The sequence below is a fragment of the Trachypithecus francoisi genome, unplaced genomic scaffold (genome assembly GCF_009764315.1).
Source record: "Trachypithecus francoisi isolate TF-2019V2 unplaced genomic scaffold, Tfra_2.0 Lachesis_group12, whole genome shotgun sequence".
NCBI lineage: Eukaryota > Metazoa > Chordata > Mammalia > Primates > Cercopithecidae > Trachypithecus > Trachypithecus francoisi.
Genome location: NW_022681457.1, coordinates 97,664,558 through 97,808,281, shown reverse-complemented (window position 1 = coordinate 97,808,281; position 143,724 = coordinate 97,664,558). Strand labels below are relative to the sequence as shown.

General features: G+C 50.7%; 1 protein-coding gene and 1 long non-coding RNA gene across 6 annotated transcripts; one reads left to right on the top strand and one right to left on the bottom strand.

Moving 5' to 3' along the window:
- Positions 1–8,830: 8,830 nt before the first annotated feature.
- On the top strand, positions 8,831–28,183 carry LOC117093043. Its single transcript, XR_004441014.1, has 3 exons — positions 8,831–8,976; positions 21,340–21,473; positions 27,760–28,183. It is a non-coding gene; the product is annotated as an uncharacterized LOC117093043 (long non-coding RNA).
- A 37,164-nt stretch (positions 28,184–65,347) lies between these two features.
- On the bottom strand, positions 65,348–142,730 carry SLC9A1 (solute carrier family 9 member A1). Of its 5 annotated transcripts, none has more exons than XM_033227606.1 (14): positions 142,569–142,730; positions 129,159–129,209; positions 127,795–128,173; positions 84,753–85,213; positions 80,158–80,408; positions 78,575–78,792; positions 75,430–75,632; positions 72,793–72,882; positions 72,272–72,342; positions 71,985–72,158; positions 71,617–71,731; positions 71,326–71,427; positions 70,802–70,874; positions 68,408–70,245 (listed from the first exon to the last, which is right to left on the bottom strand). In XM_033227606.1, exons 3-14 carry the CDS (start codon positions 128,144–128,146, stop codon positions 69,908–69,910), a joined length of 2,448 nt encoding a protein of 815 aa, XP_033083497.1. In that variant the 5' UTR covers positions 128,147–128,173; positions 129,159–129,209; positions 142,569–142,730; the 3' UTR covers positions 68,408–69,907. The 5 variants fall into 5 exon arrangements, 3 of the variants coding, with proteins under 3 accessions (XP_033083497.1, XP_033083498.1, XP_033083496.1); XM_033227607.1 differs by lacking the exons at positions 127,795–128,173; positions 129,159–129,209; positions 142,569–142,730 and adding exons at positions 102,482–102,723; positions 109,243–109,328; positions 111,728–111,833; XR_004441012.1 differs by lacking the exons at positions 129,159–129,209; positions 142,569–142,730 and adding an exon at positions 65,348–65,809 and having other exon boundaries at positions 68,420–70,245; positions 127,795–129,017.
- Between the last annotated feature and the right edge of the window lie 994 nt (positions 142,731–143,724).

The window sequence follows — 143,724 nt, the reverse complement described above, 5'->3', positions numbered from 1 at the left end:
CCTCTAAAGGGCCCTTTCAGCCCCAGAATTCCCTGTGGAATAGGCTGAGGCCTCGGCTGTAACTTCTGCTTCTCACTCCCTTTTGGGGTGGTCCCTGAGAGTAGCTGCCCATAAGCTGCTGAGTGAGGATCTCCTCCAAGTCTGTTTCAGGGCCCTGGAGCCCAGAGGTGACTGCCTCTGAGACAACCAACCAGCCATAGTGGAGGCTCTGGCTTGGCACCCACTGGAGTCCCCTGAGGGTCAGACTTTCCTGCCTCCTCCTTCTTTCTCCATTTCTACAGCCACCACATGAGGCCAAGGTCATGGCGCATCTAAATCTCCACAGCTTCTTTAGTGGTTTCCCTCCCCTCTCTTGCCTCTTCTGACTCCTTTTCCACAGGGCAGCCAGAAGGATCCCAGCAGATCCAGCCAATCTACAGCTTAAACCCTTCAAGGCTACCCATTGCTTTGACAATAAATTGAGCTCCTGACCCCAGGAGTTACCTCCCAGCTCTGCACACCTCTTCTCAGCTGCCGCAGCTGCCTCAAGGCTGCCTTCCTGTTCCCCACGCCTCCCTCCGCGGCAGGGCTCTTTTCCCTCAGCTCCTTTCCGGCCTTCAGATTTCAGTCACATGTCCCATCCTCAGGGACAAGGGCATGCCTGCTCCCCAGCGGCAGCCTGTTACCGGTTAATGGGGAAGCTCAAAGGCCCGGCAATCTTGCCTCAGTTTGGGTCTACTCTGAAGGGCCTTCCCAGTTTCTCAGGGAAACCACTTCTTTGTGTGTGTGTGTGTGTGTGGTGTGTGTGTGTGTGTGTGTGTGAGGTGGAGTCTTGCTCGGTCGCCCAGGCTGGAGTGCAATGGCATGATCTCGGCTCACTGCAACCTCTGCCTCCTGAGTTCAAGGGATTCTTCTGCCTCAGCCTCCCACGTAGCTGGAACTACAGGCACGCACCACCACACCCAGCTAACTTTCAGGGAAACCACTTCTGATCCCCACCTGCCACCTCCACCAGGTGGGTGCAGCCCCCGCTCCATCCTGCACTGGCTTCCTGTGGTTTTTGTTCTCAGCTCTTACCCACACTTTGCAATTGTCTTCGTTTGTTTTTAACAAATATTTATTGAGTATCTCCTATGTACCAGGCATGTTCTAGGCTCTGATAGAGCAGTGGACAAGAGAGACAAGAATCCCTGCCCTGGACGAGGAAATAGACGATAACTAACAAATACAAAATAGAATGTGAGTTCTGGCCGGGCACGGTAGCTCATGCCTGTAATCCCAGCACTTTGGGAGGTTGAGGCGGGCGGATCACCTGAGATCAGGAGATCAAGACCAGCCTGACCAACATGGAGAAACCCTGTCTCTACTAAAAATATAAAATCAGCCTGGCATGGTGGTGCCTTCCTATAATCCCAGCTATTCGGGAAGCTGAGGCAGGAGAATCACTTGAACCAGGGAGGCAGAGGTTGTGGTGAACCGAGATCGCGCCATTGCACTCCAGCCTGGGCAATAAGAGTGAAACTCCATCTCAAAAAAAAAAAAAAAAAAAAAAAAAAAAAGAATGTGAGTTCTGTTTTTCTAGGCCAGTGCTCTGGAAGAAAGTGAGGCAGGGCAAGGGGAGGCAGGAAGGAAGGTGCTTTCTTGAGATGGTGACATTTGAACAGAGGCCGTTGTGGGATGGGAGAGGAAGACACGGGGACGTCTAGTTGTGGAATATTCCGGGCAGAGGCCCAGAGGCGGGGATGTGCCTGTGAACTTGAGACACAGGGAGGCCAGTGTGTTGGGGGAAAGGAGCGAGGGGCAGTGGCCAGAGATGAGGTGGGAGAGATGACAGAGCGCCCCATCATGTGGGACCTCGTAAGTCACCAGGAGTTTGGGTTTTACTCTGAGTGGGGATCCATGGAGGGTTCAGAGAGAGAGTGCACAGGAAGCTCGCTGTGGCCGGGATGGGGAACTATCCGAAGAAGGACACTGGGGCCTTGCTCATAGGACAGTGCGCTCATCCTGAAAGAGACGGAGGGCAGCGTTGAAGTGAGAAGCATCTGGCCTTGGGATACAGAAGGCAGCACCCACAGCATGTGCCTGCAGGTTGGCTGAGACGGGGAGAGAGAGACTGCAAGGCTGACACCTGTGAAGGGAACCCGTGGCTTTTGTGTGATGACCTCATTACTCTCTGTCTTCCTTTCTGTTCAGGAGAACAGGGACATTGGTCTGGTGTGTTTGTTGGCCTAGAGTTTAGCCTATCACCTGGTAAAAAGTAGATGCCTTATGAATGTTTGTTGAATGACTGAATGAAAGACGTGGCATATGCAGATCAAAGGAGATAGACAGATAGAAGGATGGATAGATAGATAGATAGATAGATAGATAGACAGATAGATAGATGGATAGATAGACAGATAGATAGCACAGCCTCCAGCTCGCTCTGGCCACAAGGTGGGCACGCTGCCAAGCCAGCCTGGCATAGCCTCCCCTGGGAGCAACCTTCCTCCCACTCACAATCTGGCCCCTTGGAGTCTAGAGGGGCCCAGCTTGGAACAGCTATGCCCAAAGGGTAGGCACAGGTGCCCAGGTTGGTGCCCACTCTGTGCTTCAGACCCCCGGGGTCTGAGCCAACTCCCCCACCCCTCGGGAGACATGGAAGAGATGTGACGGGGACACAGGACTCCAGGCAGGCTCCTCCCTTCCCTGGCTGCTCTTGCAATCCTCTCTCCAGGGCAGGGGAAACCCGCAGAGCTTGCCTTCCCCTGGCTCAACTGGAGAAACAGTCAGCTGACCGTGGCCTCGGGTCCTTCATCCCACCTTACTGGTGCCCGTGGGCAAGCACTGGATCTCTATTGATCTTCAGGGGCTCTATCTGAGGCATTGGGGGTGAGAGTTAGCCTTGGACACTACTGTGAAGGTTCGTTGAGATTAATTTGCGGCACCTTGTGGTGATTCCCTCACCTGGGCCCCCTATATTTTTCTCTCCTCATCCTTAACCCAATTTCTTTTTCTCTTTTTTTTTTTTTTGAGACAGAGTCTCCCTCTGTCGCCCAGGCTAGAGTGCAGTGGCGCGATCTCCGCTCACTGCAACCTCTGCCTCCCGGGTTCACACCATTCTCCTGCCTCAGCCTCCCGAGTAGCTGGGAGTACAGGCGCCCGCCACCATGCTCGGCTAATGTTTTGTATTTTTAGTAGAGATGGGGTTTCACCATGTTAGCCAGGATGTTCTCGATCTCCCGACCTTGTGATCCGCCTGCCTCAGCCTCCTAAAGTACTGGGATTACAGGTGTGAGCCACTGCACCCGGCAACCCAATTTCTAACTACATATTTATTGGTGTAATTAACTACTGGATGTCTGTAAGCTGTCCAGGTGCAAGGACAGTGCCTACCTCGTTCACCAGGATATACTGGAAGCCCGGCACCATGCCTGGCTTACATAAGAGGCACTCTGTAAGAGCTGAATGAATGAATGGAGGGATGAATGAATGAAAGCACTTTGTAAAGTCTAAAGCAGGAGTGATGGGAAAGGATGGACGATAGTAATTGTAAAATAACTACTGTCAAGCAGGCAGAGGCAGCAACACGGCAGGAGTCCCCCCAGCCTGTGGCTGGGCAGGCTGTACCCTGAGCGGCCTCCTCCCCACCACCGCATCTCACCCTACACTCCGGTGTCACAAGCCTTGGTAAGGCTGAAAATAACAACAGCTATTTCACCCGTACTGCCTCATTTAACCTGCATGAGAGGATCTTGAGGTGATGCTGTCATTATTCCCACTGTAAAGATTTGGAAACTGGGGCTCCAGGAGCTTCAGTGATTTACCTGAGATAAATGAATGGTGGGGCTGGGGTTCACACACAGGTCTATAGAAGGTCACAGTCCCCCCGAGGGTTCATGTTGACACTCTCCTGCCCCTCTGCTCACCTTTAAACCTTTCAATCTGTTCATCCCCATCTTTTTCTTTTTTTTTGAGATGGAGTCTTGCTCTGTCACCCAGGCTGGGGTGCGATGGCGCCATCTCAGCTCACTGCAACTTCTGCCTCTTGGGTTCAAACAATTCTTGTGCCTCAGCCTCCAGAGTAGATGGGACTACAGGCGCCCGCCACCATACCCGGCTAATTTATGTGTTTTTAGTAGAGTTGGGGTTTCACCATGCTGGCCAGGCTTGTCTTGAATTCTTGATCTCAAGTGATCTGCCCGTGTCAGCCTCCTAAAGTGCTGTGATTACAGGCATGAGCCACCATGCCAGGCCACCTGTCCTCATCTTTTCTCCTCCAGAGTCCCTGTGCTCTCCCCAGCAGCTTTGAGCAGGCACCTCTCAGAGCCTCATTTTACCTGTCTGTAAAATGGACACACAAATCTCCGACTGTTTGGTAACGAAAGTCCATGAGGATGGGAATGTTCTGTGTAAAACAGGTAAACATGCTCTGTGTGAAAGGGCTGAGTGAAGTGGAGCCAAAGCAGTGAAGATGCTGCAGTGACCTGCGCAAGGTCACCCTGTGGTGGCAGGGGAACAGGTCTCTGCCCTCTGGCTGGGCACCATGGGCAAGTGAGTGTGAGGGTGGGTGGCTGTGTGAGTGTGATTGTGCATGTAGACTACCCCAGGACCGACCCCTTGAAGGTCAAGAAAAACCCCTGTTGCAGGCCGGGCGTGGTGGCTCACGCCTATAATCCCAACACTTTGGGAGGCCAAGGCAGGTGGATCATCTGAGGTCAGGAGTTCAAGACTAGCCTGTCCAACATGGTGAAATCCCATCTCTACTAAAAATACAAAAATTAGTCAGGCGTGGTGGCGGGCGCCTGTAATCCCAGCTCCTCAGGAGGCAGAGGCAGGAGAATTGCTTGAACCCTTGGAGGCAGAGGTTGCAGTGAGCCGAGTTTGTGCCACTGCACATTGCACAGCCTGGGCAATAAGAGGGAAACTCCGATTCAAAAAAAAAAAAAAAAGAAGCCTTGCTGCTTCCAGTTTTAAGGCTTCCAGTGTTATTAAATTAAAAAATAAAAACATCATGCATTTTAAAGGTTTATGTTTAACAAACTTTTAAAAAACACATACACACAATGCAATGCCATGTAATTGTGCTATTCACAAGATAATTAGAGGATTTATAGAAAATATGAATTCATGGTGCACGGCGGGAGGTGTGGCTGGGTAATGAGATGCAAGCTCACAACAGCCTGGTGAGCAGCTCCTGCGTTCCTCCCATTGTGTCCCTTTGTCACTACATGTTACATCCTCATTTGGGCATGGCAGTGGCCAAGAGACCTTCCTCGATCTGGCCTCTGCCTCGCGTTATCTCCACACACTTGGCCCCTCTTTGGCTTGGCTTTATTTATTTATTTATTTATTTTTGAGACAGCGTCTTTTTTTTGAGACACAGGGTAGGAACAAGTCCATTAATTAATCCATATACCAGTTCACTCACAGATGTTTATTGAGCTCCTATTTTGTATTCTGGAATCCATGTTTTGCTGTAGGGACATGGCAGTGAAGAAAACAGACAACGTACCTGCTCTCAGGAAGCCCACAGTCTTGGATGGGAGACAGACACTTAAGTAAATCAGGCCATATAAACAGTGATAGGGGCTGTGAAGGGGATTAACAGGAACTGAGATAGAATTACAGGAGACCGGCTGGATGCAGTGGCTCACGCTTGTAATCCCGACACTTTGGGAGGCCAAGACGGGCGGATCATGAGGTCAGGAGTTCGAGACCAGCCTGGCCAACACAGTGAAACCCTGTCTCTACTAAAAATACAAAAATTAGGCCGGGCATGGTGGCTCAGGCCTGTAATCCCAGCACTTTGGGAGGCCGAGATGGGCGGATCACAAGGTCAGGAGATCGAGACCATCCTGGCTAACATGGTGAAACCCCGTCTCTACTAAAAATACAAAAAATTAGCCGGGCGTGGTGGCGGGCGCCTGTAGTCCCAGCTACTTAGGAGGCTGAGGCAGGAGAATGGTGTGAACCTGGGAGGCGGAGCTTGCAGTGAGCCGAGATCGCGCCACTGCACTCCAGCCTGGGGGACAGAGCGTGACTCTTGTCTAAAAAAAAATCAGCTGGGCATGGTGGCGGGCGCCTGTAGTCCCAGCTACTCAGGAGGCTGAGGCAGGAGAATCACTTGAATCCAGGAGGCAGAGGTTGCGGTGAGCCGAGATCATGCCACTACACTCTAACCTGGACACAAAATTAGACTCCATCTGAAAAAAAAAAAAAGAATGACAGGAAAACCTACTGTTCACTGCAGGTCTCACACAGAGTTGGCACCTTCTTTTTTTTTTTTGAGACGGAGTCTCTTTCTGTCGCCCAGGCTGAAGTACAGTGACTCCATCTTAGCTCACTGCAATCTCCACCTCTCGGATTCAAGTGATTCTTCTGCCTCAGCCTCCCGAGTAGCTGGGATTACAGGGGTCTGCCACCAGCCTGGCTAATTTTTTTTTTTTTTTTTGAGACGGAGTCTCGCTCTGTCGCCCAGGCAGGAGTGCAGTGGCGTGATCTCGGCTCACTGCAAGCTCCGCCTCCCGGGTTCACGCCATTCTCCTGCCTCAGCCTCCTGAGTAGCTGGGACTACAGGCGCCCGCCACCGTGCCCGGCTAATTTTTTGTATTTTTTTTTAGTAGAGACGGGGTTTCACCATGGTCTCGATCTCCTGACCTTGTGATCCGCCCGCCTCGGCCTCCCAAAGTGCTGGGATTACAGGCGTGAGCCACCGCGCCCGGCCCCTGGCTAATTTTTGTATTTTTATTTATTTATTTATTTTTGAGACAGAGTCTTGCTTTGTCGCCCAGGCTAGAGTGCAGTAGAGCTATCTCAGCTCACTGCAACCTCTGCTTCCCGGGTTCAGTTCAAGCTATTCTACCTCAGCCTCCCAAGCAGCTGGGATTACAGGCGCCACCACCACGCCTGGCTAATTTTTGTGTTTTTAGTAGAGACGGGGTTTCATCATGTTGGCCAGGCTGGTCTTGAACTCCTGACTCCAAGTGATCCACCCACTTTGGTCTCCCATAGTGCTGGGATTACAGGTGTGAGCACTGTGCCCAGTCCCAAACCACATTTGAATTAGAGCTGAAGGGCTCCAGGGCCAAATGGCTGTTAAGGGGCAGGACCAGCTGCCTCACTGTCACTCTCCTTTACAGAGAAAAGCTATTCTGGTCCAATTCTTAGCTGCGTGACTTTGGGAAAACTCCTTCATCTCTCTGTGCCTCAGTTTCCTCATCTGTAAAATGTTTTTTGTTTTTTTTTTTAGATGAAATCTTGCTCTTGTTGCCAAGACTGGAGTGCAATGGCGCAATCTTAGCTCACTGCAACCTCCGCCTCCCAGGTTCAAGTGATTCTCCTGCCTCAGCCTCCTGAGTAGCTGGATTACAGGTACCACCACCAAGACCGGCTAATTTTTTGTATTTTCAGTAGAGACAGGGTTTCACCATGCTGACCAGACTGGTCATGAACTGTTGACTTCAGGTGATCCACCTGCCTCAGCCTCCCAAAGTGTTGGGATTACAGGCGTGAACCACCACACCCAGATTTATTTATCTATTTATTTATTTATTTATTTATTTAATTTATTTATTTTGAGACGTAGTTTCGCTCTGTCACCCAGGCTGGAGTGCACTGGCACAATGTCAGCCCACTGCAACCTCCACCACGCGGTTCAAGTGATCCTCCTGCCCAGCCTCCAGAGTAGCTGGGATTACAGGCATCCACCACCACACCCGGCTAATTTTTGTGTTTTTAGTAGAGACGGGATTTCACCATGTTGGCCAGACTGGTTTCGAACTACTGACCTCAGGTGATCCACCCGCCTGGGTCTCCCAAAGTGCTGGGATTACAGGGTGAGCCACCGCGCCCGGCTGTAAAATGATAATAAGCATGCCTTAAATATAACTTCCTTGTAAGGCTCTTCAAGAAATAATGTGCTAAGGGCCTGTAAAGGGCTGAGCAGAGAGGCTGGCATAGTCACTGCTCAGTAAATGGAAAGGAGAAGATGGAGATGAGGAGGATGGAGGGCCAGAAAGTTGGAGAAGGGTTGGCCAGGCTTCCTCTATCCTTGGACGTCGGGGCTCCGCGCAGCCTTGGCAGTTCCAGGAATGGCCACGAGATGGCACCTGAATCCCAGTTATGAGAGACTCAGCGGCGCTTCTTAGCAGAGGAAGCTGTTTGGGGGAAAAGGGGCCAGAGAAGCAGGTAAGCTCCTGAGGCTTGGATGGAGTGGGGCTTGGCATTAGATTTGCTTAAAGTCCAGCCACTTCAGCCTCTCCCTTCGGTTTGTCTCCTAGGGGTTCCCTGTACGTACCCCTTTCCCTCCAGCCCTCCAGCACTGGAACCCAAGTCTCCCGCTGAGCTCCCTCTCCCTCCACACCCAGGCTTCTTAAACCAACCCCTCCTCCTCCCCTGTCATTCATGCACCAGGTAGGAGGACTTAACGGAACACTTCCTCTGGGCCTTGCAGGGTGGGGAGCCAGAGGAAATGACCTGGTTCCTGTTCTTAGCATCCTGGGGGTGGGATGGGAGGTAGGAATAGAAACCAAAAGAGATAAATGGAAAACAGGCAGGACTGGCTTAAGACTTCTTCTCCATCTGTAGGCTGAACCCGTTATCCTCATTTTGCAGATGCAGAAACTGAGGCTCAGAAGCGCTGGGCTTGGCCGGGCGCGGTGGCTCAAGCCTGTAATCCCAGCACTTTGGGAGGCCGAGACGGGCGGATCACGAGGTCAGGAGATCGAGACTATCCTGGCTAACATGGTGAAACCCCGTCTCTACTAAAAAATACAAAAAACTAGCCGGGCGAGGTGGCGGGTGCCTGTAGTCCCAGCTACTCAGGAGGCTGAGGCAGGAGAATGGCGTGAACCCGGGAGGCGGAGCTTGCAATGAGCTGAGATCCGGCCACTGCACTCCAGAGCGAGACTCCGTCTCCAAAAAAAAAAAAAAAAGAAAAAGAAAAAAAAAGAAGCGTTGGGCCACATGCATGCGTTGCCTTTCCCAGGTACCTGGTGCTCCATCGCCAGTAATAAGGTGAGTTATATCTAAATATATCCATAGACTCATTCAACAGCATCTACAAGAGTGCCGCAGTTCTAGCAAGGATCAGACCTGGCCCCTGCCCTTGGGAGCTTGCGGTCTGGAGGGTGAGGCTGGGTCTGGCGGCCAGAGGATGGAGTTGTTGGCCCCGCCTGAACCGGTCGGGGGAGGGAAGGGAGGAAATGTGTGAGAGACTTTGTAGGCTTCTTATGCGCCAAGGACCTGCTCTAGTATAACTTTCAAAGAGGCAAAATCATGACTCCCATACAAATTAAAGTGAACATGTGTCAAAGATTTTCTTTGACTTATTAATTGACATGGAATCAGCAAGATGTTAAAATAAGTTCAACTGAGAATTTGACTTACGGGTATTTATATTCTCTACTGGACAAATTTCCTTTGCACGGTTATGAGCAGGAATCATTTGCTTTGTGATCTGTTTTCCTCAAATTGCCTCTATCCCTACAGAGCTATAAAGCCAATCAAAGACAATCAAAAGCACGCAAGCACACACCCCTGAAGAATCAGATCATCACTAGAGGCCATAGCCAACACCCGGCACTCCTCTGAAAGGAACACACCCAGAAGTCTCTTGCCTTTTCCCAGGCTTTGATATATTTTCTTGGCCGACTCTTGGAAGGATCAGGATGAATCAGGTAGCAGCTGTTGCTGAGCAGGCAGGCCATTTTAGAGCCTGGTCCTCCTCTTTCCAAAATCTTCCCCATTCAGGCGGTAACTTCCAGCTGCAGCCAGGTGGGTAACCGCCAGCAGGTGGCGCTGAGGCAAATTCTCAGCTGCACGTGGGGAAATCTTGACCCTTGCGCCCGGTAGGAGTCAGGTTTCCTGACTTCAGGATTTCATGGGGCCCTTTCTCCCCACCCCCTCCCCACCTTCTCCTTCTTCTCCTCCTTCTTCTTCTCCTTCTCCTCCTCCTCCTCCTCCTCCTCCTCCTCCTCCTCCTCTCCTCCTCCTCCTCCTCCTTCTTCCTGCTTCTTTTTTTTTTTTTTTTTTTTGGTGGTGGTTGCTTAGTTTTCTGAGACATGGTCTCACTATGTTGTCCAAGCTGGTCTTGAACTCCTGGGCTCAAGTGATTCACCTGCCTCGGCCTCCCAAAGTGCAGGGTTCACAGACATGAGCCACCACACTGGGCCATTTCCCCCACTTTTGGTTCAAGTTTTCTCATGATCACAGGGCCGCTTCCAAGTGAGCTCATCTCGAGCCATAAATTCAGCCATTCACTGATTCAATCTTTCATTTGACAAAGTGTCAAGGTGCCAAATTGTATTCCTGAGGCTCTCCAGGAATTCTTTGTGTCCAAGAAGCAGCCCTTGTCTCTGCTTGTCCCGTTTTGCTGCTCCCAGGAGCAAGGCCTCACTCAACCTTTGAAAATGAATTCTGCCATCTCAGGACCCCACCCCACCCTGCCCCACCCCTGCCCTGCCTTCGGGTGTGTCCACACTCCCTGGAAACCTGGAAAAGTCACCTCAGCAGAGATTGAATAAAAAGCTTTACTTCTCTCTCTCCTTTCAAGCTCTCATTCCCCCCTCCCTTTTTTTTGAGACCGAATCTTATTCTATCACCCAGGCTGCAGTGCAGGGGTGCGATCTCAGCTCACTGCAAGCTCTGCCACCTGGATTCAAGTGATTCTCATGCCTCAGCCTCCGGAGTAACTGTAATTACAGGTGCACACCACCATGCCCAGCTAATTTTTGTATTTTTAGTAGAGACAGGGTTTTACCATGCTGGCCAGGCTGGTCTCGAACTCCTGACCTCAGGTGATACACCTGCCTCAGCCTCCCAATGTGCTGGGATTACAGGTGTGAGCCACTGCTCCTAGCCTCATTCCCATTTTACAGGTGAGAAAGTGGCTACTGCTCCTCTGGGTCTGTCCTGGCTGTGGGGGAAGGCTGTATCTCTGCTATACTGCACTTTACTCAGGCCAGAGGATGGTTGAAGAGCTGCCCCCAGGCTTCACTGTTTCCCTGGCCTTCCCATAAACTCACATTCATGGAGGACTGCAGCATAAGAAGCACCTCCCGTGCGCTTCCCAAGGGCCTGGAAAGTTCTCCAGAATGTAGTGGGAATAACTACAAGCACAGTCCCATCCCAACTCAGCAGGGAAGGAGTGCTGGGGTGACCACAGCTCCCTCCTCAGCTGAGACCCTGCCCTGGGGTAGGGGCAGCAGGCCAAGGGGATGGAGGTGGGCAGGCAGAGTCTGCAGGCCGTCATGGTAGTGAGGCCTGCACTGGGGCCAGGACACACATCTGCCCACTGGGTGCTGGGCAGTGTTTCCCTGGCTCCCTGGTTCTTCCCTGTATGCTGGGTGCAGAACTGTGGGGCATCAGGGAGAAAACCTTCCTCTTCTAGGTAGGGGTCTCTCAGGGTCTCTGCCCTCCATCCCGTGACTGTGACAGTGGCAGGAAAGAGGTCACCACAGTGCTCCTGCGTCTCAGGGATTCCCTGAAAGGAGAATCTGAGAGAAAAGAGTAGGAGTCCTTGGGAAGCGGATTGTGAGCAGAAAGGTGCCTGGTTTCTGGCCACCTGGGGCCTGCAGGCAGTGAGATCTGCTGGGAATGAAGTGAATGGTGGGGTAAATTTGAAGGCAGGTAGGGGAGAAGCAGCACCAGACCCCCAGGGCCCGGACAGGCCTGCCGGCTGCCTGCAATTTGCATGACCTTGCATCTCCCTTCCTTTCCTGGGAAGCATGTGGTCTGATAGCTTCCAGGATGACAGCTTATGCTGGGGCCTGGACTTCTCTGCTCTGACAGATTCAGACATTTGTCTTAGTTTGTTTTCTGTTGCTTACAACAGAATACTGAAACTGGGTAATTTCTAAAGGAAATGAATGTATTTTTAAAGTTCTGGAGGCTGGGAAGTCCAAGGTGGAGGGGCCACATCTGGTGAGAGCCTTCTTGCTGGTGGGAGCTCTCTGCAGAGTCCTGTGGGAGGGCAGGACATCGCACGGTGAGGGGGCAGAGGGGTGTCCCTCAGTGTCCCTTCCTTTTCTTATAAAGTCCCCAGTCCCACTCCCATAATCACCAGTTAACTCATTAATCCATTAACCCACGAGATTAATCCATTGGGCTGAGCCTTCATGATCCAATCACCTCTTAGAGGTCCTACCTCTCAATACAGCCACATTGGGGATTAAATTTCAGCATAGCCTGGGTGCACTGGCTCGTGCCTGCAGTCCCAGCATTTTGAGAGGCCAAGGTGGGCGGATTGCTTGAGCCCAGGAGTTCTAGACCAGCCTGGGCAACATGGTGAAACCCCATCTTGATAAAAAATAAAAAAAATTAGCCAGGCATGGTGGTACGCACGTGTAATCCTAGCTACTCCAGGGGCTGAGGTGGGAAGATTGCCTGAGCCCAGGGAGGTTGATGCTGCAGTGAGCCATGACCGTGCCCCTGCACTCCAGCGTGGGCAACAGAGTGACACCCTGTCTCAAAAACATAGAAGAAAAAAATCTTTCAACATGAGTTTTGGCAGGGACAAATAGTCCAACCATAACAATATCCCAGAGTTATTCCATCAGGATGGGTCCCTGGGCGGTTTGCAAAGGCAGTACTTCATTTCCTCAGATGTACTGTGAGAAACTGCTGGAATTTCTGGTTTGGGGAAGGCTGAGCCCTCAGAAGTCTAGATGAGATTTTCTAGTTTCTTCCTTTGCTGGGAAAAACAGATCAGGATGGCCTCATTTAGACTGTCAGACACTCTGGGATCCTTGGACCTCCCTCAGGAGAAGACAAGTTGGACCTTCTACCACCAATAGGAAGGGCACTCAGAAATCCTGGTGATATGGCTCTGATGAGTGGAGGAACACCAGGGCTCTTGGTCCTCATGCTGGTTTAGATAAAATGACACAGACACTTGTAGAGTGATTTTAAGGAGTGGAGAGTTTAATAGGCAAGAAGGGAGAAGGCAGAAGGAAGAAGCTCCCCCACACAGAGACAGAGAGAGGAGGGCACCAAAGCCAAGAGAGGGAAGCCCAAGTGGGGTGCAAACCAGTCAGGTATACACACAGAGGCTGGAGGAGGCGGTGTCTGATTTGCATAGGGCTCAGAGGATTGGTTTGACCAGGCATGCCATTCACTTAGCCGGCAATAAAGCTGGCCCTCCCACCCTAGCCTTTTAATATGCAAATGCAGGGTGCCAGGATGTTTTACACACGTGGGGATATGTGGGGGCAGCCATGTTGCCAGGAACACGTGGGGCAAAGGCAAGAAGGCGCAGGAATTGCCATGTTGGGTGGACCCAGTTTCTAATGGCCTGCATTTGCATATTAAAGGTTTTTCTGGAGATGCTTTAAAAAATGAAAACTTTCCAAGGACTCCTTTTCCTCTCTATCTGCCTAAAACAATTTCTTAATAACTCCTACAACACTGGCATTCTGAATGTCAGAGGAACTGTGGATTTAATTTGACTCTTATGCTGATGAAGCAGGATGCACCTGAGAGAGCCAGGAATGCTGGCAGCCATGTCCTAGGGCGTGGGCTCCCTCCCTCCGCTTCCAAAGGGATGGATACAAGAGAAGGTGGAGGGCTCTGCACAGCTGCCTTTGGTGCCTGAAGTCCCACTGAGGCAAATCTGGGCCACACAGCCTCACCCCATTACCCCCTTTATGAGTGATTTCTGGAGATATTCCAAGCCCAGCACATTCTCATCCTCAGGTATTTTAGCGATCTATTCCTAGGGCACAAATCATCCCCAAACGTAGTGGCTTAAAACAGTATAGATTTGGCCGGGCGTGGTGGCTCACGCCTGTAATCCCGTCACTTTGGGAGGCGAAGGTGGGTGGATTACCTGAGGTCAGGAGTTTGAGATCAGCCTGTCCAACATGGAGAAACCCTGTCTCTACTAAAAATACAAAAATTAGCCAGGCATGGTGGCACGCACCTGTAATTCCAGCTACTTGGGAGGCTGAGGCGGGAGAATCATTTGAACCCGGGAGGCGGAGGTTGCAGTGAGCCAAGATCGCGCCATTACACTCCAGCCTGGGTGACAGAGCGAGACTCCATCTCAAAAAAAAGAAAAAAATGATGTCACCTGGGATGCCCGACTCCTGAAGGCCAGACTGGGGCCAGAGGATGTGCTCCCAAGGCAGCTCACATAGTTGGCAAGTTGGTGCTGATCGATGACAGGCGGCCTTGGTTCCTCATGCGTGGGCTTCTGCACAGGGCTGCTTGTACATCCTCACAACATGGTGGCTGCCCTCCTCCAGAGGAAGCATTCCAAGATGGCAGGGTTGAGCCACCAATCTCTTTTATGGCCTAGCCTTGAAAATCACACGATATCACTCCTGCTGTATTCCCTTGGTCACCCAGGCCAACCTTACTTAATGTGAGAGGAGATGACACAAGGTTGTAACTACTAGGAGGTAGGGGTTGCTGGGGCCATCTTGGAGGCTGGCTACCTCACCAGCCTTTGGGTTAATCTTCAGGTAAATCTTCAAACTTTTTTTTTTTTTTTTTTTTTGAGACGGAGTCTCGCTCTGTCGCCCAAGCTGGAGTGCAGTGGCCGGATCTCAGATCACTGCAAGCTCCGCCTCCCGGGTTCACGCCATTCTCCTGCCTCAGCCTCCCGAGTAGCTGGGACTACAGTCGCCCGCCACCTCGCCCGGCTAGTTTTTTGTACTTTTTGGTAGAGACGGGGTTTCACCGTGTTAGCCAGGATGGTCTCGATCTCCTGACTTTGTGATCCGCCCGTCTCGGCCTCCCAAAGTGCTGGGATTACAGGCTTGAGCCACCGCGCCCGACCAAATCTTCAAACTTTATACACAGTGGTTCCCATGCCTCCGAGAACTATCTAAGAGAACCTATTTATGCCTGAGGTTGCAATTTTTTGAATTTTCGCAATGAGACCTTGGCGATGCCCTTGAGCAGGATATAAATAACTCCCACATGCTTAGTGTTCCAATAATGGAACACTAGGCATAAATGGGTTTAAGCATCTTCTATCCATGAGGGGCTCTGTGTCCGAAGAGGGATGAGGAAGATGCTCCGTGCAGGCCGCACCAACTTCCCAGTGGCTCACTTCCTGCTTTGCCCCTCACTGACTGGCACTTTCTGTGTCTCAGCAGCTTGTTCTAGCCATAGCAAAAAGGGTCCTCCAGGGACCGCCACAGCTGTTCCAACAACAGCCTCAGCTTTTGGCATTTCATGGTTTCTTCAGGAAACTTGACTAGATGGGCCTATTTCTTAGGGACAGCCCAGTTTGAGACCACAGGGACAATTTTGAACCCACTAACTCTGTCCCCATCTCACTCTACCAGCCTGCTATAGTGAAGGTTTTTTGGAGGCCAGTGACAGAAGCCAACTCAGCCAAAAGTGGAATCCAAGGCCGGGCACAGTGGCTCACACCTGTAATCCTAGCACTTTGAGAGGCCGAGGTGGGTGTATTACCCGAGCTCAGGAGTTTAAGACCAGCCTGAGCAACTGCAAAAACCCGTCTCTACTAAAATACAAAAAATTAGCCAGGCGTGGCAGCGTGCGCCTGTAGTCTCAGCTACTTGGGAGGTTGAGAGAGGAGAAATGCTTGAACCGGGGAGGTGGAGGTTGCAGTGAGCTGAGGTCACGCAACTGCACTCCAGCCTGGGCAGCAGAGCGAGACTCCTCCAAGGAAAAAAAAGTAGAATCCAGTGGGAGGGTGCCAGAGTGTATCACAATACAAAGGGAAATTGAAGAGCCAAGACCCAGGAAGTGCAGGGACCAGGGCAGTCCTGTGGATGTTAACAGCGGGGGTTCATGGGCTCTCACTGTGGAGCACAGCCAGACTTGGTACCAGAGACTTGTCTCTGCTCCAGTTTCCTGGCAGACAGAATCTAATTAGCCCAGCCGTGTCGGGTGCCCACCCTGGTCCAATCAGCAATGGCGGGGAAGTGGTGGCCTCCCAGCCAGGATTGTCACGTGTGTCCGTGTGAAGAGACCACCAAACGGCTTTGTGTGAGCAATAAAGCTTTTTAATCACCTGGGTGCAGGCAGGCTGAGTCCGGAAAGAGAGTCAGTGAAGGGAGATGGGGTGGGGCCCTTTTATAGGATTTGGATGGGAAGTGGAAAATTACAGTCAAAGGAGGTTTTTCTCTTACGGGCAGGGGTGGGGGTCACAAGGTGCTCAGTGGGGGAGCTTCTGAGCCAGGAGAAGGAATTTCACAAGGTTAATCACTCAGTAAAGGTGGGGCAGGAACAAATCACAATGTGATTTGTTCTTGGACTTCCCTAATATCTCAGATCCTTTTTTTCTGCACAGAACAAACCTCTTTTTGTTCATCAGTTAAGGCAGGAACCAGCCATTTTCACTTCTTTTGTAATTCTTCACTTGGTTCAGGCCATCTGGATGTATAAGTGCAGGTCACAGGGGATATGATGGCTTAGCTTGGGCTCAGAGGCCTGACAATGATGGCATAGGGGTGGGGCAGGTCCTAGGGAAGGTAATACTGCTGAGGGCCGAGAAACTCAGTAGGAGGATAGTTACTCAAGGAAGAGGTTTGTTCTGTGCAGAAAAAAAGGATCTGAGATATTAGGGAGGTCCAAGAGCCCATGGCACCGCCGTCCCTTTTCTAGGATCTTCCTGAGAGTCTGAGAATCACTCACTTAATTTAAGAATCTTGGCTCTCGGCCAGCCGTGGTGGCTCACTAATCCCAGCACTTTGGGAGGCTGAGGTGGGCGGATCACCTGAGGTCAGGAGTTTGAGATCAGCTTGGCCAACATGGTGAAACTCCGTCTCTACTAAAAACACAAAACTAGCCGGGCGTGGTGGCGCATGCCCGTAGTCCCAGCTGCTCAGGAGACTGAGGCAGGAGAATCGCTTGAACCCGGGAGGCAGAGGTTGCGGTGAGCCGAGATCATGCCATTGCACTCCAGCCTGGGCAACAAGAGTGAAACTCTGTCTCAAAAAAAAAAGAAAGAATCTTTCTTCTCACCTATTCTTCCCCTGTGAATATCCTTCCCAGATTCTGGGACCCACTTATGGGCTTCAAAGTCACTTAAAATGTGGTTCAAAGACCACTTATTTTAGAATCACCTGAGAAGCATGTTAAAAATACAGGTTCCAGGCCCGGTGCCATGACTCATGCCTGCAATCCCAGTACTTTGGGAGGCCAAGGCAGGTGGATTGCTTGAGCTCAGAAGTTTGAGACCAGCCTGGGCAACATGGCCAAACCCCATCACTACAAAAAATATGAAAAAATTAGCCAGGCATGGTGGCAAGTGCCTGTGATTCTAGCTACGTGCAGGGCTGAGGCAAGAGGATCGCCTGAGCCCAGGAGGTCGAGGCTGCAGTGAGTCCTGTTTACACCACCGCACTCCAGCCTGGGTGACAGAGTGGGACCCTGTCTCCAAAAAAAAAAAAAAAAAAAAAAAGATTAACCAGGCATAGTGACGAATACTACTTGGGAATCCCAGCTACTTGGGAGGCTGAGGCAAGAGAATCACTTGAACCCAGGAAGCAGAGGTTGCAGTGAGCCGAGATCACGCCACTGCACTCCAGCCTGGGCGACAGAGCCAGACTCCATCTCAAAACAAACAAACAAAAAGACAGGTTCTAAACATCAGGCCTAGGAGTCTATATTTAAACCTGTTCTATAAGCGATCCAGTTGCACAGCAAAGGTTGAGAGGTGTTTCAGATGTAGCTTCATCCCAGCTCCCAAAAGTGCCACAAATTGTACAAAGTGCTGGTGCTCATGGGAAGCCCACATCCTCGCCCCCCCATCCTCCCACCATGCCCTGACCATCTCCTTGATCTTGTCCCAGCACTGTCTGTTGAGACCTCAAGTCCCTCTCCTAGCAGGAGCCTGGGCCCCTGGGATAGGCAATTTTTGTTCTAACACTACTCCTGATACCATCTTTTCTTTTCTTTTTTTCTCTTTTCCTTTTCTTTCTGTTCTGATTCTCACCAACGTTCATTTTTAATTTTATCTTTAAAAATCTTTTATAGTTATGTAAACAACGTCAAACTTCTTTCCGGAGCTAGGTGATGAATAACCAAATAGGGGAAGGAATTTCAATTGCTCCTAATCCTATATTAGTCCCTGTGCAGATGGGCCTAATGAGTACTGCACCAGGATTTCTAATTATCCTTAATGAGCTTCTAAAATTCATGGGGCATGATAGAGTGAGGTTGTTAATCAAATGGCCCAATGAATCAAGCCTCCTGGTATCTACGCCCTTGGATAGGCCCCTCCCATGGTGACTCTGGGATTGACTTGCTTTGGCTAGTGGGACATCAATGACTATGACACAGAGGCCAGATAAGTGCTTGTGATTTGGGGCTTACTCTCTTAGCACCGTCCTGGAACCACCATGGAAACCTAGGCTACATGGTCATCCTTGAGGATGAAGGACCTCACGAAGAGTGAGGCTTAACCATCCCCACCGTCGCAGCTGAACCTAGCCTGCAGCCATTCTTCCAGCTCAATGTAGCTGCACAAGTAAGCCCTGGAAAAATCAGCAGCAGAATGCAGCCAAACCATATTATCATGAGAAATACAAAACCATTACTGTTTTAAGCCTAAGTCTTGGGTGGTTTGTTATGCAGCAATAGCTAACTGATACAATGGGTCACAGTAACACTCACAGGACGATATTTCTATGCCACTATTTCCACTTGATATTCTGGAGCTTCATGTACATCTGTTGCAGTGAAGCAATAAAACAATACAGTGGCTTAAACAAGATCATTTGTTTTCTTGTATGTAAGAGGTTGGAGTTAGGTAGTTCATGTCTGATGGGGCAACTGTGCCCACCCTCAAAATGGCCCTTCTGGCTGGGCGCAGTGGCTCATGCCTGTAATCCCAGCACCTTGGGAGACAGAAGTGGGCATATCACTTGAGCTCAGGATTTTGAGACCAGCCTGGACAACATAGCGAGACCCTGTCTCTACTACAAGTACAGAAAATAAGTTGGGCGGCTGGACGCAGTGGCTCATACCTGTAATCCCAGCACTTTGGGAGGCCAAGGAGGGTGGATCACAAGGTCAGGAGTTCAAGACCAGCCTGGCCAAGATGGTGAAACCTCATCACTATTGAAAATACAAAAATTAGCTGGGCATGGTGGCAGGTACCTGTAATATCAGCTACTCTGGAGGCTGAAGCAGAGAATTGCTTGAACCCGGGAGGCAGAGGTTGCAGTGAGCTGAGATCGTGCCACTGCGTTTCAGCCTGGGTGACAGAGTGAGACTCTGTCTCAAAAAAAAAAAAAAAATCTATATCTATATCTATGTCTGTAGATATAGATATAGATATAAAAATAAAAAATAAGCTGAGTATGGTGGCCCACACCTCTAGTCCCAGCTACTCTGGAGGCTGAGGTAGGAAGATTGCTTAAGCCCAGGAGGCGGAGGTTGCAGTGAGCTGTTATCACACCATTGCACTCCAGCCTGGGTGACAGAGTGAGACCCTGTCTCAAAAACAAAAAAAAGAGTGAGATGGGAAAATACCCAATCCTTTGGCACATAGCACTTCAATTCATATTTCTTTGCTAAAGCTTGGGCCCATAGCTCCACCTAGTTGCAAGGGAGACTGGGAGATGTACTTTCTTTCTTTTTTTTTTTTTTTTAAATTGAGATGAAGTCTCGCTTGCTCTGTTGCCCAGACTGGAGTGCAATGGCGCGATCTCGGCTCACTACAACCTCCATCTACTGTGTTCAAGCAATTCTCCTGCCTCACCCTTCCAGGTAGCTGGGGTTACAGGCTCCTGCCATCACATCCAGCTAATTTTTGTATTTTTAGTAGAGACAGGGTTTCATCATGTTCGCCAGGCTAGTCTTGAACTCCTGACCTCAAGTGGTCTACCCACCTCTCCTAAAGTGCTGGGATTACAGGTGTGAGTCACTGGGCCCGGCCTTCTCCAAGTAATTTTTAAAAATGAGCCAGATGTGGTAGTATGTGCCTGTGGTCCCAGCTACTCAGGAGGCTGAGGCAGGAGGATCGTCTGAGCCTGGGAGGTCAAAGGGGCAGTGAGCCATGATCATACCACTGCAGTCCAGCCTCCAGCCTCTGCAATGGAGTGAGAGTGTCTCAAAAAAAAAAAAAAAAAAAAAAAGGAGTTTCATCTTAAGATATCTTGGGGTAGACCCTTTTTGAGTCAAGCAAGCCCTTCATGGTTGAAAGATGACTACAGTGGCTCCAAGCATCATATCCACAGAGAACAACTAAATAACAGCTATTTTATATTGAGTGCTTATCATGTGCTAGAACTGTCTGGGCATTTTAAGTGTATTCACTCATTTGATTTTCACAGCACCCTGTGAAGAAAGTCCAATTATTTTCACTTTGTAGATGAGGAACACGAGGTACAGAAAGGTCAAGTAATCTGCTTAAGACAACACAGCCAATCAGAGGCAGAGCCATGATTTTAGCCCAGATGTTTAACCCTGGAGCCTGCACTTTTGTGTGGCTGCATTTACCATGGGCAGCATCTCAGGAAGGGAGGCTTGGGTAGGGGTCCTCCTAAAATATCTCTTTTTATTAGAGGAGGAAAATTCCTCCCAGAAGCCCCCAGCAGCCTCCCCCTTCTATCTCATTGGCCAGAACAGGGTCCCATGGTTCTCCCCAACCCAATTACCAGCAGAGGGGAGTGGATCAGATGTAAATATCCCAGTCACCATCCACCTGGGGGTAATTAGTACATTGTCCTCCCACCAGAACAAAACAAGCTTCTTTTAGCAAGGAAGCAGGGGGTAAATGTCTGCCCCGCAGGCAGAACCTGTGGTTGGTAGCTGGGGTCCGCCAGCCCACTGGGATTGAAATAAGGTTGGCTCAGACCCGATCTCTTACTTTCCACAAGGCTTCTGCAATTTCTCAGGCTTACAATTGTGTGCCTCTGATTTCCGGCTTCTGCTGAATTCTAGCAGCTGTTCCCTTTATTTCTGCCCTGGAATTGACTCAAATGTAGGATGCAGCCCGTTTCTTCTCCCAAGAAACCGTGGATACCAGACTGCTCTGTAAGCAGAATTTCACTGAGGATTTGTGGGTCCCTGGAAGAGTTATAGAGTGGCTCAGCACATGACTGAAAGTGGCACTGGGACGTCCCTGCTCTTACAAGCTGGTTTCTCGGGCATCCTCCAGCCCCGCCTGCTCAGGGCTACTGCTCCCATCTGCGGGTGCCCATCTACCCCCCTCCCTCCTTCAGCCCCTGCCCAACACCTCAGTACCCCAGGGGCTTCCAGTCCTCACACAGGAGACCCTGCAATTCGGCTCTCCCTAACCCCTCTTGCTCTTCCTAAACCAGGCTACCAAGCCAAGCCCAGTAAGTGCCTTTTACGAACAAAAGGGCCTTTTAGTTAATGCAGCAGGATCTACTTTCCTTAGAAGGAAGTTTTACTTATAAATAACAACCTTTCCCCTCTGGATTCCTCTAGGTGCATTGGAAATTCAAATTTCGGAATAAGCTGACTGCCAAGAGGGTCCTCCCCCTGTCGGGGCCTGTCTGAGCCTCTTAGTCCATGGGAAATTCACAGAGAAGGGAACGGTCACTTTTCCTGCACCTGAGAAGGTAAAAATCAACTGCCTTAGAAAGACACTGTCCTCCTTGAATTTTCTAAACCCCTGTCCCCAAAACTGGTGCCTCTGTATACCTCAAGGAGTGAGCAGGCTCTCTGCCTCCGAGGCCTAAAAGCCTCAGGGATTTCTTTTTCTTTCTTTCTTTCTTTCTTTCTTTCTTTCTTTCTTTCTTTCTTTCTTTCTTTCTTTCTTTTCTTTTCTTTTCTTTTCTTTTCTTTTCATTTCTTTTCTTTCTCTTTTCTTTCTTTCTTTTCTTTCTTTCTTTCTTTCTTTTTTGAGACAGGGTCTTGCTCTGTCACCCAGGCTGGAGTGTAGTGGTGCGATCTTGGCTCCCTGCAGCCTTAACCTCCCAGGCTCAAGCCATCCGCCCACCTCACCCTCCCACATAGCTGGGACTACAGGCACACGTCACCACATTTGGCTAATTTTTGTATTTTTTGTAGAGAAGGGGTTTTGCCATGTTGGCCAGGCTGGTCTGGAATTCCTGGGCTCAAGAGATCCACCCGTTTTGGCCTCCCAAAGTGCTGGGATGACAGGTGTGGGCCACCACTAGCCTCAGTGATTTTATTTGTTTATTTATTTTTGAGACGGAGTCTCGCCCTGTCGCTCAGGCTGGAGTGCAGTGGCGCGGTCTCAGCTCACTGCAATCTCTGCCTGCTGGGTTCAAGTGATTCTCCTGCCTTAGCCACCTGTGAGCCACTGTGCTGGCCAGCCTCAGTGATTTCTTAGGAGCCTGTTGTATGCAATCTTGAGAGCTGAAGAAGTGAGAGGGACCCCCCGCCACCATCCTACTTCTACAGAATCCTTGGCACCCCCACCAATGTTCCTAGACTCCATCTCAGGACCAAGGTAGTGTAGACCTGAAGCCCAGCCCTATCCTGGCTCCCACGCATCCCACAACCTCTGGGGTAGAGGTGGTTAGAGGCACCCAGCTCTAGGCCTTGGCTGCCTTCTGTCTGCCCTGAGGGTCTGCTCAGATCAGGGCAACGCCTCCCCTAGGCTGGGGCTCAGCCTCAGCATCCTCAGCACAGGCTCCCCACAGGGGGGATTTCCACAACTTTCCAGCCCTGGAACCCCTGTTCAAGAGTTTGGCCTGAGGCAGGACTAGAGCTGAGTTGCAGAGGAGGAGGAGCAGCAGGGAGAGAGCCGAGTAGTTCAGGTTGCCCCAGGGGAGAGAGGAGGGAGGAGAAGAGGTGGAGGGGAGAGAGCGAAGGTCCTCAGAACCCAAGTGTGGGGCAGCCTCAGGAAGCTGATTCTGTTATTCTCCCTGTGTGGTGTGTCTTTAGGAAAATCCCCCTCACACAACAGCCCAACAGCCTCATACCCGCAGTTGCTCTGGGAGCAGGGGAAAACGTCCTGCAGTTCTTGCTCCTCATTTGGGTCAACTCCAGGGCAGAAATAAAGGTGACAGCTGCAAGGAATCAGCAGAAGCAGGACAGTGGCCATGAGCCCCCAGAGCTGGCAGAAACCTTGGAGGCTTTGTGTAGCCACGGTGACGGCCACGTCTGGGCTGGCACTCACTTTATACCAGTCTCTAGAGAGGAGCCCGCAGTTGCAGACTGGGTTACATCTTTCCCCCTCTTCCATGCTAGGATTCTTAAATCTGTACCAGCAGATCAGCATCATCTGGAAACTTACGAGGAATGCAAATTTGACCCCATCTCAGACCTACTGAAGCCTCTGGTGGTGGGACCTGGAATTTTTTTTTTTCTTTCGAGACGGAGTCTACCTCTTGTTGCCCAGGCTGGAGTGCAGTGGCATAATCTTGGCTCTTTCCTCTCTGCCTCTATTTGTTTTTGTTTGTTTCTTTGTTTGGAGATGGAGTCTCGCTCTGTCGCCCAGGCTGGAGTGCAGTGGCACAGTCTCGGCTCACTACAATCTCCGCCTCCTGCCTCACGCCGTTTTCCTGCCTCAGCCTCCAGAATAGCTGGGACTACAGGCGCTCGCCACCACATCCAGCTAATTTTTTATATTTTTTAGTAGAGACAGGGTTTCACCATGTTAGCCAGGATGGTCTCGATCTCTTGACCTCGTGATCTGCCTGCCTTGGCCTCCCAAAGTGCTGGGATTACAGGCATGAGCCACCGTGCCCGGCCCCACTCTCTGCCTCTATTTGTTTAGGGGCAGGTATAGAATCCCATTCTAGTCAATGAGACAGAAGGGGGTTCTGGAAAGGTCCCCCACCCCCTTATGAAACAAGGAGAATGTCTGAGGAGAAGCTTTGCGTGGCCTTTTGCCTTTGGATGCTGCCAGAGGGGTTAGAAGGCGGGGCTCCACAATTAGGAAGCTGGGGTGTGTATCCTAGCGGGAAGCCCAAGGGACAGTGGGACAAAAATAACAACAGTAATAGCAGCTAATGCTTCTTGAGGACTTTCCGCATGGCAGGCCCTATTCTAAGGACCTCGTGTATCATATTTCACCCTCAAACAGCCTTGAGGTAGATTCTGTTATTCCCATTTTATAAATGAGGAAACTGAGGCACAGACAGGTTTAAATAACTTGTTCAAAGTCATACAGCTCATACATGGAGGCCAGTACGCAGACCAGGTGTGTGGGGTACGGGCATCGCGGGCTACTTTAGGGACCCTTTCCTGAGCACAGTGGTAAGCTGGTGAAAGGTTTTAAGCAGGGGTGGCAGCTCTGACTTACCTTTTTTTTTTTTTTTTGAGACTGGGTCTCACTCTGTTGCCCAGGCTGGAGTGCAGTGGTGAGATCTCGGCTCACTGCAGCCTCAAACTCCTGGGCTTAAGTGATCCTCCCACTTCAGCCTCCTGAGAAGCTGGGACTATAGGCAAATGCCACCGTGGCTGGCTACTTTTTGTATTTTTTGTAGAGACGGGGTTTCACCATGTTACCCAGGCTGACTTTGAACTCCTGAGCTCAAGCAATCCGCCCACCTCTGCCTCCCATAGTACTGGAATTACAGGCATGAGCCACCATGTCAGGCCTGATTTACTTTTAAAAGTTACCAAAATGCTTTGCTCATAAAATTCGCTGCTAGGGACAAGCCAGCCACACTTTTGCACGGCTTGTTCTTCAGCCTTTTTTACTCCCTGAGACATCAGTCCCTTAGCAAACCCAGCGTCTTGGGTGACTGGGACCAGGGTGACTCAACGGCAGATGCTGATGGGTGAGACAGCCACAAAGATGATCTTTGGAGAGTGAATTATAGTTTGGAGAGTGAATTATAGGTGATTTGTTTTATTTAATTTTTTTTTTTTTTTTTTGAGATAGAGTCTCACTCTCAGGCTGGAGTGCAGTGGTATGATCTCGGCTCACTGCAACCTCCTCCTCCTGGTTCAAGCTATTCTCCTGCCTCAGCCTCCAGAGTAGCTGGGATTCCAGGCGTGTGCCACCATACCCAGCTAATCTTTGTATTTTTAGTAGAGACAGGGTTTCACCATATTGGCCAGGCTGGTCTCGAACTCCTGACCTCAAGTGATCCACCAACCTTGGTCTCCCAAAGTGTTGGGATTACAGGAATGAGCCACCACCTCTGGCCAGGTGATTTGTTTTAAATCTGAATTTTTACATTTTTCTATAATAAGTGACCATATATCACTTGCTATTTAAAAATCTTTTTTTTTTTTTTGAGATGGAGTTTTGCCCTTGTTGCCCAGGCTGGAGTGCAATGGCACGATCTTGGGCCACTGCAACCTCCGCGGGTTCGAGCAATTCTTCTGCCTCAGCCTCTGAGTAGCTGGGACTACAGGCATGCGCCACCACGCCCAGCTAATTTTTGTATTTTTAGTAGATATGGGGTTTCACCATGTTGGCCAGGCTGGTCTCAAACTCTTGACTTCTGGTGATTCTCCTGCCTTGGCCTCCCAAAGTGCTGGGATTACAGGTGTGAACCACCATGCCCAGCCAAAAGTTGTTATTTATAAAAAGAAAGACGAGGGGCCAGCACCCCACCCTCCCCAGAGTTGTTGACTCCTGCTGGTACTGGCTGTGGCTGAAGTCATCATCATGGAGGCTAACCCTTGGAGGGCGGATAGTGCACTGGCAGCTTCCTAAGTGCTTTATGTGACCTGTATGAACTCATTTAATCCCCACTGGCTCGGCCAAGGCCATGGAGCTGAAGAGTGGCAGGCTAGCATCCGGACTCTCAGCTATGTAGCAGTCTGCTTTTCTGGAAATGGTTTCCAATTCCTCCGTGGGTGAAAGGTCTGTCCTTCCCACACCTTCCACAGTGGAAGTGGCCTCCATTCTCTGCTGTGCAGAATTGCTGATGGAGAAGTGGGTGTTGGGGAGCTAGGGGCAGGAAATAGAAAATATTGGACAGGAATGTCCTACAGTTGTTTGAAGCCTAAACAAAAACCCATTCTTGGCCAGGCGCGGTGGCTCACGCCTATAATCCCAGCACTTTGGGAGGCTGAGGTGGGCCGATCACTTGAGGTCAGGAGTTCAAAACCACCCTGGCTAACATGGTGAAACTCCATCTATTCTAAAAATACAAAAATTAGCCAAGTGTGGTGGTGGGTGCCTGTAATCCCAGCCACTCTGGAGGCTGAGGCAGGAGAATCGCTTGAACCCGGGAGGCGGAGGTTGCAGTGAGCAGAGATCGCACCACTGCACTCTAGCCTGGGTGACAGAGCGAGACTTTGTCTCAAAAAAAAACAAACCTATTATTTTTGTGGTGTCAGCCCACAGAGCCATCAGCTTAGATAGGCTCTGCCCTTCTTGGGACCCTAGGCTCCTGGATCTGTCACAGTACGAGTAGGGAGGGAAAGGTGGTCATTTGAGGGATGTAGGCACCTGATAATTATAGTTAAGAATTTGCATATTCAAATCCCTGCTCTGATACTTACCAGCTATGAGACCTTTGGCAAGTACCTAACCTTTGTGAGTCTTCATTTGTTTTTATTTAGAGATGGGGTCTCGCTCTGTTGCCCAGGCTAGAGTGCAGTTGCATGATCATAACTCACTGTAACTTCAAGCTCCTGGACTCAAGTGATCCTCCCACCTCAGCCTCCCAAGTGATCCTCCCGCCTCACCCTCCCAAGTAGTGAGGACTATAGGTTCATGCCACCATGCCCATGCCTCGCTAATTAAAAAAAAATTTTTTTTTTGTAGAGACAGAGTCTCACTGCATTGCCCAGGCTGGTCTCGAACTCCAGGCCTCAAGAGATCTGCCTGCCTCAGCCTCCCAAAGAGCTGAGATTACAGGTGTGAGCCACCACTCCTGGCCACATTCCCTTTCTTTAGCAAAGAACTTGCTCAGAGTCATGCAGGTAGTAAGCAGGCAAAGCTCATCTTTCAATCTGTGTAGTTTGGGTTGAGGGGGTTGGTTGTGTGTGTCCCTGTTCCAGAAGATAAGAAATAGGACCAGGCTGGGCGCGGTGGCTCATGCCTGTAATGCCAGGTGGGTGGATCATGAGTTCAGGAGTTCGAGACCGGCCTGACCAACATGGTGAAACCCTGTCTCTACTAAAAATACAAAAAATTAGCTGGTTGTGGTGGCACATGCCTGTAATCCCAACTACTCAGGAGGCTGAGGCAGGAGAATCGCTTGAACCAGGGAGGCAGAGGTTGCAGTGAGCTGAGATCGCGCCACTGCCCTCCAGCCTGGGTGACAGAGTGAGACTCCATTTCAAAAAAATAAAATAAAATAAAAATAAAATAGTAGAACCAACCTCACAGAATTGTGGGAGGAATTAGGCTTAGAACTATAACTGGCACTCAGGAAGTACACAATTAAGGTTAGCTGATTTTATGTTTAGCTTGTGCCATCTTCTCCCTCTCTCTGTTTCAGCTTCCTTTTTTCTTTTTTTTGAGACAGAGTTTTGCTCTTGTTGCCCAGGCTGGAGTACAATGGTGTGACCTTGGCTCACTGCAACCTCCGCCTCCTGGGTTCAAGTGATTCTCCTGCCTCAGCCTCCTAAGTAGCTGGGATTACAGGCATTAGCCATCACGCCTGGCTAATTTTTGTATTTTTAGTAGAGATGGGGTTTCACCATATTGGTCAGGCTGGTCTCAAACTCCTGACCTCAGGTGATCCACCTGCCTTGGCCTCCCAAAGTGCTGGGATTACAGGTGTGAGCCACTGTGCCCGGCCTGTTTCAGCTTCTTTAGACACTCTTTGTGTGCCTTAAATCACTATTTACAAAAAGTTAAATACATTTCTACATTTCCCCATCTCCCTTGCAGTAGCTCTAGCCAAAATAACTAAGTTCTGGCAAGCATAAGTGGCATATGCAACTTTCAAGAATTGCCCTTAAATGGAGGCATTGTGTCTTTCTTCTCCCCTTTCTTCTTTCTTGCTGCATGAAATGTAGGCATGATGGCTGGAGCTGGAGCAGCTATTTTGGGCCATAAGACAAAAGTTGAATGCAGAGAATTTGGGAGCAGCAAGACAGAAAAATTCAAGGTCCCTAATGATTGTGGCATCACCATGCCAACCTGGACTGTATTCCTAGAGAAAATAAAGTTTAAATGAGAGAAACAAAATTCTATCACATTTAGGCTTCTGTTATTCAGGTATCCATCATTCATAGCTGAAATGAATCCAAATTAATACTGGAGTAGAACTTGAATTTAGACCCAGGCTTGCCTGACACTGAGAAACTCCACCAGTGTTTCTTACAGCGTTGATGGGTGACTACCTGAATCAGAATCATGGTGAGAAGCATGTTTAAAACACAGATTATAGGCCAGGTGCAGTGGCTAACATCTATAATCCTAGCATTTCGGGAGGCTGAGAGGAGGATCACTTGAGCCTGGCAGTTCGAGACCAGGCTGGGCAACATAGCAAGAGCCCCTCTCTACAAAATAATTTTTTTTTTTTTTTTTTGAGATGGAGTCTGGCTGTGGCCCAGGTTGAAGTGCAGTGGCGGAATCTCAGCTCACTGCAACCTCCACCTCCCAGGTTCAAGTGATTCTCCTGCCTCAGCCTCCCAAGTAGCAGGATTACAGATGCACGCCACCACGCCTGGCTAATTTTTGTTGTTGTTTTTCATCTGTATTTTTTGAGACAGAGTCTTGCTCTGTCGTCCAGGCTGGAGTGCAGTGGCGTGATCTGGGCTCATAGCAACCTTCACCTCTTGGGTTCAAGCAATTCTCTGCCTCAGCCTCCCAAGTAGCTGGGATTACAGGCACCACGCCCAGCTAATTTTTGTATTTTCTTCTTTTTTTTTTTTTTTTTGAGGCGGAGTCTCGCTCTGTCGCCCAGGCTGGAGTGCAGTGGCGCAATCTCGGCTCACTGCAAGCTCCGCCTCCCGGGTTCACGCCATTCTCCTGCCTCAGCCTCCCGAGCAGCTGGGACTACAGGCGCCCGCCACCTCGCCGGCTAGTTTTTTGTATTTTTAGTAGAGACGGGGTTTCACCGTGTTAGCCAGGATGGTCTCGATCTCCTGACCTCGTGATCCGCCCGTCTCGGCCTCCCAAAGTGCTGGGATTACAGGCTTGAGCCACCGCGCCCGGCCTATTTTTTTGTATTTTCAATAGTGATGAGGTTTCACCATCTTGGCCAGGCTGGTCTTGATCTCCTGACCTCGTGATCCACCCACCTCGGCCTCCCAACGTGCTGGGATTACAGATGTGAGCCACTGAGCCTGGCCTTTTTTTGTATTTTTAGTAGAGACAGGGTTTCACCATGTTGGCCAGGCTGGTCTTGAACTCCTGACCTCAAATTATCTGCCCACTTTGGCCTCCCAGAGTGGATTACAGGAGTGAGCCACTGTGCCCAGCCCCTACAAAAAATTTTTAATTAGCCAGGCGTGGTGGTGCACACCTGTCTCTAGTCCCAGCTACTCAGGAGGCTGAGGCAGGAGGATCACGTGAGCCCAGGAGTTTGGGGTTGTAGTGAGTGCCACTGCATTCCAGCCTGGGTGACAGAAGTAGACCCTGTCTCTAAAAAATAAATAAATAAAAATAAATAAAATGTCTATTCTGGTATACCACTCAGCTCTGCTGAATTAGACTCTCTAGAGCTGGGACCTGGGCAGTTCTCCTTTAACCAAGTTCCCCATGCAGAGGACTTTGAGGCACACTCAAGTTGGAGACCACAGGGCTTCATTCTATGTCCTCATGTAACTCTTAAGAAAATCAGGAGTCCATTCCGATCCCCTGCGTGAACTGAATGCAGGTGGAGCTCAGGGGACTTGGGGGAGGCAGTGAGGGTGGAGGGCAGGGGTCAAGCACCCCAGGCCTCAGGTCATCTGTGTCCATCCCCTGAGTTAGGCTCTGTGCAGCCCTCCCTGAGGAGGTAGCCCTGTCCCCAGGGCCCTGGATGGTGAGGATGACCCAGCCTCTGTACCCCTGCCCTCACACATAGCGCTCGCTACAAAGCTTGCTGGAATCATCTGAGGCTACCAGTGTCTACAGCATATCGGGCTGACCTTATATAACCTGGGACCAGCCCCAGGAAGCCAATCTCAGCTCGGGAGCCAGGATTTTAGTGCATAGCTGTGCCCCCTTCTGTAAACCATGGTTCTCCTGAGAAACAGCTCATGCCTTTGGTAAGCTGCTGGGCCCTGGCGAGCTGGAACACCTGACTTATGGCACCTGGGGACCACGTGACCAGAGCTGTCTGACCTTGCCACAAAGTCAGGTGTGCCCAGCAGTTTCTGTCATCAAGGGGAGAAGGCACACGTGGGCGAAGGCTGAGCGCAGGCATGTCCTGAAGCCCAGCTGAGCCTCTCAGCAGGCGGCTTCTTCCTCAGAGTCCCTTCTCCAGCTTCCCAAAACCCCTACCTCTGCCCATACCTTGGGCACAGGTCCCTAAGACCAATTGAACACTCGAGCCTGTGCCAGGCAGAGACCCTGGGTGGATGCCAGCAGAAGGATTGGTGAAGACTGGATCTCCTGGGCAGAAGCTCTGACAGGCACATGAGGTCCAGTGTGTGGCTGTAGGCATCAGAGAGCAGAGGGATGCCAGCCCCTCTACGTTCTCCCTTGTCATGGCCGGGTGTGAGAATGACCTTCGGCAGCGGGGTGGGGCATGAATAGTTTGAACTTGTGCCAGCTGTGGGGTGGAATGCGGACCTGCACGGAGGCCTCCACCCCTCGGCTCCCATCTCCCTCCGTGGGAAGCTGCGTTCAGGCATTGCTCCTCCTGCAGGGACAGGGAGTCACTGGTCCCAGCTTGCTGGTTGCCAGGCAACCCAGGATGAGCCTTCGAGGTCATTCCTCAGACAACTCTGAGCTCTCTCCACAGCCTGGGAACAGATGGTTCCGCAGCAGCCAGCCCCAGCCCGAAATGGGTTGCGGAGGCACTGCTGCCTGTCTCCACCAGCAAGAGGGAGGAGAGGCCCTTCCTGGGCCTGCAGTAGTCCAGGGTAGATGCAAGCAGAAAGACTGGTGAAGAATGGATCTCCTGGGCAGAAGCATTGACAGGCACGTGAGGTCCTGTGTGAAGAGCTGCACTTTGTGTGAAAGGAGAGGTGGCCCGAGGTCTGGCTCTACTTCAGCCGGGGCAGTGGCTGGTGGGCTTGCTGGGTGGGCCAGTCTTGGAAGGGGTGACGGGCAAGTTGGTGAAACAAAGGCGCTGGCTCAGCAACTATGTGGGGGGACTCTCAGAAACGGCCCAGATTACAAGAGAATGCTTGACCCGAGTGACGGTTCACCAAAGCCCTCCCCATCAAAAGAGACTTTTAACAGTCAGGTGATACCTGTGGGTGTCACTGTCTTCCCTTTCTCTATTATTAGGACCTGGACAAAATTCAAGAAGATGTCCCAACCACATGTAGCCTTACCTTTGAAACTTCCAATTGCAATAAGACTTAAATTTTAGAGTAAGAGATACAGGCTGGGTGCGGTAGCTCACGCCTGTAATCCCAGCACTTTGGGAGGCCAAGGTGGGTGGATCACCTGAGGTCAGGAGTTTGAGACCAGCCTGGCTAACATGGCAAAACCCTGTCTCTACTAAAAAATACAAAAATTAGCTGGGTGAGGTGGCATGCTCCTGTAGTCCCAGCTACTTGGGAGGCTGAGGCAGGAGAATCGCTTGAACCTGGGAGGCGGAGGTTGCAGTGAACTGAGATTGCGCCACTGCACTCCAGCCTGGGTGACAGAGCAAGACTCTGTCTCAAAAAAAAAAAAATAAAATAAAAATAAAAAGAGATACAGACCATTTACAGGGTTGTTCCTGGTCCATTATCCTGCTCTAATAATGCCAAGCAACATATTCCCTGGGGACAGAACTGATCACCACTAGTTTATGACTCTACCTCATTTGAGGTGGCATCCAGGGTGACATCCCAGACTTCCTTACCTTACTTGAAGCACAATAAGCCTTAATTTTCTAATAGAAATGTTGATCAGCAAGCCAGCTTTTTTTTTTTTTCCAGGACAAGGATAAATTCCCTTAAGAATTTTGCAAACATCACATGTTTTCTTTCCCCTTGTTGCAATATGTGTAATTTATCTCCTGGTGTGACTTGCTTAATAGTTACCGTTTGTTAATTCCATCTGTTTCCCAAGAGGAGGACATAGTGTTACGTGGTGATGTCCTGGGTTCTGTGAGTCTCCCATAAGCCACAGCTGGTCAAGAAACGAATCAATGCGGCCACAAACAAAGTGGCCATGGAGGCAGGCATGGGGGCAGGCACGGGGGCAGGCACGGGGGCAGACATGGGGGCAGGCATGGAGGCAGGCATGGAGATTTTGCCCAGCTTCTCCAGTGCGAGCTTCCCTCACCAAAGCCAACTGGTTGCCATCGCCTCTGAGTGGCCACACCTGAGCCCTGTGGCTCAGCCAGCCAGCTGGTGACTGCCTGATTACACAAACACTCCTTCCTGGAAGACAGCAATTTGTTTTCCTGCGATGGATCCTCATTGTAGAGCTGGATATGCGTTTCCATCCTCCCTCTGCACCTCCAATCAGGGTCTCACTGAAGGCCACCAGTTGGGTGTCCTACAGGGCATTGCCTCCTGCCGAGAAGCTCATACTTCTGTGAAGACTGCAGAGGTGTAAAACAGTGGGCCGGGCCAGGCACAGTGGCTCAGGCCTGTAATCCCAGCACTTTGGGAGGCTGAGGCAGGGGGATCACCTGAGGTCCAAGGTTTGAGACCAGCCTGGCCAACATGGTGAAACCCCATCTCTACTAAAAATATAAAAATCAGCTGGGCGTGGTGGCAGGTGCCTGTAGTCCCAGTTATTCGGGAGGCTGAGGCTGAGGGAGAGGCAGAAGAATCACTTGAACCCGGGAGGTGGAGGCTGCAGTGAGCCGAGATCACACCACTGCACTCTACCTGGGGCAACAGAGCAAGACTCTGTCTCAAAAGTAAAAAAACAAACAACAACAACAACAGCAACAAAAAACAGTGGGCTGGTGCCTGTGGGGCTCATTGGACTTTCCTTATACCCATGACCCTGGGTTGGGTGGTCTCTGCATGGCAAACTGCCCTGGCAGCCAAGCCACACCACCTTGGAAGCCTGCAGATCTGCAGAGGGGCACATGCTCTGTGCCAGTAACATGTGAGGCGGCCAGGTGTGGTGACTCTGTAACTGAAATCCCAGCACTTTGCGAGGCCAAGGTGGGAGGATTGCTTGAGCACAGGAGTTTGAGACCAGCCTGGGCAACATAGTGAGACCCCATCTCTAAAAAAAAAAAGAAAAAAAAAATTAGCCAGGTGTAGTGGCACACACCTGTAGTCTCAGGGTACTTGGGCAGCTGAGGTGGGTGGATTACCCGAGCCTGTAAGGTCGAGGCTGCAGTTAGCCGTGATCACACCACTGCACTCCAACCTGGGCAACAGAGCAAGACCTTTTCTCAAAAAAACACATGATGCTATTTCTTCTGGAGTCAACATCCATGGGTCTGGGAGCCAGCGCAGGAAGTGGCACATCCTTGGTCCTCAGGGGAGGACTGGGTCCATCAGGAGTTTAAAAAATGATTCCTCTGAAGTGGAAGCTGAGACTGTTACCACCACTGAGAAAACAGATGATAAAGTAAGAGTCGGCCGGGCGCGGTGGCTCAAGCCTGTAATCCCAGCACTTTGGGAGGCCGAGGCGGGCGGATCACAAGGTCAGGAGATCGAGACCATCCTGGCTAACATGGTGAAACCCCGTCTCTACTAAAAAATACAAAAAAAAAACTAGCCAGGCGAGGTGGCGGGCACCTGTAGTCCCAGCTACTCAGGAGGCTGAGGCAGGAGAATGGCGTGAACCCGGGAGGCGGAGCTTGCAGTGAGCTGAGATCTGGCCAGTGCACTCCAGCTTGGGTGACAGAGCGAGACTCCGTCTCAAAAAAAAAAAAAAAAAAAGTAAGAGTCATTATGGTGTTGACCCTGAGTCTCAAAGGTGAATGGAGGCTGCTGTTGAGCAGAGACAGGGAGGATCTGGAGAGCCCAGGGTGGGGTGGGATCATCTGAGATGCGTCCTGGTTCTCCCATGCCCAGTGGTAAAGTCAATGGAGAAGCCTCACCCTACATGGGCAGACACACATACAGAGCCTGGGTCTGTAGCCTACTGCCTGGATTCCAGTTTCAGCTTCCAGCACAATCACTTACTAGAATCGTGTGTGTGCCCAAGTGCAAGTTACTTAGCCTTTCTGTGGCCTTAGTTTCCTCTCCTATAAAGAAAGAAAAACACCATCTAATTCTTTTTTTTTTTTTTTTTGAGTCAGAGTCTCGCTCTGTGACCCAGGCTGTGTGGTGGCGTGATTTCGGCTCACTGCAACCTCTGCCTCCAGGTTCAGGTGATTCTCCTGCCTTAGCATCTGAGTAGCTGGGATTACAGGCATGCACCACCGCGCCCGGCTAATTTTTATATTTTTAATAGAGATGGGGTTTCACCATGTTGGCCAGGCTGGTCTTGAACTCCTGACATCAGGTGATCCGCCCACCTCAGCCTCCCAAAGTGGTGGGATTACAGGCATGAGCCACCATGCCCTGCCAAATTCTTATGAGTTGTTGTCAAAATTAAATATAGAACGAAAACCATACAGCTTCTAGAAGAAAATGGGAGAAAATCTTAGCAACCTGGGGGTAGGCAACGCTTTCTTTCTTTTTTTTTTTTTTGAGATGGAGTCTTGGTCTGTAGCCCAGGCTGGAGTGCAATAGCGAGATCTCAGCTCACTGCAACCTCCACCCCTGGGTTCAAGTAATTCTCTTGCCCCAACCTCCTGATTGGCTGGGATTATAGGCGCCGCCACCATGCCCAGCTAATTTTTGTATTTTAGAAGAGACGAGGTTTCACCATGTTGGCCAGGCTGGTCTTGAACTCCTGACCTCAGGTGATCTGCCCACCTCGGCCTCCCAAAGTGCTGGGATTACAGGCATGAGCCACGGAGCCCGGCCAGCAACTGTTTCTTAGACTGGACACAGAAATCAATAACCATTTAAAAATGATAAATTTGACTTCATCATAATTTAAAACTTCTATCATCAAAAGTCATCATTAGGCTGGCCACAGTGGCTCACGCCTGTAATCCCAGCACGTTGGGAGGCTGAGGCAGGCAGATCACTTGAGGTCAGGAGTTTGAGACCGCCCTGGCCAACATGGTGAAACCCTGTCTCTACTAAAAATACAAAAATTAGCTGGGCATGGTGGCGCACACCTTGTAATCCCAGCTACTCGGGAGGCTGAGGCAGGAGAATTGCTTGAACCCAGGAGGCGGAGGTTTCAGTGAGCTGAGATCGTGCCACTGCACTCCAGCCTGAGTGACAGAGCAAGACCCTGGCTCAAAAAAAAAAAAAGACATCACTAAGAAAATGAATAGACAAGCCACTTTGGAAGAAAATATTCACAAAACGTATGTCTTGACAAATGATTTGTTTCCAGAAGAGAAAGAACTTTTTTTTTTTTTTTTTTTTGACAGTCTTGCTCTATCACCCAGGCTAGAGTACAGTGGCATGATCTCAGCTCACTACAGCTTCTGTCTCCTGCGTTTAAGCAATTCTCGTGGCTCAGCCCCCTAATTAACTGGGATTACAGGTGTGCCCCACAATGCCTGGCTAATATTTGTATTTTTATTAGGTTGGTGCATAAGTAGTTGAGGTTTTTGTCATTTGCAAGTAATGTAATGGTAGAGACAGGGTTTTGCCATATTGGCCAGGCTGGTCTCAAAACTCCTGGTCTCAAGTGATCTGCCCACCTCGGCCTCCCAAAATACTGGCATTACAGGTATGAGCCACCGTGCCTGGCCAGAATATAAAGAACTTCTAAAACTCAATAATAAAAAGCCAAACACCCAATTTTAAAATGGGTGAAAGCTTTGAACAGACACTTCACAAAGAAAGATATGTGCATAGCCAATAAATATAAGACAAAATGTTCAATATCATTAGCCATCAAGGAAATGCAAATTAAAACCCAGTGAGATGCTATGGAATAAAATGACCTGTCAGAATGGCTAAAAATGAAGACTGTCAACACCAAGTGTGTCCAAGACAAGGATCAACTGAAACTCATATATTGTTGGCGGGAGGATAAGTTTTCCTTCCTTCTTTCCTTCCTTCCCTCCTTTCCTTTTTTTTCCTCCTCTCTTCTCTCCTACCTTCCCATCCCCTTCTTCCCCTCTGCTCCCCTTCTTTTCCTCTTCCCCTTCCCCATCCTTCTTTCTTTCTTTCTCTTTTAGAAATAGAGTCTTGCTATGTTGCCCAGGCTGTACTTGTGCTTCTGAGCTCAAATGATCCTCCTGCCTCAGCCTCCCAATGGCAATTTCTTATAAAACGAAATATTCATGTACCCCATGACCAGTAATTCCACTTGCAGGTATTTACCTGCAATGAAATGAAATGAAAATATATATCCACAAAAAAATTTGTACAAGGTTCATAGCAGCTTTGTTACAGTTCAAAATTGGGAACAGCCCAAGTATTCATCAAAAGAAGAATATTGTTGTATTCAAACAATAGAATATCGCTCGTCAATAAAACAGAAGGGACTGCTATACAGACAGCAGTGTGGATGAGTCTCAAAAACACTGGGCTGAGTGGAAGAAGGCAGGGCCAGGTGCTGTGGATCACGCCTGTAATCCCAGCTACTTGGGAGGCTGAGGCGAGGCAGGGAGAATCGCTTGAACCTGGGAGGCGGAGGTTGCGGTTGAGCCGAGATCACGCCACTACACTCCAGCCTGGGTGACAGAGCAAGACTCTGTCTCAAAAAAAAAAAAAAAAGAGGCAGACACAAATGAGCACTTATTGCTTGAAGTTCTAGAACAGGCAAAACCTATCTCTGGAAAATAACAAAAAAATGTGCTGAGGAATCATAGAGGGATAGCTCTTTGAGAAAGCAAATAGAGTAAAATATTAACAACTATAGAATCTAGGTGGAGAGTGTGCATTTATTGTACAGTTATCTGCATTTTTCTGTATGTTCGAAAATTTTCATAAGAAAATGTTGAAAAGATTAGGTATAGAACATAGTAGGAGTGTAAATTAGTACAACATTCCTGGAAAAGAAATCAGCAGCATTTGTCAAGAGCTTTGCCTCATTAATTCCCCATTCTAAGGGAACAATTGGAAATGAGGACAAAGATTTATGTAAGATCAGAATTGTTTGGCCGGCGCGGTGGCTCAAGCCTGTAATCCCAGCACTTTGGGAGGCCGAGACGGGCGGATCACGAGGTCAGGAGATCGAGACCATCCTGGCTAACATGGAACCCCGTCTCTACTAAAAAATACAAAGAACTAGCTGGGCGCGGTGGCGGGCACCTGTAGTCCCAGCTACTCGGGAGGCTGAGGCAGGAGAATGGCGTGAACCCGGGAGGCGGAGCTTGCAGTGAGCTGAGATCCAGCCACTGTGCTCCAGTCTGGGCGACAGAGCGAGACTCCGCCTCAAAAAAAAAAAAAAAAATTGTTACTTTAACACTTGGCAGAACTGAGCAGGCATGGGCAGAGTTTTCTTTACGGGAAGATATTTGACTACTGATTCAATTCCTTTACTCACAAGGTGGGCAGACTCTATGATCCCCAGTGATTGCTGCCTCTTGTTATCAACTCTTTGTATAATCCCCTGGCCTTGAGTGTGGGCGGGATGAGTGATTTGTTTCTTTTTCTTGTGTGTTTTGTTTTTTTTTTTTTTTTTTTTTTTTTTGAGGCAGAGTTTCCCTCCTGTTGCCCAGGCTGGAGTGCAGTGGCTTGATCTCACTCACCGCAACCTCTGCCTCCTGGGTTCAAGCGATTCTCTTGCCTCAGCCTCCCAATGGCAATTTCTTATAAAACGAAATATTCATGTACCCCATGACCAGTAATTCCACTTGCAGGTATTTACCTGCAATGAAATGAAATGAAAATATATATCCACAAAAAAATTTGTACAAGGTTCATAGCAGCTTTGTTACAGTTCAAAATTGGGAACAGCCCAAGTATTCATCAAAAGAAGAATATTGTTGTATTCAAACAATAGAATATCGCTCGTCAATAAAACAGAAGGGACTGCTATACAGACAGCAGTGTGGATGAGTCTCAAAAACACTGGGCTGAGTGGAAGAAGGCAGGGCCAGGTGCTGTGGATCACGCCTGTAATCCCAGCTACTTGGGAGGCTGAGGCGAGGCAGGGAGAATCGCTTGAACCTGGGAGGCGGAGGTTGCGGTTGAGCCGAGATCACGCCACTACACTCCAGCCTGGGTGACAGAGCAAGACTCTGTCTCAAAAAAAAAAAAAAAAGAGGCAGACACAAATGAGCACTTATTGCTTGAAGTTCTAGAACAGGCAAAACCTATCTCTGGAAAATAACAAAAAAATGTGCTGAGGAATCAATAGAGGGATAGCTCTTTGAGAAAGCAAATAGAGTAAAATATTAACAACTATAGAATCTAGGTGGAGAGTGTGCATTTATTGTACAGTTATCTGCATTTTTCTGTATGTTCGAAAATTTTCATAAGAAAATGTTGAAAAGATTAGGTATAGAACATAGTAGGAGTGTAAATTAGTACAACATTCCTGGAAAAGAAATCAGCAGCATTTGTCAAGAGCTTTGCCTCATTAATTTCCCCATTCTAAGGGAACAATTGGAAATGAGGACAAAGATTTATGTAAGATCAGAATTGTTTGGCCGGGCGCGGTGGCTCAAGCCTGTAATCCCAGCACTTTGGGAGGCCGAGACGGGCGGATCACGAGGTCAGGAGATCGAGACCATCCTGGCTAACATGGAACCCCGTCTCTACTAAAAAATACAAAGAACTAGCTGGGCGCGGTGGCGGGCACCTGTAGTCCCAGCTACTCGGGAGGCTGAGGCAGGAGAATGGCGTGAACCCGGGAGGCGGAGCTTGCAGTGAGCTGAGATCCAGCCACTGTGCTCCAGTCTGGGCGACAGAGCGAGACTCCGCCTCAAAAAAAAAAAAAAAATTGTTACTTTAACACTTGGCAGAACTGAGCAGGCATGGGCAGAGTTTTCTTTACGGGAAGATATTTGACTACTGATTCAATTCCTTTACTCACAAGGTGGGCAGACTCTATGATCCCCAGTGATTGCTGCCTCTTGTTATCAACTCTTTGTATAATCCCCTGGCCTTGAGTGTGGGCGGGATGAGTGATTTGTTTCTTTTTCTTGTGTGTTTTGTTTTTTTTTTTTTTTTTTTTTTTTTGAGGCAGAGTTTCCCTCCTGTTGCCCAGGCTGGAGTGCAGTGGCTTGATCTCACTCACCGCAACCTCTGCCTCCTGGGTTCAAGCGATTCTCTTGCCTCAGCCTCCCAAGTAGCTGGGATTACAGGCGCCCGGATAATTTTTTGTATTTTTAGTGGAGACAGGGTTTCACTATGTTGGGCAGGCTGGTCTCGAACTCCTGACCTCAGGTGATCTGCCCGCCTCAGTCTCCCAAAGTGCTGGGATTACAGGCGTGAGCCACCGTGCCCAGAGGGATGAATGATTTGTTTCTAACGAATAGAACATGGCAAAGGTAATGCAATGTCAATTCAATGATTAGGTTACGCAAGATAGTAACTTTTGTCTTGCTAGCAGCTTCTCCCTATTGCCTTTTTTTTTTTTTTTTTTTTTGAGATGGAGTCTCACTCTGTCGCCCAGGCTGGAGTGCAGTGGTGCGATCTCAGCTCACTGCAAGCTCTGCCTCCCAGGTTCACACCATCCTCCTGCCTCAGCCTCCCTAGCAGCTGGGACTACAGGTGCACGCCGCCACGCCCAGCTAATTTTTGTAGTTTTAGTAGAGACAGGATTTCACTGTGTTAGCCAGAATGGTCTCAATCTCCCAACCTGTGATCCGCCTGCCTTGGCCTCCCAAAGTGCTGGGATTACAGGCGTGAGCCGCCGTGCCTGGCCTTTTTTTTTTTTTTTTTTTTTTTTTTTTTGACAGAGCCTCTGTCATTCAGGCTGGAGTGCAGTGGTGCGATCATGGTTCACTGCAGCCTCGACCTCCTGGGCTCAGGTGATCCTCCCACCTCAGCCTCCCAAGTTAGCTAGGACTACAGGCACAAGCCACCATGCCCAGCTAATTAAAAAAAAAAAGTTGTAGAGATGGGTCCCACTATGTTGCCCAGGCTTCTATTGTCTCTTTGTTTTGTTTTGTTTTTTGAGACGGAGTCTTGCTCTGTTGCCCAGGCTGGGGTGCAGTGGCCAGATCTCAGCTCACTGCAAGCTCCGCTTCCCGGGTTTACACCATTCTCCTGCCTCAGCCTCCCGAGTAGCTGGGACTACAGGCGCCCGCCACCTCACCCGGCTAGCTTTTTGTATTTTTTAGTAGAGACAGGGTTTCACTGTGTTAGCCAGGATGGTCTCCATCTCCTGACCTTGTGATCCTCCCGTCTCGGCCTCCCAAAGTACTGGGATTACAGACTTGAGCCACCGTGCCCGGCCTCTATTGCCTCGTTGATTGCACACTTTGATGAAACAAGTGGCTGTATTGGAGAGGTCCATCCAGCAAGAAACAGAGGGTGTCCTCTGGCCAATAGCCAGCTAGGAACTGAGGCCCATGGTGCAATAACCCTTTAATAACTGGATGCTGCCAATAACTGTGTGAACTTGGACATGGATCTTTCCCCAGTTGAGTCTTCCAATGACACCCCAGCCCTGGCCAACAACTGCAATCCTGTGAGAGACTTTGACACAGAGCCCCCAGCTAAGCCATGCCAGGACTCCTACTAACCCACAGAAACCATAAGGTAGTAAATGTGTAAATGTGTGCTTTTTTTTGTTTGTTTTATTGAGATGGAGTTTCACTCTGTCGCCCAGGTTGGAGTGTAGTGGCGTGATCTTGGCTCACTGCAACGTCCTCCTCCCAGGTTCAAGCGATTCTCCTGCCTCAGCCTCCCAAGCTGGGACTACCGGCACGTGCCGCCACATCCGGCTAATGTTTTTTTTTTTTTTTTTTTTTGAGACGGAGTCTGGCTCTGTCTCCCAGGCTGGAGTGCAGTGGCTCAATCTCGGCTCACTGCAAGCTCCGCCTCCCGGGTTCCCGCCATTCTCCTGCCTCAGCCTCCTGAGTAGCTGGGACTACAGGCGCCTGCCACCGCGCCCGGCTAATTTTTTTGTATTTTTTTTTTTTTGAGGCGGAGTCTCGCTCTGTCGCAGGGACTGGAGTGCAGTGGCCAGATCTCAGCTCACTGCAAGCTCCGCCTCCCAGGTTTACGCCATTCTCCTGCCTCAGCCTCCCGAGTAGCTGGGACTACAGGCGCCCGCCACCTCGCCCGGCTAGTTTTTTGTATTTTTTAGTAGAGACGGGGTTTCACCGTGTTAGCCAGGATGGTCTCGATCTCCTGACCTCGTGATCCGCCCGCCTCGGCCTCCCAAAGTGCTGGGATTACAGGCTTGAGCCACCGCGCCCGGCCATTTTTTTGTATTTTTAATAGAGACGGGGTTTCACCGTGGTCTCGATCTCCTGACCTTGTGATCCGCCCACCTCGGCCTCCCAAAGTGCTGGGATTACAGGCGTGAGCCACCGCGCCCGGCCTCTAATTTTTTGTATTTTTAGTAGAGATGGGGTTTCATCATGTTAGCCAGGATGGTCTCAATCTCCTGATCTCCTGATCCGGCTGCCTTGGCCTCCCAAAGTGCCTTACAGGCATGAGCCATTGTGCCTGGCTGTAAATGTGCGTTTTTAAGCAGCTGAGTTTGTGGTAATTTGTTACATAGCAATAGCTAACTAGTGCAACTAGTTATAGAACTCTTCAGATATTTTATTTCTGTTTGATTCAGTTTTGGAGAGTAATAGTTCTCTAGAAATTTGTTCATTTTGCCTAATTTTTTTTTTTTTTTTTTGAGATGGAGTTTCACTCTGTTACCCAGGCTGGAGTGCAGTGGTGCAATCTCTGCTCACTGCAACCTCTGCCTCCCAGGTTCAAGTGATTCTCCTGCCTCAGCCTCCCCAATAGGTGGGATTACAGGTGCCCACCACCATGCCTGGCTAATGTTTGTATTTTTAGTAGAGACAGGGTTTCACCATGTTGACCAGGTCTCAAGCTCCTGACCTCAAGTGATCTGCCCGCCTCAGCCTCCCAAAGTGCTGGGATTACAGGAGTGAGCCACTGCATCTGGCCCATTTTGCCTAAATCTTTAAATATATTAGCACAAAGCTATTCATAATATCCTCTTTCTGTTTAAAAACTTAACTATAAAATATAACTCACAAACAGAAAGGAACATAAATTAGAAGTGCATAATATAATGTGTAATTATAAAATAAACATCTGTGTATTCACCACCCGACTGAAGAAACAGAAATAATTCCAGCACCACAGGAATCCCCACGTGCCCCTTCTCAATCACATCCCTCCTTTCCTCTTAAGGGTAATCATCCTTGTATTTTTATGATAATCTCTGTCTGCCAGTATAGTTTTATGGTTCTTTACAGTTTATCCATCCCCATACAATATAATGTAGATTTTTCTGTTCTTGAACTTTATGTAAATAGAATCATTCCCTGTAGCTCTCTTGTGTTTTGCTTCTTTTGCTCACCATTGGATTTACAACATCAATATATGTTATTGTGAAGTTCTAGTTTGTTTATTTTCATTGCTGTTTAATATTCTATAGTATGATTATAAAAATTATCCACTTTACATACATAAATATATATATACATATATTATATATATATATTATATATATATATATATATATATATATTTTTTTGGAGACAGAGTCTCACTCTGTTGCCCAGGCTGGATGCGATCTCGGCTCATTGCAGCCTCAACCTCCAGGGCTCAAGTGATCCTCTCGACTCAGCCTCCTGAGTAGCTGGGACTACAGGCATGCACCACCATGCCCAGTTAGTTTTTGTATTTTTAGTAGAGATGGGGTTTCACCTTGTTGGCCAGGCTGGTCTCGATCTCCTGACCTCATGATCTGCCTGCCTCAGGCTCCCAAAGTGCTGGTATTACAGGCCTGAGCCACCACGCCCAGTTGGATTTGTCTTTTTCTTATTGATTTGTAGGAGTATTTTATATATTCTGGATAGAACTTCTTTATTAGTTTTTTTTTTTTTTTTTTTTTTTTTTTTTGAGACGGAGTCTAGCTCTGTCGCCCGGGCTGGAGTACAGTGGCCGGATCTCAGCTCACTGCAGGCTCTGCCTCCCGGGTTCATGCCATTCTCCTGCCTCAGCCTCCCGAGTAGCTGGGACTACAGGCGCCCGCCACCTCGCCTGGCTAGTTTTTTTTGTATTTTTAGTAGAGACGAGGTTTCACTGTGTTAGCCAGGATGGTCTGGATCTCCTGACCTCGTGATCAGCCCGTCTCGGCCTCCCAAAGTGCTGGGATTACAGGCTTGAGCCACCGCGCCCGGCCTCTTTATTAGTTTTATGAGTTCAAGTATTATTCCATGTTATGCCTCATTTTTCATTCTCTTTATGAGGTCTCTGAATTTTAACATACTTAAAAGTATCTGCCTTTTATGGTCTCTCATGGTAGCTTATTCCCTTCTTTGCATGGTTAACAGTTCACTTTTCTTTGTTTTGAGATGGATTCTTGCTCTGTCGCCCAGGCTGGAGTGCAGTGGCTCGATCTCGGCTCACTGCAACCTCTGTCCCCCGCGTTCAAGCGATTCTCCTGCCTCAGCCTCCCGAGTAGCTGGGACTTCAGCTGCCCGCCACCACGCCTGGCTAATTTTTGTTTTTTGTTTTGTTTTTTTAGATGGAGTCTCGCTCTGTGGCCCAGACTGGAGTGCAGTGGCGCGATCTCAGCTCACTGCAAGCTCCACCTCCCAGGTTCACGCCATTCTCCTGCCTCAGCCTCCCGAGTAGCTGGGACTACAAGCGCCCGCCACCACACCCAGCTAATTTTTGTATTTTTTAGTAGAGACGGGGTTTCACAGTGTTAGCCAGGATGGTCTCGATCTCCTTACCTCATGATCCGCCCACCTCGGCCTCCCAAAGTGCTGGATTACAGGCATGAGCCACCACGCCTGGCTAATTTTTGTATTTTTAGTAGAGATGGGGTTTCACCATTTTGGTCAGGCTGGTCTTGAACTCCTGACCCTGTGATCCACTCGCCTCGGCCTCCCAAAGTGCTGGGATTATAGGTGTGAGCCACTGCGCCTGGCGGATCCTGTCTCTTAAAAGCCCAGTTTGCATTTTTAAAAAATATAATTTATTGAAAGCTGAGGATGATGGTGCATTCCTTCAGAGAGTGCTTGTATTTGCTTCTATCAGGTGCTAGAGGCATTACAAGCCCGGAGTCATTTTAAACTGAATTCACAGTTTGAAGATGTGTACAGCATGGGAGGTGATGTGAGTTTCTTTCTTTTTTTTTTCTTCCCCCTCAAGACGGAGTCTCACTCAGTCGCCCAGGCTGGAGTGCAGTGGCGCGATCTCGGCTCACTGCAAGCTCCGCCTCCCAGGTTCACACCATTCTCCTACCTCAGCCTCCCAAGTAGCTGGGACTACAGGCGCCCGCCACCACGCCCGGCTAATTTTTTGTATTTTTAGTAGAGACGGGGTTTCACCGTGTTAGCCAGGATGGTCTCGATCTCCTGACCTTGTGATCTGCTCACCTCGGCCTCCCAGAGTGCTGGGATTACAGGCTTGAGCCACCGCGCCCGGCCGGTGATGTGGGTTTCATGTGGGATTCTGCATAAGGGATGGTGGCAGGATGCAACTTCTCAGATATCTGATTGTCTTCTTCCTGCTCTTTGTGGCACTGGGGCATATTTCCTTGCAGTCCCCTTAGAGTGGGGGATTGGTTTCTTCCGGTTCACCTTTACCCTGAGAGTATGACACTTTGGGGTCTCATATCAGATTCTCCTTCTTGGTTAAGTTCTGGACTTTGTGAGACCACCCAACCTGACGTCCCTGTGTACCTGGTTAGCAAATGATCTCAGGAAAAAACAGGCTTACCTCTCATTTCACTTACATTTGCTTGGTGATTTCATTATTAGCTTGTCATTGCTTTTCAGGAAGATGTTTTTAGGAAGATGTTTACCAGAAACTGTACTCCCTAAAGCGTATATACTGAGATGTCAGTTGGCAAACTAGTTATAATAGGTAAAATGTTATAATAGGCAAATGTGTTCAAAATAGGGGAATTATTAAATCAATTTACGAGACAACATATTACAATTACCATGTTCATTTGCTAAAATACCCTTTATGGCAAAGACTGCTGTCCACCAAAATCTATTCTCTCTTTCTTTTATATAAACAGTGGAGGTACTTAGCTGCCCACCTAGGGACTACAGTTCCCAGCCTCCCTGCAGCTGAATGGGGCTGTGTGATAAGTTATTGGCAATGGATGTGAGCAGAATTGATGTGTGTCACCTCCAAGTACAGGCTATAGAATTTAGATGCCTTCTCCTTCATGCTAATTTCCTTCCCATGGGTTAAACATGGACCATGGTTTGACCATGAAAATTAGGAGGACACCTTAGGGGATGTCAGAGGAGCAATGAGATGGAAGGAACCTGGCACTGAATGACTGCAGGGCTCACAGAGGCCCCAACAACCTGGACCACTTATCTCAGGATTGTTACATGAGAAAAAAAGTAACCTATGAAAAGCTGCTGTATTTGGGGACATCTTTGTGACAGCACCTTAACCTCATCCCCAACTAACAGAGACCCATTTAATAATGCTCCCGTCTGCCAGGCGCGGTGGCTCAAGCCTGTAATCCCAGCACTTTGGGAGGCCGAGACGGGTGGATCATGAGGTCAGGAGATCGAGACCATCCTGGCTAACACGGTGAAACCCCGTCTCTACTAAAAAATACAAAAAACTAGCCGGGCGAGGTGGCGGGCGCCTGTAGTCCCAGCTACTTGGGAGGCTGAGGCAGGAGAATGGTGCAAACCCGGGAGGCGGAGCTTGTAGTGAGCTGAGATCTGGCCACTGCACTCCAGCCTGGGCCACAGAGCGAGACTCCGTCTCAAAAAAAAAAAAAAATAATGCTCCCGTCCAGGGATATGTCGAGTACATTAATCCTAGTTCTCAACTTCCTCCAGTCTCAACCTCTCTTTGGGTCTCTTCTAGAGTCTATGGTTTATCATTATCACTACCTCTTTGCAAATATCTGGAACTCCGTAACCGCTCTTTCACTTCATCTTATTTGCCCAGCAAAACCCATCTGTCTTGGTGCCTGCACTCAAGTATCTGAACATCACTGACAAAGTCGTACGGCTGAGCTGAGCAGTACCACTGTTCTCAAACATCAAATGGACTTGACACGGAAAACTCTACTGTTTTTCAAATACAAACGGCTTCCTTCTTCTCCTCTCTCTCAAGGTAACTATTTCATTTCTTTTCTTCTTTCTTCAGTTTTCGTATTTCCTTTTCTAGATTCATTCTCATTTGATTTGGTAACCTTGCTTCATTATTTATGGAGATAATTAATGCCTTCACACAGACACTTTTTCATCTTTCCTGCAAAAAATCTGCAAACCCATTTGCTTCTTCCTACCTTGGAGACGTTGTCCCTATTTCTCTCAAGGGTGTCTTTTTTTCCTCTTCTTTCTTCTTTTCCTCCTTATTCTCCTTCTTCTTCCCCTTCTTCTCTTTCTTCTCCTTCTTCTCCTTCTACTCCTCCTTCGCCTCCTTTTCCTTCTTTTTAAGACAGGGTCTCACTCTGTCACCAAGACTGGAGTGCAGTGGCGCAATCATGCCTCAATCTCCTGGGCCAAGTGATCCTCCCACCTCGGCCTTCTGAGTGGCTGGGACCACAGGCATGCGCCACCACCCACACCTGGCTCTGTTTTTTGTCTTTTGTTTTTTGTAGAGACAAAGTCTTTCTATGTTGCCCAGGCTTGTCTTGAACTCCTGGGCTCAAGAGATCCTCCTGCCTCAGCCTCCCAAAGTGCTGGGATTACAAATGTGAGCCACTGTGCCTGGCCTCAAGAATGTCTTGATTCTGAATCTCTACCTCTTTTACTTTATCAAAGTGTTTCCTTCTGTACTGGGTCATTTCCCACCAGTTTAAAAACATTTCTAATATCCACTTTCCACCCCCAACACACACACAAACTAATGGCTGTATTAGTTTTCCATTGCTTCATAATATATCACCACAAACTTAGTGGCTTAAAAGAGCACACATTTGCCAGGTGTAGTGGCTCATTCCTATAATCCCAGCACTTTGGGAGGCTTAGGTGGGTGGATCACCTGAGGTCAGGAGTTCAAGACCAGCCTGGCCAACATGGTGAAACCCTGTTTCTACTAAAAATGCAAAAATTATCCAGGTGCAGTGGTGCGCGCCTGTAATCCCAGCTACTTGGGAGACTGAGGCAGGAGAATCTCTTGAACCTGGGAGGTGGAGGTTGCAGTGAGCCGAGATTGTGCCACTGCACTCCAGCCTGGGTGACAGAGCAAGACTCCGTCAAAAACACAAACAAACAAACAAAACAAAACAAAAAAAACCCTCACATTTATTGCATCACAGTTTCTGTGGGTCAGAAGCCCAGCATGTTTTGAGTCCTCTGCTTAGCATCTCACCAGGCTGAAATCAAGGAACTGGCCCAGACTGTGACCCCAGCTGGGGCTCAGGGTCATCTTCCAAGCTTATTGGTTGTTGCAGAATTCAGTTTCCTGCAATCGGAGGACTGAGGTTTCCACTTTCTTGCTGGCTGCCAACAGGGGGCCATTTGTAGCCCCTAGAGGCCACCGGTTGCTCACTGACATGTGCCCCCTTCATAAGAGGACAGTTTGCTCCCTCAAGGCCAGCAGTAAAGTGCTCTTTAAAGGGCTAACCTGATTAGGTCAGGCCCACCAAGGTGAGCTGCTTCTGATTAATTCAAAGTCAACTGATTAGGGGCCCTAATTATATTTGCAATATTCACCTTTGCTATATAATGTAACCTAATCACAGCAATATCCCACCATACAGGTTCTGCCTGTATACCCTCAAGGGGAGGGGATTATACCTGTCATGTACAACAAGAGGCAGGAATCTTGGGGGCCATCTTAGAATTCTGCCAACCACAGCATCACCTACAGACCTCAAGGTCTCGCTGTGTCTCCCAGGCTGGGACGCAGTGGTGTAATCATAGCTCAGTGCAGCCTCGAACTCCTGGGCTCAAGAGTTCCTCTCACCTCAGCTTCCTGAGTAATTAGAACTTCAGGCAAATGCCATCATACCTGGCTAATAAAATTATTTTTTGATTTACAGAGACAGGGTCTCCCTATGTTGCCAAGACTGGTCTCAAACTCCTGGGTTCAAGCAATCCTACCATCTTGGCTTCCCAAAATGCTGGGATTATAGGCATGAGCCATCGTGACTGGCCATACAGCATCCCTTGACTCTTACCTGCCTTCTCTCTGATGCAGCAACCTGACCAGGGTGGTCTAGACTCATTGTCTCCATTCCTCATTTACTCCTCAACCTACACCACCCTGGCTTCCATCCACTGAGATAGATCTTGTCAGGTTACTGATACCTTTCTTGCCAAATCCAATAGACACTTTTCTTTAGAGTTTTTTTGTTGTTTAATATTTTTTATTATGGAATTTTTCAATCATAAGTAAAATAGAACAATATAATGAACATCCATAAACTCAAACACCCAGCTTCAAAAATATCAACATACAGCTCGGTGCGGTATGTCTGTAATCCTAGCTACTCGGGAAGCTGAGGCATGAGAGTCACTTGAACCTGGGAGGTGGAGGTTGCAGTGAGCCGAGATTGCACCACTGCACTCCAGCCTGGGTGACAGAGTGATACTCCGTCTCCAAAAGAAGTAAATAAAAATAAATGAATGAAAAACATCAACACATGGTCAATGTTTTGTCTATACTCCATGATTTCTCTCCCCTCTATTCTTGGGGGCTACCTTGAAGCAAATCCCAGTCACTAGTAAATAAATCACTACTTCAGTATGAATAGCTGAGATAATGACTTTAAAATCTGACCACAGTAGCACCGTCATGAAAACAAAAATTAACAGTGATTCCTTTTTTTTTTTTTGAGACGGAGTCTCGCTCTGTCACCCAGGCTGGAGTGCTATGGCCGGATCTCAGCTCACTGCAAGCTCCGCCTCCGGGTTCACGCCATTCTCCTGCCTCAGCCTCCCGGGTAGCTGGGACTACAGGCGCCGCCACCTCACCCGGCTAGTTTTTTGTTTTTTTTTAGTAGAGACGGGGTTTCACCGTGTTAGCCAGGATGGTCTCGATCTCCTGACCTCGTGATCCACCCGTCTCGGCCTCCCAAAGTGCTGGGATTACAGGCTTGAGCCACCGCGCCCGGCCAACAGTGATTCCTTAAATACGACCTAATGTCAGTCTTCCAATTTCCCTGACTGCTACATAAATGTCTTTTCCAGTGGGTTTGATTCAAGATCCAAACACAAGCCATTCATTACATTTTGCTGATATGTTCCTTGAATTTCATTTAATCTATAACCTTTCCTTTTTCCTTTTTTTTTGAGATGGAGTTTTACTTTTGTTGTCCAGGCCAGAGTGTAGAGGCGCGATCTCAGCTCACTGTAACCTCTGCCTCCCAGGTTCAAGTGATTCTCCTGCCTCAGCCTCCCAAGTAGCTGGGATTACAGCATGCACCACCACGCCCAGGTAATTTTGTATTTTTAGTAGAGATAGGGTTTTTTCATGTTGGTCAGGCTGGTCTCAAACTCCTGACCTCAAGTGATTCTCCCACCTCGGCCTCCCAAAGTGCTAGGATTACAGGTGTGAGCCACCATGCCCGGCCTGGGGGTCCTTCTTTCCAGAGAATTCCCCACCTTCTGGACTTGGCTGATGGGATCCCTGTGGTGTTTCCTACCATAAAACATACCCTTTCAGCAGCATTGAATACTTGCCACCCTTTCTCCTCTTTGAGATACTCTCTCCTCTGGGTTTTGAGGATGCCACATGCTTTGGACTTGTCTTCTGCCCCTCTGGCCAGTCCTCTCTGGTGTCTTTCACAGTTTCTTCCTCTCTCACCCAAACTTGAAACATCAGTGGTTCTTCCCCGGGTTGTTCTTCAGACCTGGGACTTGGCTCTCTTCCCTTCACCAACCACACTTTCTTCTCAGGTTATCTCCTCTGGTTTTGTGGCTTTAAATGCCACTTAGATATTGAAAGACTCATGATGTTTCATCTCTAGCCTAAACATCCCCCCAGCTCCAGATTCATGATGCGGAGATGCCTGATAGCTCTCCTCAGCTCTCACTGGCTTCTCAAACTTGGGCACTCGGATTTCCTGCTTCCCATACCTGTTCTCCCTCTCCCTCACTCCCCACGTGCACCCCAGCCTGTCAGAGCTCGTTACATCTCTAAGTACACCTCAGCGCCATGGCTGCCCCCGCGCTAGTCCGGGGCACCATCGCCTCTTACCTGGACCTCTGCTCCCGTCTCCTGACTTCCTCCTTCCCTGCCAGATCCCCCCCATCCATTCTCCATACAGCCCAAAATCACCCTGTAAAAGCATAAATCAGATAAGTCCCTTACTCAAGTCGTGTGAAGACCGACCGACCTACCTACCTACCTTCCTTCCTTCCTTCCTTCCTTCCTTCCTTCCTTCCTTCCTTCTTTCGCTCCTTCTTTCTTTCTTTCTCTCTCTCTCTCTCTTTCTCTCTTTCTCTCTCTCTTTCTTTCTTGAGACCGAGTTTCATTCTTGTTGCCCAGGCTGGAATGCAATGGCACAATCTCGGCTCACTGCAGCCTCCGCCTCCCGGGTTCCAGTGATTCTCCTGCCTCAGCCTCCCGAGTAGCTGGGATTACAGGCATGCACCACCACACCCAGCTAATTCTGTAGTTTTAGTAGAGACAGGGTTTCTCCATGTTGGTCAGGCTGCTCTCGAACTCCAGACTTCAGGTGATCCACCCACCTCGGTCTCCCAAAGTGCTGGGATTACAGGCGTGAGCCACTGCACTCGGCCATCATATGAAGACTTTCTCAATGCGCTTCAAACAAAACCCACCTCCCTTTGGCCTAGGAAGCCTGTGTCATCTACCACTGCCCGCTTCTCCCACACTTCTCTCGCTTTCCGGACTCCAGCCACAAGAGGCCTTCTCTCAGGGCCTCAAAAATGTCATAGTCTTGCCTGTCCCAATGACCGGAACATTCTCCCTGCTGCTCCTCATGGCTGGTTCCTGCTTTCCTTCATAAAGAGAGCCCTTCACTCACCACTCAATCCAGGGGGTTCCCTCCAGTGACTCCCTTTGTCTCCTTCAGTGCACTCAGCACAGATACATTGATGTGTGCGCTTGTTTGCTGTCCATCCCCCCCACGCCGTGTCCATCCCCCCCACGCCGTGTCCGTCTCCCCCACGCCGTGTCCGTCCCCCCCACGCCGTGTCCGTCCCCCCCACGCCGTGTCCGTCCCCCCCACGCCGTGTCCGTCCCCCCCACGCCGTGTCCGTCTCCCCCACGCCGTGTCAGTTTCCCTTCTGCATGAATGGAGAAGATGGGGCCAACATCCACCCAGGCCGGCTCCCAGGAAACCTCCCAAGTGGCAGCAGGACACCAGGCGCTGCACAGACCGGTCATTCAGGATGTGAACTCCACAGCTGGTGGCTAGACTTATGATTTTTTTTTTTTTTTTTTTTTTGAGACAAAGTTTTGCTCTTATTGCCCAGGCTGGAGTGCAATGGCGTGATCTCTGCTCACTGCAGCCTCCACCTCCCGGGTTCAAGCAATTCTCCTGCCTCAGCCTCCCGAGTAGCTGGGATTGCAGGCCTGCGCCACCACACCCGGCTAATTGTGTATTTTTAGTAGAGACGGGTTTCTCCATGTTGGTCAGGCTGGTCTCGGACTCCTAACCTCAGGTGATTCGCCTGCCTTGGCCTCCCAAAGTGCTGGGATTACAGGTGTGAGCCACCGCACCCAGCTGGATTTGTGAGTTTTTAAAAAATCATTTATTTTATTTTTGAGATAGAGTTTCGCTGTTGTTGCTCAGGCTGGAGTGCAATGGCGCGATCTCTGCTCACTGCAACCTCTGCCTCCCAGGTTCAAGTGATTCTCCTACCTCAGCCTCCCAAGTAGCTGGGACTACAGGCGCCTGCCACCACACCCAGCTAATTTTGTATTTTTAGTAGAGACGGGGGTTTCACCATGTTGGTCAGGCTGGTCTTGAACTCCTGACCTCAAGTGATCCACCGGCCTCGGCCTCCCAAAGTGCTGAGATTACAGGCGTGAGCCACTGCACCTGGCCTAAATTATTATTTTTCTAGATGGAGATAAAACTTATAGTGAAATGTACAAATCCTAAGTATACAATTCAGTGAGCTTTGATAACACACCAATCAAGATATCAAGACTTTCATCACCCCAGAAATTCCCTCCTGTCACCTTTCAGGCAGTCCCAACCTCTGCTGATGGTAGCTGGATTTTTATACCCTCTTCAGGCAAGGGCAGTGAAGTGTTTCTACGATATTCCAGCCAATCTGCCTATCTTTATCTTCAGCGAGACTCATTTCTTTCTTTTCTTTTCTTTGAGACAAGGTCTCACTCTGTCACCCAGGCTGAAAGTACAGTCACAGCAATCACAGCTCACTGCAGCCTGGACCTCCCAGGCTTAAGTGATCCTTCCCCCTCAGCCTCCTAAGTAGCTGGGACTACAGGCATGTACCACCATGCCTGGCTAATTTTTGTATTTTTTGTAGAGATGGGGTGTCACCATGTTGCCCAGGCTGCTGTCAAACTCTTGAGCTCAAGTGATCTGCCCGTCTCAGCCAAAGTGCTGTGATTACAGGCATGAACCACTGAACCCAGCCTTGAGACCCATTTCTAATGTTCATTGTGCTAACTGCTGTCCTCTGCGGTTGATGGGAAGAATATAAGCTGCAGCTCTTAAGTAGCCTGGCCTGGAGAATGGCTAAATTCTTTGGGTTAAATTGAGGGCTGAGGACCTCCACCTCCAGCCCTCTCAATGTAAGTTCTCAGACAGGAGCAACTCTTTTGCCTCTCGAGCAGAGGTTAAACCAATGCACATCTAACATCACACTGCCGTCTGCTAAAATTCAGATGCCACAGCAAAGTAGAACCAGTAGAATGAGCTAGGCAAAAGGGATCTTGTGGGGCTGGCTGGTGGGCCTGGAAAGCCAGCCAGAGGACCAGCATGGGTGGTCTGCTGAATCAGCAAGTCTGCTTGATGGGACTGTGGTATAGTGTGCTCTGGAGACGCACCCAGTGCTGCAGATGTAGCTCGGATCAACCCACTTAAGAACACATTCCTGGCCGGGTGTGGTGGCTCACACCTGTAATCCCAGCACTTTGGGAGGCCGAGGAGGGCAGACTGCTTGAGCTCAGGAGTTCGAGACCAGCCTGGGCAACATGGTGAGACCCTGTCTCTACAAGAAATACAAAAATTAGCTGGGTGTAGTGGTGTGCTGTAGTCCCAGCTACGTGGAAGGCTGATGTGGGAGGATTGCTTGAGTCCAGGAGGCAGAGGTTATAGTGAGCCAAGATAGTGCCACTGCACTCCAGCCTGGGTGACAGAGTGAGACCCTGTCTCAAAACAAACAACAAACAACAGCAAAACCACATTCCTCTCTGACCACCTGCCACCTGGTTTCAGAGCCACCTCTGACCTCCCCACCACCTTCCACAATGCACCATGCGCTCAGATGCTCCCTTGGGACTGTGGAAGGAGAAACAGCTCCAGAGATGCATGACCAAGGCCACCCTCAGACTTTCCACTTTGGATTTGAACTCCAGCTTCTGGGCTCAATTCTCTTGGTCTTCTTTTCTGAAGTTCATTTCTGGGGCACCCTGGGGGCTAAGGAAGTGGGTTTCAAATCTCCACAGTGCTCTCTTTCACTCCTAGGCCCCACCACCTACTTCACTGAGCACAGAGTACAGCACATAGTGGCCTCAAGAAATATTCCTTGACTGAAAATTGCTTTCCTGGCTCTTACACGATCCTTTTACTGGGTCTATGTTGTGGGCAGAAATTAGGAATGGCCTGTTAGAGACAAGGAAATGAGACTGAGTGTGAGCATCTTCCTCAGTATCCTGCTGCTGCTTCTTTCAGGACACACACACATACCACACACCCCACACCTCCCCAACACACACCCCACACACCACCCCCCCACACACATGACAGCACACACACACACCACACCACACACCCCACATCTCCCTACACACACTACACACATCACACACAAACACACCACACACCACACCACACACACACCACACACACCACACGCTCCACACAGCCCCCACATACACACATCCCACACACCACACACACACCACCACACACACCACACACCCATCTCCCCAACACACACCCCACACACCACACCCCCCCACACTACACACACCACACACACAACACACCACACACACAACACACCACACACACCACCATACACACCAAACACCACAGACCCCACACACCACACCACACACCAAACACCCCACACACCTCACACACCACACCCCCCCACACTACACACATCACACACAAACACACCACACACCACACCACACACACACACCACACACATACACACCACATGCTTCACACACACCCCCTACATACCACACATCCCACACACCACACACACATTCCACACACATCCCTTCACACACACCCCACATCCCACACACCACACCCACACCACACCACACACACACCACACACACCACACGCTCCACACAGCCCCCACATACACACATCCCACACACCACACACACACCACACACACACACCACACACCCATCTCCCCAACACACCCCCACACACACCACACCCCCCCACACTACACACACCACACACCCCACACACCACACCACACACACACCACACACACCACCATACACACCAAACACCACAGACCCCACACACACACACCACACAAACCATACCCACCACAGACCACACACATACCACACATATCACACACCCCACACACCACACCACACACACACACACCACACACCACACTACACACACACCACACACCATACACACCACATGCTTCACACACACCCCCTACATACCACACATCCCACACACCACACACACACATTCCACACACATCCCTTCACACACACCCCACATCCCACACACCACACCCACACCACACACACCACACACACCACACACACACCACCATACACACCAAACACCACAGACCCCACACACCACACACACCACACAGGCAACACACAAACCATACACACCACACATACCACACACACGCCACACACCACACAACCCACACACACACCACACAAACCATACCCACCACAGACCACACACATACCACACATATCACACACCCCCACACACACCACACAGCACACACACACCACACACAAAAATATACCACACACACACGTCCCACATGCCATACCACATACACATCATACACACCAAACACCACACATGCAACACACACCACACGCCATACAGCCCACATACCACACCACACACACACCACACACACACCACACGCACCACCATACACACCAAACACCACAGACCCCACACACAACACCACACCACACACCAAACACCCCACACCCCACACACACCACACAGGCAACACACAAACCATACACACACACATACCACACACACGCCACACACCACACAACCCACACACACACCCACACACACCATACCCACCACAGACCACACACATACCACACATATCACACACCCCACACACACCACACAGCGCACACACACCACACACAAAAATACACCACACACACGTCCCACATGCCATACCACATACACATCATACACACCAAACACCACACATGCAACACACACCACACACCACACAACCCACACACACACCACACACACACCACACACAACACACAAACCACACACACACCATATATACCAAACACCACACAAACACATGCAACACACACCACACACAAAAATACACCACACACACACACACACATACCACACACCCCACATACCACACACACCACACACCACATACATCACACACCACACACTACACACACACACACACAACCACATGCCACACACACACTCCCCCATACATACCACACACATCACACACTGCATACACTGCACACACCACCCCTACACCACACACAAAGATGACACACACACACACATACCACATACCCCACATACCACACCACAGACACCACACACACCACACACACACCACATCCATACACCACACCACACACTACACACACCCCACATACCACACACACCACACACTACACACACACCACACATACCACACACACCACACCACACACACACCACACACACACACACCACACACCACACCACACACACACCACACACACCACACGCTCCACACAGCCCCCACATACCACACATCCCACACACCACACACACACCACACACACACACCACACACCCATCTCCCCAACACACACCCCACACACCACACCCCCCCCACACTACACACACCACACACCCCACACACCACACCACACACACACCACACACACCACCATACACACCAAACACCACAGACCCCACACACCACACCACACACCAACACCCCACACACCCCACATACCACACACCCCACACACACACACATCACACACAAACACACCACACACCACACTACACACACACCACACACCATACACACCACATGCTTCACACACACCCCCTACATACCACACATCCCACACACCACACACACATTCCACACACATCCCTTCACACACACCCCACATCCCACACACCACACCCACACCACACACACCACACCACCACACACACATTCCACACACATCCCTTCACACACACCCCACATCCCACACACCACACCCACACCACCCACACCACACACACCACACACACACCACCATACACACCAAACACCACAGACCCCACACACCACACACACCACACAGGCAACACACAAACCATACACACCACACATACCACACACACGCCACACACCACACAACCCACACACACACCACACAAACCATACCCACCACAGACCACACACATACCACACATATCACACACCCCACACACACCACACACCACACACCACACACCACACACAAAAATATACCACACACACACGTCCCACATGCCATACCACATACACATCATACACACCAAACACCACACATGCAACACACACCACACGCCATACAGCCCACATACCACACCACACACACACCACACACACACCACACGCACCACCATACACACCAAACACCACAGACCCCACACACAACACCACACCACACACCAAACACCCCACACCCCACACACACCACACAGGCAACACACAAACCATACACACCACACATACCACACACACGCCACACACCACACAACCCACACACACACCACACACACCATACCCACCACAGACCACACACATACCACACATATCACACACCCCCACACACACCACACAGCGCACACACACCACACACAAAAATACACCACACACACACGTCCCACATGCCATACCACATACACATCATACACACCAAACACCACACATGCAACACACACCACACGCCATACAGCCCACACACCACACCACACACACACCACACACAACACACAAACCACACACACACCATATATACCAAACACCACACAAACACATGCAACACACACATACTATATACACCACACACTCAACACATCATACACACCCCACATACCACACACACCACACACCACATACATCACACACCACACACTACACACACACACACACAACCACATGCCACACACACACTCCCCCATACATACCACACACATCACACACTGCATACACTGCACACACCACCCCTACACCACACACAAAGATGACACACACCACACACATACCACATACCCCACATACCACACACACAGACACCACACACACCACACACACACCACATCCATACACCACACCACACACTACACACACCCCACATACCACACACACCACACACTACACACATACCACACATCCCACACACACCCTGCACACCACACACATCACACACAGACACTGCATATCCCACACACCACACACACACTGCACCCACATCACCACACACCCCACACATACCACACACACACCACATCCACACACACCACACACACACCATACACAACACCCATAGACACCACACACCATACACACCTCACACACACCTCACATACCAAACACCACACATACAATCACACACCACACACCACACACATACCTCACACCACATACACACACCAACCCCCGCCACACAACACACACACACACACACACACAGAGCAGGTGCTCTGGGCCTATCTGTGGAATTGCATGGGGCAGCTGAGCCTCAGTTTTCTTTTTCTATTTTTTTTGAGACAGAGTCTCATTCTTGTCACCCAGACTGGAGTGCAGTGGCGCAACCTCGGCTCACTGCAACCTCCGCCTCCTGGGTTCAAACAATTCTCCTGCCTCAGCCTCCTGAGTAACGGGGATTACAGGCGTGCACCCAGCTAACTTTATTTTTTTTTTTTTTGAGGCGGAGTCTCGCTCTGTCGCCTGGACTGGAGTGCAGTGGCCGGATCTCAGCTCACTGCAAGCTCCGTCTCCCGGGTTCACGCCATTCTCCTGCCTCAGTCTCCTGAGCCCGGCTAGTTTTTGTATTTTTCAGTAGAGACGGGGTTTCACCGTGTTAGCCAGGATGGTCTCGATCTCCTGACCTCATGATCCGCCCGTCTCGGCCTCCCAAAGTGCTGGGATTACAGGCTTGAGCCACCGCGCCCGGCCTAACTTTTGTATTTTTAGTAAAGACGGGTTTCACCATGTTGGCCAAGCTGGTCTCAAACTCCTGACCTCCGGTGATCTGCCTGCCTCGGCCTCCCGAAGTGCTGGGATTACAGGCGTGAGTCACCGCGCCCGGCCCAGTTGTCTTATCTGTAAAATGGGTGTCGTGTCACATGTTCCTCCTGCCAGTCCAGGTGCCCGCTTCACATTTCTCCATTCTGCGCTGGGCCTAGAGGCTGACCTCTCCCCAGGCTCCAGCTCTCACCGGATTCCAGGACCTTCCCTGCTCCCTGGCTGGTAGGAGCTTCCTGCCGCTGCAGATCTTGTATGCTTCACCAGCCTTTCTTGGTTCCTTTAACTCTGCCCAGCACTTTGTAAGAGCCCTTCATCAAACCCACATTACCCCTTTGCATGTGCCACCTGTTTCCACCCAGGGCCCTGATTGCCACAATAATTGGTACCAGAATAGCTCTGGGAGACAGATCCTTGGGAGGGATTCTGGGGTTGGGTTGCTCACGCTTCTTGATTAGTGCGTGAATAACCTCCTTGACATGGGGTAATAGACAGTGGTCATCTATGGCACGCAGTGGCATCACAGTTAGTTACTTTATGACCAGTGGTGACTTGATGTTAGGAGATCAAGTGGCTATGGCATTTAGTCAATATGATGGCAATAATGACTAAGAAATAGTGACAAAGACTGTGACGTGGGCTTCTGACTGCACATCTGACTGCCCTAGAAACGCACACAAAGGAACAGATTGAAAGCCTTGAATTCCCGACCCAGTGCAAGGCTGGAGATTCCGAAAGGCCCTAGGGTGGCTCTGAAAGTATCTTTGATCTCTGCCAGCCAGAAGGCAGATGGGCTGAGAACGAAGCTCAGGCTCTGACTGTGAGGATCATAGAGTTGCGGAGCCAATTAAATGCACAACCTTGCTCAGTCTCTTCTGCTAAGGGAAGGGCACCAGTTAAGAAGGAACAGATCCCAAGATGGGGACATTTGGATAGAACTTTGAACACCAGCACCTCCTGAATCTTCCCTGTTGGTAAAGGCAGCACCCCTTGTCTTCAGTCTGAGAAAACTGGTCTTTCCCAGTACAGAAATCTTTCAGTGACTTCACTTGAGGCGGTTGCCTCACCAGGGAAGATGCGCCCCAGCATACACCCCCATCACCTCTTGTTTTCTCCAGGCCTATAATGAGAATTATATCCCCATAGAGCCTAGTCAAGAAAAGGACAAAGTATACCCCAGGAGGAGATAGTTTATACATTAAAGGAGTTGCAGAAGCTTGACCATTTGTATTGGCAGGAGTCTGGGTTGCATCCAAGGGTGGTAGGTTAAGGAAGACAATATAAGATTAGGCCAGGCATGGTGGCTCATGCCTGTAACCCCAGCACTTTGGGAGGCCGAGGCAGGTGGATTGCTTGAGCCCAGGAGTTCAAGACCAGCCTGGGCAACACAGCAAGACCTTGTCTCTTAAAAAAGAAAAAAATAAAAGATGAGGTCAGGCCAAACTGACGGATACAGGTGTGCACCCAGCAATGGGGGTTGTGTTGGCTTGAGCACCTGGAGTGGGATTACCAGTCTGAGCTGGTGAATTGCAACCTGGATCCAGTCGTAGCCTACAAAGAAGCTGAGATGCCGGCACTTCCCTAGGAAGCTGTGGAGGGAGGCAGAGGGAGAAGGGAACCCCTTCACCATAGTTCCCAAAAGCTCTATGTTAGTTATCCTCTATAGGCTGGAGATAATGTAGGACGTGCCAAATGCAATCTGGCTTCTTGCTTTCCTGACTCAATGGACTTCATGTCAAGGAAGTTTCTGGGAGATCCAGTGGTCTGGGGCATGGCATGTCAGGGTAGCTCCTCTAAAAGAAGAAACAACTTGCTGAGCCTTATATTGCCTACTCTAAAGAAGGAGGCAGAATCTTTGATGGGACTCTGGATTTTTAAGGCAACCTATGCCACATTCAGACCCAGCCATGGGGGAGGCCTGATGGTGCCAATTAACTTTGGAGACCAGGTTCTTTATGATAAAGCTCAGGGAAGGAGCGGCCCTCAGGCACCAGTGCCATGGCTAATCATGGTGTCCCAGAGGGGAATGGGGACTACATCTAAAAAAAAAAGCCCCCCGCCCCTACCCTCCGAAAAATGTTAGGTGCAATGCCGGTTGCAGCTGTGGTCCCAAACATGAGAATTTTACTGGAACCAGCACGGCCCATGGCCTCGTGTGCATCTTCAATCCCCAAATGCTTTCTTTTCTATTTCACTAACTAAAGATAGTTAGAAATAGTGTGCCTTGGTGTAGCAGGGACAGCCGTACACCTTCACTGCGTTGCCTTGGGGCTTTGCCGGCTCTCATGATGTCAATCGTAATCTAGTCCAAAGGGTCACTGATCATCTTGACATAGTTCAGAACATTAGTCTGGCCCATTACATTGATGACATTATGGTAATTGGCCCCAGTGAGCAGGCCATTGCAAGCACTCTAGCTTCTTAGTAAAATATTGTATGCCAACTGAAGGGGGTACACTCCATAAAAACTCAGCAACATGCCATGTCAGTGAAGTTTCTAGAAGATCCAGTGGTGGGGGGGCATGGCATGTCAGGATATTTCCTATAAAAGGAGAGACAAGGTGCTGCACCTTATACTGCCCACTACAAAGAAAGAGGCAAAATCTTTGATGGGACTCTGGATTTTTGAGCCAACACATACCACATTCAGCTGTGCTTGCTGCTCCACCCATTTACTATAAAACCCATAAGACTGTAAGTTTTGAGTGAGGTGTGGAGCAAGGTGAGGCTCTGAAGCAGGTCCACGCTGCAGAGCAAGCTGCCTGTCACATGAGCTTAAGACTTGGAAGTGACTGTAGCAGATGATGCTGTATGGAAAAGCTCCAACAGGAGAATCACGGTACAGTTACTGACCATTAGGTTTGGGATTAAGTCATGCTTCTTCTACCGAGAACTAGTCACCATTTAAAAAACAGCTCCTGGCCAGGCACAGTGGCTCACGCATGAAATCTCAGCAGTTTGGGAGGTCGAGGCGGGTAGATCACCTGAGGTCAGGAGTTCAAGACCAACTTCGCCAACATGGTGAAACCCCATCTCTACTAAAAATACAAAAATTAGCTGGGCATGATGGTGAGTGTCTGTAATCCCAGCTACTCGGGAGGTTGAGGCGGGAGAATTGCTTGAACCCGGGAGGCGGAGGTTGCAGTGAGCCGAGATCACACCACTGCACTCCAGCCTGGGTGACAAAGCAAGACTCTGTCTCAAAACATAAATGAATAAAAAAATAAACAGCTCCTGGTTCACAACTGGACATAGTGAAGGTGGAATGCCTGACTGTGGGACACCAAGTGACCCATGCAACCAGAAGTAGACGTGATCTGATCCACCTGATTGTAAGATTGGACATGCATGATACTGTTCTATTCTTTTTCTTTTCCCTCCCCCTGTCAACCAGTTGCCAGCACTAGGAATGGCATTCTATTACTGAATAGCATATATAAGATCAGGTCTGAGCAAGTCCAGAAGGCACAAAGAAATTGCATGAGCAAGTGGTTCAAATTCCCAGGGTACCTACCCTTATTGCTTCACTGTTTCTCCCTCTACCCACATTTGCTGAAGTTGCTATGACCAGTTAACACAGAGGAAAAAGCACAGACATGATTTCTAAGTAAGTCTGCATGGTACCTCCACACAACTACAAGGAGACAGCTACTGTATTACAGCCACACTCAGGGTGTCCCTGCAGGACAGCGATGAAGGTTCTGTTCCAGCGGGCAGAACCTCTGACTGTGTGGATTATCCACTTGCACAGAAGGAAAGATGACCTGAGGGGCAGATCCACACTGACTCATGATCAGTGGTTAACAAGTTAGGGGCTGGTTGGGGGCTTACAAATCACAAGACTGAGAGATTGGTGATGAGCAGGTATAAGGGAGAGAAATATGGATGGGCTGCTTGAAATGGGCATAGGTGGTGAAGCTAATTTTAACACACACAAGTACCGAGAGGGCATCTATTGTGGAGAAGCCCTCAGTAATGAGGTGGACAAGGTGACCCATCCTGTAGATGGCAACTTCTATTCCCAGCTACCCTGTTTCTTGCTTCATGGGCCCATATACATGCTATGGTGGCAGGGATGACTGGCTGTGTCTGGTGTGGTAGGCAGAGTAACAGCACTCCAAAAATGTCCATGTTCTAATCCTTAGAACTAAATATGTTGCATGGTACACGGCAAAGGGTGAATTTTTTTTTTTTTTTTTTTTTTTTGACATAGCCTTGCTCTCTCACTCAGGCTGGAGTGCAGTGGTGCGATCTCAGCTCACTGCAACCTCCACTTCCCGGGTTCAAGCGATTCTTCTGCCTCAGCCTCTTGAGTAGCTTGGTACTACAGGTACCCACCATCATGCCCAATTAGTTTTTGTATTTTTAGTAGAGACCGGGTTTCACCATGTTGGCCAGGCTGGTTTCGAACTCCTGACCTCAAGAGATCCACCCGCCTCAGTCTCCCAAAGTGCTGGGATTACAGGCATGAGCCACTGTGCCCAGCTGCAAAGGGTGAATTAAGACAGAAGATGGAATAAAGTTGCTAATCAGGTGACCTTAAAAATAGGGAGATTGGCCGGGCGCAGTGGCTCACGCCTGTAATCCCTGCACTTTGGGAGGCTGAGGTGGACGGATCACGAGGTCAGGAGATCAAGACCATGCTGGTTAATGCTGTGAAACCCCGTCTCTACTAAAAATACAAAAAATACAAAAGGGGGCAAGCTGGCCACCTACTGGCAGATTGATTACACCGACTCCGTCATGAAGACAGCAGTCTTTCTTTATTCTTTTTTCTTTTTCTTTTTCTTTTCTTCTTTCTTTCCTTTTTTTTTTTTTTTTTTTTTTTTTCGGAGTCTCACTCTGTCGTCCAGGCTGGAGTGCAGTGGTGTGATCTCAGCTCACTGCAACCTCCGGCTCGTTGGTTCCAGTGATTCTCCTGCCTCAGCCTCCTGAGTAGCTGGGATTATAGGCGCCTGCCACCATGCCTGGCTAATTTTCATATTTTTGGTAGAAACAGGGTTTCACCATGTTGGCCAGGCTGGTCTCGAAGTCCTGACTTCAAGTGACCTGCCCACCTCGACCTCCCAACGTGCTGGAATTACAGATGTGAGACACTGCGCCCGGCCCAGAACACACTGGTCTTAAAATAGGCCCTGCAACCAGAAGACGCTGACTGGGCAGAACAGAATTACAGCGCCAGGTGGGAGACAACCTCCGCAGCTGAGCTGTTGATGGGTAGGAGGCAGCACATGCTTGAAATCAGTGGCTAATACATGGTCCTACCTCTTTGACAGCCGAAATACACAGGCCCAGGGACCAAGGGATGGCTATGGGAGTAGCTCTTCTCACCACTATTCCCAATTACCTACTGGAGGAGTTTTGGCTTCCTATCCCCTCAATTTTGTGTTCAGTGCGTGAGCTTAATGCTCAGAGGAGGAGCGCTCCCTCCAGGGAATGTGAATAGGACTCCTTTAGAATTGGAAGTAGTGAGGCCGGGAACGGTGGCTCACGCCTGTAATCCCAGCACTTCGGGAGGCTGAGGTGGGTGGATCACTTGAGGTCAGGAGTTTAAGACCAGTCTGGCCAACATGGTGAAACTCCGTCCCTACTAACAATACAAAAATTAGTTGGGCATGGTGGTGCATGCCTGTAATCCCAGCTACTCAGAAGGCTGGGGCATGAGAAGCACTTGAACCCAGGAGGCGGAGGTTGCAGTGAGCTGCGATCACACCACTGCACTCCAGCCTGGGTGACAGAGCGAGACTCGTTTCAAAAAAAAAAAAAAAGAATTGGAAGTAGAGTGTTCTCCCCTGGTCATTTTGAGGTCTGTATGTTGCTTAACTAAAAGGCAGAGAAGAGGGTCAACTGTCCTGTACCTGACAGGGTGATTAGCTAGGATTGCCGGAAGGAAAATACGTTCCTACTACACAATGTGGGGAGGGCAGAAGACAATGACAGAAAAGAGGGGATTCACCAGGTGCCTCAGTCCCCCCAGTCCCGCTTCCAGTATTGACAGGGAAGGGGAAATGTGACAATCTAACAAACATAAGACCAGAAGAGGCTGAACTGCACAGGAGTAAAGGTTTAGGACACCCCACCTATAAAAACTCCAGTCAGCCAAAGTGCTGGCACATGGTTAGAGGAAAGTGGGGGTGGAGGAAGGATACTGTGATTGCTAACTTGGGCCTGGTGACCAGCTGCCAAAGTGGGGGCTGTAGCAATTTTCTGTTGTTATTTGCATGCCTGCTGTCTTATTTAAAGAGCCCGGTTGCGCGGTGGCTCACTCCTGTAATCCCAGCACTTTGGGAAGCTGAGGTGGGCAGATCACGAGGTCAGGAGATCGAGACCATCCTGGCTAACACAGTGAAACCCCATCTCTATTAAAAATACAAAAAATTAGCTGGGCGTGGTGGTGGGTGCCTGTAGTCCCAGCTACTTGGGAGGCTGAGGCAGGAGAATGGCGTGAACCCGGGAGGCGGAGCTTGCAGTGAGCCGAGATTGCGCCACTGCACTCCAGCCTGGGCAACAGAGCGAGACTCCGTCTCAAAAATAAATAAATAAGCCCTGTTGATGACGAATGTGTTAAGTTAGGCTCCAGGTGAGTATGACTGAAGGTTAACAACAGGGTGAATCTGACAAGGTTGATGGTGTTGATGAGACTGTTCCTTCCATTAAAAAAAAAATGAAGATGAAATTCACATAACATAAAACTAACCATTTTAAAGCAAACACTTCAGTGGTGCCTAGTACATTCACGATGTTGTACAATCATCACCATAACCTATTTCCCAAATTTTTCATCATCCCAAACAGAAATTCTGCAACCATTAAGCAACAGGGACATGAGTTTTTGACCCAAAGGACAAGAGTGGGTGCTGAGGGGTAAAAGGAATAGCCCTGCTTGGATCGCTTGTTTCCCTTCCACATCCACACACCCCATTCGATGAAGGGCCAACCTGCTCTGGCTGCCTTCCCTTCGGGCTTTCAGTTGGGATTGGCCAGTGGGAGGCACCATCAGGATGAAAGCTGTCCACCCCCAACCTCCTTGACTCCCTCTCTGGCAGGGGCTGTTGTAAGCATGGCCACAGCTCCAGCTGGGCAGTCCCCTCCCATGATGAGAGCTCCCTCCTCTTGCCCTTTCAGCTCTATGGGTTGTAACGGCTTCCTGTAGTGTGAGCTCTGCTGGGTCCCATTCTTGGTAGGTTCCCACAACCCTGCCTGCATCTCCAGTGAATCCCTTAGTTGAAGGCTCTTGGTACCCCTTTGAATACACAGTCGGCCTCTGTACCCTCGGGTTCTGCAGCCTCAGATTCAACCTAGCACAAATTGAAAACATAAAAACGAGTAAACAAAAAATAACAATACAATAAAAATACAACTTTAAAAACCAGTATAACAACTTTTTTTTTTTTTTTTTTTTTTTTTAAAGACAGGGTCTTGCTGTCGCCCAGGCTGGAGTGCAGTGGCGCAAACATGGCTTACTGCAGTCTCGACCTCCTGGGCTCAAGCAATCCTCCCACCTCAGCCTCCCAAGTAGCTGGGACCATAGGCGTGCACCACCACGCCCAGGCAAATTTTGTGTTTTTTGTAGAGGTGGGGTTTCACCATGTTGCACAGGCTGGTCTTGAATTCCTAGGCTCAAGTGATCTGCCCATCTCTGCCTCCCAAAGTACCGAGATTATAGGAGTGAGCCAGCATACCTAGCTGACAACTACTTACACAGCATTTACATTGTATTAGGTATTATAGGTAATCTATGGATGATTTACAGTATATGGGAAGATGAGTGTTGGTTATATGCAAATGTATTCATCTCTTGGTATCCATGGAGGATTGGTTCCAGGATCCTCCCAGGTACCAAAATTCACGGAAACTCAAGTCCGTTATATAAAATAATGTAGTATTTGCCTATAACCTACATACATTCTCCCATATATATTTTTTGTTGCCCAAGCTGGAGTGCAGTGGCACAATCTCGGCTCACTGGAAAGTCCACCTCCTGGGTTCTCCTGCCTCAGCCTCCCCAGTAGCTAGGACTACAGGCATGCTCCACCACACCCAGCTGACTTTTTTATTTTCAGTAGACACGGGGTTTCACCATGTTGGTCAGGCTGGTCTCAAACTCCTATCCTCAAATGATCCACCTGCCTCGGCCTCCCAAAGTGCTGGTACTACAGGCGTGAACCATTGTGCCCAGCCATTCTCCTATATACGTTAAATCGTCTCTAGATTACAATGTAAATACTATGTAAATAGTTGTTACACTTTATTATTTGAATTTTTTCCCCCAATATTTTCAATATTGCAGTTGGTTGAATCCATGGATGCAGAACCCATGAAGGGCCAACAGCACTACACCATTTTACATCAGGAACTTAAGCATCCAAGGATTTTGGTTTCCATGTGGATCCTGGAACCAATCCCCGGAAAATATGGAGGGATGGCTGTAACATCCATTTCCTGCTAGGGAACGGATGGATACAGGAATAATCCTTTAATAATGACCCTGTAATCCTCTTGAAACTAACCACTTCAGATTTTGTGAGTCAAACCAGTTCCATACGCAGGTCCCAGCCCGGGCAAAGGAGATGCTTTCCTGGACAGCCCAGGTTCGAAGGGTGCCTGGGGTGCGTGCCAAGGCCCCACTGCCCTCTGGTGGTTGAATCCAGGAAATGCACCTCAGGGCTCCAACCTCTGCTGAATCGACCCCATTAGGAATTGAGCGATCCTTACCCCAAATGCTTGAAAGCAGAAGTGTTTCAGATTTTGGAATATTTGCACATACATAATGAGATATCTTGGGGATAGAATCCAAGGCTAAACATGAAATTCATTTGTTTCATATACAGTTTCTACAAATAGCCTGAAAGCAATGTTATATATTTTATTTTCTTTGAGACAGAGTCTTGCTCTGTTGCCCAGGTTAGAGTGCAATGGTTCGATCTCAGCTCACTGGAAACTCTGCCTCCTGGGTTCAAGTGATTCTCCTGCCTCAGCCTCCCGAGTAGCTGGGATTACAGGCATACACCACCATGCCCAGCTAATTTTTGTATTTTTAGTAGAGATGGGGTGTTGCCATGTTGGCCAGGCTGGTCTCGAACTCCCGACCTCAGGTGATCCACCCAGTTTGGCCTCCCAAAGTGCTGGGATTACAGGCATGAGCCATCGTGCCCGGCCCAATTTTATATATTTTAAATAATTTTGCGCATGAAGCAAAGTTTTGACTGCAACCTGTGTCATGAGGTCAGATGTGCGTTCTTCATTCATGGCATTGTGTTGGGTTTTCTGATTAGGGATGCTCTGTCTGCACACACCTGAGCTTCTCTCATGCAGGGGTCACTGTCCCCACTTTACAGGTGAGAACTTGAGGGCTCCAGTGACTTCCCACTGCCCTTTTGGTCTTCCCACGGTTAAAAGCAAAATCTTAACCGTGGAACATGAGGCCCTGTCCTTGCCTCCCCTGTCACTCTGACCCAGCCACCTGGCCTTTTCTCAGGTCCCAGTGTTCGTGGGCACAGCTCCAAGTTAGAATGTTTGGGAACTTTCTGGGTCCTTTTCCACCTGGAGGCTTCAGCTCCTTCTTCAGGATATCTCCTTCTTCTTCTTCTCCTCCTGGGATATCACTCACTTGGGACTCAGGAGGGTCCTCCTCGCCGTCCCCTCCCTCTCCTCTGCCTCTTATTCACCTCTTGCACAAACACTGGGCACTGGTTAGTGCTGCTCTCCCCCATGGGGCAGGGCACGTCCTGCTTAGCTCGTTGCGGTATCTCAGTGCCTGGCATGTGGGAACAACCATCCCAGCAGCTGACAGCCATGAAGTGTTTCTGTGCCAGCCTTTGAACTAAGTACTTCAGGCCCCCAGGCCACTCTTCCTCCTAAAGACCCTCGTCCCCAGGAAGCAGCCCTTCACTCTATTAAAAACTCACATTGATTTATTAGAATATGAAAAAGATTCAGTTTCTTCTGTACAGGCGGCAGAGTGGCAGCAGCTGCGGTGGCTTGGTACATGGTTGTTGACGTCACCCTTGCATGGTGACTCCTGCCCAAACAGCACTTGCATGGAGAGGAGGATGGACAGATGGGCCGAGGACCCATGGCCCAGTCCCCTGCAAAGAGGGACACTCTGACTATTGCACAATCCTGGGGGAGTGCCCCAGGGACAGGGGGAAGGAGTGTGTGTGAGCAAAGGTCTCTGGGGGCCCAGGATTCTGCCCAACCCACCAGCCCCAGGGGACAGGAGATCCTCGGGGGAGGCCTTCTCCCCCTACCCCCGACCGCCTCCACAATGGGCTCCATGGCAGGCAGGGTGTGGTACACACGAGGGAAAGGTTCCAGGGGCCAAACCCAGGGTGGGGGAAGTAAGAGCAGGCCAGCAGGACTGGAGGTCAGGCCCAAGAGCTAGGCAGGTGCCAAGAGGCCAGCATCTGTGAGGCTGGAGAGACTCTTGATTAGGAGTGGGAGTTACTTCTGATGTCACAGTCTTCGGGCAATAGTTAAGAGCCCAGCAGGCAGAGAAACATGGGGGAGGGGGTTGGACAGACAGGCACAAATGAACAAGGGTAATTCCTGGAGTGTGAGGAGGGAGTTAGAGGCAGAGCACTGTTCAGCCAGGGGTTTTCAAAATGTTTTAAAAAACAGGAGTGCCCTCTGTGCAAACAATCATATATAGAAGTGTGAACAAACGAAACTTAAAAAGGCAGCACATTCTGGAGCCACGGCCAGTCCTTCCCCCAGCAGCATCCCCTGAGGGGCCCAGTGGTCCCCATGGGAGCACAGTTCGGAAAGCTCTGAGTCACGTCACTGTCAACCTAGAAACCACCCCTGCTCCAGGCAGAGACGCTCAGAGATGCCCTCAGCCCGCAGCTCTGAGTAAGGACAGGTTGGAGTGGTAGCCAGGGTGACAGAGCTGGCAGGAGTGTGAGACCTTGGTGGGTCAGCAGTCCCTCCCCCAGCCATGTGCCTGGTACCCCTGGCATGTCCCCTAATAAAGCAGGGCCTGCTCGAGGGAGGCCTCAGCTCCCTCCCTTCCCGGGGGGGACCACGGCTGAGCCAGAGACTCTTTGGTTAGAAACTAAGATTGGTCTGAATGAGGAGGAGGATGAGGCAGAGGGAGGAGCCTCCGAGGCCCTAGTCCAGGTCCGGGAGAAGCCTGGATCTAGGGAGAGGCAGAGCCGGCCTCACCAGCCCCAGCAGTTCTGCCAAATGGACTGGGGAGGCAGCTCTGGTGGGGCGGATGCTTCCCAGGAGGCGGTGGTGGGGAGCTGTGCTGGGATGGGGGCTGTGGGCCCAGCTGCCATGCGGTAGGGGGAGGGGCAGGGCCAATCCGCATCAGGAAGGGAAAGGGGAGCCCCCAGCAGCCCCTGCTCTGGTGGGAGAGTCTGTGAGGGGACGGGCGCTGCCTGCTGGCCCTGGCGCTACTGCCCCTTAGGGATGAACGGCTCTCCCTCCCCAGGCTCAGGGTGCGGGCCTGGGTCACTGAGGCAGCGCTGTATCCTCTGGGAGCTGGGGCTGTCACTGGGGGCGGGGGTGAAGACATCGTCGGTTCCTGGGGTCGAAGGCTCCTTGCTCCGCATCATGATACCCCCGTCGTCCTCCTCGTCCTCCTCGACCACCTTCGCAGGATCCCGGCTCAACCCCAAGACCTTGCCCTTCAGCTCCTCGTTCACCAGGTCCACAGACTCGGGTGACTGCGGGGAGGCCGGGTCGATGGTGATGACAGGCAGGTCCTCCTTCGGCTCATAGGCCAGCGGGTCTGGGACCAAAAGCAAGACACAAGCTGGGTTCCGCTCTGGAGCCCAGCCCAGCATGTGCCACTCGGCCGCGTCAGCGCTTCCTGCAGGTCTTCTCATGAGCACAGCTGTCCTTGTCCCAACAGGCCTCAGAAGCCGGCCTCTGAGACCCTCCACCCCACAGCTTCCCTTCCTCAGACTGTGGCTCTCTCCTCTGACAGGGGCTCCCAGAGGTGTCCCTCCACAGGCCAAGACCTGGGGCTCCTCCTGGCATCAGTCTACCCTGGGGCCTTGCCCTCATGTCCCCTACACGCGTTAGGGGTCTCGAAGGGGCAGATACTCTGCTTTCCTGCCAGGCACCATGGCTCTCCCAGCTCCCCGCATAGTCCTCATCCGGAACATCTCTGTCCCTAGGGATGGCCCCTGACGTAGAAGCAGCTCATGGCTTGGAAGGGGCCCTGAGGTCAGCGAGGGCCAGGCCTGTCCTCCCAGTGGCTGGGGCCTGTTCCTGTGGAGCCCCATCCTCAGGAGGCGGCGGCTCGGAGCACCCAGTCCTGAGGCCCCTCAGCAGGCCCTTACCTGAGCCGATGCGGGCCCGAGACATGGTGGGTGAGTCCAGCTTGTGGGCTGGCACTGTCAGGTAGTTGTTGATCTGACAGAGAGGACAGACGGGGTGAGCACAGGCAGCTGGGCAGAGGGAGCCCCTCAGGACAGAACCCGGCCAGTGCCACCCCACCTTCCGTGTATGCGGGGCGCTCACTCCCCGTCCCTTGTGCCTGTGTGGGCAGCCGTACTGGCCCTTCAGGAGCTCCTGAGGGCTCAACCCAGGCTCCTGTCACAGCCTCCCTGAACACACCTACACTGCCCAGCCTTAAATCCACCCATTCCTCTGTCCCCTGCCGCTGCCCTAACCCAGGCCACACCCCACACCCCCACGCCAATCCCTTGCTTAGAACTCTTTATGGCTCTCCATGCCCTTACACGGCCAACAAGCCCCTCGAAAGCCAAACCCTGTTCCTAGAATGGGTACATTTCCGCAGAGGCTGTGGCGGAGCTTGGGTGAGGGGGTGGGATCCAGGTTCCCAGAGAAAGGCAGAGGCTACCTTCTGCTCCAGCTGCCGGGCCTTCTGCCTCCGGAGCAGCATCTGGTTCCAGGCTTCCTCGTAGGGGTCCGCCACCAGCGTGTGTCTGTTGTAGGACCGCAGCTGTGGGAGGCACAGCGTCAGGGCAGTGCAGGCACCGGAAGGCTCTGGTCATGGAGGGGTGGGGGCAGTTCTGGAGGCCAGGCCAGCCCTGGGGTGGGTGCCGAGTGGCACGGGCAGGGCAGGGCTGCCGTGGAGAGGGGCTGCAGGGCTCCTGTACCCCGGGGGTTGGGCTGCGGAGCAGGCCCTCACCCGCTGCCTGGTCTTCTGCAAGTTGTTCCTCAGGATTTTGCGGATCTCCTCCTCCTTGTCCTTGGACAGTGCCGGCAGGATGCGCTCGGAAGGCAGGGACTTGGGGTGGATGTTCCTGGGACAACAGGGCATAGGTTAGGTCCCCAAGATTCTTGGGACCCTAGAGCCTCCCAGGTTTGGCCAGAAGGAAGTCACCCTAGGGATGACCCAGGTGGGCACCAAAGCCTCAGGTCCTTAGTGTGAGCCCACAGCCCTCTTGTCCGCCCCAACAGGACAACAGAGAGCCCTGCCCTCAGGTGGCTGCCTCCAACTGCGCTGGAGGGGCCGGTGTGTGGGAGCAGAAGCTGCCTGGTTGCCCCAGCACTCACTGCATGGAGACGGTGGAGACGGCGGAGGGGATCTTGCCCATGCCCCCGCTCTCCACCAGCTCGATGGCCTGCTTCATCTCCATCTTGTGGTAGAAGGCGATGAGTTGGGGCTCCTTGGAGCGCTCGCCGGCTATCAGACACTTCTTCACGTATTTCTTATTAAACCGGTTGAGCCTGGTAGGAGAGGGGGGAGATGGATGGAGCCAGCTCCCAGGAGTGGGGAGATGCCCAGGCCCAGGAGACCCTTGCCTGCCCCTCCCGGCCTGCCCACCAGGCCTGCCACCTACTTGTCCTTCCAGTGGTGGTGACCGTAGTGGCCACAGATGTCCTCGATGCCTGTCAGAAGGTGGTCCAGGAACTGAAAGGGGCCCAGGGCCAGGTCAAGCCTCGCTGTGGGGCACCTTCCCCTCTGACTAGCCCCGCTCCCTCCTGCAGCTGCGGCCTTGCTGCGCCCAGCCCTGTAGTTCCATGAGCAGCCAGCAGGTGGCGCCACACTCCACTCATCAAACCCAGTGGCCCGACTCTGGGTATCTTGAACCCTCGCCTGTGTCTGGCTGAGCCCCCTTCTCTAATCCCACCTGGGATCCATGCCTAGGATAGGTCTCAAATGGAGGCAGAGATGGCATGATGCCCCCTCCTCAGGCTCCCAGCTGCTCACACCACACCTTCCTATGGCTCCTGGGGCAGAGGGAGACCCCGGGCACCAGCACAGGGAGGAGGGGCTGATGCGGGGCAGGGACATGAGGCCCAGCTGCTCCCCATCTCCCTGTTCCTCCTGCAACCAAGGACCCAGCCCGCACTCCAGTACCTGTGTGTGGATCTCCTCGTTGATGGAGCGCTTCGTCTCTTGCTTTTTCTTCACAGCCAACAGGTCTACCAGGGGCCGAATGGTCATGCCCTGGGAGGCAGGCAGATGTCAGGCACTCTAGTTCTGCTACCCAAGCAGGGAGGCCACGGAGCCTCCCTACGCCCACCCTAGACCCCCAAGGCTAGGATGCCCTCTCTGCTCTGCCCTCTCCCAGGACCCAAGGGTGTGAGAACTCTCCCACTTCCCGGCACTTATCTAAAGACAGGTCCTTAAGGCCTGCTTCTTCCTGGAGACACGGTCAGAGGTTTAACTGCCAAATGACCCCCATGCTGGTCATCTGGCCTGGGCCAGGCAGCAGACAGCCTGGGTTCAGATGTAGACAGCACTGCAGACTCGCTCTACAACCCCAAGGAAGTCAGGCCCCACACACAGGGAAAACCACCTCTGCACTGCCTCCCTACCAGGACTGCGAGAAGGACCAAGTAATAACAGCAGCAGTGGATGGAACTGCACACCTGCCATGTGACCAACACATGTGCTTGGAAGTGTTTTAGCATCAGCTCTCCAATACCCACAACACTAAAAGGCAGGTCCTTCCATTGTCCCTATTTAACAGATGCAGAAACTGAAGCTCAGAGAGGTTAAGCAGCTTTCTAAGATTCCACAGAAGCAGTAGAGCCATGGTTCAAACCCAGGCAGGCTGGCTCTGAAGGGAGGCCCCCTCCTCAATGCTGCCTTCAATGAAAATGGGCTTGGAAAATCATTAGCACAACCAACTTGCAAAATCAAGGTGAAAAAAATATTTTTGAAGATGGAAGCAATGCAAGAGGACAAAAGTAGCAGCCGCCTCCTCTCCTTTTTCTTTTCTTTTTTTTGAGATGGAGTCGTGCTCTGTTGCCCAGGCTGAAGTGCAGTGGCATGATCTTGGCTCACTTGCAACCTCCGCCTCCCGGGTTCAAGCAATTTTCCTGCCTCAGCCTCCGAGTAGCTGGGATTACAGGCACCCACCACCACAGCCAGCTACTTTTTGTATTTTTAGTAGAGACAGGGTTTCACCATGTTGGCCAGGCTGGTCTCAAACTCTTGACCTCAGGCAATCCGCCTGCCTCAGCCTACCAAATTGCTGGGATTACAGGTACGAGCCACCGTGCCCAGCCTCTCTCCTTTTTCTTAACTCGAGACAGAGTCTCACTATGTTACACAGGATGGAGGAGTGCAGTGGCGCAATCACGGCTAACAGCTGCCTTAACCTCCTGCGCTCAAGCTATCCCCTCCTCCCTCAGCTGCCCAAGTAGCTGGGACTACAGGCATGCACCACCACACCCGCCAAGTTTTTTTATTTTTTTGTAGAGACAAGGTCTTGCCATGTTGCCTAGGCTGCTCTTGAACTCCTGGGCTTAAAGGATCCTCCTGCCTAAGCCTCCCAAAGTACCGGGATTATAGGCATGAGCCACTGCACCAGGGTCCCCTCTCCCTTTAAAGGACAGAAAATAAGCCCAGCCCCAGGTTTCCCCTATCTTTTTCTCTCGAGAGAATGCAAAGATGTATCCCATCTAGGGCTTTTTGAGGATCAGTGCCCAGAAAAGACAGAAGGGATGGTAAAGAAACGGAGGCTCAGCAGAGTGTTTCTCATTTGCCCAAGGTCAGACAAAGTCAGGTAAGGAAGAGCAATTTGCACCATCACAGGCTGGGCTTCCTTGGGGACCTTAGGCAGGAAAGTGGCTCTCAGCTAAGCCTGGGCCATTTAAATGCACAGAAATCACTGACCAGCAGGCTAGAAGGATTCTCGGGAATCATCTCACCCAGTTCCCTCACTTTATAGATGGGAACTGAGACCCAGAGAAGCAGGGGGTCTTTCTTAGGGTCAAAGGGACACCAACACAGAACTGGGGCTGACTCCAGGCTTCCTGCCACCTGTCTCAGAGCCCCTTCCAGTTCCCTATGCTGTGCTATTACTCCCATTTTACAGATGCAGAAACTGAGTCCCTAAGATATGAAATCTCTTGCCTAAAGCTCTACAATGAGTTGGTAGCAAAGAGAGATCTTGGAACTGTTGACTGTACCCACTTCTCTTTTTTTTGAGATGGAATTTCACTCTTGCCCAGGCTGAAGTGCAATGGCGTGATCTCAGCTCACTGCAACCTCCGCCTCCCGGGTTCAAGTGATTCTCCTGCCTCAGCCTCTCAAGTAGCTGGGATTACAGGCATGCGTCACCACACCCAGCTAATTTTGTATTTTTAGTAGAGGCAGGGTTTCACCATGTTGGTCAGGCTGGTCTCAAACTCCTGACTTCAGGTGATCCACCCCCTCAACTTCTCAAAGTGCTGGGATTACAGGCGTGAGCCACCACGCCCAGCCAGTACCCACTTCTCTTAATGCTCTATGAGTTCCAAATTAAGTTGGGCAGCATTCTGGTTCCTTTACATTCTGATCAGTCACTCTGCAATGACTCATCACAATTCTCATTTTATGACTGAAGAAACTGAGGCCCAGAAAGGGGGAGTGGCTTGCCCAAGGTCACTCAGCAAGTTAGTGGTGGAGCTGGGACTAGAATCGCATTTCAAATCACACGCTTTCCTCTCTTTCCACGGGCACAGCATCAGGGTCCCCAAGGCCTTGTCTGCCCTGGCCCAGCACCTGCACAAAGACGGTGAAGAAGATGACAGTGATGATGGCAGTGAGGAACAGGTCACACATAGGGAAGTGCTTCTTGTCCAGGAGGTAGCCCAGAGAGAAGGCGATGGCCCCTCGCAGGCCCCCATAGGCGATGATGAACTGGTCCTTGGGGGTCAGCTTCACGATGCGGAACTTGTTGATGAACCAGGTCAAGCCCAGCACGCCTGCAGGGGAGGGGATGGGGGGATGAGGGTCAGGTCGCTGTCCCCAGTCCCTCCTAGCTTCTGCATCAGTGATTTCTCTGCGTATCCAGGAAGTCTCCACTAAGCCCACCCCGCTCACTCAATTCCTGGGTCCCTCAGCCCAGAGTGCCCTGAACCCCTCAATTCAAGAGCTGGGTGGGTCCTTAAGGGGCTTCCCCAACCTGGATGTGCTTTAGAGACATCATGGAGGCCTCCAGTGGCTGGAGGGTGGGGGGCAGGAAGAGGGAGAAAAGGTCAAACAAGATGGGTCCCTGGTCAATACTCCTTAAATGTGACGGGTATGTGGGGGGGTCATGATCCTATTCTCTCTACTTTTCTAAGTACTTGAAATTTTCCATAATAAAGCATAAAAAATGCAGAGGGCTGGGCCCAACCTCCACCCACAGAACCAGAATCCCTGGAGGATGAGGCTCAGGAACAAAGGGGATTTCAAAAGTGCACCAAATAAATGTGAGGTCGCACCAGGCGTAAGGCACAGACCTAACCCTCAGAGAGGAAATGAGAGATCCAGGAGGAGGCGACGGAGGCACTGGGGTGAGGTATGTGGGGCACATGTGAGTAGAACCCATGCACCTGGGGCCCGGTCCCCACGTGTACCCCGGCCTGCTGCATAGGTTTGGAGGACTGCATGTGGTTCTGCACATGGTTCAGCACGTGCTCACGTCACCTGTGCTTGAGACAGTGCAGAGAGCACTCAGCTCAGAGTCACAGACCTGGGTTCTGTGGGCCTCAGGCCCCTTGTCAGGACAGCCACAGGCTCAGAGTCTCAGGGCCCCCTCACTTTGACACAGTTGACTCTGTCTCCAGAGACCACAACCTTGCTGTGACACAGGCTTCTCCCAGCTCAAGGGCCCATCATGGAAACGGGAAGCCCCTCCTGTCTAGCTGTGCTGGGAGCAGGCAGGAGCCAATCAGGAAGCCTCCACCACAAACTGCATCACACATATACCCTCAGCCTCTCCACACACACACACCCAGCCCCTCCACACACACACATACACACACATCCAGCCCCTCCACACACTCCCCCCACGCACCCAGCCCCTCCACACACACACACACACACCCAGCCCCTATACACACACCCACCTCACACACCCAGTCCCTACACACACATACATACACACACATCCAGCCCCTCCACACACACAGCCACCCCCCACACCCAGCCCCTCCACACACACACCAGCCCCTCCACACACACCCAGCCGCTCCACACACACACACCAGCCCCTCCACACACATCTAGCCCCATTCACACACACACCCAGGCCCTCCACACGCACACACCCAGTCCCTCCACACACACCCAGCCGCTCCACACACACCAGCCCCTACACTCACACACCCAGCGCCTACACACACACCCAGCCACTCCACACACAAACACACCCAGCCCCTCCACACACACCCAGCCCCTCCACACACACACCCAGCCCCTCCACACACAGCCAGCCCCTCCACACACACACCCACACACACCCAACTCCTTCACACACACACGCAGCCCCTCCACACACACACCCAGCCCCTCCACACACACCCAGCCCCTCCACACACCACCCACACACACCCCAGCCCCTCACACACACACCCAGCCCCTCCACACACACCCAGCCCCTCCACACACACACACCCAGCCTCCACACACACACCCAGCCCCTCCACACACACCCAGCCCCTACACACCACCCAGCCCCTCCACACACACACACACACACACCCAGCCGCTCCACACACACACCCAGCCCCTCCACACACACACCCACACACACCCAGCCCCTCCACACACACACCCAGCCCCTACACACACACCCAGTCCCTACACACACAGCCAGCCCCTCCACACACACACCCACACACACCCAACTCCTTCACACACACACACATCCAGCCCCGTCCACACACACACACATGCACACACACACTCAGCCCCTCCACACACACATACCCAGTCCATCCACACACACCCCCAGCCCTTCCATACACACCCAGCCCCTCCAGACACACACCCCAGCCCCTCCACACACACACACATACATGCACACACACACCCAGCCCCTCCGCACCCAGCCCCTCCAGACACCCCCCAGCCCCTCTACACACACCCCAGCCCCTCCAGACACACGCAGTCCTCCTCCCCACAGAAAGCACCTCCACATACCCACACACACACCCAGCCCCTACACACACACACACCCAACCCCTACACACACAGTCCCAGCCCCTATACACACACACATCCAGCCCCTACACACATACTCCCAGCTCCTCCACACACACCCAGCCCCTCCACACACTCCCAGTTCCTACACACCCAGCCCCTTCACACACACACACACCCAGCCCCTCCAGACATATACACACTGCCAACCCTCCAAATGCACCCCAGCCCCTCCACACACACAAAGCCCCTCCACACAACACACTATACACACGCAGCTCCTCCACACACACACAACCCCTACACACACCCAGCCCCTCCACACAAACACACAACCCCTACACACATACCCAGCCCCTACACACACACAACACACACACAAAGCTCTTCCGCACAACACACTATACACACACACTGCACCACAGCCCAACCCCTCCATACAGCACACACACATATACAAAGACCCTTCACACAACACACTACACACACACACACCCCCAAACCCCCACACACTACATACACACCACACACACATCCAGCCCCCCGACAATGCACTACACACACCACACACGCAATACGCATACACACACAACATAGCCCAGCCCCTCCACACAATCCATACTGCACCACACAGCCTGGCCCTTCCACATAGTGCACTACACACCCCACGCACACAGCACCACTGCTCACCACCTCCCATATACAGCACACACCCCCCCGCCCCAGCCCTGGCCCTCACCCAGCACGCGGGCGATGAGGCAGAAGAGCAGGGTGCTGATGACGAAGGTCCAGTTCCAGTGGTGGGAGCCGGCCACCGTGGAGACACCAAGGAAGATGAAGATGAGGGTCTCGCTGACGCTGCTCCACATCTTCAGGAAGTATTTGATGGTGGTGTGGGACTTGTGGGAGATGTTGGCCTCCACATAGGGGCGCATCACCACTCCTGAGGCTATAAGCCTGGGGCAGGAAAGAGCGGGGTCAGGGCTCCACGTCGAGCTGTACCTGCCTGAGCCCCTCCACTGCCAGGGGCAATGGGGCCACGACCAAGGTGCCTGTGTTCTGAGCTCCTCTATGGGCCAGGGACCCGCTGTGTGCTTTACACCCTGTTGCCACTCATCCTCACATCAACCCTACAGACACAGGTCTATTCCTCCATTTTTAAAATGAGTGATCTTGGCTGGGCACGGTGGCTCACGCCTGTAATCCCAGCACTTTGGGAGATGGAGACAGGCAGCTCACTTGAGGCCAGGAATTTGAGACCAGCCTGGCCAACATGGTGAAACCCAGTCTCTTCTAAAAATACAAAAATTAGCCAGGCACGGTGGTGGGCACCTGTAATCCCACCTAATTGCGAGGCTGAGGTGGGAGAATCTCTTGAACCCAGAAGGTGGAGGCTGCAGTGAGCTGAGATTGTGCCACTGCACTCCAGTCTGGGTGACAGAGTGAGATCCCATCTCAAAAAGAAAAAAAAAAAAGAGAAATGTGACTCTAAGAGAAATAGTCACCTGTCCCGTCATGCTGCCTGCAGGCAGCAAAGGCAAGACACACAAACCACACTGTGTCCAACTCCAAAGCCTGCACCGTTGCCCCAAGGCCATGCTGCCGCTTGACCCAACAGGAGTCAATGACACAGGCCCATGGTCTCCTGGGTTTCTTCCCCTCAAGGCTGGCATCTGCCACTGCACAGGGGTCTCCACAGGGAGCTTTGTTCCAAGCAGCTGCTTGGAGCTCGGAGTCCTCCCAGCCCAGCGCTCACACCCGGGCTCTGCTCCTGGGAGCCAGGGGTCCTGAACCCCCGTTCTGCCTTGCCTCGGCACTGGAACACGTTCGCCCCTCACTGCCTCTCCACATCCCATTCTCCCCATTTCCAGACCTGGTGGGGGCCTCAGGACCGCCAGGACTCAGGCCTGGTGAGCCTCCTACTGGGGCTGCTAAGGGGACTCCCTTTGAGACAAATGAAGTAGCAGGGCTGTGGCTTTCCTCAACGTGAAGCTTAGTGGCTTCCAGCGCTCTGCTCTCATATACTCTGGGCTTGCCCTCATGCAGGTCACTCTTGCCTCATCTGCTCATAGCCTGAAATGCTCTCTCCAGATTCCTGGACCCCAGGGTGCCTAGCAGAAGTGCCCCTCTTCTAGGAAGCCACTGATGCCCTTGGCCATTTAAATGGCTACCAAGCATGTCTGGAGCCTGGAGCTCATGTCTCATCCTTGGAGCTCAAGGCTGGGCCCTGGGAGCTCCGTGACCCTACGAGCCTGGGGAATCCAAGCTGGCAGCCCCCACCCCCACCCTGCCAAGCCCACTGCCTGCTGCACGCAGACTCACGCCATGATGCCTGACAGGTGGAAGAGCTCGGCCGACAAGTAGGCCATGTAGCTGTAGAGGAAGACGAAGAGCGGCTCGATGACCCGGATGTGCGAGGTAAATCGGGAGGTGAAGGCTGCGATGACCCCGTAGACCACGCCCACAAACACCCCGCCCAGGGCCACCACGAAGAAGCTCAGGAAGCCGAGGAAGATGTCCACGATGCCCACGTGCTCGTAGTTGGCAAACTCCTCAAAGAGGTGATACAGGACCTGGGGAGCGTGTGTAGGCTGGTGGGTGAGAGGAGAGGGCCCTGGCCCCACGGCTCCCTGGGGTCCACCCAGGGCGATCCTGTCCCCTCCGTTAACCATGGCCACAAGAAGAGGCCACACGGTAGCAGATAAACCCCAGTGCCAAGGAGGTGCTCAAAACCTCAGTCTGGGGCTGAGGGGCTTGCTCTGGGCCGGCCACGTGCCACACTGGTGAAGGGTGGACCCTGGGGAGCCTGTGAAGACCCTGAAGCCAAACTGCCTGGACTGGAATCCTGGCTCTGCCTCTCCTGAGCTGTGTAAAGGAAGCAAATTCATCTTCCTGTGTTTCAGTTTTCCCCGCCTATAAAATGAGGATAATAATGCCAACTTTTAGGACTGCTGTGAGGACTAAATCAGCGAATCAAGTGCTCAGAGCCTTACCTGATGCAGTGTTAGCCACACCTGGTGCTATCAAGTCTGCCTCTCACTGCCTGACCTTGGGTATGTCATACCCATCACTGGGTTTCAGCCCCTCCTTCAGCACAAAAAAGGGACATTCACACAATGAACTAGAACGTGATTTCTTAACCTCTGGAGCTTTCTGAAAATACACATGTTCAGGCCATACTGGACTTGGACTCTCTGGGATAGGGCCAAGAAATCTCTACGTAACAAGCGCCCCAGGGGTTGCAGTGAACAGCCAAGTTCAGATGCTATGGAATTAGAGGCTAAGGCGCCCCTGTCTCCTGGACTGGGAAACAGATGGTCACTGCAACCCTACCATCAGACGTTTAAGCGGCACTTCATATACTGTAAAGCCCTTTGATGGTCTTTATCCAAGTCGACACTCAACAACCATGTGAGGCAGGTGGGTCAAGGATGCTCCTTTGCTAAACTGAGGCTCACAGTGGTAAAACAACATGCCAGGGGCCCCCCAGCCCAGGAGCAGAACTGGGCCCACAACTTGTTCCCTGACAGCCATGGCTGAGGCCTCCTTAGCAGGCTCTGCTTTGAGGGTCTGCCCCGCCTGTTGCTGGGTCCCTGAGCTGCCTGGCTCAAGGCTGTCCTAGACAGGCTCTGTCAGGAAGCAGCAGGGACTTTCCAGAACTGGGGGAAGGGAGGGGAGGACTTGAGGATCCATGACAGGGAACCCTCCAAAGCCCCCAGTACCTGGAGCAGGAAGAATGGACTGTGAGGAGTGACCTGTCTAGGGCACAGACCTGAGACCAGGCAGCTCAGGGTCAGCCTCCGCCTTTACTCTCTGGGAAGTGGGGCACTCACACCTGTGCCCAGAGCTCCAGAAGGACCTGGCTTGGGCCAGGCAGGAAGGGGAGATGCAGAGCACTGGCCAGACCTGGTGCTGCCTCGCCCCAGCCGTCTGGGGGATAGGGCAGGGCTCTAGCAGCAGACAGCCTCTTAGCAGGGGCATGCTCAGCCGTGGGCTACCTAAACTCATTCCTGGCCTGAGGGGATTCATGGGTCCTCATGGTCTACCACATGGGCCCATGGAGTGAGCACAGAGGGGAAAGTCCTCCTTTCTGGCCTGGTGCTATTATCCCTGGAACTACAGAGAAGCAGAGTAACACAGGGGTAAGAACTTGGGCTTTGGACTCAGACTATGGATTTGAACCTCAGCTATATCATATATCAGGCTAATGTAACCTCTCTGTCCCTCAGTTTCCTCATCTCAAAAAACTGGGATATAACTGTGTCAACCTCATGGAGTTACTGTATAGATTAAATGAGGCAACACAGGCCAGGCACAATGGCTCACGCCTGTAATCTCAGCACTCTGGGAGGCCAGGGAGGGAGCATCGCTTGTGCTCAGGAGTTTGAGACCAGCCCAGGCAATATAATGAGACCCCAGATCTACAAAATAAATAAACAAATAAATACATTAGCTGGGTGTGATGGCCAGCACCTGCAGTCCCAGCTACTCGGGAGGCTAAGAGGGGAGGATCATTTGAGGAGTTTGAGGCTGCAGTGAGCTATGATTGTGCCACTGCACTCCTAGGCGACACTGTCTGTGTGACAGAAGGAGACTCTGTCTCTAAACAAATAAATAAAAATGAGGCAATACACATTCAGACAGGAAGCACCCAGTGAACACCAGCAATCGCTACCACCGCTGCCACTGCCTTTGGGAGACATGACCGTGGGTCCACAAGTGGCTGGGTCTGTTACCTGCTTGATGCAACCATGCCCCAAGCTCCGCAGCAGTGCTCACCTGAACCCCAACACCCAGATCCCACTGGCGAGGGCTTTATCTTTGGCACCCACTGGCTTCACAGACATTAGTGAGTATGACTCACTAACGTAAGTAACCTGTAAGAAGCCTGGGAGGATGACAGGCTGAGTACTGCAATCCCTATGTCACAGATGGGGAAACTGAGGCTCAAGTGGTAACCCTGGGCAACAGCTAGTGCTAGAGGAAGCCAGGACGGAGGCCTGCCTGCTCAGGCCAGGCTGCTGCTCTACCCAGCCTCATGAGGAGGCCAGGTAGGAACAGGAAGCTGAGGCTGCCAGCAGCCGAACACCACAGTCTGCCTCTACTCTGAGGTGCTGCTTCCTGAGGGTTGGGGCTGCAGGGAAAGGAGTAATGGCCTGGACATGCACATGTGCCCTTGAGCTTTCCTGTGAGTGCAGCTGCTCTGAGGGGGACAGCTCAGGAGGGGGTGGAAGTGTTCTCACAACACAACGTTTGAATATGCACATGCACACATCTGTTTCCCAAGGAAACCAGCTGGGAGGAAGGGCATGTGCAGGTGTATATGGCGCCACCACATGCAGATCCTGAAGGAAAGCACTAATCGTCTGCCACTTTGCAGCTATCAAAGGTGAGGCCGGCTGGACATGGTGGCTCATGCCTGTAATCCCAGCACTTTGGGAGGCTGAGGTGGGTGGATCACCTGAGGTCAAGAGTTCAAGATCAGCCTGGCCAACATAGCGAAACCCAGTCTCTACTAAAAACACAAAAATTAGCTGGGCATGGTGACACACGCCTGTAATCCCAGCTACTTGGGAGGCTGAGGAAGGAGAACTGCTTGAACCTGGGAGGCGGAGGCTGCAGTGAGCCGAGATTGCAACACTGCACTCCTGTCTAGGAGACAGTAAGATTCCGTCTCAGAAAAAAAAAAAAAAAAGGTGAGGGCCACAGAGGTATAGCATTTGCTTAAGGTCGCACAGCAAGCAAGTGGCCAACTTATTTTACTTATCACCTTCTAGATGTTTTGGAGACAAGGTCCCTTTCCATAATCTCTGCCCAAAAACTGTGCACAAACCGAATTCTAACTTAAGAGATAGCCAACATGAGAGCTGAAAGACCCCTCACAGATGACATGGTCTGTGAAGAGGGAACAGGCACAGAGAGTAAAAGTAATTTGCCCAAGATCACATCAAAATGCAAGTGAAGGGCCAGGCTTGTTGGTTCAGGTCTGTAATCTCAGCACTTTGGGAGGCTGAGGCAGGAGGATTGTTTGAGGCCAAGAGTTCAAGACCAGCCTGGGCAACATGGTCAAACCCCATCTCTACAAAAAATTTAAAAAATTAGCCAGGTGTGGTGGTGCACGCCTGGAGTCCCAGCCACTCAGAAGGCTGAGGCAGGAGGGTCTCAGGCCCAGGTATTTGAGGCTGCAGTGAGTTATGAGCATACCATTTCACCAGCCTAGGAGACAGGGCAAAACCCTGTCTCTTAAAAAACAAAAAGCAAGTCAAGTCAAGGAGGGAGCATATAACCTAGCAAAACTAAGAGTTTAGGCCCTGGAGTCAGACAGACCTGATTCAATCACAAACTGGTTCATACTCCAGCAGGTTATTTAACTTCTTTGGGACTGTGTCCTCCCCTGGAAAATGAGAATAATAAGCACCTCCTAAGGCAGCCATGAGGACTTAAATGAGATAATCCATGCCAAAGGACTCAGCATGGTGCCTGGCACTCAGGAAGCGGAAATGGGCCTTAGCTGTTTTTTTTTTTTTTTTTGAGAGTCTTGCTCCGTCGCCCAGGCTGGAGTGCAGTGGCGCGATCTCAGCTCACTGCAAGCTCCCCCTCCTGGGTTCACACCATTCTCCTTCCTCAGCCTCCCGAGTAGCTGGGACTACAGGCACCTGCCGCCACGCCCAGCTAATTTTTTGTATTTTTAGTAGAGACAGGGTTTCACCGTGGTAGCCAGGATGGTCTCGATCTCCTGACCTCGTGAATCCACCCACCTCGGCCTCCCGAAGTGCTGGGATTACAGGCATGAGCCACCGCGCCCAGTCCGCAGCTATTTTTATTACTGTTATTAAAGGGCGGATGAGGGATTCACTGCTGGGCCTGGATTCGGGTTTGTACCGTTTGGACATGGGCATGGCCCCTGGCCTCCTCACCACAGTGACGGCGTCATTGAGCAAGGACTCCCCAAAGACAAGGATGTGCAGCAGCTCATTGATGTGAATTTCCTCAAAGACAGCCAGAACCGCCACGGGGTCCACGGCCGAGATGATGCTGCCGAAGAGCAGGTTGTCCAGGAGGCCGATGTTGTTGATCTGCTCACCGCCCACCAGGCACACGGCGTACATGAGTCCGCCCAGGAAGAAGGCGTTCCACAGTGTGCCCACCACGGCAAAGATCAGGATGGTACCCAGGTTTTCTGTGAACTGCCGCAGCGGCAGGAAGTAGCCCGCGTCCAGGATGATGGGCGGCAGCAGGAAGAGGAAGAAGACGTCGGACTGCAGGAAGGGGGGTGTCTCGCCTACACCCTTGATCAGGCCCCCCACCAGCAGCCCCACCACGATCAGCAGGCAGCTCTCCGGGACGATGCTTGAGATAGTGGGGATCACATGGAAACCTGCGGAGGGCGAGAGAATGGGAGGCCATGGGGTTTCGGAGGAGCCGGGAGAACAGAAGGCTGGGGACGGGCTGGGGATGAGGAGCGCAGCTGGCCAGAGGTGCACAGGCTGGGTCTCAGACGGCTGCTCTGTTAACTCTCTGAGCCGCTGCTTCCTCGCCTGGAAGGGACAATGCTAGCTTCACAGGTTTGCCATCATAAACCACGTGACAGTGTTTTTAAAGCACTTTTTTCTTTTTTTTTTTTTTTGAGACGGAGTCTTGCTCTGTCGCCCGGGCTGGAGTGCAGTGGCCGGATTTCAGCTCACTGCAAGCTCCGCCCCCCGGGTTCACGCCATTCTCCTGCCTCAGCCTCCCGAGTAGCTGGGACTACAGGCGCCTGCCACCTCGCCCGGCTAGTTTTTTGTATTTTTAGTAGAGACGGGGTTTCACCGTGTTAGCCAGGATGGTCTCGATCTCCTGACCTTGTGATCCGCCCGTCTCAGCCTCCCAAAGTGTTGGGATTACAGGCTTGAGCCACCGCGCCCGGCTAAAGCACTTTTTTCTTTTTTTTTTTTTTTTGAGATGGAGTCTCGCTCTGTCACCCAAGCTGGAGTGCACTGGCCAGATCTCAGCTCACTGCAAGCTCCGCCTCCCGGGTTCAGGCCATTCTCCTGCCTCAGCCTCCCGAGTAGCTGGGACTACAGGCGCCCACCACCTCGCCCGGCTATTTTTTTGTATTTTTTAGTAGAGACGGGGTTTCACCGTGTTAGCCAGGATGGTCTCGATCTCCTGACCTTGTGATCCGCCCGCCTCGGCCTCCCAAAGTGCTGGGATTACAGACTTGAGCCACCGCGCCCGGCCAAAAGCACTTTTTTCAAAGGATACATACATGCTATCTCTGTCGCTGTCATAAAATGTTATCAAGTAGCAGTTCCATATGCCTCCAGAAGGCAGAAATTGTAAATTGATTACTGACGTGCCAAGTACCTACGGGCATCACCTACGCCTGAACCCAAGGCATTACTCCAGGCACTAGTTCAGGGAGGCAGATCTGAGCTCAACCTGAGGAATAACAATCTAACAATTCTGTCTGAGGGAAGATGGCAGTTCCCTATCACCGAGCTGTTTAAGCAGAAGGCAGACAACCAGCTGGTGGGGAGTGGCATAGGAGACAGAAGAAAGCACAGAAGAATCTAAGAATACCAGCGTGGGAAGGAACTTGGGGATAATAAGGCCTGGGGTCTGCAAACCTGCAAAAGAGTAGGCTTTCCAGCTGAGTCCAGGCAGCTGCTTGAGACATGGCTCAAGGATGCCAATGGCAACCAGGTTTGGCAGGTGAGATAAAATCTATTTGCCATCCCACTTCTAGCTCAATGCCACCCACTTTAAAGATGGGGCAACTAAGGCTCAGAAAAGGGAAGGGACTTGCCCAAAGTCACACAGCAAATGGGGAGCAGAACCAGATAGAACCCAGGTCTGATGCCCCAGTTCCCATCAAACTGCACAGTTCTGTAATTCAAGTTCGCCTATCCTTCCCTTCCATCAAGGCCTCCTCACACACCCTTCTGCCTGAGACCCACCAGCCATCTCCCCAGGCCATGTCCTGGCCAGCAGCAGGCCGCTCTGCTGTATTCCACCTTGAGGCTCCAAACCCAGAGCTGAGAAGTAGCAAAAATCCCCATGACAGGGCCTCTCTCAATACCAGGTATGACCAGAGAACCCTGAGCTCCTGTGAGTGGTTTCTATTGTTTGTTTTGTTTTGGGGTGGGAAAGTAGGTGGAAAACCCTGAGCATCTAGTTGTATGTTGGGTACCATGCTCCTAGGGGTGGCATAGTCAAGAGTCATGGTCATAGTCATGACCCTTTGCTCAAGAGGAAAGTTCTCTCTGGCCTGGCATGGTGGCTCATGTCTGTAATCCCAGCACTTTAGGAGGCTGGGGTGGGAGGATCACTTGAGGTCAATAATTTGACACCAGCTTATATATACAACATAGGAGACCTCATCTCCACTTAAAAAAAAAAAAAAAATAGCTGGGCATGGTATGCACCTGTAGTCCCAACTAGTCAGGAGGGCTGTGGCAGGAGGATCACTTGACCCCAGCCTCAAAATAAACAAACAAACAAACAAACAAAAGCAAAGCTCTTTCTCCTCCCCTTCCCTATCTTGCAAGCTCTGTGCAGGCAGATCCCGTAACTGCTTATCATTATACACCCAGGGCTAGGACACTAGAGGTGCTCAACAAATACCGGCTGACTTGAAAATACACAGGGCTGGGACATCACCCAAGATTTCCGATCACCTGCATGCCTGGCCAGGCCTCTGCTCTCATTACTTACTCTTGAGATTCTTGGGACAGAGGAGGAACTTCCCTCTGCATGCCCAAAGCCCTTCCTACTCTCAGGTAGGAATCTGGGCAGTGCTAGTACAGTGACAAGTCAAAGTTCACACTGCTGGCTGGGCACAGTGGCTCACACCTGTAATCCCAACACTTTGGGAGGCCGAGGTGGGTGGATCACCTGAGGTCAAGAGTTCAAGACGAGTCTGACCAATATGGTGAAACACTGTCTCTACTAAAAATATAAAAATTGGCCAGGCATAGTGGTGGGCGCCTGTAGTCCCAGCTACTCGGGAGGCTGAGACAGGAGAATTGCTTGAACCTGGGAGGTGGAAGTTACAGTGAGCTGAGATTGCACCATTGCACTCCAGCCTGGGCAACACAGCAAGACTCCATCTCAAAAAAAAGAAAAAGAAAAAGAAAAAAAAAAGTTCACACACCGAACAGTATCCAGGCCCAGAATCCTGGCACAGTGCCAAGCACCCTGGGACACTCAAAACACATTGGGAAAAAAAAGACATCGCCATCCTAGGCCAAGAGGACCTCGAAGGCACCATGTGCATTCTCCTGATTTCTTTTTTTTTTTTTTTTTTTTTTTGAGGCGGAGTCTCGCTCTGTCGCCCAGACTGGAGTGCAGTGGCCAGATCTCAGCTCACTGCAAGCTCCGCCTCCCGGGTTTACGCCATTCTCCTGCCTCAGCCTCCGGAGTAGCTGGGACTACAGGCGCCCGCCACCTCGCCCGGCTAGTTTTTTTGTATTTTTTTAGTAGAGACGGGGTTTCACCGTATTAGCCAGGATGGTCTCGATCTCCTGACCTCGTGATCCGCCCGTCTCGGCCTCCCAAAGTGCTGGGATTACAGGCTTGAGCCACAGCGCCCGGCCTCCTGATTTCAAAATAGACATGACCGAAAGTCACTTTTTGTTCATCTACTTTCCATATCAATAAAAGCGAAAATAATTCCAAAATCACCTCTTTTGCTGAAAAGTACCCCAGTCTTTGTACTGTCCACCAGTCAACATCCAGTGTGTAGCTGGCTGGTCCACTGGGAAGGGCTAGTCATATTGGGCCCAAGTCTCTCTTGCTGTAGAGGATAAAGCCCACGTTTTCAGCACTGCCTCTGTCATCTGGTCTTGCCTCATGTCCCATTCTCCCCACTGTCAACTCTTAGGTTTCAGCCTTGCCAAATTCCTTGCAATTGCCCCATATGAGCCACATCCTCTTTTGTCTGCCAACCTTCGCCTAGTCTAGTTCCTCTCTAGAAATCATTCCTCTACCTCTACTCCCACTGTATGTGGCTGACATCATATCCTCTGCCTGCCTCCTCCTCCAGGAAGTATTCCCTGACCACCACCTGTCTGCCCAGGTTAAGGCAGGAATCTTCTGGTGCCTCCCTCTCTCACAGCCTTCAATCTGCAGTCATCTCCCAGGTTCCTGTCTCTCTTCCTGGCACCCACTGAGATCAGTCAGACAACTCAGGCAGAAGCAGCTAAGGTAAGACAATGGCACCACACCCCAAAGACCTGCAGTGTGCTGGAGGGTAGATAGGCACAGTGCAGGGGAGATAAGCAGGATGAAGATTTAGGGGAGCAGAGCTCCTTCAGGCAGGGGCCAGAAAGCACCTTCCCAAGGCCAGAAGTCCAGCTCCAGCCAGCTACATGCTGACCCCCTCCACAGCCTCCCTGCCCCTGACCTGGCATGAGCACCAAGAGCTGCCTTAGGAGAAGGCAGAGTGTAAAGAGATAGTCCAGGGCAGGCAGATGACGGCTTCCACCTCCAGCTAAGAGGTCAGGCTCTAAAAATGCCTCCTACCCCCACTCTATGCCATCAGCCCAATCCACAGAGCTTTCCTGGCCCCATAAATTGCCAGACAGTGCCTGGGAGACCCAGAGAAGAGTTGGCCACAGCTCCTGCCTGGGGAGGGGGCAGGCACGTGAAATAAGCCAAGAGCAGCAACATGAAGAAGGCTCCTCAGCTCTGAGGGCGTCCCATGAGCCAGAACTGTGCTGGGAGCCTGGCACACACCATCTCATTCAGTCCTCACCACAGTCCTTGGGATAGGTATTGCCTCCATTTTGCAGAAGACAAAGCTGAGGTCGGCAAGGTTATGCCGCTTCCCTAGTGTCTAAGGGAGGACCTCTGTTCTAGCTTAGGTGTCTCAAACCTGTAGCCGAGAATGCTAATTAATTCTTTACTCAAAGCTCGGTATTTTCTCTGAGCCAGGCCATACTGGACACTGAGGACATTGAGGTGACTCAGACTCTGAACCTTCGTGAGCAGCTAATGGGGAGGGCCATGCTATTCCAGCCCTTGGAGCTTCTATGACCAGGTGAACAGACAGCTGGCATTCCTATTGGACACAAGAAAAGCAAGCTCTGAGAGGAGGCTGGATGCACTCGGCCAGGCCAACCAGGACTGGGTCCTGCGCCTCCTGACTACAGCACAGCGACCTCTTTCTCCTTCAGCCAGCTCCAGAGTACCTGGAGCTGGAGCCATGTTCCCGGAGCTGGTTTCCCCGGCTTTCCTGTTTGGCTCTGGCGCTCAGTGAGCTGAAGGAGCTCTAGGCCCTGATAGGTTCTCTGGACCTGAGGGGAGGGCCGGGCTGGGCCAGGCTGATGAGAAAGGTCTGAGATCCACTCTTGGCTCCCTGCCCATGGGTAGGAGGCACATTACTGGAAAGCACTTCCAGGGCTGGGGGAGGAAGGGATTCTGTCATCAGAAGGAGGCTCCCTCAGGAGCAATGGCTCAGGCAAGTGGGAAGCAGCCCCTGGACCTGTGCTGGCTTGTCCCTCTCCCAACGTCCTGACTCCACCAACTGCGCTCACTCTGCATCCCTGCAGAGTCCCCACAAAGTGTAAGGCACTTGCTGACACCTGGTGTGGTGAAAGGGGCACAGAAGGATGGCTGGAGCCCCTGGTACCCTGACAAAAGCCCTGCATGGAGGCAAGATCCCAGGATGCCAAGAGATGAGGCAAAACTTTCAGGGCCCAAACATGCAGCAGCAGTGATGTCACCAGGGTGAAATCAGGGGTGGGAAGAGGCAGTTAGAGTAAGAACCAGAGATGTGAGAGCTGGAATGGATCTTGGAGAGCATCTAAATTCTCCATTATACAGTCAGGGAAATGGAGACAGAGACAGCCAGTGACCTGTCAATGATCACGTGTCCAGTTCTACCCCAGCAGTCCGTGACACTCCAAGCCCTGCGGTGTGCACAAGCCACACAGCCTCCTTCGAGGACGTCCAGTCCTCCCAGAACAAGGAGGCACGAAAGTGTGGAATTTGGCATCTCCAAGCACAGCCACAGGCCAAACCCTCTGACACAGTTCAGAGTTGGCTCTCCTTTTACAAGAGGCTGGGGGATGGGAGAAGTGCTTTTCGTTCTATCTAGTGTAGGTGGTAGCTGGAACGAACACACACACACACACACACACACACACACTTGCTGAGCAGACACCTCACCAAACCTCCAACTGATGGGGGCTCCCAGCCCCCTGCGGCTGCTCTGCACAAGAATGTTTTATTTATATCTCCTCGGACGGTCCCCATCTGCTGAGACTGGCTCAGTGGAGCAGGCAAGGCTGTCCCACATCACCCTGGGTTGCCAGGGTGACCAGACATGCCTGATCCCCCTTCCCACAGCCCTCCTCTGGCCTGGGAAGTCAGAGGGGAGTGCTGGGAAGAGGGGTCTCTTTGGCCCATAGTGCCAGGTCACCAGGGACCCAGGGGCACACTGAGGGCTCTGTCGCCCTACTTCCAGGCCTGAGGACTGCTCTGGGGCTGCAACTCGGCCAGGTCCCAAGGGATTCCTAGTTGCACAACGATTCCATTTCTTTAACTCCCTCTTCAACTGCCCCAGCAACCAGTCTCAACTGCAGCAATGAAAGGTAATACTTCCCAATGAAAGCCCAGCACTCTACAGTTTACAGCAGCACACTCTGATGCTTTTTTTTTTTTTTTTGAGACGGAGTCTCGCTTTGTCGTCCAGGCTAGAGTGCAGTGGCCGGATCTCAGCTCACTGAAAGCTCCGCCTCCCAGGTTCACGCCATTCTCCTGCCTCAGCCTCCCGAGTTGCTGGGACTACAGGCGCCCACCACCTCGCCTGGCTAGTTTTTTGTATTTTTTTAGTAGAGACGGGGTTTCACCGTGTTAGCCAGGATGGTCTCGATCTCCTGACCTCGTGATCCGCCCATCTCGGCCTCCCAAAGTGCTGGGATTACAGGCTTGAGCCACTGTGCCCGGCCTCTGATGCTTCTTAACCCATTTGCTCTTCACCACAGTTCTGGGAAGTCACAATTACCATCCCCCTATTTTACAGATGAGGAAACTGAAGCACAGAAAGGTTAAGCAATTTGATCAAAGCCACACAGCTGGTAACTGGGATTCAAACCCAGGTAGTCTGGCTCCAGAGTCTGTGTTCTGGCCACTCACCATTTTATCCGTGGCTTTATTCTCACTTTGTTTCTAAGGGGTGTGTGAGCCTAGGACTAAAGAGGCCCAAAGCAGTTCCCAAAGGGTCAGAGGTAGGTATTTCTTTCCATGAGCTCCCCTCCAGGAAGTATCCCACTACTCCCCTTCTACTCTAGTGGCCTAGTAAAGACTTCATGAAATCCTTCCTATCTTCTAAGGCTGCCCCCTCCAGGAAGCTCTCCTGAGTTAACTCAGCCAGGAGGGGTCAATCTTTTCTACCAAACTGGTAGAGCAAGAAGTGATAACTATTCAGACTGTTCAGCCCCTGCCTGGCTGATCTGCACTCAGCCCTGGTGTCCACTGGGGCTGGAGGACCCATGGGTCCAGGAGGGCTCTGACTCTTTTTGAGTCTGATTCTCAAGGCGAATTCTTCCTATTATCAATGTCAGCTATGAGGATTAGGGAGAAAGAAAAGCCACATTAGGACAGACTCAGCCACTGCCTCAGCGGGTTCACAGCCAGACGTGCAGAGGAGACAAAGACACATGGCACTGGCCACCCCGCCCTATGTTCCCACGGTCAGAAAACTGAGTTCTAATCAGAGCCCAGCCACAACTTGCTGGGTGGCTTTAGACAAGTTACTTTACATCCCTCCCCTCAAAGTTTCTCCATCTGTGTAAAAGCCTATTTCAGAGGGTTTCTGGAGTACAAGAGGAGATAAGGATAAAGAGCACCAAGCAATAATGGTACTCAATGTTAGCCAGTGTGGTGCCTCCTATTACTATTTTAATTTTCTTTAACACCCAAGTATAATACAATTCACTCTGCATTACTGTGACTTGTTAATGTGTCTGTGTCCATCACTGGGCTATAAGCTCCCTGAGGGTAGGAACTGTCTAGATTCATGTGGGTCTCCAGCTTCCAGCACAGAGTAGGCATCAACTATTTGTGAACTGAAACAAAACTGATCTCAGCACTTTGGGAGACCGAGGGGAGAAGACTGCTTGAGGCCAGGAATGAGACCAGTCTGGGCAATATAGTGAGAACTCATCTCTACAAAAATAAAAACGAAAATAATTAGCTGGATGTGGTGGCGTATGAGGCAGGAGGATTGCTTAAGTCCATGAGTTTGGAGCTACAGTGAGCTATGACAGTGCCACTACTCTTCAGCCTGGGAGATAGAGTGTGCCCTTATCTCTAATTTAAAAAGGAAAGAAAAATGAAGTAAATTTCACTTGTTAGATGTGAAGTATGGGAAAGAAGGAGGTGGGGATGGGTCTAGAGTTTCTTTTTTTTTTTTTTTGAGACGGAGTCTTGCTCTGTCGCCCGGTCTGGAGTGCAGTGGCCGGATCTCAGCTCACTGCAAGCTCCGCCTCCCAGGCTTATGCCATACGCCATTCTCCTGCCTCAGCCTCCGGAGTAGCTGGGACTACAGGCGCCCGCCACCTCGCCCGGCTAGTTTTTTTTTTGTATTTTTAGTAGAGACGGGGTTTCACCGTGTTAGCCAGGATGGTCTCGATCTCCTGACCTCGTGATCCGCCCGTCTCAGCCTCCCAAAGTGCTGGGATTACAGGCTTCAGCCACCGCGCCCGGCGGGTCTAGAGTTTCAAGACTAAGTGGTGTTCCCAGAGCAGGGACCATTTGAATTGGGCTTTGAAGGATCAATAGAAGTTTGCCGGAAGAGAAGGGTTTGTATCCTTTAAAAAGTCTAGTATAGTACCTTGCACACAATAAATGGATATGTGGGTAATGAATGAAAGAAAAACAAGTAAAGAAGACAATAAATAGGAAGGCAGGCTGACTTCACCAAGCTTTTGTCAATATCCAAACAAGAGGGCTCTTGTGAAGATTAAATGATATGACGTACATAAAAGACTCAGCACAATACCTGGTACATGTGTCTTTGAGTCTCATTTCCTCTCTGTAACTAGGATGATGATGATTAAAAGCAACTTTGAGATAATTTAATTAGAACTCCTGGCCAGGCTCAGAGGCTCACACCTGCAATCCCAGCACTTTGGGAGGCCGAGATGGGATCACCTGAGGTCAGGAGTTTGAGACTAGCCTGGCCAACATCGTGAAACCCCTCCTCTATTAAAAATACAAAAATTAGCCAGGCGTGGTGGTGGGTACCTGTAATCCCAGCCATTGGAGAGGCTAAGGCAGGAGAATCGCTTGAACCTGGGAGGCGGAGGCTGCAGTGAGCTGAAATCGTGCCACTGTACTCCAGCCTGGGCAACAAGAGTGAGACTCCGTTTCAGAAAAAACAACAACAAAAAACAAACAAACAAACAAACAAAAAACTCCCATCCCACAGCAGAAACTCAATGAATAATACTTTTTATTTTTTATTTATTTTTCTGAGGTGGACTCTTGCTCTGTTGTCAGTCTGGAGTGCAGTGGTGTGATCTCAGCTCACCCCCTGGGTTTAAGCAATTCTCCTGCCTCAGCCTCCTGAGTAGCTAAACTACAGGCGTACACCAATATGCCCAGCTAATTTTTGTATTTTTAGTAGAGATGGGGTTTCACCATGTTGGCCAGGATGGTCTCGATCTTGACCTCGTGATGATCCGCCCACCTTGGCCTCCCAAAGTGCTGGGATTACAGACGTGAGCCACCGCGCCTGGCCAAATAATACTTTTTTAAAAATGTAGCAGCCAGCTGGGCGTGGCAGCTCATGTCTGTAATCCCAGCACTTTGGGAGGCCAAGGCAGGTGGATCTCCTGAGGTCAGGAGTTCTAGACCACAGTGACCAACGTGGTGAAACCTCGTCTCTACTAAAAATATAAAAATTAGCCAGGTGTGGTGGCAGGCACCTCTAATCCCAGCTACTCAGGAGGCTGAGGCAGGAGAATCACTTGAACCTGTTAGGCAGAGGTTGCAGGGAGCCGAGATCACACCATTGCACTCCAGCCTGGGCAACAGAGCAAAATTCTGTTTCAAAAAAAAAAAAAAAGATAAACTGTCCAGCACCCAGGAGACAAACACTGGACACTTGGAGAATCTGATGGAAGGCTCTGTGCAGGGGGCTTATACACACCCCCTCTCATTTCATCTCACATTCTGACCCCCAATTTGACAGATGAAGAAATCCAGGTTCAGAGAGGTGACTTGTCCAAGGCTACCTAGCTGGGAAGTGGCAGGGTCATCATTAGAATCCAGTTCTCTGAACTGCTAGTTCTTTGGGCCATGCTGCTTCAAAGAAAACAGCTTGTCAGGATCACCAGGAAGAGAATTCAAGTCTGCAATAAATATGCCTCCCCCACAAAAGCAGCCATAAATAAATCTGTTCCAAGTACCTGGGCAGGCATGCTTCCCCATACCTAGGGCAATCAGTCTCTCTCTGTGCCTTTCCCCATCATTCTTCCAAACAGCACTTTTATTTCTTGCTTGTTTCAATCCACATTTCAGGGAGTCCTACTATGTTGGAGAGACAGGGTCTCACCCTCTGGGAACGTCAGGTCTAGATGAGAAAGCAGGTAAAAAGCTGTCAGAAAACACAAGCAGCATACACTGGGCTACCTGAGTCATGGAAAAGAGAAGAGTGCGCCAGGAGGCCAAAACCCCGGGTCCAGACCCCGCTCTGCCCTTTAGTAACCATAAGCTTTGGGTAAATCACTACACAATGGAATAGCCTCCGTTTTCTTGTCTGTAAACAAGTGAGAACAGGGACTAGACACAGAAGCAACTTGTGCACTGAGACGACTGAGAAAAGAGAGGTAAGGCAGGCTGGGGGGCCTGGGAGGCCCCTGGAGTAATAAGCAGCGATTTAGCCAGCAGCAACTGCCTTAGAGACCTGGCAAGAGAGCTGTTCCAGAGGCAGGCATGTTGTGATAGCGGATTACAGGCTCAGGGACCTTGGCACTGTCCCTCACGATGTATAGCCTCTCTCTCTCTCCTTCCTTTCTCCTCTCACCTGTCCCATCTACATCAACTTGACTCCAGTAGCCAGAAGTCCCCAAATCCTACCTCTAAGCAAACAGGGGGAAACTCTTCCTCACCTGGAACTTCTACCCACCTTTCACATCTCAGTGGAGGGCTGGGCGCGGTGGTTCACACCTGTAATCCCAGCACTTTGGGAGGCAGAGGTGGGCGGATCACCTGAGGTCAGGAGTTCGAGATTACCCTGGCCAACATGGTGAAAATCCATCTCTACTAAAAACAGAAAAAATTAGCTGGGTGTGTGCCTGTAGTCCCACTACTCAGGAGGGTGAGGCATGAGAAATGCTTGACCCTGCAGGCACAGGTTGCAGAGAGCCAAGATTGCGCCACTGCACTCCAGCCTGGGTGACAGAGTGAGACTCCGTCTCAAAAAAACAAAAAGAAAAAAACAAACAAAAAAACCCAGTGCAGGTGTCACCTCCTCTGGGAAGCCTTCCTGGAGCCACACCCCCGCCCTCCCCAGGCTGAGTCAGATGCTCCTCCAAACTGAGGAGCTCTGTGTTCAGTGCCTCAGCCAGCCTGGCATCCCAGCACACAGCTCTGGGCCCCCAAAAAGTGATGCTCAGAAAAAGCAGGTTAAGGGAATGATGAACACTTCCTGAAGGGTATAGGACTAAAGTTTGGTCTCAAGTGTGGGTGACTAAAGGGGGAAGAGTGTGAACAAATGAAAAGAGAGGGAATCTCAAAAGCCTTCTGAGGATCCTGAAGCCTGCAGCCAGCCTGGAAACGAGAGTGAACAGTGCAGGAGACGCCAGCACACAGGCCTGACCAGGGCAGACCAAGCAAGGAACTGAGTCAAGGAGCCTGAGTCGACACAGCAGGCCTCAGAGGGTTCCCTGACCTTCAGCCTGGCCCTGAATGCCCCATCCTAGCCTGCGGCCTGGTTCTACCACCACCAGCCTTCTCCCTGGGTCTCAAGGACCCATTTCCACAACCCCTATACCACCCCAAGCTGGGGCAGCACCTCTTGGTATCCAGCCCAACCTTCCCAATCATCCAAGCTCTGCATAAACACTTGTTGAATAAATTTCACTCCAGCAGATTGCCCCTCCCCCTGCAGAAAAGGCGCTGGATCAAGAGTCCTCATGCAGTGAAGCAGAGGATGACTCACAGGGGAGAAGGGAGGGACAGGGACTGGGACTGGCAGTAAACAGCCCGTGTGTTGACAAGAGGCAGAGCTCCAACAGGCCCAACAGTGCCTGGCAAGGGAGAGGTGCCAGGCAGCAGGGTGGTTACCTGGGGAGAGGGTTATCTGGGGAAGCGTTGGGGGTTAGCTCAGGGGGGGGGGGCAGATCGGGGGGTGGGGGGCAGCTCGGGGTAGGACCTCAAGCTCCAAAGACTCTCATGGCTGGATTGGGTGTCTGGTAGATGACCATATGATATGCACTGGTTTCTTCTGATTTTCTCAAAATGGAAATATATTATATTGCTTTGGTGATTTTAAATAAAACTCATGGTCTTTTTTTTCTAACAGTCATATAAGTGTTTAAGTATAAGGAAAATCATCTCTCAGTGATTCTCCCCCTTCCCCTTTACCAGCTATAGCAGTCTCCCCCACAACCAAATTTCTGTTAAGTTTGGTATATATTCTTGCAGACTTTTCTGCGTCTATAGGTTGTTCGAAATTACGTGTGAATGGTAAATCACACCTGCTGTGCTTAAACTGCTTCTATGGGGCAGAGACTGCACTAAGCACCGAGGCATCTCATTTAATTCTCTCAACAACCCCAATGCAGTAGGTATAAATATTATCCGAATTTTATTTTTATTGCTTTTTTTTTTTTTTTTGAGACAGAGTCTGCTCTGTCACCCAGCCTGGAGTGCTAGAGTGCAATGGCACAACCTTGGCTCACTGCAACCTCCGCCTCCCGGGTTCAAGTGATTCTTCTGCCTCAACCTCCCGAGTAGCTGGGATTACAGGTGCCCGCCACCATGCCTGGCTAATTTTTGTGTTTTTAGTAGAGATGGGGTTTCACCAGGTTGGCCAGGCTGATCTCGGACTCCTGACCTCAGCTAATCCGCTTACCTTGGCCTCCCAAAGTGCTGGGATTACAGGCGTGATCCACCACGCCCAGCCCTTTTATTGGGCTTTAAAAAAAAAGGTTTTTTTTTTTTTTTGAGACAGAATCCCACACTGTCACCCAGGCTGGATGGAGTGCAGTGGCACAATCTCGGCTCACTGCAACCTCCGCCTCCCAGGTTCAAGCGATTCTCCTGCCTCAGCCTCCGGAGTAGCTGGGATTACAGGTGTGTGCCACGCCCGGCTAATTTTGTATTTCAAGCCACCATCTCCCTCCTTTCCTCTCCCAGTGTCCCTGGTGTGTGGCTCCCCAGCTCAGGGGCTCCCTTCCCCACTCCATCTCTATCCCTGGCCTGTCTTTGCCTGCTGCTCCAGGCACCAGTTTGCCCCACATCTGGGGTGGGGCAGAGGTGGGGAAAGAAACAAAGGCTCAGTAAGAGAGCTTCCATTTCTAGAAACTTTAGAGCCATGGGAAAGCTAGATTTTTCTTTCTTCTTTGCTGGGGGTACAGTAGAGCTTGCAAAATGCAAATCTGAGATTAAAAAAATTGAGTATACCAAATATCTGTTGTTCTTAGTATTGCTTCCAGTTGCAAGTCAGTTAGCTCAGAAGCTTAACAATGTGTTAAATTCATTATATATATAACTTCAACTCGCTCAAAATCTCATCCTACTTGGCTACAGAGAGGTGGAATATAGAGAGGTAGCAGTAGGAAAGAAACACGAGAAGAAATTCTGCAATTTCCAGGACAATTGCCCTGCAGAAAGCAAGTCACAGTGTCCTATTTTCAGCACTACAAGGAATGCGGGGGACTGCAAAGGAAGAACAAAACATAGGTGGCACTGGCTGGGTGGTGAAGAGTGACCAGCAGCTTCTAGGAGGCAACTGGGACCCCTTCTATCCCTTGTAGCTTAATCAGCTTTATGGGGTCTATTGTGTGCTTCACAGCATCTGAGGGCAGTGATGAAGAAGGTGTGTTAGCCATCCTCCAGTTGGGCATTTTAGTGACCTCTCAGAAGGGCCAGAAAAGGATCAGTGAGAGAAAATGACTCTCAGGGAACAGAGCCTGGAGTAGGGCAGAAAAGATGGGGGGGCTTTCCCAGAGGGGTGGGGCATGAGCATCCTTAGGCTGGTGTGTTACAGTGTGCGTGGGGTGGACTGCAGAATGGCAAATGCACAGGAGCTGGGTGCTCCTGAGAGGAAATTCTTATTTTCTCATCCCCAAACATGCTCCTCAGGCCCCAAACTCTGGAGTTGTCCTGATTCTTTTCTTCCTCTCACTGCTGACATCCAATCCATTACCAACCCCTGCTGGTTCTGCCTTCTAGACATGAACAGACCCTGACACTTCTCACCATCTCCATTGCTAACACGCATCCAAGCCAGCACGATCACTTGCCTGGACCACTGCAGCAGCATCCAATCAGTCTCCTGCAACCACTTTCTTTCTTTCTTTTCTTTTCTTTTTTTTTGAGAAAGTCTTGCTCTCTTGTCTAGGCTGGAGTGCAGTGGCGCAATCTCGGCTCACTTCAATCTTCACCTCCCGGGTTCAAGAGATTCTTGTGCCTCAGCCACCTGAGTAGCTGGGATTACAGGCACATGCTACCACACCTGGCCAATTGTTATATTTCAGTAGAGACACGGTTTCCCCATGTTGGTAAGGCTGGTCTCGAACTCCCGGCCTCAAGTGATCTGTCCACCGTGGCCTCCCAAAGTGCTGGGATTACAGGCATGAGCCACTGCGCCCAGCCCACATATCCACTCTTGCCCCCCAGGCTCTTCCTACACCAGCCAAGAGTAAAACTTTTTTTTTCTTTTTTGAGATGGAGTCTCATTCTGTCTCCTGGCTGGAGTGCAGGGGCGCAATCTCGGCTCACTGCAACCTCCACCTCTTGGGTGTTCAAGCAATTCTCCTGCCTCGGCCTCCTGAGTAGACAGGACTACAGATGCGTGCCACCACGCCCAGCTAATTTTTGTATTTTTAGTACAGGCAAGGTTTCACCATGTTGGCCAGGATGGTCTCTATCTCTTGACCTCGTGATCTGCCCACCTCAGCCTCCCAAAGTGCTGGGAGTACAGGCATCAGCCACTGTGTCCAGCCAAGAGTGAAGCTTTTTAAGAGATAAGACATACTACTGAAAGGTAGGGACTACACCCCGCTCTGCGTCTTTCCACCACACCTGAATCTCCACTCACTCCCCTCTAGCTCCACTGGCCTCCTTGCTGTTCCTTGAGCACAAACACGCTTCCACCTCAGGGCCTTTGCATTTGCTGTTCCCTGTGCCTAAGATACTCTTCCCCATGTAGGTGAATGACAGATTCCCTCCCTTCTTTTTTTTTGAGACGGAGTCTTGCTCTGTTGCCCAGGCTGGAGTGCAGTGGCCGGATCTCAGCTCACCGCAACCTCCGCCTCCCAGGTTCACGCCATTCTCCTGCCTCAGCCTCCCGAGTAGCTGGGACTACAGGCGCCTGCCACCTCGCCCAGCTAATTTTTTGTATTTTTAGTAGAGACGGGGTTTCACCGTGTTAGCCAGGATGATCTCCATCTCCTGACCTCGTGATCCGCCCGTCTCGGCCTCCCAAAGTGCTGGGATTACAGGCTTGAGCCACCGTGCCTGGCCCAGATTCTCTCCCTTCTTTCAGGTCCCTGCTCAATGCCACCTCCCCAGAGAGGTCCTCCCAACCCTCTCAATCTGCTTACTCTTGCCACTTCCTGACGTGCTTTCTGACCATTCCCCACCCAGAACATAAGCCTCGTGAGGGCAGCCTCTGTCCCAATCACTGTTGTATTCCTGGCACCTTAGACTGTACCTGGCACACGGCAGGCTCACAACCAATGTTTGCTGGATGGATGACTTTCTCTTACCTCAGTGACCTCACAAGGTTGTTGTGAGGATTACATGAGACCACAAACACAAAAGCACTGGGTGAACCACAAGATGTTGTCAGGGTGGGTCACCATCAGCTTGTCCCTTGGAGAGCCACTCCTCCTCCAAGGTTCTGCTCAGCAGCTTTTCCTAAATACCCCAGGGAGCAGAACGCAGTCACGCTCAGATCTGTGGGCCTGCAGAGCCTGGGACCACACAGCCCTCTATTAAGAGTCTGATGACATGGCACAGCTGGTTGGTCTGTCTCCCCCTTCAGACCACAAGCAAGTTTCTACCTGCAAGCAAGGGTAGGGACCCTGTCCTATTCATCTTTGACTCTCCAGGCCTCAGCATGGAGCCTAACACATGGTAAGGATAAAGACTTTTTGAGCCAGCAGAACTGTTTGAGAGCAGAAGTCATGTCTGGTTTAACTTTTTTTTCTTCCCTTTCATGTACATATTTTTGGGTTTAACTTAGTCTCCAGTGTTTGGCACTAAGCACACGGACACTAAACTCCAGCTGAATTGGCCTTTTCCTTGAAGGAAGGGTGAGAGTTAGGCACCAAGAAGGCCTGGCAGGCATATCAGCAGCATCTGGAAAGGCAGGACAGGGAAACGAATGTGGTGCAGGTAGAAGATTTCTTCTTTTGTGGGGGAGGGGGTGGGGAAAACAGAGTCTGGCTGTGTTGCCCAGGCTGGAGTGCAGTGGTACGAACACGGCTCACTGCAGCCTTGACTTCCTGGACTTAAGTGATCCTCTCGCCTCAGCCCCCCAAGTAGCTGGGGCTACAGGCGCGCACCACCACGCCTGGCTAGTTTTTGTACTTTTTGTAGACGTGGGGGTTTCGCCATGTTGCTCAGGTCTCAAACTCCTGAGGTCAAGAGATCTACCTGCCTTGGCCTCCCAAAGTGCTAAGATTACAGGCGTGAGCCACTGAGCCCAGCCCAGGTAGAGGATTTCTATTGGAGCAAATAGACTCCAATAGTGGACTGGAGTGGAAATCATTACTTAGATGCTGTAAAGCAGCCTTTTCTCTCGCCCTCACAACAAGCCGTGGCAGTGGGCAACAGATAAGAGAACAGACATTGAGAGAAGTCCAAACATAGGCCCAGGATCACATGGGTAGCAATGGAGACAGGTCCCAAACCCAGAACTACTGACTCTCAATCCAGCGCTCAGCCAAGGCCAGTCATGAAAGGCCACAAATATCCTGTGGGGAGAGAATTCCCAATCACCCTGCTGAGCCAGGGAGAGCCACTGGAGGGCTCTGGCCCGGGGAACAACATGAAATTCTGACCCCTCAGGGAGGTGGTCAAGGGAGATAGCGCTGGCCACCCAGGCTCAGCATCTGGCATAGGGCAAAGTTGTCCAACTACACAGCCATTTAGTCTCAGCTCCAGGGACAGCTGGTACCGCCTCCTGCACAACACCAGCAGGATGGGTGAGCCCTCCCCCATCCTACCTCCAAATGCCTCAAAAGACCAGAAAACTACAATTCTGAGAAAAGAAAGGCCTGAGTCAAGCCCAGGCTGGGGATCAGGGGAACTGGGCTTCAGTCTAGACTCAGCCACTGACATTCTGAGGGCTTTGAACAAACCCTTGCTTTTCTTTGGTCTCAGTTTCTCCATCCTTAGGGGCTGGTTGAGAGCCTCTCTACCTCTGACATCTGACTGATGAACTCTGCAGCTGGACAAAGTTGGGCTCTGTGATACTCACCATCTCTGTCCATGTCAGCAACCGTGGCATCTGGATACAGAACAGCATTCATGCCATAGCAAGCTTGCACGAGGCAGCAGCGGGCAGCGTAAAGAACTCTGGTCCATCAATGAGGGAGGCAGTTGCTGTCCCAATTCTAAATCTTAATTTCTCTGTGACCTATGGCAAATCACAGTACTGCCCTGAACCTCAGTTTCTTCCTTTCTAACATTGGGATAAACAATGTCTATGGCACAGGGTTGCTGTAAGAGGAGAGAACAGAGATAAAAACACTCAGAAAAAAGCAAAAACAAAAATATATGTCCACGCCGGGTGAGGTAGCTCACACCTGTAATCCCAGCAGTTGGGGAGGCCGAGGTGAGAGGATCACTTGAGCCCAGGAGTTTGAGACCAGCCTGGGCAACATGGTGAAATCCATCTCTACAAAAAATTTAAAAAGTAGCTGGGCATGGTTGGTGCATACCTGTAGTCCCAGCTACTAGGGAGGCTGAGGTGGGAGGATCACCTGAGCCTGGGAGGTTGAGGTTTCAGTGAGCCGAGATCATGCCATTGCATTCTAGCCTGGGTAAGACCCTGCCTGGGGAAAAAAAAAAAAAAAAGGCCGGGCACGGTGGCTCATGCCTATAATCCCAGGTCTTTGAGACGCCGAGGCGGGCAGATCACCTGAGGTCAGGGGTTTGAGACCAGCCTGGCCAACATGGTGAAACCCCGACTCTACTAAAAATACAAAATTAGCCAGGTGTGGTGGTGCATCCTGTAATCCCAGCTACTTGGGAGGCTGAGGCAGGAGAATCACTTGAACCCAGGAGGCGGAGGTTGCAGCGAGCCGAGATCGCGCCATTGCCCTCCAGCCTGGGCAAAAAGAGGGAAACTAACTAACTGACTGCCTAATAAATAAATAAATAAATGCCAGACACTCCCGTGCAGATCTAGGTTCCCTGAAACCAGCAGAGTCAGGGTCCCAGAGGCAAGCTGGCAGCACTAGAGAGGCGAGAGCTTCTCCTAAGCAGGCGCCTGAGGGGGAAGCTGTCCAACTGCACAGCATTAAGGCTCCAGGGGCAGCAGGCACTGCCTCCTGCACAATACCAGCAAGGTGGGTGAGCCCTCCTGATACTGGATCCTCTATCTCCAGGGGATGCCCTAAGGGTCTCCCATACGCTTCTGATAACAATCCAGCTGGCTGGGCTCTGTCTGTGGTGGGAGAGACAGGGCATGCTTGGAGGGCCTCTCCCTGCCCCCTCTCCCACCACACTGGGGATAGTTGGTCACCTCAGGCCTCTAGGAGCCACAAGATGTAGAGTGGATAGGAGAACCGAGCATGCTCAGATGAGGCTGCCCTTTAGAGGACACTGCAGAGAAAAGACGAGGACATGGCCAGCTGCAGGGCTTGGTCCTGGTGCCAGGAGGGCCCAGGGCTCTAGGAACAGCAATTGCAGGTCAGGCCTCTCCTGGGGGAGAAGAGGGGCAGCAAGAAGTCAGAGATTAGAAGAGGGAGGGCCCTCTGAGACCATCCAATGCAACCCCTCTGTTTCACAGATGCAAAGGATGAAGCCCAGAGAGGGGATGGAACTTGGTTGAGGTTACACAGCAAAGTGGTAGCAGAGCTGGGATACACACCCAGGATGGTCCACTCCAAAACTGGTCTTTGCTTGGAATATGGTGCCACCCCCCCAATCCACTCCCACTTTTTTTTAAAAAACTACCTTCTATTGAGTGCCTCACTTTGATGCTCTGTATACTTCAACCACATGATTCTCCTAGCAGCCCTCTGACACAGGGATCACCCTCCTCATTCTACAGCTGAGGAAACTGGGGCAGAGAGAAATGGTCTGACTCTAGAGCCACAGCCCCAACCATGCTGCCTGCAGCTCTGAGCCCCAGTTTTCTGGACCAAATGGTGGGTATGGGGCACAGGAGCCCTGGTTTATTGCCAGGTCTGTCACTCCTTTGCTGTGTGACCTTGGTCAGGTCACTCACTAAACTGCTGGTCTCTCTAAGACCCCTAGCAGTAGCAGTGTGCCCTGGTTCTGTGTGTGCCTTGCAAGGAGAGAAGCAGGAGCTATCTGGCACCCTAGTAATGGGGAATGGAGCTCCACTGTCAGTAGCTCCCCAGACTGGGTCTAGCCTGCAGGCCTCTGCTCAAAATCCATGTGCAATGCCTCAGGAGACACAGTGCAGCCCTCCAGCACACGCCACCGTGGGAAGGGAGAATTACTACCGAGCCCTGTGCCTTCTCATTTAGCCTCAGCAATGCCATGAGGTAGACACTACTGTTTCCATTTTCCAGTAGAGAAATTGAGGCTCAGAGCTTAATAAACTAGCTCAAATGACACACAGCCAGGAAACAACCAAACTGGTATTTGATCCCAAAAGCCAAGCTCTGCCCTCAAGCCGGGCCTGGTAACTGCTTCCTGTTGGCACTCTGGTCCTCAGGGCACAGGTTCCAGAGTAAGAGCCCACTGGTGACAAGCTGAGCACAAAGGGCCAAGGGCTCCAGGCAGGCTGAGAAGCTGCCTGCTTGCCTACTTCTCTGTCAACCAGCCCACCCCATAGAAGTAAATGCCCCATGCCCAGGAAGGAGATAAGGAAGGCTTTGTCAATGCCCACTTCCGCCTGGCCTGTGCTGGCTGCTGGGACTGGGCAGGGCCTATCGTGTGAAACCGCACATGGCATTGGCATGAGGTGCACATGCCTCCCTCCAGTAGGGCAGAGGAGATAGCTGGGACAGCCAGAACTGCAGAAGCAGCCACCACTAGGCAGGACAAGGAGGCTCAAGAATTCAGGCAGGGCCGGGCGCGGTGGCTCAAGCCTGTAATCCCAGCACTTTGGGAGGCTGAGACGGGCGGATCACGAGGTCAGGAGATCGAGACCATCCTGGCTAACATGGTGAAACCCCGTCTCTACTAAAAAATACAAAAAACTAGCCGGGCGACGTGGCAGGCGCCTGTAGTCCCAGCTGCTTGGGAGGCTGAGGCAGGAGAATGGCGTAAACCCGGGAGGCGGAGCTTGCAGTGAGCTGAGATCCGGCCACTGCACTCCAGCCTGGGCGACAGAGCGAGACTCCGTCTCAAAAAAAAAAAAAAAAAAAAGAATTCAGGCAGGAGCCATGGTTCTTTTTTCTTTTTTGCCACCCCGCCCCCAGACCATGGTTCTAATCAGCCCAGTCACACAGCTTCCAGTTGAAATGGGGACGTTAATAATAATAATAGTGGCTGGGTGTGGTGGCTCATGCCTGTACTCTCAGCACTTTGGGAGACTTGACCTGGCCTTGTGGTCAGCCTGGCCAACTTGGTGAAACCCCATCTCTAAAAAAAAAAAAAAAAAAGGCCAGGCACGGTGGCTCATGCCTGTAATCCCAGTACTCTGGGAGGTCGTGGGCAGATCACAAGATGATGAAGGCAGACAGTCTAGCACAGGACCAGACAAAGCGTACTGCAACATGAAGTGGGGGTACCTCCTACTATTAGAGCAGGACTTTTTCTCATCACTGTTCACTGCCACTGGAATGAGTGTCACTCCATGATCTCACCTTGAAAGCAGATACCAGGGCTAGCAGTCCCTCCCCAACCCCCACCCTCGGCCAACAGGGCACTCCCAGACAGCCCCGCCTGGTTCCCTGATTATCATTGCCACGGTGCTTTCTTAATGAGCTGTGGCTCCAGGGAAGGGCAGAAGCTGGAGCACCAGGAGCCATTTCAACTGCCTGGTACCTGGTACTGCACTGTGACGTGGTAGCTAAACACCCGGGACAGTGGGGCCCAACTGGCCAGTACCATGGAAATCTTATCATGCCAAATGCTTCCTGGGAAGGAGCAGGGTGGGTGAGGCAAAGGCCTAGCCCACGCCCGTCAGGGTTTCATTTCCTGATTCTCTTTTTTTGAGACGGAGTCTCACTCTGTTGCCCAGGCTGGAGTGCAGTGGTGTGATCTCAGCTCACTGCAACCTCCGTCTCCCGGGTTGAAGCGATTCTCATGCCCCAGCCTCCCCAGCAGCTGGGATTACAGGCATGCACCATCACACCCGGCTAATTTTTGTATTTTTTAGTAGAGATGTGGTTTCATCATGTTGGCCAAGTTCCATCCCCTCTCTGGGCTTCATCCTTTGCATCTATTACTTGCTGGCTCTGTGACCTTCCCTGGGCTACAGCTTCCTCACAGATAAGATGATGGGGCTGGGTTAACTTTTCAGAGATTTCCTGGCCTCAAGTGACCCACCCCTGCTTGGCTTCCCAAAGTGCTGGGATTACAGGCATGAGCCATCACACCTGGCCCATTTCCTGATTCTTGATGTCAACCTAGGTTGCAATCTCGTAAGTATGGGGGCCCCCTCTTTATCTTCTTGAAGCTGAGGAGACCCAAACACTGAGCTAGAAGAAGTGTAAGAGACTACTCAAAGCCAGGACTTCATCTAAGAGGTCAGGGAGTGGGGTCCTAGCTTGACTTCTTGGGGATGGGAGTGAGCCTGGTGGGAGCAGGGAACTAAGGCCCAGGTTTGGAGGTAGTTAGGACAGGAAGGGTGCTGTGCCCTATTGGGTCAGCATCTCCCGCCTCATCCAAATGCCCACTCCCCTGCCTTCTTAGACCAAAGGATGTGCCTTCCGGGCACACTTCACTGCCTGGAAGTCCCTCAGCTAGGGACGGGAGAGAAGAACTGGAGCCCTGGACTTTTTTTTTTTTTTTTTTTTTTTTTTGAGACGGAGTCTCAGTTTGCTGCCTAGGCTGGAGTGCAGGGGCACGATCTCCGCTCACTGCAACCTCTGCTGCCCCGGTTCAAGCAATTCTCCTGCCTCAGCCTCCCGAAAAGCTGGGATTACAGGTGCCTGCCACCACACCCAGCTAATTTTTGTATTTTTAGTAGAGACAGGGTTTCACCATCTTGGCCAGGCTGGTCTTGAACTCCTGACCTCGTGATCTACCCACCTCAGCCTCCCAAAGCGCTGGGATTACAGGCATGAGCTACCGTGCCCGCTCTGAGCCCTAGACATTTTCTAAAGTGCCTTTCCACTGTAGCAGGAAGCCCTACAGTTAAGAAGTGAGTCGGTCAGAGCTGAGCTCTGGCCCAGAGACAGTGAGAACCCTCCAGGCGAGTTCCCACTGCCCAGGAAGAGGCAAAGTGCAGACTTCTGAGAGTCAGAAACCTTTGGTTCAGTTTTGACTCTATTACTTGCTGGCTCTGTGACCTTCCCTGGGCTACAGTTTCCTCACAGATAAGATGATGGGGCTGGGTTAACTTCTCAGAGGTTTCCTCTAGCTCTGACAGCCCACGATTTTACATAATAACCAGAACACATCACTTTTCATTTTGCTTTGTTCTTTCATGTACATTATATCATTTAAACCTCATGGTATCTCTCTGAGGGTCCTCCTACGTTAAAGATGAGAAAACCAAAGTTCAGGGCATTTAAGCCTGAGAACACACCTAGAAAGGGAGCAACAGAGCCAAGATTTGCACCCCGGATTCCGGAAGCCAGATCCTGGGTTCCACCGAGAAGGAAATCTGCCCAGCCAGGGTGAAAGGCCGCAAGTGACTGGTTTCAGAGTCCCTCACAGACTCTCAATCTTAAAGCTATTCCCTTGATGCAGATAAGGAAACTCTTTCAAAAGATCCGATTTAATTTAAAAAGCTAAGCTGCAAGAGTACAAACAGCATGATTTTGTTTATTTGTTTGTTTGTTTTGAGAGCAAATCGCTCTGTCACCCAGGCTGGAGTGTAGTGGTGCAATCTCGACTCACTGCAACCTCTGCCTCCCTAGTTCAAATGATTCTCCCACCTTAGCCTCCCGAGTAGCTGGGACTTCAGGCACGTGTCACCATGCCCAGCTAATTTTTGTATTTTAAGTAGACATGGGGTTTCACCATGTTGGCCAGGCTGGTCTCCAACTCCTGACCTCAGGTGATCTGCCTGCCTCGGGCTCCCAAAGTGCTGGGATTATAGGCATGAGCCACTATGCCAGACCAGCATGGTTGCTTTTATGCCAATTTTTTTTTTTTTAGGCAGAGTCTCGCTCTGTCAGACTGGAGTGCAGTGGCATAATCATGGCTCACTGCAGCCTTGACTTCTTGAGCTCAAGCAATCCTCCCGCTTCAGCCTCCCAAGTAGCTGGGACCACCGGCCTGTGCCACCATGACCTGCTAATTTTTTATTTTTGTAGAATCAGGGTCTCCCTAGGTTGCCCAGGCTGGTCTGAAACTCCCAGGTTCAAATGATGCTCCCACGTTGGTCTCCCAAAGTGCTGGGATTACAGGGGTGAGCCACTGTGCCCGGCTTAACATTTTTTATGAAAAAGCGGTTCACACCACTGTAGAGAAAAGTCCAAGATGAACTATTCAGAGTGCTCAGCCCAAGAAGCAAAGGAGTAAAAGGGGTATGACTTGCATTTTTCTTCTTTATATACTTAAGCAGTGTTTGAATTTTTTTTATTTCTTCCTTTTTTCTGAAAAAAAAAAATTCTGGAGGGAAAATGTTCTGAGTACCTGCTCTGAGTCAAAATTCAGTATTAAACACTTTACTGTCACAGATTATTTCATTTAATTCTCACAAAACCCTATGGAGTACAAGAATGCTCAGAGCAGCTTTATTCACAATTGTCAAAAAAAGGGAACCAATCCAAAAGCCCATCAACAGGAGAGTGAGCCAACTGTGCTGTATTCATACGCAGTAACACCGAACAGCAATAAAATGAACAAACCTCTGCCACATGTGACAGTGAAGAGGAATCTCACAGAGAGGCTGAGCAAAAGCAGCCAGACACACAAGAGTACCTATGATTCCATTCAGATGAAGTTCAAGAACAGGTAAGATCAACTGATGATGATCCAAGTCAGAATTGTGGTTACCCCAGAATTATCTGCAGAAAAATGACACAGGTCAGATAATCAGCCTACAGGCATATAGCAGGCAGGTAGTGGAGCTGGGATTCAGACAGGTCTGTTGGACTCTGCAGTCTCTATTGGCCCCTGACTGCCCAGAAGGATGCCTTGAATCTCCACCTGCAGAGCCTTCTGGGCCCCTCTAGAGGCAGTCTTGCTCCTGGCTTCAGAAGTGGGGAGCCCCTTGTCCTCAGTGCTAAGCACCCGTCCCTGTGGTTCGGTCACATGGAGACCTGCTGCTTAACTAGCAAGATGACAGCAGCCAGGTCCACGACTCAAGCTCTGGGTCTGCTGGGAGCAGGGGACAGGAGGAGGACTGCTCTGTGCCAAGGGAGGGTGCCCAGTGCACACTCACCACTCCTAACTAACCCTGGCCCACAATACAGGAATTTCCAAGCAGAGCTGGGACTGGGCTTGGCCCCACCCACTGAGCCACACTGCCTCACACTTTCCCCAACTCTTATAGACCCAGAAAAGTCAGACCCTGCCAGTCACCCTAATCCCTATCCTCAACCGAGGACAAGACCAGGAGTTTTGAGGGACTCAGCTCCCCCAGAAGCACCTGCATCTTCCTGCTCTAAATTCCCAGCCCTGCACAGGCTTCCCTCCCTCCCCTCTGAAGGGAGCCACCACCTGCTGCTTGGCACGGATCCCCTCTCCGGCTACATCCTCTCCATTCTCCCCCCAACTCCTACACAATCCCTGTCCCAAACAATTTCCTGAAGTTTCCCATCTGATCAGTTTCTTAGGAAGGATAATTATCCATGGAAGGAGGAGGCGGAAAATTCCCAGAGCCAAGAACACTGGGGAAAAAGCTTCATCTAGTCCCTTCTCCATCAGCCAGGAAAGCCCTCATCCTAAACACAGGCCAGTCATGGTCCATGGCTCCTCCAGAACCTCTGCAGTTCCCCCATCCTCAGGAAAGAGCCCACGCTCCTCTGCATTTAATCCAAGGCCCTCTTGATCTGTTCTAACTTAGGTTTGGGCCTCACTGCCATTCCATTGTAAGTGGTAGTGCCAGATGGAGCCCCATCTGCCCCCAGGGCCCACCTGCAACGTGCTGTGTCCCTGCGGCACTTCAGCCTGCCTTGTGTTTTAGCTGTTTACGTGTCTGTCTCCCACACACAAGTGTCAGCGCTTCCAGGGTGGGAACCACCAACCACGCAGCTGTGTCTGCTGCATGGTAGGTGCTCAGAGGCAGGCTGAAAAGAAAGTGGGACAGGCAGGAGGCTGCCTCACCTCTGCAGAGGGAACGATGTGGGAAGAAGGACCACTTATAGCATCACAGGAGAGCCTGGACTAGAGGTCGGGGAGCTGAGCTCAATGCAGCTCTGCGGCCCTTGAGCAAGTCACTTCCGCCCTGGCCTCTGCTTCCTCTATGAGCTGAGGGGGTTGGGACAGGCTCTGTCATCATGTCACACATTTAGAAGCCCTTACTGCTAGGTGCTCCCCACAGCATTCTCATTTAACCTCCACACCTTTGCACACGGGGACCACACAGCTGCCAGTGGGGGAGAGGGGTTTCAGTCCAGGTCTTTTGATTCCCTAACCCCTTATCTTTTCCTCCTGGACTCCTGCAGTCTCTAGGATCCCTCCCAGCGCTAAAGTCTGGTTCTGATTCTAGGTCTGCCCTTTCCTGAGCTGACAACTGCCAGGTCATGACCATAGGGTTTAGCAGGGAACAGGCATGTCCAACCCTAGTGTTCAGCAACGCCACGTCTCCCACATGACAGGTCTGGTGACTGCCTGCAGGCGCTGAGGCTCACCAAGGGAGGGGTGGCCGGCAGGAGTCCAGCAGGGCCTGGTGACCACTCAGCCCCTCCCTCCCCCACGTGCCCCCGACTCCACGCCCACTCTGCTCCAGCACCCTGCTCGCCTTTCCCTGCTAGCTGCTCTCCTAGGCTGCAGCTTCCATCACTGCTGGCTTGGCCAGTGCTGCCTGTCGGGAAGCTTTACTCTGTTGCCCTCATAGACCCAGGCTGAGCTGCTGGTAGGCAGGGCACTCTGGGGCCAGCCCAGGGCCTGAGCCGACTCTATCACACTCCCAAGCTGTCCGCACATCCCTCCCCAGGTCAGACCATGTCATGCTACTCAAGAGCCTTTGATGGCACCATACAGCACCATGAATCCTAGCCCCAGGCCCATGGGCCCAACATGATCTGGCTTCTGCCCTCTTCTCCGTTCTCACACCACGCTTCCCTTCTTCCCCCGCACTTCAGATTCCTCAAACACACCCTTCTCAGGGGCCCTAGTCTTTGGAAGATGGGCTCTTCTTGTCCTTTGGGTCTCAGCTCAGACGCCAGCTCCTTAGAGAACCCTTGTTGGCCATCCAGCAGCCCCACCTCTCCCTCATGTCTGCCTTCCTCAGGACACTTACCACTGCCTGACACTGCTGTGTTCACATCCAATGCTCCATGCTGGCATGGGAGCGCCCTGGCATCAGGAGCCTCTTCTGTGGTGTTCCTGGCTGTGTCCTCAGATCCAGAATAGTGTCTGACATGGGGGCAGAGGCAGTTGGTGGGGCGTGTGCTGCACGTTAGACTGGACAGTCAGGGAGGCCTCTCTGAAGAGATGATGTTTGATGTGGGACCTGAATGAGAGCGCCGGCATGCGGCAGTCTAGGGGCAGTGCTCCAGGCTGGGGAACGAGCAAGTGCCACAGCTGTATGGAGGAACGGGCCTGGCAAGGCAGATGTGCGTGAGGGACACAGGAAGGCTGGTATGACTGTAGGAGGGGAAAGGCTAGAGGGGCATGAGGTGGAGAAAGGGGTGGGCCATGCTTTCCTTGCATTTTCTCCCAGGTTCATCAGGAAGCATTTGAAAGGTTTTCAGCAGGATGAACACCATGCTCTGGTTTACAGGTCTCAAAGCTCCCTGTGGCTGCTCTGTGGAGAGCTGCCTGCAGGCAGACAGCAGTGGAGCCACAAGACCATTTGGGAGGCCCGGGAGTCACCCAGGTTGGAGATGCTCATAGTGGAGATGGAGTGAAGGGGCAAGTCTTTGACAAGTGTGGTTGTGTCTGCCACCAGTCTGAGGAGCCCTGGCCAAGTCTACACCCCTCTGGAGTTCCAGACGCTTCATCCAGCCCCACCCACCTACCCAGTCTTATTTCCCACTGACTCCTCACCCAGACTTTTCCTGCAGCTGGCTGGGCCCCCCAACAGGTGCCTGTTCATACCCAGTACTCAGAGCTTGCAAAGAGCCTTGACTAGTGTCATGGCCCTTGCCTGATTGGTCACTTTCCCTCCCTCTTAGAAGCGTCTGGTGAAGGTGTTTGCACAAAGATCTCTGCTCCATGCTCATTCCAGCCACATTTCCCCCCCTCTAAAGGTCTCCTGTTCTTTGAGGCAACAGCACAGCAATCATTGAGCACTTAATAATTCCCTGTTTCACTTTCCTAAAGTAGCTGTAAGCTAAATAAAGCTAGAAACCATGACTCGCACCTTCGGGGCGTCACATAGTGCAGAAGACAATGATGCTCTAAGCGAAACCCTCAGAACAAAGCCAGGCACTGGCAGGGTCTCAGTAAGCGGTAGGTAGCTCTGTCCTCACTGCCTGTACCAGGGCGACAGCCATGACAGGTGCTCACTACCGCACAGGTGCAGTTAGCTTCTCTGCCTAGCCAAGCAGGTGAGTGAGGCGTGTTTGGGGATGAGGTGGAAGGGTTGGAAACATCCCAGTGAGTTTCAGAAGCAAAGGTCAATGGTTCTGCATGATCTGTGGCTCTGCATCATTCACGTCTCTGTGCCCTTCTCCAGTTCTCCCCTCTGTGTGAGCTAAGCACACTCATTCTTTTTTTTTTTTTCTTTTTGAAACAGAGTTTTGCTCTGTCGCCTAGGCTAGAGTGCAGTGAGGCGATCTCAGCTCATGGCAACCTCCGCCTACTGGGTTCAAGCCATTCTCCTGTCTCAACCTACCAAGTAGCTGGGATTAGAGACTTGTGCCATCACACCTGGCTAATTTTTGTATTATTAGTAGAGACGGGCTTTCACCATGTTGTCCAGGCTGGTTTGGAACTCCTGACCTCAAGTGATCCGCCCATCTCAGCCTCCCAAAGTGCTGGGATTACAGGTGTGAGCCAATGCACCTGGCCAAAACACTCATTCTTAACCCTGAGGACCCAGCTCAAAGCTCTGGGAAGCCTTTCCTGACCCACCCACCTCCACTCCTCCCTCCTGCGCACCAACAGCTCTGCAGGCTCCTGCTGCAGCACTTCACAGCACATCACAAGCGCCTGTTTACATGCCAGCCTCTCCCTTGAGGCTGGGATTATATTTATCCATCTTTCCATCTTCAGTACAGTGTTTATCAGCACGAATCCAACTGCTGAACATGTGTCTCCCCACCTCCCAACTAAAGAACAAACTCAGACAATTCAGCTCATGGTCTCATTTGCACCTCCAACCTCAGTACTCAGCTCATCCCAATGCCCTCCAGTCCATATACCTAAAACCATCCACCAGTGCTTGACCCCACCCTCACCTCTTCCTTTAAGGCTCCAGGAATAGTAGCAACTCCCATTACTGAGTACTTATAATGTGCTCAGGGCTTTACAGATATCAACCCCTTTAGACTGGGGAAACTGAGGCTCAGACAGGATGATGTAGCTTAAAAAGGGCACACCTTCTCCCCTTAATACTGGCATCACTCACCTAGCACTTATCATAGCTGGGACTATTTTTAAAACCATCATCTGTTCTGCAAAATTGAGTGCTTTTATAGCTACACATCAAGTTGTCATACAAAATCACATTTTGCTCATTAAATGTTTCAGGTGATCAGTCTTGCTACTCCAGCTAGGTGGGGTAACATAACATAAATGTTATGTTGGAGAAATAGCACAGGACTTGGAAGGGGAAGCCCTGGAGTCCAGCTTAAACTGTGCCACAGTCAGGCTATATGACACTAGGCAAGTCACCTCCACAGGCCAGGCGCAGCAGCTCACGCCTGTAATCCCAGCACTTTGGGAGGACCAGGTGGGGGGATCACTTGAGGTCAGGAGTTCAAAACCAGCCTGGCCAACATGACGAACCTCATCTCTACTAAAAATACAAAAATTGGGCCGGGCGCGGTGGCTCAAGCCTGTAATCCCAGCACTTTGGGAGGCCGAGACGGGCGGATCACAAGGTCAGGAGATCGGGACCATCCTGGCTAACACAGTGAAACCCCGTCTCTACTAAAAAATACAAAAAACTAGCCGGGCGAGGTGGCGGGCGCCTGTAGTCCCAGCTACTCGGGAGGCTGAGGCAGGAGAATGGCGTAAACCCGGGAGGCGGAGCTTGCAGTGAGCTGAGATCCGGACACTGCACTCCAGCCTGGGCGGCAGAGCGAGACTCCGTCTCAACCAAAAAAAAAAAAAAACAAAAAAACAAAAATTAGCCAGGCGTGGTGGCACAAGCCTGTAATCCCAGCTACTTGGGAGGCAGGAGAATCGCTTGAAGCAGGGAGGCAGAGGTTGCAGTGAGCGAAGATTGTGCCACTGTACTCCAGTCTGGGTGACAGAGAGAACCTCCATCTCAAAATAAAAAATTAAATAAAAAAATTTTTAAAACAGGATAAGTGACTTGCCCAAGGTCACGGTGCTATAAAGTAGTGAAGCTGAGATTTGAACACAGTTCTGTCAAGTTGCAAAGCTTGTTTTTCTAACCACCATGCCTGTGGGCATGTTTCCAAAGGGAACTGCTCTGGGACATTCTTCTGCAGTCCAGAGGTTCTGCCCCAAGTAGAAGCTTCTGGCTGTGCCCAGTGAGATTTCACTCAAGTATCTCATCTAAATCCTACATGTACTTCAAGGCCTAGCTCAGTGACCACTTGCACAGCCTCCCGGGATCTTCCCAGGTACAAAGTTCTCTCTCCCATCTCTAAACTCCCATAGAATTCTACCTGTACTTCAAATCACACCCCCTTTCTACTGTCTGACTGTTCTGCATCTGAACCGCATTTCTCAAACAAGGCGTTGAGCTCGGTAAGAAAAGCAGTTCTCATGCATCTCTGTACCTTCCACCAGCAAGGCAGGTAGGGCTCAGTCAGGGAAGAGGGTGGGGTAGGGTGCCTGCTCCCCCTCCCCCATCTTGCTGTAATCTGAGTCTTAGGCTTTGCCCAGCTAGGTGAGTTGGCCTCCCCTCACGCTGGCATAATGCCTACCTGGTACAGCATCCAGATTCCTGTGGGCCCTGGCCACTGGGGAGGTAAGATCTTATTCCCTGGCTTGACGGCAAAGATGCTATAAAAAGCACAGCACCTAAGCTCAACACTGGCTTGTGATGGATTACACGACCTGAGGGATTCAATGCGTGAAGGCAGAAGCCTCTGGGCTGGCTCAGAGGTCCTAAGACCTGTACTTGGCTCCCCTGTAAGGACCAGTGTAAGGACCACTGGTTTCTCTGCCAAGGACAGCTCCCTAATAGATAACCCAGGAGGAAGCTGCCCTTCTCTAGGCTTAAAGGGCCCACTGGAAGAACTGAGATTTGCCAGTGCTACCAATATCCAAGTCAAAAACCACAGCCCCTCCTCTTGATCCACTGTCCAGGTCTTACTGCCTAGAGACGCCTGAGTTAGTTAACAGAACAGGGAAGAAGCCTGCCTCTGCCATTAATTCATGTGTGGCCTGGGGCCAATCATCTCGGACCTCAACTGGAAAAAGAGAACTTGATCAAAACATCTCCAATTCCCCTTTGGGCCTGGGGGTTACAAGCTATGATAATGATCTTTCCATCTCTAACGTTCTAGAATTAGAATATTCTATACTTTCACTCCCAGAAGCAGAGTGAGAACAGAGAACAGGGACCTTCAGTCCAGGAAACAGCAGAGGTCAGTCAGGGCTTCCTAGCTGTATCCTCAAAGCCTGTCCACCTTCAGAGGCTTTCTCTTGCGTCTGCTGCCTGAAAGGTGGCTGCTTCCGCGCTAGCAGAACCTCAGACGTGTGCCTGGGCCCTAGCCGCTTTAGGGAAATGGGCAGGCGGTCTGAGTCACCTACCGGGTGTGAGCTGGGCTCACCATGGCAACCCAGCAGACCCAGAGGGCATAAAGAAGCCAGTACCTTCCCTGCCTGCACAGTGTAGGTGGAGCATGCTGCATCTGCTTTGATTTCCAACCCAGAAAAGTTTTTCTCTACTTTAAGGACTCAATTTCCTTTCCCTTCTCTCAGGACACAGCTTACTCACTCTAGGGTCCTTCTCCTTGCCTGGAAGATATTCTGCAGTCCCCTAGGCAAACCCTACTCATCCCAGACCAGTTAGTCCTATATCCTTCTTCAAGTTCCCACCGCATAAAAGGCAGAAGCTCTTAGCCTTCAGAATCTGTGGCTTACACAGGACAATCAACTGTGTTAAAAACAAAAAAAATCTGAGTCTACTATGGGCCTTCTCCCTTGATAAAATCACATATATACAACTGTCTGCAGACTATTTTGGGAGCTCCACAAACTTTATCATGGACTCAGAAACAATCTTAGAAACCTAAATCCTAGAAGAACAACAGATCAGATCATCCAGTCCATCTTCTCACCTAAACCAGAAGCCCTTAGTAACCCTTCCTGAATGATGTTCCTCTTCTACCCCGGCCCACCTCTCAAGGCCACCTCCTTTAAGAAGCTTCCCTCATCTCTCCTCCTCTCCTCTGATTTCCCTGAGCATCCAGCCTGAACCACACAATTTCCCACCTGTGCTTTCTCCCTTGTATGTTGTCCCACTTCCCCAGCAAGACAGCTGGCTCCCTGTGGGCTCATTTCTTCAACCTTGTAACCCTCAGCTGGACTTAGAGATGACCGTGATCTGTACTTGTACTGAATTCTGTGCTTTGAAGCCAGGGCTCAGTGACAGCACCGGCCTACTCCCAAAGGATAGAGCTGCGGAGTTTTCCGTCTGACGGCCTCACAGTCTGCTTAGGCCTCAACAGAACAGGGGCTTCCCTGGAATGACTGCCTTTCCCACAGGACAGTCCCAGAGAGCCCTTCAAGATGAAATTGACAGATAGGGAAACTAAGGCCCAGGAAGGCAAACATAGCTTATAGCAAAGGTCAATATGCACAAAAAAGGCGAGTTAGGACTAGGACCCAGGTCCCCAGTTACCAGCCTAGAGCTCTTTTCCTTTATGCAATGGCTTTATGAAAACTAAATTTGCCCTGCATGCACACATACTCACATACTCAATATATGCATGGAGAATTTCTAAAAAAGATGGACAAGACAGTAAACAGTGGTAACCTCTGGAAGGTATGACAGTGGGAGTGGTCACAGAAGTAATGAGAGGGACTTTTCCTTTTCACCTCAATACCCTCTGTACTGTTGGGTTTTATTTTTGTTGTTTTATTTTGTTTTTACCATTGACATGTTTTATTTATTCATATTATAAAAATAAATCTGCCATAGAAAGGAGATTCTGGCCCAGCCCACCCATTCCCAATACACATAAAAGCAAAGAGAAGCCATAAGTAAACCTGTCCAGGTACAACTATAAATTAACAAGATTGCCTTCTTGTATGGTTTACAGGCACTGGTCTCATTAATTTACAGTCACAGTGCAGTTTATGGCTTGAGGAATCCTCCCAGGAAAAGCTTAATTCAATTAGGGCTCTCGGCAGCTCCCCAAGGAAGCTCTGGTATCTTACTTTTACTTACACAAATTGAGGGCAGACCAAACAGATCCAGATCTTCCCAGAGAAACCCCACCCAGCTCAGAGAGGATGCCCTTGCAGACCCTCCATTAGAGACAAGCCGAGGGAGGTGGCCACGGCAGCACCACTTAAACACTGACTGGTGCCTAAGGCATCATTCTGTGAGTGTCCTCCCAGCAAGCTCAGTTAAACTCCCTGGCTTGGCAGTCTGGTGCCAAGGAGCCTCTGCAACCTTTGCTCTCCCTCCTCTCTGAGCAGTCAAACTGGTTTCTTGTCTGCCCCAGGGCTTTGCAGGAATCCTATCTTTACACTGAAGTCAATCAAAAATCATTCATGTATTCCTTCCCCAAATATTTATGGAGCCCTTACTCTGTGCCAGGCACAGACAAGAAAGTGAATAGGCTGGGCGTGGTGGCTCACGCCTGTAATCTCAGCACTTTGGGAGGCCGAGGAGGCCAGATCACCTGAGGTCAGGAGTTCAAGACCAGACTGGCCAACACAGCAAAACTCCATCTCTACTAAAAACACAAAAAATTAGCTGGGCGTGGTGATGTGCACCTGTAATCCCAGCTACTCCAGAGGCTGAGGCAGGAGAATTGCTTGAACCTGGGAGGCAGAAGTTGCAGTGAGCTGAGATCACGCCACTGCACTCCAGCACTCCAACCAGGGTGACAGAGCAGGATTCCATCTCAAAAAAAAGGAAAAAAAAAAGAAAGTGAACAAAGGCCCTGTCCTCAAGAGGCTTACATTCTTATGGAAATTGGTACTAAGTATGGCCTGCTTATCTAATTCCTTTCCATCCTTCAAGACTCAGACTCAGGCCGGGCGCGGTGGCTCAAGCCTGTAATCCCAGCGCTTTGGGAGGCCGAGACGGGCGGATCACGAGGTCAGCAGATCGAGACCATCCTGGCTAACACTGTGAAACCCCGTCTCTACTAAAAAAAATACAAAAAACTAGCCGGGCGACGTGGCGGGTGCCTATAGTCCCAGCTACTCGGGAGGCTGAGGCAGGAGAATGGCGAGAACCCGGAAGGCGGAGCTTGCAGTGAGCTGAGATCCGGCCACTGCACTCCAGCCGGGCGACAGAGCGAGACTCCGCCTCAAAAAAAAAAAAAAAAAAAAAAAGACTCAGACTCATGTTCCACCTCCTTTGAGAGGCCTTCTCTAAACACCCTAGTCCTCAGGGACTGCTTGCTCCCTCCGTACTTTGCCTCTGCCAGGAGTCTGCCCAGCCCTGGCAGGCTGCAAGCTCCTAAAGAGCAGGGCCTGGGTTTACTCTTCTTTGTTCCTTGATGGCCATATGCTAAATGCCTGCTGGCTGATTTCAGCTGACCTGCCTCTTCCACTCAGGATCTTAGTGAGCTGCTCTTAGTCCTGGCTGGCTGGTGCAAAGACACAGCCTCTTCCAGCTTCACTTGGCAAACGGCAAATGCTATGCAAGTGTTAGCTATTTATTGGTTTTGTGAACTTGTGGGCTCTAACATACAGCTGTGATATCACTCCTCCGCCTTCTGTGGCCTGGTCTCAAACAGGCTCAGCACTGTGGAAAGGCCAGTCTGGGCTTAGGGGTAAGTGCTCCCCAAGGGACAGGGAAGGGGGCCTGGGAAGGAACAGAGTTTCTCGTCCTGAATCTCAGTTGGAACTGCTTAAGGACATATCTTTTCAGGAAGGAACATGCTAGGGTAATTTGGGGGAATTCTGGATTCTTAGCAAGTAGTATAAAAACTCAGGGCTCAGATCTGGCCTAATAGACCCCCAAACCGGCCCTGTATATTAGATGAGCTTTAGGGGGAAGAAAATGAAGTCAGCATGATCCCAGGGAAGGGGAGCAGCCCACTGATCCAGGCCCAACCCAAAACTTAGTTCAGTTAAAATTAGATTAGCCCATAAGATTAAAATACCAACATATAATCACGGGCTGCTTTAAAGTATCAGTTGATGTTTATCGGCATCTAGAGACAGTTTGGCCCAGTGCAGTGTGTGCAGACAACCTTGGGGAGACATGTCTGACTCAGACATTTGCAGGGGGAGCGAGTGCTGCAAAATGAGGCCCACACAGGCGATGGATGACTCAGGAATAACCCAGGTCCTGGGTGTGCTGAGCGAGCCTTCTCTCCCTGCCTCAGGAGGAAAGGGGGCAGGTGAGAGAGGCGGTGAGGAGGAAAGGAGGCTGTGTACGGGCTGGCATTCCCAGACAGCCTCAGACCCCCAGCTCCAGTTCCCTGTCACTCCTGTATTTTTCTGCATGCTGCCACCTCCGAGAAAGGTTATTTGCTTCACAGTGGGACTTGGAGTGGGTAAGCTTTTTCCCCAAACCCAAGAAGTGATCCAAGGCTCAAAATACTAAAGCCTTTAAATCTCCCCCAATTCAAAATGATAATGGGAAAAATTAAATTTCTAAACTGAAAAAGCCCTTGGAATCAGGGCATGAGGATGAAAAGAACACAGGCTCTGAAGTCAGACAAATCTGGGCTTAAACCCCAATGTTTTCTAGCCGTGCAAGTACCTTTCACAACCTCTAAACTAGGTATGAATAAGTAGCAGCTTAGCCAGATGTGGTGGCCTGTGCCTGTGGTCCCAGCTACTCAGGAGGCTGAGGTGGGGAGGATTGCCTGAGCCTGGGAGGTTGAAGCTGCAGTGAGTCGTGATTGCGCCACTGCACTCCAGCCTAGGAGACAGAGCAAAATCCTGCCTCAAAAATAAACAAAGTAAAAAATTAATAAGTGGCAGCTAATATAATTAACAAGTATGTAACAAATACATCACCAATTACCAGGTGGGCGCAGTGGCTCATGCCTGTAATCCTAGCACTTTGGGAGGCTAGGATGGGCAGATCTCCTGAGGTCAGGAGTTCAAGACCAGCCTGGCCAACATGGCAAAAACCCATCTCTACTAAAAATACAAAAATTAGGCCGGGCGCAGTGGCTCATGCATGTAAAATCAGGACTTTGGGAGACTGAGATGGGCAGATCACCTGAGGTCAGGAGTTCGAGACCGGCCTGGCCAACATGGTGAAATCCGGTCTCTACCAAAAAAAAAAAAAAAATACAATTAGCCAGGCACAATGGTGGGTGCCTGTAATCCCAGTTACTCGGGAGGCTGAGGCAGGAGAATCACTTGAACACGAGAGGCGGAGGTTGCAGTGAGCCAAGATCATGCCTCTGCACTCCAGTCTGGGTGACAGAGTGAGACTCTGTCTCAAAAAACAAAAAAAAGAAAAGAAAAACAATACAAAAATTAGCTGGGGGTGGTGGCGCGTGCCTGTAGTCCCAGCTACTTGGGAGGCTGAGGTAGGAGAATCACTTGAACCCGGAGGTGGAGGTTGCTGTGAGCAGAGATCATGCCACTGCACTCCAGCCTGGGCGACAGAGTGAGACTCCATCTCAAAAAAATAAAAATAAAATAATAGGGAGCCAGGCATGATGGCTCATGCCTGTAATTCCAGTTACTCAGGAGACCGAGGCGGGAGGGTCATTTGAGGCCAGGGATTCAAAACCAGCCTGGACAACAACATTGGAAGGACCTCATCCTCCATCTTTAAAAAAAAAAAAAAAAAAAACCCACGAAAAATTAAGTATCTATAATATCAATTAGAAAACAGGGGCTCAGGCCTGGAGCAGTGGCTCACACCTGTGATCCCAGCACTTTGGGATGCCAAGGTAGGCGGATCACCTGAGGTCAGGAGTTTAAGACGAGCCTGACCAACATGGCAAAACCCCATCCCTACTAAAAATACAAAATTAGCCGGGTGTGGTGGCACATGCCTGTAATCCCCACCACTCAGGAGGCCGAGGCAGAAGAATCGCTTGAACCTGAGAGGCAGAGGTGCAGCGAGCTGAGATTGCACCACTGCACTCCAGGCTGGGCAACAAGAGCGAAACTCTTGTCTCAAAAGAAAAGAAAAAAGAAAACAGGGGCTCAGAGAGGTTATGCCTTGCCTAAAGCCACACAGCTGGGCAACAGAGAGCTGAGACTAGATCTCAGGTCTCTTGACCTTTCACCCCATCCTGCATGTTCTCCATTGTAATCATTTCTCGGCCTCTCCTTTTCTCTCCCAGAGGGCATACAACATTTTGGGAGAAAGGACAAGTCTTCCATTTCAAAGATTTGCTGTTCCACAGATAAGGGCTATGAGAATGACAGTCCCCAGTGCGACTCTGGCCCTCATCCTCCTTCATGCAAATACAGGTATGTTCAAGTTGTAGAAAAGAACTTGGAGCTGAGCCAAAGCTGTCAGGGCTCCAGAGCACCCAGGCCCTTTAGCCCTTCCTTCCTACAGAAGGAACAGGTGTCCCTCCTGACAACAATCCAGGTTACCAATGTGGATGTGTCTGGTCATTTACTCTCCTCAAAGCCCCTTTAAATGGCTCATCCCCCTTGATCGCAGCATGTTGGCCTGGCAGGAGAGAGTTTGGCCTTGAGTGATTAGTCCCAGGCTTGCTAAGTGACCTCAGGCAGGTCACAACCAAAGGCTCGGTTTCCTTAGATGTAAAATGAACACATCAATACCACACGCTATTCTAACCCACAGGACCACTGAGAAGATCTAAATTAAAGATTGTACATGCAAGTGCTTTGGAAACAAATTTCAGTGCTAATGAGAAGCACTACTAAACTCCTCCTGCTTTGTAGAGCTAAACAAAGTTGTGCCACCTGCTCCCAACAGAGGCTGCCTCTCAGGGGACTCTGCTGGGCCCTGAGGGTAACCAAAAGCAGCCTGTCACCTTTCCTGCTCAGCGGCAGGAGGTCATAAGGTCAGCCACCCCTTGTGGCTAAAGGAGATCACCCTTTACCTGGCACTCCCCTGCCCAAGCAGAGAAGAATCAAGCTCTGGTCTGATGGCTGAGAGGGCCCCAACAGAGAGATGGCAGGCAGGGTTGCTAGCAGAGAACAAGGGATAGGCCCTACCTGAATGCAGGATTCGGGTGCATCCAAGGAGACACAAAAACAAAGGACAGGCGCACAGCCGGACACAGAACACCTACAGCTTTCTCAAGGCAGGGACAGGGCTCCCACCAAGGACATGCGCCCAACTCCTAGAGGGAGTCCTACAATTCCTGAGTGCAGGTGCAGCGAGCTGGGCGCTTCTCAGTGCAGGGCTGTGCGCATCTGCTGCAGGGAATGCCAGAGGTAGGAGATGCAGCTGCACCCCTCTAGGAGGCTATGCCAAGACTCGAACAGACAATAAATAGCAATTCAACATCACTGAAGATAACCTCTCTAAGCCATTTCCTCATCTGCAAAACAGAGCCATCTTTTATCTCTTATGATTTGAGTAAGGATTAAATAAGATTGCTTTTATAAAGTGCCTGACACTACTCTGTAGACACCAAGTGGCAACTATTATTAAAACACACACACCCATTCAACACGGGAGATGTCACAGGGCAGGCAAGGCCTCATGCCAATGTTATGGATAAACAATAAGGGAAAAGGGTTTGGGAGAGAAAGAGCAAGTGACTGCTATGGGCTGGGAAGACCTCTCAAAAGGGGAAGAATCTGCATGGCCCTGAAAGTTGCTACAGTGAGCTGGGCATTCTACCAGGCGTTCCCACATTCAGCCTCTACACTGGACTTAAGGATGAGGCAAGTGAGGTTCAGAGAATGAGGTGCACGGACCTCAAGGTTCATGGTCACACAGGCACCGAGAGGCAGCGTCAGGAGCAGAACCCAGGGCGTCTGACCACGTCTTTCCTTTATACCAGGGCTGGATGCCATGGGGCTGGCTTGGAAGGAGAGAAAAGGCAAGCTTCGTGGGTGCTCAGCAGAATGAAGTCTGGGCAATCTGACCAACTAAGCCCTCTAAGTGCCTTGGCACTCCTAGAGACACACGTCCTACCTGAAGCCTTCCTCCAGTCCCCAGCTGACCTCCCTCCCACTGTTCTGCAGTCAGTCTATTTTCCCAAAGAGAAAAAGGTCATCTCTTCCTTTTCACAGAGTCCTATCTGGGCTTCTTGAGACAGTTTCAAGGTGACCTTTAAGCTATTTGTTCTTCTCTTCTTTTGAGAAGTGAGAGAGGCACCTTCTAGTGTCACCTTCACAGGAAACCAGTTGCTGGGTCTAACATCCATGCATGTCAAGTGGGCAGTGACCCCATCTCCCCTATTTACAGACTTAATCTACAGAGGAGATGGCAGGATTAGCCTTGCAAAGACCAAAACCAAAAAAAGCTGTAAGATGTAAAGGGACAAAAGAAGCCTTTTGTGTCCCTGGTCAGGAGACAAGATGAATACCTGCTTTATGGGCTCCTGGGCCTCTGCCAGGCATTCTGGGTCAGGAACATGGGTAAACAAATGCAGGAGATGCCAGTGGTGAGCTGAGTTACAGTGAAGCTCTCCCTTGGAACAAGTACTAGCCCGGGAGTCAGGTGAACTCAGAACAAAGCAGAGTTCATGCAGGGTCCAAAGCACAATGTGGGGTGGGGAATGCATCAAACTCCTAAGGCTTGGAGTCACTCCCATAGTTTTCCCAATAGCCTAAATCCTCTTCACACCACTACCCCCTCCCCAGCAAGGACAAGAAAGAATTCCTGACTGTTGGGGGGAGAAAAAAGGCCCAGAGAGGGAAGGTGACTTGCCTAACGTCACCCACTGAGTCAGAGGTAGACTAGAACCCAGAAGCAACTGTTCTAGAACTTCAGCTCCCACCCTGCTCCTCCCACCCCAGTCTCTGCAAGAGTCTACCTGATCTCTGCTCCATGGTTAGGGTAGAAAGGAGAACTGCACAAAGCACTTTCTATTCTTAAAGGAGGAGTAACCTGCAAGGGAAGCAGCTGCCATAGATGACAGAATGAGGGCTCCAACGGAACTCCTACCCACGCTGGGGTGTTGAGAGAATAGGCAAGACCCCAAAATCAGCTCCCAGGCTCTTGGGTATCTGAGAGTGCAGAGGGCCTCAGCCCCCTACCCTTATCCCCACAAGGCAGCTGGTGCCATCTTCCCTCCCGCCATGACCAGCTCAAGTGAACAGTATAGGACGCATGGAAACCCTGATACCTTAAGGAAGGACACCGGTGGCAGCCTAGGTTTGAGAGATTTGTAATCCTTCAGCTCAGAGGAAGGTTGTAGGAGGCTGAGGTAGGGATGCATTTGCTGTAGGTGGTTAAAATATTAACAGGGGCAGATGTTACTCATTGAACACTTCCTGTATATACAAACTCAGTTTTATGTGCATTAATTTATGTAATCATCACATTAATAGCACTATAACTGGATACTATTAGTTCCCATTTTAAAAATATTTATTTATTTATTTAGAGACGGAGTTTCACTATTGTTGCAATCTCGGCTCACTGCAACCTTCGCCTCCCGGGTTCAAGCGATCCTCCTGCCTCAGCCTCCAGAGTAGCTGGGATTACAGGCGCCCACCACCATGCCCAGCTAATTTTTTGTAATTTTAGTAGTGACGGGGTTTCACCATGTTGGCCAGGCTGGTCTCAAACTCCTGACTTCAGGCAATCCACCCTGCCTCAGTCTCCCAAAGTGCTGGGATTACAGCGTGAGCCACTGTGCCCAGCTTAGTTCCCCTTTTATACATGAGGAAACAGGCTCAGAGATGCTGCTAAGTGGCAGAGTGGTAGCTGAATTCTACACTGCAAAGGGGAAGCTGGGAAAAATGGGCTTTCATTTTTGAGGCCTGAACAGGGAGTCTTCAGATCTTTGGACCACCTTTCTCTCCACTCATGGCCAGATGCTAGAGCTCCTGTTTTCAGAGGCAGAAAAATGCCTTTCCAAGGCAGAGACAGACTTTTGGAAAGGAGACCACGTCCAGCCTCATCATTTTACAATGGGAAAACTGAGGTCCAAGGCTGAGTGACTTGCCAGAGTTTCCAGAGTCAGTGGAATGACAGAAATATCACACCTAGAAGGGACCACGAAAATCAACTGACAGGTAGGGAGGCGTGACTGGTCCAAGGACAGAGGGAGGTGGGAAGAGAAGCCGGGTTTTCCTCACTTCCAGACTGATATTGTTGCCATGGCACCGTCTCTGCTCTCCAGCTGCCCAGGGTCCCGGGCACAGCACTTGGGTGGTGACAAAGCAGGCCAGGCCCAGCTGACCTCATTAGCACTAGAGATACCAGGCCTGCAGGGACAAACTTCTGACTGCCTAGAGTGGGGTCTCTGTAATCATGCTGTCATCCCACCAGCAGCCACTGAGACTCAAAGTGTGTCTGCCAGCCCTGAATGCCCTAATATAATGCCAGGTGTGGTGGGCAGGTGAGGGGATTGGGGACAGGAGGCAATTTATAGATTGCACTTGTGAGGTCTCCTCCTGGTCTTACAGTCAAATGACATCACTGTCACTTCAGCTTCTTACAGCAAAATCAGACAACATTTCATGACTCAATTGGTATGGTCAAATTGAGAGTCTTACCCATTTCACAGGTGAGGGAGACCTGCAGAAAAAGGCCTCAGCTATTCAAGGTCATGCATTTAGGTCGGAATCAGTACACATGGTTCCCCTTGTCCAGTCCTTGATTTCTCTCCAGGAAGCTAAGTGCCATCAAGGTATAGGTGCTGATGGCTTAGTTCCATGTAAGGCTCTGCTACTGTGACCAGCTTGGCACAAGAGCCCTGCACCAGGAACCCAGCTCCTGGATCTATCAAATTAGAGGCACCACTTTCCTCCCGCAGCATGTCCCAGAGTCTGCCTCACACCAGCCCAGCAGCACCGCTCAGCTCCTGCATGTCCTTGGGAGAGCTGGAAGGTTTCCTGCCAAATCCCCAAACCCAAATCTCAGGCAGAGGGGACAGCAGAGTCCCAGGACCTCATGCCTTCCACAGCCAGCTGGGGGCAAGCTGAAAATGCAAAGGCAGCTTTCAAAGCCCCCCTGAACACCACTTCCAGGGACTTCTGGGCTATGTAGGCTCCAGTAAGCTACCCCAGTCACTCAGCAGAACAGAGTGCTCAGGCCTAGCAGGGAGACCAACACTCTGAGAGTGAATAACGTGTCTGTTTCCTTCTCCCCAAAAGGTTTCAAAGTCTCTTCAGGCCTGAACATCCCTAGCCTCCCCCTATGTACCTCACCTACTTGATTGAGCAGCAGACCAGACAGCACCCTGAGACACAGCCAGGCAGCGACCTGGCGGTGAGCTGGGGTCAGACCAAGCCTCAACCTCCTCTACTCTCCCTCCACTCCCAAAACAGACTTCAGAAATTTCCAGGGCCCCTTGTCCCACAGATCCTATAAAGTATGGCATTCCTGGACCGGAAATTGACTCAGGGGCTCCTAACTAGCCTGGGCAAGCAAAGCTGACAGATAACATTCTGGAAATGAAGGAAAGGCGGGAATATAGGGATCCCCTGTGTTCCATCACACTTGTAAGTTTCCTGCACCCAGGTCTCCACTATGCTTAAACTCCTCAAGCAGGCCAAGGAGAAATATACTCCATCCTGGAACACACTCCAATAAAGCCTGTCATAAATTGCACTGGTTGCTGTTAACAGAGCAGAATGTGCCACTTGCCAGAAGACACTCCTTTCTGTCTCACATACAGCAGGGTGCCTGGCTCTCCTGGGGATCTGGCCCAGCCAGAGAAGACTTGCCAGTCGTGGAAGCCTTACTGAAGGAAGCTAGGATCAGAAGCATCCCATCCTCTAATCCTGCTCTCTTCTGTGCACAGTGCTGGCTCCAATCTTGGGAAGCCTCAGGTCACAAATCAGAAGTCACAGAACTGGAGCTTGAGAAGGACCAAGGTGGCAGGATTGAGACTGCCTACCTTATGGGAGTAGTTCAGATCCTTACTCCTGGACAGCCTCAAATGGTGCGAGATGAGGCAAGAAGCTCACCAGTCTGGCGGCCGCCGCAGCATCGGAACAAACGGGACTTACCTATCTTCATGAGGCAGGCCAGAAGGATCCAGAGGGAGATCTCGAAGGGGGTGCGCACGTGTGTGTAGTCGATGCCCAGGACTGGAAAGGCCTTGCGCGGCTTCACGCCATGATCAGTGACGGAATGATTAACAGGGCGGCTCTCTGGGGTGACCTCCGGTGGAGCGGTGGTGACATCTCCAATCGAGCGTTCTCGTGGTGGCTCTGAGCTTCGAATGGTGCTGGCAGTTGGGCTGAGCTGGAGGCCATGGCTCCTGAGAACAGGGAGCAGCCCCACCAAAGCCACCACCACGAGCAAGGAAGGGAAGATCCGAGGTGGAGAGAGGCCACAGATGCCAGACCGCAGAACCATGGTGCTGCTCCCAGAGCCGGCCTCGACCTTACCCAAGTGAGAGTAAAACCGGGCACATAGGTAGCAAGGGGTCAGCAAGTGGGAAGAGAGACTGGTGTAGTCTCTAGGAAAAGTTCATGCTTTAGAGAGGCATTTCCATGGAAGCAATTTTCTGGGGGTGGAGGGAGGCTGGGTTTGCAACCTGGAACTCCAAAGTGGAAAAAGGGGGCAAGGACCACGGAAGGAGACCAAAAGGTCTGGAACTCCGGACCTGGGAAGGGGGAGGAGGGATGTGGGAAACAGAGCCCTAGAGAAAGAGGAAGGGGCAGGATAGGCTGGACCCGTGCAAGGGAAAGGAAGAGGGAAGGCTGGGACCTTTGGCTGAGGAAAGTGACTGAGGAGCTGGGACTCCGGGCTGTGGGCTAAGGGAAGCGGTAGGGAGCCTGAGCTAATGGAAGGGGACCGAAGGGGGTGAGACCCAGTCCAGGAAAAGGAGAGAGGGGGCTGGGAGCCCAGGCTGAGAAGGAGTGAAACCGGGAAGCGGCCGGGAGCTTGTCCACCCAGAGAAGGGCAGGGGTCCAGGCGCGCCGGGCTGAGATTCCGGGGAAATGGAGAGAGGCGGAAGGCGGAGGCAGGCGGCCTGGCGGGAAGGCGCCTCGGCGCGGGCTGGGGGCGGCTCGCGGTGGGCCAGCAGCAACACGCCCCTCCTCGCGGCCCCGGCGCAGCGCGGCGCTCCGCCCCGGCCCAGCTGCAGCTCCCGATCCAGCTCCAGAACTAACCCTAGCCCCGGCCCCGGCGGCAGCGGACTGAAGCCTCGCTGAGCCCGGCGCTGTCACTTATAGGCACCAGCGAGCAGTCGGTGCGGCGGGATAGAGAGACCGTCGGTGCCCGCGCAGCGCAGCGGCCCCTGTCGCCGAGGGAAGGAAGTATCGCGTAGGAAGAGGAAGGAGAGTCAGAGATGACAAAAAAAAAAAAAAAAAGTCCTGAATATACGGAGAACCTCACTAACGCGGGTAAAATGCCGACTACTTACAAAGCGATTTCACGTCCACATCTGCAGTCTCATAAGGGCTTTCCAATAATCCTGTAAAGAATGTATTATTAGTTTACGTATTTAGTTACCGTGTGACCGTGAGCAAGTTACTTAACCTTTCTGTTTCACAACTTTCTCATCTGTTAAGTGGCGATAGTAGTAGTGACTATGTCAGAGGGATGATGTAATGACTGAGACAATCCGTGTAAACTATTTGGAATGCACCCTGGCACATTATTACAATTCCACTTTTACAGATGAGGAAACAGGTGAAGAGAGTCCCCTGGCTACTATGTAAGTAGTTGTATTGCTTACTAGGGCTACCGTAACAAAGTACCACAAACTGGGTGGCTGCAACAACAGAAATTGATTGTCTCACAGTTCTGGAGGCTGGAGGTCGGATCTAGGTGTTGGCAGGGTTGGTTTCAGTTGAGAGCTATGAGGGAGAATTTGTCCCATGCCTTTCTACCTTCCAGTGGTTTGTTGGGAATATAGGTATTCCATGGAGTTCTCCTAGTGTCTCTGTCTCTGCGTCCAGATTCCCCGCCCCCACCTTTTTTTTTTTTTTTTTTTGAGATAAAGTCTCCCTCTTGCTGCCCAGGCTGGAGTGCGGTGGTGCCATCTCAGCTCACTGCAACCTCTGCCTCCTGGATTCAAGCGATTCTCTTGCCTCAGCCTCCAGAGTAGCTGGGATTACAGGCACCCACCACCACATCCAGCTAATTTTTGTATTTTTAGTAGAGATGGGGTTTCACCATGTTGGTCAGGCTGGTCTCGAACTCCTGACCTCAGGTGATCCGCCCACCTTGGCCTCCCAAAGTGCTGGGATTACAGGGGTGAGCCACCACCCCCAGTCAGATATCCCCTTTTTATAAGGACACCAGTCATTGGATTAGGAATCCAACCTAATTACTTCATCTTAACCTGATCATCTTCAAAGACTCCATCCTACTTAGTCCATCTTCACAGGCACTGGGCATAAGGACTTCAACTTCTTTTTTTTTTTTTTTTTTTTTTTTTTTTTTTTTTGAGACAGAGTCTTGCTCTGTCGCCCAAACTGGAGTGCAGTGGCCAGATCTCAGCTCACTGCAAGCTCCGCCTTTCGGGTTCACGTCATTCTCCTGTCTCAGCCTCCCGAGTAGCTGGGACTATAGGCGCCCGCCCCCTCGCCCGGCTAGTTTTTTGTGTTTTTTTAGTAGAGACAGGGTTCACCAGGTTAGCCAGGATGATCTCGATCTCCTGACCTTGTGATCCGCCCACCTTGGCCTCCAAAGTGCTGGGATTACAGGGGTGAGCCACCACCCCCAGTCAGATATCCCCTTTTTATAAGGACACCAGTCATTGGATTAGGAATCCAACCTAATTACTTCATCTTAACCTGATCATCTTCAAAGACTCCATCCTACTTAGTCCATCTTCACAGGCACTGGGCATAAGGACTTCAACTTCTTTTTTTTTTTTTTTTTTTTTTTTTTTTGAGACAGAGTCTTGCTCTGTCGCCCAAACTGGAGTGCAGTGGCCAGATCTCAGCTCACTGCAAGCTCCGCCTTTCGGGTTCACGTCATTCTCCTGTCTCAGCCTCCCGAGTAGCTGGGACTATAGGCGCCCGCCCCCTCGCCCGGCTAGTTTTTTGTGTTTTTTTAGTAGAGACAGGGTTTCACCAGGTTAGCCAGGATGATCTCGATCTCCTGACCTTGTGATCCGCCCGTCTCAGCCTCCCAAAGTGCTGGGATTACAGGTTTGAGCCACCGCGCCCGGCCAGGACTTCAACTTCTTTTATGGGGGCACAGTTCAACCTACAACAGTGGCATGCTTTCAGTAATGGAACTTAAATTTGAACCTATAGTGTTGGTTGAAATTGGTGAGGTTCAAGGGATCGTGGCTGTACAATGGAATCACTGGAAAGTTTTTTTTAAAATACCATTGTCTAGGCTGGGCGTGGTGGCTCATGCCTGTAATCCCAGCACTTTGGGAGGGTGAGGCAGGTGGATCACGAGGTCAGGAGTTCGAGACTAGCCTGACCAACACGGTGAAACCCCGTCTCTACTAAAAATACAAAAATTAGCCAGACATGGTGGTGTGTGCCTGTAATCCCAGCGACTCAGGAGGCTGAGGCAGGAGAATCGCTTGAACCTGAGTGGCAAAGGTTGCAGTGAGCCAAGATTGTGTCACTGTACTCCAGCCTGGGCAACAGAGAGAGACTCTGTCTCAAAATAATAATAATAATAATAATAAATTGTCTGATAAAATTAGTTGGCCATGGTAGTCCTAGCCACTTGGGAGGCTGAGGCAGGAGTATCATTTGAACCTAGGAGTTTGAGACTACAGTGAACTGTGATCGCACCACAGCACTCCAGCCTGGGCAACAAAGGGAGGCCCTGTCAATAATAATGAGAAGAATAAACTTTTGTAAAATACCATTGCCTGGGACCCACCTTCAGAGATTTAGATTCTATTGCTTCAGGGTTGTGCCCAAGTGTTTTTTTCAAAGACTCTGATGTACAACTAGGGTTGGGAGGTATTGAAATCACTGAAATACTGTCCCTGTTTTGCGGAAGAGTAAGGCCAAAACATTCAAAGCGTCTAGCACAAGGTCACATCACAAGTACTTGAGGTTCAATTTAGTTTAACAAACGTTGACTGGGCCTCTTGACAGGGCTTTGTGCTGGGCTCTGGCAACACAGAGATAAGCCGGAGGGAGGAAGGACGTGGTAGGAATTGGGAGGGGGCATAAAGTGGACATAATGAGGGCTTCTAGAATGCTGGTAATGTTCTGTTTCTTTACTGGGCGATAGCTACAAAGGTTACAGCAACGTAGTTGTTTTGTGATAACTCATTGAAGACTCAAGATGTGTGCAATTTTTTCTAGGTATGCAATCCTTCCACAGAAAAATATATTAAAATAATAATAAGCTAGGAGCAGTGGCTCATGCCTGTAATCCCAGCAACTCAGGAGCCTGAGATGGGAGTATCAGTTGGGGCCAGGAGTTTAAGACCAACCTAGGGAACATAGCGAGACCCTGTCTCTAAAAGAAGTAAGTAAAATAAAAGAATAATATCCAGATGCAGTGGCATGCACCTGTAGTCCCAGCTACTTGGGAGGCCGAGGCAGGAGAGTCACCTGAACCCAGGAACTTGAGACTGTAATGCACTATGATTGTGCTTGTGAAATAGCCACTGCACTCGAGCCTGGGAAACATAGTGAGACCCATCTTTAAAAATTAATTAGACCAGGCACGGTGGTTCACGCCTGTAATTCCAGCACTGTGGGAGGCTGAGGTAGGCAGATCACTTGAGGTCAGGAGTTCAAGACCAGCCTGGCCAACATGGCGAAATCCTGTCTCTACCAAAAAATGCAAAAATTGGCTGGGCATGGTGGCGCACGCCTATAGTCCCAGCTACTCGGGAGGCTGAGGTGGGAGAATCCCTTGAACCCAGGAGACGGAGGTTGCAGTGAGCTGAGATTATGCCACTGCACTCCACCCTGGTGACAGAGGGAGACTCTGTCTCAAAATAAATAAATAAATATAAAAATAAAATAATTAATTGAATGATATGATAGTAACCTAGGGTGGGGCCGGGCGCGGTGGCTCAAGCCTGTAATCCCAGCACTTTGGGAGGCCGAGATGGGCGGATCACGAGGTCAGGGGATCGAGACCATCCTGGCTAACCTGGTGAAACCCCGTCTCTACTAAAAAATACAAAAAATTAGCCAGGCGAGGTGGCGGGCGCCTATAGTCCCAGCTACTCGGGAGGCTGAGGCAGGAGAATGGCATAAACCCGGGAGGCGGAGCTTGCAGTGAGCTGAGATCCGGCCACTGCACTCCAGCCTGGGCAACAGAGCAAGACTCCGTCTCAAAAAAAAAAAAAAAAGAAAAAAAAGATAGTAACCTAGGGTGGCAACATTGAATTGAGTTCTCTCTCTCTCTCTTTTTATAATCCCATACCTAAACTGAGTTCTGTGTACCTCACATTCTCCAGGCACAAATTCCAGCCACCTGGGAAATGACAAAGGAGACTTCAGAGAAGGGCAGGGGACTTGTGTCATCTGGGAGCAGATGAAAGGAGAACATCAGCTATAATGAAAGTAACCAAAGAGCATTTAGAGCAAGGATCAGAATAATAACAATAATGCATCACAATTGTTCAGCCCTTTAGAGTTCACAACCAAGTGCCCCAGGTTTATCAATGATCCAAATGCTAGGCTGAGTGTGGTGGCTCGTGCCTGTAATCCCAGCACTTTCGGAGGCCGAGGCGGGTGGATCACCTGAGGTCAGGAGTTCGTGACCAGCCTGGCCAACACGGCAAAACCCCGTCTCTGCTAAAAATGCAAAAAATTAGCTGGGTGTGGTGGCACGTGCCTGTAGTCCCAACTACTTGGGAGGCTGAGGCACGAGAATCACTTGAACCCGGGAGGCAGAGGTTGCAGTGAGCCGAGATCACACCACTGCACTCTAGCCTGGGTGACAGAGTGAAAACCTGTCTCAGAAAAAAACAGTACCTATTATTCTTATTTTATTTTATTTTATTTTATTTTATTTTTTTGAGACAGAGTTTCACTCTTGTCACCCAGAGTGGAGTGCAGTGATGATCTCGGCTCACTTGCAAACTCCACCTCGCGGTTCAAGTGATTCTCCTGCCTCAGCCTCCCGAGTACCTGGGATTACAAGCACCAGCCACCACACCCAGCTAATTTTTGTATTTTTAGTAGAAACGGGGTTTCGCTGTGTTGACCAGGCTGGTCACGAACTCCTGACTTCCACCTGCCTCGTAATCCACCTGCCTCGGCCTCCCAAAGTGCTAGGATTACAGGCTTGAGTCATTGCACCCGGCCAAAGAGTAGCTATTATTCTCATTCCCATTTTACAGGTGAAAAGACAAAGGCCAAGAGACATAAAGCTATTTGCCCAAAGTCACACATCTATTAAGATGCAGATCCGGCCAGGCGCGGTGGTTCAAGCCTGTAATCCCAGCACTTTGGGAGGCTGAGACGGGCGGATCACGAGGTCAGGAGATCGAGACCATCCTGGCTAATACGGTGAAACCCTGTCTCTACTAAAAAATACAAAAAACTAGCCAGGCAAGGTGGCGGGCACCTGTAGTCCCAGCTATTCGGGAGGCTGAGGCAGGAGAATGGCGTGAACCCGGGAGGCGGAGCTTGCAGTGAGCTGAGATCTGGCCACAGCACTCCAGCCTGGGTGATAGAGCGAGACTCTGTCTCAAAAAAAAAAAAAAAAAAGATGCAGATCCATACCTGGCACAGTGGCTCACACCTGTAATCCCAGCACTTTGGGAGGCCGCACCGGGCAGATCATTTGAAGTCAGAGGTTCAAGACCAGCCTGGGCAACGTGATGAAACCCCATCTCTACTGAAAATACAAAAATTAGCTGGGTGTGGTGGCAGACACCTGTAATCCCAGCTACTCAGGAGGTTGAGGCAGGAGAATCACTTGAACCTGGGAGGCAGAGGTTGCAGTGAGTCAATAAAATTAAATTAAAATTTAAAAAAAGAAGCAGATCCAGGACTTAAGTCAGGTTTCTAACACCTAAATCCAGCACTCTTTTAAAACATCACAGGTTCAGTGTAGAAAGAAAAAAAGAGGGAAAGGATGGGGCTGGTGGAGTGACTTTCCACAGGTGCCCTGGAGCCAGAAGCCCAAGACCTACTGTTCTTCCCAGTCTTGAAGGCAACGTTCACTGGTGTGCTCCCCACTCTCTTATTCTCCCTCACTCAGGCCTCAGCGAGTCTTTGGGTGCCAGTCTGGGACGTGGTAGATCCCAGGACAACCAGGAAATGCCAGCCCTGAGATCCTCTACGGCGTGGAGAAGGTTATAACAACAGGACAATATCAGGAAACTGGCCTTGGGAGAAACCACATGGGAGAACCGATGGCCAAGGCCCAGCCTGGCCAGGCAGTGTAGAATAATGAATAGTTAAATGCTGGGGCTGCCGAACGTGGGTAGCCACATTGTCTCGGTTCAGTGTTCCAGCACCACTGCTCACTAGTCATGAGAACCTGGGCAAATCAGTGCCTATTCTGCGGCTTCTTCCTGCATAAGGAGGGACAACAATAGTGTCAACCTCATGGGGCTCTCATGAAGATATCAGCCAATGTATGTGAAGCATTTAGCACCGCCCGCAGCAAGTACCACGTATATTTACCATCATTCTATTTTTTTTTTTTTTTTTTGAGACGGAGTCTCGCTGTGTCACCCAGGCTGGAGTGCAGTGGCCGGATCTCAGCTCACTGCAAGCTCCGCCTCCCGGGTTCATGCCATTCTCCTGCCTCAGCCTCCCAGGTAGCTGGGACTACAGGCACCGCCACCTCGCACAGCTAGTTTTTTGTAGTTTTTAGTAGAGACGGGGTTTCACCGTGTTAGCCAGGATGGTCTCGATCTCCTGACCTCGTGATCTGCCCGTCTCGGCCTCCCAAAGTGCTGGGATTACAGGCTTGAGCCACCGCGCCCGGCCCATCATTCTATTTTTTTACACGCACCGAGGACCTCAAGAGTAGACTTTTGATGTTGGGAACCACATGAAGTTATGCCTCCAGTCACAGAGAAAATTGACAGGCTGGAAACAGACCCTCACATCTGTGAGATGGGTCCCACCCTCAGACCACTACCTGCAGCATGATATGAATTTAATATTTGTAAATAAATCACATTGCTATGTATTTTCTTTTTTTTTTTTTTGAGACGGAGTCTTGCTCTGTCGCCCAGGCTGGAGTGCAGTGGCCGGATCTCAGCTCACTGCAAGCTCCGCCTCCCGGGTTCACGCCATTCTCCTGCCTCATCCTCCCGAGTAGCTGGGACTACAGGCGCCCGCCACCTCGCCCAGCTAGTTTTTTTGTATTTTTTAGTAGAGACGGGGTTTCACCATGTTAGCCAGGATGGTCTCGATCTCCTGACCTCGTGATCCGCCCGTCTCGGCCTCCCAAAGTGCTGGGATTACAGGCTTGAGCCACCGCGCCCGGCCTTTTTTTTTTTTTTGAGACAGAGTCTCGCTCTGTCGCCCAGGCTGGAGTGCAGTGGCACGATCTCGGCTCCCTGCAAGTTCCGCCTCCCGGGTTTACGCCATTCTCCTGCCTCAGCCTCCTGAGTAGCTGGGACTACAGTCGCCTGCCACCACGCCCAGCTAATTTTTTGTATTTTTAGTAGAGACGGGGTTTCACCGTGTTAGCCAGGATGGTCTCAATCTCCTGACCTCATGATCCGCCCACCTCGGCCTTAAAAGCCTTGTCTTCTTAAAGACAATCAATTCAAATACATAGCAATATTTGTAACCATGTTTTGTTTTTGTTTTGTTTTGTTTTGTTTTTTTGAGACAGAGTTTCACTCTTGTTGCCCAGTCTGGAGTGCAATGGCGCAATCTCAGCTCACTACAACCTCTGCCTCCTGGATTCAAGCGATTCTGCTGCTTCAGCCTCCCGAGTAGCTGGGATTACAGGCACCTGCCACCATGCCCGGCTAATTTTTTGTATTATTAGTAGAAATAGCGTTTCACCATGTTGGCCAGGCTGGTCTCAAACTCTTGACCTCAGGTGATCCACCTGCCTCAGCCTCCAAAAGTGCTGGGATTACAGTCATGAGCCACCACGCCTGGCCAAGTCCTCATGTTTTAACCATTCCAGGCCCACACTGCTTTTGACTCAGAGAGGCCAGGTCTCTACAGACCCTTCCCCTGCAGATCCAGGACAGCCTCAGGAAGCCTAGGCCCTGGGTGGCATCTCCCACTGCTTAAGCCTTGTCTGCTCCCCAATCCCCTCCTTGAATCCTTTCACTAAAAGTGCTTGGAGTTTTATGACACATAATGCATGGCCCTAGGAAAGAATCTGCTCAGCCCCTATTAGCTGCGCATTATGAGCAAGTCACACCTTGTTTCTGTCTCTCGGTGTGTTCATGTATATGAAAGGTGGGTGAAGTCACATTACTTGCTTTGTAAGTTTTATTGTAAGGATGAAAAGGCCAATGTATGTCAAACATAGTTCCTGGTACACAGTCAGTGCTCAGTGACTGGGTTCATTTCCTTTCTTTTTCTTTTTCTTTTTCTTTTTTTTTTTCCCCAGGCTAAAGTGCAATGGTGCAATCATAGCTCACTGCCACCTCAAACTCCTGGGTTCAATTGATCCTCCAGGCTCACCTTCCCGAGCAGCTTGGACTACAGGCACATGCCGCCACACCTGGCTAATTTTAAAAAATATTTTTGGTAGGAATAGGGTCTTACTATGTTGCCCAGGCTGGTCTCAAACCCCTGGCCTTGATTGATTTTCTTGCCTCGACCTCCCAAAGTGTTGGGATTACAAGGGTAAGTCATTGTTCTCAGCCACTCCTTCTTTCGTCATAATGTCACAGCCCAGCAAAGCCTTCTTCTGCTCTCTCTGGCACTCATACACTGGTAGACACACTTCTGCCTTAGGGCCTTTGCACTCACTATTCCTTCTGCCCGGAACACTGTTCCCCAGATATCCACACAGCTGGTTACCTGACTTCCTTCAAGCCTTTCTGCGAATCTCACTTCCTGACATGGCCTACTGCATTATAATCCTATATAATAGTGATGCTTCCCCTGCCCCTGGCCACCACCACTACCACCCAGCCCCTTCCCCTGCTTCTTTTTTTTTTTTTTTCTGGTGTAGCACTTTTCACCTTTTCACATATGGTATAATTCTCCTATTTATTACTTTTATTCTTTTTTGCCTGTTGTGTTCAAGCGATTCTCCTTCTTCAGCCTCCTGAGTAGCTAGGGTTACAGGCATGTGCCACCATGCCCAGCTAATTTTTTTTTTTTTTTTTTGAAACAGTTTTGCTCTTGTTGCCCAGGCTAGAGTGCAAAGATGCAATCTTGGCTCACTGCAACCTCCGCCTCCTGGGTTCAAGCAATTCTCCCACCTCAGTCTCCCTAGTAGCTGGGATTATAGGCACCTGCCACCATACCCAGCTAATTTTTTTTTTTTTTTTTTTTTTTTTAGTAGAGACAGGGTTTCACCATGTTGGCCAGGCTGGTCTCAAACTCTTGACCTCAGGCAATCCACCTGCCTCGGCCTCCCAAAGTGCTGGGATTACAGGCACGAGCCACTGCACCCTGTCTAATATTTGTATTTTTAGTAGAGACGGGGTTTCACCATGTTGGTCAGGCTGGTCTCGAACTCCTGACCTCGTGATCTGCCCGCCTCGGCCTCCCAAAGTGCTGGAATTACAGGTGTGAGCCACTGCGCCCAGCCTATTACCTTTATTTTTTACTGCATTTTTCTCCCTTCAGGATGTGAGCTCAGCTAGGGCAGGGACCATGTCTATCTCATCCATCACTGTTTCTCCACCATATAGAACAATGCCCAGTGCATATTGGTACTCAATAAATATTTGCTGAGTGAATGAATCACAGGATGCGTTATCCATGAGAAAACCAAGGCTCCCAGAGGAGAATTGCTTGTCTGAGGCCATAGAGCTGGGAAGAAGAGGAGCCAGGTTTGGATGCAGGTCTGCCTAACTGTGCAGTTCTCCAGGCCAATAGCTACCATGAAAAAGCATGTACACCCTGGGTAACTAGAAGAGAGTTCGGAGGTTGGTAAGAAGTTGGAACTTAGGATCCAGCAAATTGCCTTTAAGCTAAGTTCATAATTTTGCAATACACATTTAGTGAGTTCCTACTATGTGCAACTCCCTGTGCTTTCTGCTGGAGGAAAATCAATAATGGATTTGATAAACACATATCGGCAAACTTGACACCCTGATGTTCACTGACTGGATGTCCCACAGGCACCTCCATCGACTTCACCCACCATCTTCCACTAAACTCGCCCCCTTTCTACACTGTCAGAATCGTGTGTGTGTGTGTGTGTGTGTGTGTGTGTGTGTCCGTGCTGGAAAAGTTAGGATTTATCAGATCTGAGGGAACGGGTCCAGGATTGACTTTTTTTTTGTTTTTAGAGGGAGTTTTGCTCTTGTCTCCCAGCTGCAGTGATGCAATCTCAGCTCACTGCAACTTCTGCCTCTTGGGTTCAAGGGATTCTCCTGTCTCAGCCTCCTGCATAGCTGGGATTACAACAGGCACGTGCCATCACATCCAGCTAATTTTTTTGTATTTTTAGTAGAGATAGGGTTTCACCATGTTGGTCAGGCTGGTCTTAAACTTCCGACCTCAGGTGATCCATCCATCTCAGCCTCCCAAAGTGCTGGGATTACAGGCGTGAGCCACCACCCTCGGCCTACGCAGCTTTCGGGAAGAATTGTCTGAGCCATGGTCATCCCCGGTTTAGACAGGCACACACCCCATGCCAGCATGGCACTCAAAATCCTGCACACAATTTGGCCCACAAACCTTTTTTTTCCCCTAATTATTTATAAGAAACTTTAAAAGTATAAAGGTAATATAGCAAACATCCAAATTCAGAATTATCAGCTGTAACAGTTTACTTTCAATAATATATTTTGTATATATTATGTATATTTCGGCTAAATAATATATTATGTATATTTTGGCTAGACACAGTAGTTCACTCCAGTAATCCCAGTACCTTAGAAGGCTGAGGTGGGAGGATCGCTTGAGGCCAGGAGTTCGAGACCAGCCTAGGCAACATAGGGAGACTCTGTGTCTACAAAATAATTTACGTATTTATTTGGTGGTGGTGGTGGTGGTGGCGGCGGTGTTTTGAGAAGGTCTCACTGTCACCCAGACTAGAGTGTAGTAGTGTAATTATAGCTCACTGTTGCCTCAAACTCCTGGGCTCCAGCCATCCTCCCACCTCAGCTTCCTGAGTAACTAAGACTACAGGTGCGTGCCACCATGCCCAGCTAATTTTCTTATTTTAAGTAAAGACGAGATCTTGCTATGTTGCCCAGGCTGATCTTAAGCTCCTGCACTCAAGCAATCCTCCTGCCTCAGCCTCCCAAAGTGTTGAGATTACAGGCATGAGCCACTGTGCCTGGCAAAATAATTTCAAAATTAGCCAGGCATGGCGGTATGCACCTGTAGTCTCTACTACTGGGGAGACTGAGGCGGGAGGATCACTTGAGCCCAGAAGTTCAAGGTTACAGTGAGCTATGATCATGCCACTGCACTTCAGTTTGGGCAACATAGCAGGACTCTGTCTCTTAAAAAACTGGCCAGGTGCTGTGACTGACACCTGTAATCCTAGCACTTTGGGAGGCTGAGGCAAACAGATCACTTGAGGTCAGGAGTTCAAGACCAGCCTGGCCAACATGCTGAAACTCTGTCTCTACTAAAAATACAAAAATTAGCCGGGCGTGGTGGTGCTTGCCTGTAGTCCCAGCTACTCGGGAGGCTGAGACATGAGAATTGTTTGAACCTGGGAGGTGGAGGTTGCAGTGAGCTGAGATCGCGCCACTGCACTCAAGCCTGGGTGACAGAGTGAGACTCCATCTCAAAAAAACAAAACGAAAACAAACAAAAAACTCCTGTGTGTGTGTGTGTGTGTGTGTGCTTTTAATGTGTTTTACAGATATCTGTAAAATTTTTATCAAATTTTAAAGTATTTTAAACTATCAATGACACTCTTCTCCCTTCCTGATGCCCCAGGCAACGTCTAACATAAGTATAATGTGTTATTTTAATACTGTAACACACATCTCATCTCTTCTTCCCGCACCCACTCCCAGCACTGCGAAATGCTTAAGAGAGTTGTCTACATTGCCCGTATTGTTTTTCTCTCCCATTGTCTCCAGCTGGTCCAGGTGGGCTTGCCCTCTCATATGCTGTCCCTAACCTGCTCTTGGCCAGGTGCGGTGGCCCATGCCGGTAATTCCAGCACTTTGGGACACTGAAGTGGGAAGATCGCTTGAGCTCAGGAGTTTGAGACCAGCCTAGGCAAATCGGGAGACCCCTATCTCTAAAAAAAAAATATATGTGTGTGTGTATATATGTATACATATGTATATGTGTGTATATGTGTATGCATATGTATATATGTATATATGCCTATATGTGTATATATACATATGTATATGTGCATATATGTGTATATGTGTGTATATACGTATATTATATACACACATATACACATATATAATATACGTATATACACATATAATAAAACGTATATTCCTAGCACTTTGGGAGGCTAAGGGAAACAGTTTATATATATATAAACTTATATATTATATGTGTGTATATACATATATTATATGTTATATATACATATATATGTGTGTGTGTGTATATATGTATAAATAAAAATAAATAAAATAGGCCAGGTGCAGTGGCTCATGCCTGTAATCCCAGCACTTTGCAAGGCCAAGGTGGGCGGATCACTGAAGTCAGGAGTGAGAGACCAGCCTGGTCAACATGGTGAAACCCCATCTCTACTAAAAATACAAAAATTAGCCAGATATGGTGGCATGCACCTGTAATCCCACCTACTGTGGAGTCTGAGGCATGAGAATCGCTTGAACCCGGGAGGCAGAGGTTGCAGTGAACCGAGATCGTGCCACTGCACTCCAGCCTGGGTGACAGAGCAAGACTCTGTCTCAATAAATAAATAAATTAATTAAATAACTGTCCTTCTCAGTGTTGCCAGTGACCCTCCATGTTGTTCAATCACATGGTCATTTCTCGATCCTCATCTTTCTTTCCCCATCAGCATACTTCAACACATATAATCACTTGCTCCTTCTGAAAACACTTTCTTCAATTACCTTATGAGACCCTGCAACCTCCTGGCTTTCCTCCCACCTCATTGGCTATTCAATCTCAATTTCCCCTTGTTGACTCTTCCTCCTTCTCTCCTATTTCCCCCTCTGCCACAACCTCTAAATACTGAGGGCACCAGGGCTTGGTTCTTGCCTTTTCACTGCTCTATCTACATTCTTTTCTCTGATGACCTCATCTTTTCTCATGATTTCAAGCCCCATCTATATGAGGACAACTCATAGATTTCTATCTTTAGCCCAGTTCCCTACTGTAAACTCCATACTCCTGCATCCAACTGAACATTCAACATTTTTTTTTTTTTTTTTTTTTGAGACGGAGTCTCGCTCTGTCGCCCAGGCTGGAGTGCAGTGGCCGGATCTCAGCTCACTGCAAGCTCCGCCTTCCGGGTTCCCGCCATTCTCCTGCCTCAGCCTACCAAGTAGCTGGGACTACAGGCGCCCGCCAACGCGCCCGGCTAGTTTTTGTATTTTTTTAGTAGAGACGGGGTTTCACCGTGTTAGCCAGGATGGTCTCGATCTCCTGACCTCGTGATCCGCCCGTCTCGGCCTCCCAAAGTGCTAGGATTACAGGCTTGAGCCACCGCGCCCGGCCACATTCAACATTTTTACGTGGTTGTGCAACAGGCATCTTAAACTCAGCATTTCCAAAACTGAACTCCAGACCTTTCCACCCTCTCCCCAAACCTGCTTCTCCCACTGTCTTCCCCATCCAAGAGATAGCCTCTCCATCTTCCCACTTACTCTGGCCAAAATCTTGAGTCATCCTTGGCTCCTTTCTGTCATATCAATCCTCCACAAACAGTGTCAATTCAATCTTCAACATATATCCAGAATCCATCTATTTCTTACCACCTCCATTACCCACTCTGGTCGTAGCAGTGCCATTTCCTCCGCCCAGATTATTGTTTCAACAAAGCAGCCAGAAGGATCCCTTTAAAAGCCTAAGTCAGATGGTGTCATCCCCTGCCAGACCCCGGCCTCGGGGTCCTTATTATGACCTACAAAGCCCCACCCAGTCTACTCCCACCTCTCTCTCTAGCCTCCTCTCCTTTATTCCTTTGTCTTCCCTTTTCTCTCTGCATTAGCCACCCTGGCTTCCTTGCTATTTATTCCTTAAATACTCCAGGTTTATCCCTATCAGAGCCTTTGAGCTTACTGCTACCCCCGGATAGCTACATGGTTTCCTCCTTCACTTCCTTGTGATCTTTGCACAAATGTCTCTCAGTAAGGCATTCCCTGACCAGTCTCTCTCTTTCTCTCTCTCTCTTTCTCTCTCTCTCTCTCTCTCTCTCTCTATATATATATATAGTCTATATATACATAGTCTATATATATATAGTCTATATATATAGTCTATATATACGTATAAGTCCATATATATATATATATTTTTTCTTTTTAGATGGAATCTCGTTCTGTAGCCTAGGTTGGAGTGCAGTGGCATGATCTTGGGTCACTGCAACCTCCACCACCTGGGTTCAAGCAATTCTCCTGCCTCAGCCTCCCGAGTAGCCAGGATTATAGGCGTGCACCACCATGTCCGGGTAATTTTTGTATTTTTAGTAGAGACGGGGGTTTCACCATGTTGGCCAGGCTGGTCTCAAACTCCTGACATCAGGTGATCCACCCGCCTCAGCCTCCCAAAGTGGTGGGATTACAGGCGTGAGCCAATGTGCTCGGGTGTACTATATTTTTCTATTGCCTGTGTTGACCCACTAGACTGTAAGCTCCTCAACGGCAGAAATTTGAGGCAGTAGAGCATAATGATTAATAGGGCTGACTTGGATCCAAACTGTCTGGATTCGATTGCTGTCTCTACCACTATCATTTCTTTTCTTTTCTTTTCTTTTTTGAGACAGGGTCTTACTCTCTTACCCAGGCTGGGCAGTGGCACAAT

Coding starts and splice junctions, on each gene's coding strand:
- SLC9A1 (XM_033227606.1), bottom strand. CDS start 128,146: ATGGTTCTGCGGTCTGGCATCTGTGGCCTCTCTCCACCTCGGATCTTC. Junction 72,343..72,792: donor ACGAGGAGATCCACACACAG/GTACTGGAGTGC, acceptor GGCCCCTTTCAG/TTCCTGGACCACCTTCTGAC. Junction 70,875..71,325: donor CCCGGCAGCTGGAGCAGAAG/GTAGCCTCTGCC, acceptor CCTCTCTGTCAG/ATCAACAACTACCTGACAGT.